Source organism: Hyla sarda, chromosome 4 (genome assembly GCF_029499605.1).
Source record: "Hyla sarda isolate aHylSar1 chromosome 4, aHylSar1.hap1, whole genome shotgun sequence".
Taxonomy (NCBI): domain Eukaryota; kingdom Metazoa; phylum Chordata; class Amphibia; order Anura; family Hylidae; genus Hyla; species Hyla sarda.
In genome coordinates this window covers 32,417,953-32,562,131 of record NC_079192.1, presented here as the reverse complement: position 1 = coordinate 32,562,131, position 144,179 = coordinate 32,417,953, and the positions used below count along the sequence as shown (strand labels likewise).

General features: G+C 44.8%; 1 protein-coding gene and 1 pseudogene across 2 annotated transcripts; one reads left to right on the top strand and one right to left on the bottom strand.

Annotated features, from left to right (window-relative positions):
- The first annotated feature begins 50,233 nt into the window (after window positions 1–50,233).
- On the top strand, window positions 50,234–50,411 carry LOC130267937 (U2 spliceosomal RNA; annotated as a pseudogene).
- A 19,896-nt stretch (window positions 50,412–70,307) lies between these two features.
- Window positions 70,308–109,440, bottom strand: LOC130367736 (TLC domain-containing protein 4-like). 2 transcript variants are annotated; one of them, XM_056570431.1, is made up of 8 exons: window positions 109,290–109,440; window positions 105,661–105,782; window positions 103,056–103,462; window positions 99,958–100,047; window positions 82,421–82,479; window positions 76,273–76,367; window positions 74,402–74,475; window positions 70,308–72,162 (listed from the first exon to the last, which is right to left on the bottom strand). In XM_056570431.1, the coding sequence occupies exons 3-8, from the start codon at window positions 103,208–103,210 to the stop codon at window positions 71,856–71,858; spliced, it is 780 nt and encodes a 259-aa protein (XP_056426406.1). In that variant the 5' UTR covers window positions 103,211–103,462; window positions 105,661–105,782; window positions 109,290–109,440; the 3' UTR covers window positions 70,308–71,855. The 2 variants fall into 2 exon arrangements, with proteins under 2 accessions (XP_056426406.1, XP_056426405.1); XM_056570430.1 differs by lacking the exon at window positions 105,661–105,782 and having other exon boundaries at window positions 109,290–109,434.
- Window positions 109,441–144,179: the final 34,739 nt, after the last annotated feature.

Here is a 144,179-nt window from a genome sequence, read left to right as displayed (position 1 = left end):
CCAAACTTTTTAAAATTCCCCCATCTGTTCTCCTAGCCATTTCCATCACTTACTGGCCTTCCTCTCCATAAAGGCACGGTGGGCACCCAGTATTCCAGTACAGGAACACTTATCCCCTATCCAAAGGATTGGGGCGAAGTGTCTGATTGTGGGGGATCCGACCACTGGGACCCCCCACGATCTCCTGCGCAGCACCCCGGCAGTCCCCAGAACGGAGCATGTTCACCCCCGCACGAAGCAGCCACTGTCACGCTCCTTCCATGTATCTCTATAGGAGATATAGCCTCCGGGTATCCTTTGGATAGGGAATAAGTGTTTCTGCAGTGGAGTACTCCTTTAATATAAAGCGTCTATGATTGTCTTCTTAGAGCTTCTGATTGCTCTGTGGTTTTGGTGGAATGAACTCATAATTATGGATTATAAATAATAATAATTTATTTCCGTAGTATTTATTAAAGTGAATTCCCCAATCCCCCTCCTTCCTCGGAATAAAGCAATCGTTTTGTATGAACATTTTTTGTGAACAATGTATTTTTGTCTTGTGAACATACTGTTTTAACCCTCGGGGGAATGCATTAAATGGGAGTATGTCCCAACCTGCCTGGCACGCTTGCTTGAGACAGTTCTGTATTGCAGAAGCTCTGAGCTCACAATAGTTTATATATAGCTTTATAATGACTTTGCCTCTAAATGCCTGATATAGTGAAGGTACCGTATATACTCGAGTATTAGCCGTTCCGGATATAAGCCGAGGCCCCTAATTTCACCCCAAAAATCTAGGAAAAGTTATTGACTCGACTATAAGCCTAGGGTGGGAAATACATCATCCCCCCCCCTGTTATCATTAACACCCCCGTCATTGTTCCCCCCCCCCTTCATCCTCACCGCCTGTCAATTCCTTCTCAGTTGTCTTCAACCTGCGGACCGCCAGATGTTGCAAAACTACAACTCCCAGCATGCTCGGACAGCCAACGGCTGTCCGGGCTGCTGGGAGTTGTAGTTTTGCAACATCTGGAGGTCCGCAGGTTGAAGACCACTGAGAAGGGATTGACAGGCGGAGATGGACGGCCCGGACGGTTCACTCACAGCTAAGAATTCACCTAACGAGGGGATAATATATGTACCCTCGTATATAAATTATGGTAAATGCCCTTAAATGACAAATATATAATCTACTTGCACTATCAGAATCATTAATTAGGCCTAGATATATAAAACTAAACTTTAATGAATGACAAATAAATTTAGACATAGAGACATATAAATATTTTCAAAAACAGTACAACATTGTGTCTTTCAACCAAATAAGGGACACAAATCACAGGTAAGGTAGGGAAGGGGTAAAGGGTACAGGTGAACCCCTACTCAATAAAGAGCCCTACCTAGTCTGATGTCCTTGCCCTCACTAGTCAATAAGTGTGGACAGGGGTTGGGTAATATGAACATTCCTTTATAAAGAATTCATCAACACAACAGGTTTGTATAGCATCTCGTGCTCCCTTTCCAACGCGTTTCTCCCTTAGCAAATGACTAGGGTTCATCAGGGAATGGAGGAGAAAATTTATTTTAAATCATATAAATATCAAGAATCGCAGATAATGTACCGTAGTAGAGTTAAATAAAATAATGCTAAGACACAGTTGAGTGGGTCACGACTGTCAAAAGATAATAACAGTCAAGCCTATAAGCTGAGTTCATTAAGCAAATGTGTATAAATCAGTCCATTATTTGATAAGAACGGCCCCTTCCAAAGCGATACCAGCTTAGGGCCGAAGAAAACTGTAACAAAAACAGAAAAATATATAAACCAATCAGGTTACTGTTGAAGATTCTCACATATAGGCATATACAAAAAAGAAAAAAGATCAAGTACCTCTGTATTAAGTTCACAATGGAACAACACCCTCACAGCTAAGCCAAAAAAACTTTTCTTTGTTCACTCGAGTATAAGCCGAGGGGGGAGTTTTCGGCACGAAAAATCGTGCTGAAAAACTCAGCTTATACTCGATTATATACGGTATTTACAACGAATCCTACTCTGCACCCACATTATGTGGACACTATATGGAGTAATAAGGGTATCCCAGACTGCATGAGTGTGAGGGGTGTACGACCGTCCCTGACTGTGCGATTGTAAGCAACGTGGGCCGGGTTGTGCCAGTGTGTAGAGCTAAAATATGTCTATAGCCTTACACTGCCAAACAAAAGCCAAAAGTATGTCTAATATAGTAATAGTAGTTTTATTTTTGTACATAGGTGGCAGTATTACTGTAATTATATTCTTGTATATAGAAGGAATTATTATAGTAGTTATATTCTTGTATATAGGAGCAGTATTATAGTAGTTATATTCTTGTATATAGGGAGCAGTATTATAGTAGTTCTATTATTGTACATAGGAGCAGTATTATAGTAGGTATATTCTTGTACATAGGAGCAGTATTATAGTAGTTATATTCTTGTATATAGGAGGCAGTATTATAGTAGTTATATTCTTGTATATAGGAGCAGTATTGTAGTAGTTATATTCTTGTATATAGGAGCAGTATTGTAGTAGTTATATTATTGTATATAGGAGCAGTATTATAGTAGTTATATTCTTGTATATAGGAGCAGTATTATAGTAGGTATATTCTTGTACATAGGAGCAGTATTATAGTAGTTCTATTCTTGTATATAGGAGGCAGTATTATAGTAGTTATATTCTTGTATATAGGAGCAGTATTATAGTAGTTATAGTAGGCAAGGAGACAGGAGAGGAACCGCACCACTATTGCACTGAAGATCCGTAGCAGAGATCGCTAGCAAGGCTGGTGGTAGTACATGATACCGGGGGTGCAAATGAAGCATAGAAATAATGATATTCAAATATATGGCAAGGAGAAAATAAGGCTTCAGCACTCACCCAGATTGTAGAATCCTTTTATTGTCAGTACAGCATCAGCATACTGGTCCACTGGCTGGTGGTGGGGAGGGTAGGAGAGGAAGTCGCAGCCGAAGTTGCGGCTTCCTCTCCTACCCTCCCCACCACCGGCCAGCGGACCATTATGCTGATGCTGTACTGACAATAAAAGGATTCTATAATCTGGGTGAGTGCTGAAGCCTTATTTTCTCCTTGCCATATATTATTGTAGTTATATTCTTGTACATAGGGGGCAGTATGATAGTAGTTATATTCTTGTACATAGGGGGCAGTATTATAGTAGTTATATTTTTGTACATAGGAGCAGTATTATAGTAGTTATATTCTTGTATATAGGAGCAGTATTATAGTATTTATATTCTTGCATATAGGAGCAGTATTATAGTAGTTATATTCTTGTATATAGGGGGCAGTATTATAGTAGTTATATTCCTGGATATAAGAGCAGTATTATAGTAGTTATATAAAAAAAGGAAAAAAAGGTGGGAGTGGCACTGTTTAACAAAACGCAATGAAACAACAATGTGTGAATAGGAGCCAAGCTATACAGGGGAGCTTCACAAGATGCAATGCAAGCGGTGCAGATAGATTCAGGAAAGTAATCCAATATGATCCAACATAGAGAAGTGAGGAAAAACCGCTCTCACCCACAATTAATGCAAGAACAAAATTTAAGTTTTAATCCAAAATATTCATCTGGACAAACATAAGCAATTGACGTGGAGGAGTGAAAGACAAGCGACCGGTTTCGCGCTAGGGAGCGCTTCCTCTGGCTTGAGAACCAGAGGACGCGCTCCCTAGCGTGAAACCGGTCGCTTGTCTTTCACTCCTCCACTTCCATTGCCTATGTTTGTCCAGATGAACATCTTTGTCAGGATCCGGACTGGTATGCAGGGAGGACACAGGTGGTGGATCCTCTGTGTCAGTGAGGTGATGGCGTAGGCCGTACCAGGGGAATGGAATCTAAGAGGTTACTGGTTTTCACCAGAGCCCGCCGCAAAGCAGGATGGACTTGCTGCGGCAGGTAACCCCCAGGTCGTTCCACCCGATAGCGACTCAACCTAACTGACTGCTGAGTCAGGCGCAGTACAACAGGATTAGGCAAAGGCAAGGTCAGACGTAGCAGAAGGTCGGGACAGGTGGCAACGGTTTGTAGTCAAGGGCAACGGCAAGGGTCTGGATACACATGCAATGGACACACGGGAACGCTTTCACTGGCACAGGGCAACAAGATCCGGCAGGGACAGGAAGGGTAAGTGGACTTTTATAATGTAGGGAGTGCTTGGAACTAATTGGGCCAGGCACCAATCAATGGTGCACTGGCCCTTTAAATCTGAGAGACCCGGCGTGCGCGCACCCTAGAGAGCGGGTCCGCACGTCCCGGGACTGAGCAGGAGGACGGGGCAGGTGAGAAACATGGGGCGCGATCCATGAGCGGGCACGTCCCGTGCCTCGGATCGCGTCCCCTCCGGTGACATAGGAGCAGTGCTTGCGGTCAGCGGTGCTGACCGGAGCGCTGCATGCAGAGGAACGCCGTGAGAGCTCCGGGGAGGCAGCGGGACCCGGAGCACTCGGCTTGACAGTACCCCCCCCTTGGGTCTCCCTCTCTTTTTAGAACCGAGGAATCTGTGGATGAGATCTTTGTCTAGAATATTGGCCTCAGGTTCCCATGATCTCTCCTCAGAGTCACAATTCTCCCAATCTACCCCCAAAATTTTTTTTTTTACCTCTGACGACTTTGGAGGCGAGGATTTCTTTAACGGAGAAGACATCAGAGGAGCCAGAGATAGGAGCAGGAACAGTGACCTTGGGAGAAAAGCAGTTAAGTACGAGCGGTTTGAGAAGAGACACATGAAAAGAGTTGGGAATACGAAGAGAAGAAGGAAGATGAAGTTTGTAGGAGACAGAATTGATTTGGTTCTTGATTTTGAAAGGTCCAAGGTACCGAGGACCAAGCTTGTAGCTAGGGACACGGAAACGGATGTACTTGGCGGAGAGCCATACTTTGTCACCGGGAGCAAAGACAGGAGGAATTCTTCTCTTCTTATCAGCATGTCTCTTCATGCGAGATGAGGCCAGTAGGAGCGATTTTTGAGTCTCTTTCCAGATGGAGGAAAAGTCTTTTGCTAACTCGTCTACAGCAGGAACTCCAGGAGAAGTGAGAATGGGGAGGGGGGGGGGGGGGGGGAAAGTGGGTGATGGTCGTACACCACAAAAAATGGAGATCTGGAGGAAGTTTCAGAATTCTTGAAATTGTACGAGAATTCAGCCCAGGGCAGAAGGTCGACCCAATCATCTTGACGGGAGGAGACAAAATGACGAAGGTAGTCACCAAGGATCTGGTTTACTCTTTCCACTTGTCCATTGGATTGTGGATGATAGGAGGAAGAAAACTTTAATTTGATCTTCAATTGACTACAAAGTGCTCTCCAAAATTTAGAAATAAATTGAACGCCTCTATCAGACACAATATGTGTGGGAAGTCCGTGGAGACGAAAAATATGGAGAAAAAATTGCTTAGCCAACTGAGACGCAGAAGGAAGACCTGGAAGCGGGACAAAGTGAGCCATTTTGGAAAAACGATCCACAACCACCCAAATGATAGTGTTGCCATGAGATGCGGGAAGGTCAGTGATAAAGTCCATACCTATATGAGACCATGGCTGTTCAGGCACAGGCAGAGGAAGAAGAAGACCAGCCGGCTTCTGGCGTGGAGTCTTGTCTCGTGCACACACAGTACAGGCCCGTACAAAATCGTCACATCTTTCTCCAAGGAAGACCACCAATAGTGTCTGGAGATTAGCTGTATGGATTTTTTTATTCCAGCATGACCTGCTAGGTGGGAAGAATGACCCCATTTGAGAGTCTGGAGGCGAAGACGTGGAGGAAAATAAGTCTTTCCGGGAGGAATTGGCACCAAAGAAGCTGGGGCGGAAACGACCAGACACTCCGGAGGTATGATGTGTTGAGGAAGAATTTCAGATTCCGAGGCATCGGTGGCACGTGATAGAGCATCAGCCCTGACATTCTTGTCCGCAGGACGAAAATGAATTTGAAAATTGAAACGGGCAAAGAACAATGACCATCTAGCCTGGCGAGGATTTAACCGCAGGGCGGACTGAAGATAAGACAAATTTTTATGATCAGTATAGATGGTGAGGGGATGCAGGGATCCTTCTAGAAGATGTCTCCATTCCTCAAGTGCCAACTTAATTGCCAATAATTTACGGTCTCCAATGGAATAGTTATTTTCAGGGGGAGAGAAGGTCTTGGAGAAAAAAACGCAAGTGATATTTTTTCCTTTAGTGGTCTTTTGAAGAAGGATGGCTCCGGCACCTACGGAGGAGGCGTCAACCTCAAGGTAGAAGGGCTTCAAAGGATCTGGCTTGGACAGGACTGGAGCAGAAGAGAAGGCGGCTTTGAGGTGTTTTTTCAAAGGCTTCCTCCGCCTGCTGTGGCCAGGATTTTGGATTGGCATTTTTCTTGGTCAAGGCCACAATAGGTGCAACAATGGTGGAGAAGTGGGGAATGAACTGACGATAATAGTTTGCAAATCCAAGGAAACGTTGGATGGATCGCAAACCAGTGGGACGTGGCCAATCTATTATTGCAGACAGTTTATCAGGGTCCATTTGAAGACCTTGACCTGAGACTATATATTCCAAGAAGGGAAGGCTGCTGCGTTCGAAAAGGCATTTCTCCATCTTGGCATAGAGCAGATTCTTGCGCAGGCGCTGAAGCACTTGACGGACATGGAGGCGATGTTCTTCCAGGTTGGAAGAAAAAATAAGAATATCATCAAGGTAGACCACCACACAGGAATACAGCAAGTCCCGGAAGATCTCGTTGACAAAGTCCTGGAAGACTACTGGGGCGTTGCACAGACCAAATGGCATGACTAGATATTCAAAGTGTCCATCTCTGGTATTGAAGCCGGTTTTCCACTCGTCGCCCTCACGAATGCGGATGAGATTATAGGCGCCTCTTAGGTCAAGTTTGGTGAAGACCTTAGCTCCACGCAATCGATGGAATAGTTCAGAGATGAGTGGAAGAAGGTAGCGATTTTTCACAGTGATCTTATTAAGGCCGCGGTAGTCGATACAAGGGCATAGCGACCTGTCCTTCTTGGCCATGAAGAAGAATCCGGCTCCGGCTGGAGAAGAAGATTTTCGGATAAAACCGCTTTTGAGGTTTTCCTGGATGTACTCCGTCATGGCTTGTGTTTCCGGGGCAGAAAGTGGGTAGATCCTACCACGGGGTGGTGTGGTACCAAGGATCAAATCGATAGGACAGTAATAAAGTCTGTGTGGAGGTAAGATCTCTGCTTGCTTTTTGCAGAAGACATCAGTATAGTCCTGATAGGCTTTAGGAAGACCTTGCAATGGAGTTGTAATGGAGACTTGGCAAGAAGGAACTGAGTGAAGACAACGCTTGTGGCAAGTAGATCCCCAACTTTTAATGTCCCCAGTGGCCCAGTCGAGACTAGGCGAGTGACGTTGGAGCCAAGGCAAGCCCAGAAGAATTTCAGAAGTACAGTTGGGCAGCACAAAAAATGTGTTCGTGATGGTGAATTCCCACACTCATGAGCTGAGGTTGAGTGCGGTAACGCACAGTGCAGACCAGACTTTCTCCATTGACGGATGAAATGAAGAGAGGTTTGACAAGAGGGGTAACTGGAATATTGAACTTGTTGATGAGGGAGGCTTCAATGAAACTTCCTGCTGAACCACAGTCCTAGAAGGCCACAGCGAAGAAGGAAGTATTAGCGGACGTAGCAATCCGCACAGGTATAGTCAGTCTTGGAGAGGAAGAATTCACACCTAGCAACGCCTCTCCTACGTTAACTAGGTGCGCGCGTTTCCCTGACGCGGAGGACGAATAGGACAGTCCTTTAGGAAATGTTCGGTGCTTGCACAGTATAGGCACAGGTTTTCATTCCTACGGCGAGTCCTCTCTTGTAGGGTCAGGCGAGACGGATCCACTTGCATGGCCTCCTCGGCGGGAGGCACAGGAACAGATTGCAAAGGACGCTGGAAGAGAGGTGCCAGGAGAGGAAACCGCCTGGTGCGAACAAGATCCTTTTCCTGACGAAGCTCCTGGCATCTTTCGGTGAAACGCATGTCAATGCGGGTGGCCAAATGGATGAAATCAGACACGGTAGCAGGAATTTCTCGTGCGGCCAGCACATCTTTGATGTGACTGGATAAGCCTTTCTTGAAGGTCGCGCAGAGGGCCTCATTATTCCAGGATAGCTCAGAGGCGAGGGTGCGTAACTGGATGGCGTACTCGCTCACAGAAGAACTCCCTTGGACAAGGTTCAATAGGGCTGTCTCGGCTGAAGAAGCCCGGGCTGACTCCTCGAAGACACTGTGTACTTCTGAGAAGAAGGACTGGATAGTAGCAGTGGCAGGATCGTTGCGGTCCCAAAGCGGTGTGGCCCAGGACAAGGCCTTTCCAGATAGCAGGCTGACCACGAACGCCACCTTAGACCGTTCTGTAGGGAATTGGTCTGAAATCATCTCCAGGTGCAGGGAACACTGGGACAGGAACCCACGGCACAATTTAGAATCCCCACGTCCTGTGCCTGGAGCGGGACGTGGGGGAGCGGGCACGTCCCGTGCCTGGAATCACGTCCCCTCCGGTGACATAAGAGCAGCGCTCGCGGTCAGCGGTGCTGACCGGAGCGCTGCATGCAGAGGAATGCCGTGAGCGCTCCGGGGAGGCAGCAGGACCCGGAGCGCTCGGCGTGACAATCTTGGATTAAAATAAAAAAATAATTCTTGCATTAATTGTGGGTGAGTGCGATTTTCTTCACTTCTCTATGTTGGATTGTATATAAGAATAGTTACAGGAAAAATCTATAACTATCACAAGACTATTACATGACAGTGACTAACAGGTGATTATTTTTTTTCTGATTGAAGCCCCTGAGCTAGTTCCCTCAAATAAATCAATGGGAGCCAGATCAATGAGAGGATTCGGACCTAGGAATGTTGAATACGAATATATATTTATTGAAGCAGCGCTAGGACTACGCATTTCAAGGGGTGGGATCCCCTCTTCATCAGGCCCACTGGACCTGATGAAGAGGGGGTCCCACCCCTAGAAACGCGTAGTCCTTGCAATGCTTCAATATATATATTTTGGTATTCAACATTCCTTGATCCCCTATCCTATCATTGATCTAGCTCCCATCTACTATATTACGGGGAAGCGCCCATCAGAGCATTTTTTTTCTCTGTCCACTCCTGTGGATCTTCTACTATACTGCTGAACCGACCCAAGACGACCCTGGGACGGGATAGCTCCTGGCTGCACCCCGGCTACCTGCCTATCAATTGGGCTACATGCAGCTATAGATGTTGTGCTTAGCACGACATCACAAGGTTAGCTGAATCTATTATCTGCCTGCATTTCTCTCTCTGTCTATCAGAGTAACGGCACATAGTTGCGCAATTTTTTCAGTTTTTTCCCTATTTCCAAAAAAATATATCAATAAGATAGGGCTCTGCACTGTAATACTCCCCCCTTTGTGTCTCACACTGTAGAAGTGTCTCCATAGAGTATTTGTGCCCCCTTTTGTACCATGCACAGTATTAGTGCCTCCACTTTTAAATTCTGCCCCCTCAAAGTAAGACCCACCCACACAGTAAGGCTAGCTTCACATCACAATTCGTGCCTCTGATGCACAGCTACTTCAGGAAACTGTCAAAATGACATGCCGACATGTCCATGCTCAGACAGGAATGCTGCAAGCCATGTTTTTCAGTCTTAGCTCGGGCCATTTAAATTAATAGGACATTCATTTCAATGGCTTTGGATAGGACTAATAAAACACGGCTTGCAGCACTTTTCAGTCTGAGATAAACCTTGGATACCTTGGAAATTACACAAACTTAGTCACTAGCTGACTATGCTTGGGCCCTTAAAATAAATTGTGCCTGCGCCTGTCCATGCATGGATACGTTGGCATGTCATTCTGACAGTCTCCTGATGTGCCTGTATCTCAGAGGCACAAATTGTGGTGTGATCAAAGCTTACTAGTGCAATCTTGATACAGCACATAGTAATTGTGCCTTCTTTTTACCCCAACAAATTAATAATGCCCACTTGTAACCCCAAAAAGTAATGGGGCCCCACACACTTTTATTGTGCCCTCTGTGTGTGGGAAAAAGTGATAGTATCTCCCACACAATCATGGTTCCACCTAAGTGTCCCCTTCCGAGCAATGATGGTTCCTTAGAGCCCCATACACAGTACAAAAGTCCCTTTGGTGATCATACGCAGAAATAGTGGTCCATCTGGAAGGGCAAATGTTTTTACCCTGGGGGTAGATGGCATTAACCCCTTGTGTTCGTGACGCCAGGGCATGCTTATCCTATACACCACCCGAGGTACGGCCACTGGTTCCTGAGCCAGGCGTGGGGCAAATAATCACTCCGATGCAAGGTTACGGAACAACGGCGGCTTTACTGAGGTAGCCAGGTGTTATAGTCTTTCCAGCTCAGTTAGGCCCAAGGAGATGTCCAGTGACTTAAGGAGACTTGAGGGCTTGCTCAGACTTGCAGTGGACTTGGACTGAATTATGCAATCCCATGCTGACTTTACCAGACTTGTTAGACTTGACTATTACTGACTAGACTTCACCCCTGTGGTTGCTTACCAGGCTTTGAAGGGGCACTTGGTGTTTGAAGCATGGCTGTGTGGTTAGGCCTAGGTTTCTCTCAGGACACCAGACACTCTCAGGTTTTGACTGTACTGCTCAAAGAGTAAAACTCTAGACTGAACTAGTCTTCCTGTCCGGGTATGTTGTTGGTTATAGGCCACTTTAAGCCTGCAACAAGACTTTAAGACAGTAAGAAAACAGCAGGGCCACTATCTGGTGGATAAGGACGTTGAAGGCTCCCTGCTCTACCATTGTATTCAGCTGTATCTGTTTCCCAAGGATAAATGAAGTCCGCATCAGTGGACAGATAAAAGTGCTCCAGTCGGCGCTTCTCCCGTAATCTCCAGGGGAGGTCAGGATTAGATAGAGAATTCTCGGAATATCGAGTGATAGAAAAACAAAATAAAATGTATTCACATAAAAGCACTAAGGGACTATGCGTTTCGAGGGGAGGGACCCCCTCTTCATCAGGTCCCTCCCCTCGAAAAGCGTAGTCCCTTAGCGCTTTTATGTGAATACATTTTATTTTGTTTTTCTATCACTCGATATTCCGAGTATCCTCTATCTAATCCTGACCTCCCCTGGAGATTACGGGAGAAGCACCGACTGGAGCACTTTTATCTGTCCACTGATGCGGACTCATTTTTCACTTGCCGTACCGACCTGAGATCGACTCCGGACGGGACCGCTCCTGGCTGCACCCCGGCTGACTGCCCTCTAATCGGGCAATAGGCTCTGAAAGGTGTTGTACTCTCAGTACAACACCACCAGGTGAGCAGACTACAATCACCTGCAACTGTCTCTTATCCTATCAGAATTAACGGCACGTTGCGGCGCATTTTCTCTCAGTTTTTTTCTTTCTTCTGTTTCCCAAGGATGGTAGATACAATCTAAATCCATGGCTTGTGCCTAGGATGACCAGTGCTAATGATGCTACTTCCACCTGGGCTGTTTTGGTGAGGCTTCGACTTCCACCTTGGTGGTGCAGGCCCTAAGAAGTTTATTATGCAACTCTATGGTTTTGCAAATGGAAGCATGGGATTCAAAGTTCAGAAAAGGATTTTTTATATCATAAGATGAGGGTAAACAAGATGGATTATATACATTTTCCTTTTTTGCCACCTTTTGGAGAATACAGTCACTGTCTCGTTTTCATGCGTTGACGCTCTGTATGACAAGGTCTGAGCCGCCTGTAACGTGTCCTGGTATTCACAACGATTACTGTGATGATCGGACTCTTCCCTCCATCTCCTTTTATAGTCTGGACCAGAAAACAACTTTAATGAACAAATATAATGTACTTGGCAGCTACTATGTCTGGTACCGTGAAGGGGCTGCATGCCCATGTAGTTTACATGATGAGGGTAATAATACTGTAGGTAGCTGTCACTGCATGTATTTGTATACCATGCTTCTGCATTATACCTGCTTAAGCATTAACTTGAATCAGTGCATTTCTACCCAAAAAAATAACTATAATTCTAAAAAGTTTATGCCAAAGGTCCCTAACCCAGTCCTTAGGGCCACCAACAGTCCACAATTTGGCATTTACCCTGTTCTATTCCAATGGAGTTACTGAAGAAACAAACCTGATTGTTGGTGGGCCTTGAAGACTGGGTTGGGGACGACGGGTCTACACCATAGGGCATCAAGGCCAGTATTGAAAAAATAAAAACAGAGGTGGCCCAATAAAAATATCTATTTAGGCACTCTATTATAGTGAGGATTAAACAGACTCCAGGCGGAAAGTACATCCAGCTATCTGAACCTGTAACAAAAGATATATAACTTATACCAGCTGTACATATATAATTATATACAGTATATACCCAGGTTATACCAGCATGGTCCATATCACTATATACAGGAGATATATAACTTATACCAGCTGTACATATATAATATATACAGTATATACCCAGGTTATACCGACTGTATATACCATTATATACCATCAGTTGCCCTTATTTGTTATTTCTCCTTCTGACAAGTCTATGATATAATGTTCTTCAGTCTGCAGTAAAATCTTTTTAGGGGATATTTTTATATTCCACAATCAAGACAATTTAATTGGATATTCTATAAAACTGTCTAATTGTTCCGTCATAGCCTCAGACTCCAGTATTTATGGCGGACCCCCAGTGTGACATAGTTCATTATACCATTATGTGTGTACTAGACTAGATGGTATGCGCCCCAGGACGGCATTGTGTCTAATATGTAATGGATTGAGTAGCACAATAAATGTTACTTCATCTACACCACAGCCATCACAATTTAGAATTTTCAGCATGGATTTTACCCTTTTATGTGTATTGGGTGAATGCAATGGTGAATCTGATTGAAAATACACATGTAAAGTGCAGATTTTGCAGTGGGCTTTGCGCTATATTGCTTCAGTGTGAACTTACATTGATACTCCAGAAATAGTCTCACGGTTCTGTAACTTGGGAGGATTGGGGTTTTTGTCTAAAGTCCCATGCAAGTGGGTGATTTTTAAAAGGTGAGAAGGAAAAAACTACAGTGCAAAAGCTCAAAAACCCTGAGTCCTTAAAGGAGTAGTCCAGTGGTGACTCAGTGGTGAGCAACTTATCCCCTATCCTAAGGATAGGGGATAAGTTGCAGATCGCGGGGGTCCGACGGCTGGGGCCCCCTGCGATCTCCTGTACGGAGCCCCGACAGCCCGCGGGAAGGGGGCGTGTCGACCTTCGCACGAGGCGGCGGCCGACACGCCCCCTCAATACAACTCTATGGCAGAGCCGAAGCGCTGCCTTCGGCAATCTCCGGCTCTGCCATTGAGATGTATTGAGGGGGCGTGTCGGCCGCTGCCTCGTGCGGGGGTCGACACCCGCTATCTGGGCGGAGAGCCGGGGCCCCGTACAGAGAGATCGCAGGGGGCCCCAGCGGTCGGACCCCCCGCGATCTCAAACTTATCCCCTATCCTTAGGAAAGGGGATAAGTTTTTCACCACTGGACTACCCCTTTAAGGGGTTAAGGAGAAGTCTTACCCCTTTGACCCAAGTCTTACAATTAAAATATAAGCAGGTCTGGTTGTTGTATCACCCCTTGTAAATTCCAATGAAATGGTTAACATTGTGTCTTGGTTTAAGTGTCTTGAGCAAGCATGTCAAACTCAAAGGCTAACATGGGCCAAAAAAACAAGGTTTAAAGGGGTATTCCAGGCAAAACCTTTTTTATATATATATATCAACTGGCTCCGGAAAGTTAAACAGATTTGTAAATTACTTCTATTAAAAAAATCTTAATCCTTCCAATAGTTATTAGCTTCTGAAGTTTTCTGTCTAACTGCTCAATGATGATGTCACGTCCCGGGAGCTGTGCATGATGGGAGAATATCCCCATAGGAACTGCACAGCTCCCGGGACGTGAGTCATCAGAGAGCAGTTAGACAGAAAACAACAACTCAACTTCAGAAGCTAATAACTATTGAAAGGATTAAGATTTTTTTTAATAGAAGTAATTTACAAATCTGTTTAACTTTCCGGAGCCAGTTGATATATAAAAAAAAGTTTTGGCCTGGAATACCCCTTTAAGTTTATGTGGGCCGCATAAAAAAAAAATAAAAAAAAACATGCCCTCCCTGCACAACACCCCATGTCCCCTTTGCACAACAACCCATGCCCCCTGCACAACATCTCATGCCCCCCTGCACAAGACCCCATGCCCCCCTGCACAAGACCCCATGCCCCCTTTGCATAAGACCCCATCCCCCCCTGCACAACACCTCATAACCCCCTTCACAAGACTCCATGACCCCCCTTCACAAGACCCATAGTTCCCCCACATTAGGTGCAGTATAGCTCCCCCACATTAGGTGTAGTATAGTTCCCCCCACATTAGGTGCAGTACAGTTCTCCCACATTAGGTGCAGTATAGTTCCCCCACATTAGGTGCAGTACAGTTCCCCCACATTAGGTGCAGTATAGTTCCCCACATTAGGTGCAGTACAGTTCTCCCACATTAGGTGCAGTATAGTTCCCCCACATTAGGTGCAGTACAGTTCCCCCACATTATGTGCAGTACAGTTCCCCCACATTAGGTGCAGTATAGTTCCCCCACATTAGGTGCAGTATAGTTCCCCACATTAGGTGCAGTACAGTTCCCCCACAGACATACAGCCTTCAGCCATATACAGTGTATGGCTGGAGGCTGTATGCCTGTTTACTGCCCCACTTCAGTGTTCCGACCACCACTCCTCTGGTCCGGGGTCACGATCTACTGCTATGGCCTATGGGCCATAGCAGTAGGTCCTGGGGCCGGAGGAGCGGTGGTTGGAACACCGAAGATGACATGCTGGTGAGTGGAGACTTACCATACCCGCGCGTCCTCCTCACTGCTCCGCTCTTCTCCTATGGACATCCCTGCGCGCGCTACCTCCCGGCAGCCCCTGCATTTTTAAAGTTAATGCGGGGCCGCAGAGAGGTAACCGGGGCATCCTTGTGTCCTGAAAAGATTTTTCGGGACACATGGATGCCCCGAATGTGACGGAGGCCCCCTGCGGGCACGGGGCCCTGAGCAGGCGCTCCAGGAGCACCAATGATGATCCGGCCCTGACCAGAGCAATGAATGTCTTTGCCAGGCCAAAAAGATATTCACTGTGGGATGCATGTTTGACACCCATGCTCTTGAGGGATTAGAGGGTACTCCACTGGAATACATATTTTTTTTTAAATGAACTGGTGCCAGACAGTTAAACAGATTTGTAAATGACTTCTATTAAAAAATCTTAATCCTTATCAGCTGTTGTATACTACAGAGGAATTTATTTTCTTTTTGAATTTCCTTTCTGTCTGACCACAGTGCTCTCTGCTGACACCTCTGAACTGAGCAGGAGAGGTTTGTTATGGGGATTTGCTCCTGCTCTGGACAGTTCCTGACAAGGACAGAGGTGTCAGCAGAGAGCACTGTGGTCAGACAGAAATTCAAAAATGAAAAATATCGTGTGGAGCATACAGTAGTTGATAAGTACTGAAAGGATTAAGATTTTTAAATAGAAGTAATTTACAAATCTGTTTAACTTTCTTGCACCAGTTGATTTAAAAAAAATAATAATAATTCTGGCGGAGTACCCCTTTAAGATGATTTCTTGGCCGGTAACATAACAAACAAAGGTGAATAGCGCTGTCTTCCTCAGAAAACATAAGAATAAAAAAAGAGAGTAGGATGCGCTCCGTAGTGTGATATCACAAGGTATATGGGTAACGCAGAATGTGAGTTTGTGCTTACCAAGATGGGTTGTACAGCGTCCAAGTACAACCATGGATCAGAATGCATATAGTATGAAGTTCCAGCAGCCGCTCCACCTTTCACAGACAAAGATTCAGCACAATTTCCTCCAATATAGACAGAGTCAGAGAGGCGCTTGAAACCAAGGTGAGGGTAAAGCTTCTACTTTATTCCCATAATGCAACACGTTTCGCGGAGGTTCCGCTGATGAAGCGGAACCTCCGCGAAACGCGTTGCATTATGGGAATAAAGTAGAAGTTTTACCCTCACCTTGGTTTCAAGCGCCTCTCTGACTCTGTCTATATTGGAGGAAATTGTGTTGGATCTCAGAAAACATAAGGTTCTCTGAAGAAAGAGAGAGGGGCATTTGTGTAGAGAGAAAAAAGATGAAAGAGAAAAAAAGAATATACACACACATTATATATATATATATATATATATATATATATATATATATATATATATACATACATACACACAGGGCCGCCATCAGGGGAGTACAGCCAGTACTCCAGTAAGGGGCCCGGGCTTCTGGGGGGCCCGGGCCCCCGCTACACCCCCCCTGCAACAGACATAGCACAGAAGCAGAAGACCACTGTTTAAACAATGGTCTTCTGCTTCTGAGCTGCTGTTTCTGTACCTAGTCAGGGCTCCGATAAAAAATAAAATGTGGGGCGGAGAGGAGAGACTGGGCCCGTCTGCTGCGCTAATTGCTCTATTTAGCTATCCACCACATTGTGTGCTAGAGCCACTGCAGTTCTTTTAAAAGGACCGCAAAGGCTGCCTAGGAGAAGAGCATCACTAGGACCCAGGTGGTACTAGGCATCACTAGGACCCAGGGGGAGTTTTCTGTACATCCTCCTCCAGTTTTAACACCCAAAGAAACATAATGCAGGAGATCCTGGGGCTGCAGTGCAGGTCAGCGAAGTGTAGAAAGGTCTCTTCCTCCTCACATTATCTACTTTCATTTCTTAAAGGGTACCTCTCATCAAAAAAACTTGTGATATATTATAGATTAATGTATGCAGAATAACTTCACAATTGCATGTTATTAAAAAATATGGTTCTTTCTATTTAATTTTCCACTTTGAAGAAATGACCACTAGGGGTCTCCCTACCAGTCCTGGCAGCAAGCATTTCAGACTCATGCTGGAGTCCTAAACACTACGAGCTGCCAGTCTGCTTTGTTCACAAAGGAGAACACTCAGAGCTGCCAGCCTGCTTTGTTCACAGCCTGTTTGGCTGTGAACAAAGCAGGCTGGCAGCTCTGAGTGTTTAGGACTCCAGCATGAGTCAGAAATGCTTGCTGACAGGACTGATCGGGAAAAATACAATAGAAAGAAGCATATTTTTCATTAACATGCTATTGGAAAGTTATTCAACATTCATTAATCTAAAATATATCAAAAGTTTATTTGATGAGAGGTACCCTTTAAGGTGATTTAGTGACTGGCCAGCAGATAGATTGCTGTAGGGGAGACCATGTGCCCAGGCCTCATGTCACTTCATTAACCCCTTCCTCTTACATTATCCCCTCTCCAGCAGGCTCTGTTCATACTGCTTTTTGTATATGTCAGCATCCAGCCAAGAACAGAAAACTGATGTATACTGTGGTGCCTGAACAGAGTCTGCTCCATTCTCTCTGTACAGTGATCCCTCAACTTACAATGGCCTCAACATACAATAGTTTCAACATACAATGGTCTTTTCTGGACAATCGTAAGTTGAAACAAGACTAAACATACAATACTACGGACAGTCCAGATCTATGTCAATGGCTGGAAGAACAGACCAATCAGAATGGGCATTCACTGGTAAAACCCCTGTATTACTGAAGTGCATGCACTGACTGGTGTCTGATAGTGCCCCCTACAGTACAGGGAGGTATTACATGTTCTGTACACTTTACCTGTACCAGGGTTAGCTGCTCCTTTGGACACCAGGTGAGGGCGACTCCATTACTTTTTTAGGACATCGTGTGTACCCCGAAGAAGCTCCTGTCCTCTACATAGACAGTGTTTCCCAAGCAGGGTGGCCCCAGATGTTGCAAAACTACAACTCCCTGCATGCCCGGACAGCCTTTGGCTGTCCGGGCATGCTGGGAGTTGTAGTTTTGCAACAGCTGGAGGCTCCCTGCTTGGAAAACACTAACATAGACAGTGATTTACAGCTCCCAGCAGATCTTTATTACTTTTATATGTAAGGATTTGCTTTATCTATATTAGTTATCTACTTATTTTTCTTTAATTCTCACTTTTTCCTATTTTTGGATGACATTTTGGTGACTTTAGAACCAATTACCAGGTTTCCATAGAGTTCTGGTCTCAACATACAATGGTTTCAACATACAATGGTCGTCCCAGAACCAATTAATATTGTAACGTGAGGGACCACTGTATATGCTATTTTACCAGACCCAAATGCACTGTGCTGCACAATCTGCTGTGTTGTCCTGTCCAGTTATAATAGCATATATGGCCAGAAGTGAATCACTAGGTGACGCTGTTCGGGCAATTGAATTAAACTGTCTGCACCCCTACTCCCCACCACAGTATACGTTGGTATCCTGTTCTTACCCGTGATAAAGATTAAAAATGCAATATGAACCTTTTCTTAGCCACCAGTCTTTCATTTTTGCTCCTCATTCTTGTAAACTTCTCTTCTTCCCTTTCTTTATCTTCTACCTCTTTTCCACCTTCACCATATACCTTCCTATTTGCCTAATCCAGATCTCTATCTATCTACAGACTTATGCTAGGGCTTGTTTTTTTTTCTTTTTGCGCGACCAAATGTACTTTGCAATGACACCTTTTTTTTACCATAAGATGTACAGCGCACCAAAAAGTATTATTTTGGGAGAATGTAAAAACAAAACAAAAACATTATTTTGCACTACTTCAGGGGTTCAATTTTTATGCAGTTCATTTTACAGTAAAACTAACACGTTCTATTTATTCTGTGGGTCAATAGGGTTAAAAGAATACCCATGTTTATATAGTTAGGGGGGCCCAGAAATCTCAGCTGTATGGGGTTCCAACATTTCTGATGGCGGCCCTGTATAAATATATACACATATTTATACAGGGAGAGAGAGTTCTGGTTTGGCATTAATCCCGATTAGCTTTTTATATTCCGTAACTGGAGCTAAGCTGATACCAGGGAACATGGCCTGAGAAGGTGATGTAATGAGCTGATTTGCATATTCCCCTACCCAGAATGACTGCGGAGTGCTTAGTGGCCCTTGAAAGCTCCGTCACACCAGGAGTGGTGAACTCTCCCTGAGTTAAATACTCATCCCGTTTAGTTTATACAAACATACATACTCATAAAATGTGCATATAAAGGTGTATTACGAAAGAATGAAAGGAAGAAGAGCATGGATGTCACTGGAATTACAGAAAAAGCCCAAATAATACACAAGGGTATAAAAGGTTTACTAAGTGGTAGAAAAGGGGTGCACACATGAGAGGGTTCTGTACGCGTGGCAAGACTGAAAGGTCAGTCATTGATGGTGTTGAGTGTGGGATTTTTTTGTTAAAGGATTGCGCCTTATGGAACATGAAAAAAATGGACTCCAGAATGTTAGGAACTGTGACCTCAAAAATATTTTTTTAGGATACTGTGGTATAATGTACTACAAGCATGAGGAGAGCACACTAATAGGTAGGGGAAGACAGACAACGTACTAACTTGTATGCCCTTCGGCGGCTCTGGAGTATCAGGGAGTTCAAAGTGAAGCCGATCTGCGGGGTGCAGAAAACTCTCATGAGACCGGATGAAGCACACTGTTGTGCGAAATACCGGTATAGTCTCTGAGCGCTTCCTGCTACATGCCATGCCTGTGACTCCCGGACTCCCGGACGCAATAGCCGATACCGAGCGGTGAGTGCAGATGTTCTCTCCTTCTGTTGTGTACTTTATAATTTTTTAGGATGGCTCCCCAAAAGCCCTTATTGGAGATGCAACCCTGCTAGATGTGTGTTATCATCCACTCATCCCATATACTGCACCAACAGACCATTCCAGGACCATTGGAAACCATGTAGGAAGAAGGGTAGGAACTCAACACCATCCAGTCAAATTTTGTTTTTGTTTTTGGTGCTTTAGATGCAATGAGGAAGAGAAGCAATGGGGGAAATTTCTCATTGGTTTTACCAGTTTTTTTTTTTTTGTATGGTGTTGATTTGCTTTAGATTCTTTTTCAAAAATTGTGTAGCTATGCCATAATCTGGTTGACTTTTTGCAGTGGTCATGAATCTATCATGTTAGACTAGTCACATAATTCTTGCAAAGCCCTCAATTTGTCATAAATCTACTCCAGCCCAGACCTGGCTTACAAAACTGGCTGTAGACGACATTGGCAAAAAGTTGCAAATTTTGCAGCTTAAAAAGTTGCAGAAAAAGTCTTGGAGGAGGAACCATACAAGGTGGTGTACTGTAGGGTAATTTTCAAATAATTATATACTAGCACCATATTGATCACATGTCTTGTAATCATTTTATAAATTTGGCGCACACACACAAAACAACCACACAAATGAAAGGTGTAGAAAAATCGTTCACCTACACCACACGTGATAATTCCAACTCTTGGCAGAACGATGGCAGTTGTTATAATCTAATTAATGTATAGTCTTAATAATGTAGTAGGAGAGGGACCGCCCACCTGGCACAGTGCTAAAGCCTATGCCTCAATGCTCTCCATAGAGCTACAGGGTATAGACACAGTTCATTCCGCGGCATATCAACAGGGCTCCATTGCTCTACGTGCAAGTTTAGGCAAATAGGTAACAGTTTATATTTGATGGTAGAAATGAAAACCACAGAGCACTCACCCATATGTTGAAAGATTTCTCCTTTAATTTCAACTTCATGTGGAAGAGGGGGAGAAAAAAAACTGAGTTGGAAGCGTGGAGAAGGCTACGTTTCGTACTACTGGAGGCCCTATGAAGTACCTACGTGGTATGAAACAATCGTAGCATTCTCCACGCTTTATGTTCTTTTTCTTGTTTTCCCCGCTGTAGCTCTGCTACATGAAGTTGGAATAAAAGAAGCAATCTTTCACGAGTGCCCCGTTGTTTTTATTTTTACTACCAAATATAGTTTCATTTATATGAAATGACATATTCGAAAGATGTAGACAATGCCCAGTTATAGTCTACCGTGAAAGTATTTGTCAAAAAAAAAAATGAACATTTTTAGATCCTGCCACACTAAACTATTACATCGGATGAAAGGATCACGAAAGGCTGCTAGTCATTGCTAGAAGTAATCGAAGACAGAATTTGGCAAAGTTTCCCAAAGTTTATGTAAATTCACATGAAATAAATGTGAATCAGCAAATGACTAAGAAGAGAGTAGAAACTGTCAAGTAACTAGAAAACCCTATTATGTCATCTTAAGAAAACACGTCCCATAAACAGTCAAGAGTGTGATTCTATACATGGGGTATTTCCAGTTCAGGAGGAAGCACCAAGTCAGTCAAATTCCTCCTTCTAGACATCTAAACCTTTGGGAAGCCAAGTTCTAGGTTTTTAGAACCAGTTAGTGTACACATGTGATATGTTCTGAGTTATTGGAAGAAACTGAGAGAAATGCTCCCATTTACATTCATTAAGGAATCAAGTACGTCTATAACTCCTAAAAAGGTCACATTGAAGGAGATACTTAAGGATGTTATTGACAGAGCTTATTAGACGTGGATTAGGAATTGGCTAAAAATATGACAATAACGCAGACTGTCCTATTAGCCTCATTACTGAAGCTTGTAAAAGGATACATGTTTGTTCTACTATGCAAGAGGAACTGAACAATCTGTGTAACTCAGATATTTATGAGAACAATACTGTAAGTCATAGATAGCATACTTACAAAATTAAAGAAAAATTTTAATTGATCATTTAAAGTGTAAAAAAAAAAATCTGTTATATGTTGCTCAGTACCTCATCCGGATCATGTGCATCTGTGGTGGATGAGGTAAAATGTCTATTTAGAATATGCTTGCTAAAATGGTCACTCACTGCATGCACTCACTTCTGTCCATGCAGAGCCATAGGGCGTGTCCCTCTCTTCTCCTCACTGGGATGACTCCTCCCCTCCCTTACTCTGCTTTGACTCACAGAGGGCCCTGGACCTGCCTGCAGCCCTGTCAATCACTCATGGTGTCCATGACATGTCAATGACCAGTGGACACTGCAGGACTGGTATGTGTCCAAGGAGGCAGGGGGACCCCTAGTGGCCAGTTTTTTTTTACTGGCCTTTTCAGTATGAAATACTGAAAATTTTCTGATGAAAACAATTGCAAAACATATTGTTTTTGCATGCTTTATAACATATCAACAGTGTATCTGACAGTGCCAATTTAAATGATATTTAAATTAATGAAATCTGGGCATTTAATCACCATGCCAGGAATACTCAAGAACATCCCCAAAACACCAATTTTTTTACCACCATCCCTACTTATTTGGACGATCTGCCCTAAACAGAGGCCCCCAACTGGGTGATTGTCCCTACACTTACTGAGTGCATGAGGTGTCAAGAATAGGTAAACAAGCCAGGTCAGCATCACACTGGTAAGGTAGTAACAAAACTAGCAGGTGGAAGGGTAAACCAAGGACAAGCCAGAGAGTCAAAACGTAGAGGGGAACACAGTACATAATCTGTACACTGGTCAAACCAGGAGGATAGCATATTATAAAGTCAGCAGGCAAAGGCAGAGTCAGATCACAAGCAGAGGTTAGTTTAAGTCAAATCATAATGTCACAAGGACAGAAATGCTGTGAAGGGATAAATATCCCGCCACTGAGAGGCATGAGCAGAGTGTCTGCAGCTGGTTGGCCAGGCTCTCCCTTCTTCTCATTGGCCAAGCCGGCCACTTCATATAGTGATGGAGATTGGGACTGTTGGCAAGTATTCGATCAGACCCTATAATATTTGCTTGTACTTTTGATTTATGGAAAGTTTGTTGAAAAGTTATTATTTACAGATGGCTACATATCTGTCTTCATCTGTAAATGTCCGGTCAGCTAGTATGGTGCAGGCTCAGGAGGCGAGCCTGCTCCCCACTCGACAGATGCTAACCGCATCAGTAGATGGGATCATAAAACATTAAAATCCTACCTGTTCAGCCACTTAGGTGGCACCATCATTAGTGACTATAACATCTAGTAGTTAGATGTCAGGTGCTGGTTTGCTGCGACTGACCACCCCCATTTACCCTCATGCCCACCATGAGTCATTTCATTCTGAGCACTATAATGTTAAAGAATTTAAGAAAAACTCCTGAATACCCCATGATGTTTGTGTACATAACATAGTAGCAGAGCCAAGGGCCCAGGGCTGTAGAGAGCCATGATCAACTGATCAAGGAGCTGATCTGTTGCCATGGCAGCCCAAGATCTTCTGAAGGCCTTTGCAGCCACCATGTACAATCTGCCATTACAGCCAACCACAGGCATGCTATACTACAAAACCGCTGACCTGACAGTACACTGCAATTTACTGTATAGTATTGCAGTGTACTGTATAAGCATTATAAAGAATGCACACACAGGTTCCCTAAGGGGAAAAAAGTTAAAAACAAGACAAAAATAGGTTTTAAAAGTATATCCCCCTGATAAAAATTTGAATCCCCCCCTTTTCCCATTTTTCAAATAAAAGAAACCTTAACTTAAAAAAATAAACATAATATGTATTGCTATACCATAAATGTCTAAACTATTAAAATATAACATTATTAATCCTGCACAGTGAACGCAATAAAGGGAAAAAAAACATACCCAGTGTCAGAATTGCAGATCTTTACAACAAAAAGTAAGTGAAAAATCCCATCTACTTCCAAATTACACTGATAAAAACCTCAGATCATGGTGCAAAAGACAGACATTCACACAGCTCTGTAGACAGAAAACATAAAAATATTGTCTGCAACTACAAAAAAACAAACAAACCCATAATTGGTTTCACGATGTGCAAAAGTGTATTTGCATCTTATGTAACTAATGATATACAGTGGGGCAAAAAAGTATTTAGTCAGCCACCAATTGTGCTAGTTCTCCCACTTATAAAGATGAGAGGCTGTAATTTTCATCATAGGTCATAACCTCAACTATGAGAGACAGAATGAGGAAAAAATCCATAAAATCACATTGTCTGATTTTTAAAGAATTTATTTGCAAATTATGGTGAAAAAGAAGTATTTGGTCAATAACAAAAGTTCATCTCAATACTTTGTTATACACCCTTTATTGGCAATGACAGAGGTCAAACATTTTCTGTAAGTCTTCACAAGGTTTTCACACACTGTTGCTGGTATTTTGGCCCATTACTCCATGCAGGTCTCCTCTAGAGCAGTGATGTTTTGGGGCTGTTGCTGGGCAACACAGAGTTTCAACACCCTCCAAAGGTTTTCTATGGGGTTGAGATCTGGAGACTAGCTAGGCCACTCCAGGACCTTAAAATGCTTCTTACGAAGCCACTCCTTCGTTGCCCGGGCGGTGTGTTTGGGATCATTGTTATGCTGAACGACCCAGCCACGTTAATCTTCAATGCACTTGCTGATGGAAGGAGGTTTTCGCTCAAAATCTCACAATACATGGCCCCATTCATTATTTCCTTTACACAGATCAATAAGTAGGCAGATGGACCGTAAGAGTAGGAGATATCGGCGCTGGATGAAGGAGCCAGGAGGAGTAGCAGCATAAAATCAAGGCAGGCCTGATGAAGCTGCGCATGCGCAGCGAAACGCGTTGCATCCAATAAACCTGCCTTGATTTTATGCTGCTACTCCTCCTGGCTCCTTCATCCAGTGCCGATATCTCCTACTCTTACGGTCCATCTGCCTACTTATCGTTCTCAAGGAAGGCTGCGGATGATGACATTTACACTTTCAGGCGCTTCCCATTGTTGTGTGTGTGCACACAACCAACTCTGGTAAGCGGTGTGGGATAGACCCTTTCCCCCTCGCTATGGGCCTGACCTCCTGATCCTGCACATGGAGCACCTTCTGTTTTTCTTTTAGATTATTTACATAGATAAGTCATCCTGGTCCCTTAGCAAAAGAACAGCCCCAAAGCATGATGGTTCCACCCCCATGCTTTACAGTAGGTATGGTGTTCTTTGTATTCAGCTCAGCATTCTTTCTCCTCCAAACACGACGACTTGAGTTTTTACCAAAAAGTTCTACTTTGGTTTCATGTGACCATATGACATTCTTCCAATCCTCTTCTGGATCATCCAAATGCTCTCTAGCAAACTTCAGACGGGCCCGGACATGTACTGGCTTAAGCAGGGGGATAGGTCTGGCACTGCATGATTTGAATCCCTGGTGACGTAGTGTGTTACTGATGGTAGCCCTTGTTACTTTTGCCCAAGCTCTCTGCAGGTCATTCCCTAGGTCTCCCCGTGTGGTTCAGTGATTTTTGCTCACCTTTCTTGTGATCATTTTGACACCATGGGGTGAGATTTTGCGTGAAGCCCCAGATCGAGGGAGATTATCAGTGGTCTTGTATGTCTTCCATTTTCAAATAATTGCTCCCACAGTTTATTTCTTCACACCAAGCTGCTTGCCTATTGCAGATTCAGTCTTTCCAGCCTGGTGCAGGTCTACAATTTTGTTTCTGGTGTCCTTCAACAGCTCTTTGGTCTTGACCATAGTGGAGTTTGGAGTGTGACTGTTTGAACTTGTTATCAGTATAAAAGACACCTGTCCACAACCTCAAACAGGTACCATTAATACATGTAATGAGTAGAGGACAGAGGAGACTCTTAAAGAAGGAGTTGCAGGTCTGTGAGAGCCAGAAATCTTGCTTGTTTGTAGGTGACCAAATACTTATTTTTCACCATAAATTGCAAATAAATTCTTTAAAAATCAGACAATGTGATTATATGGATTTTTTTTCTCATTATGTCTCTCATAGTTGAGGTATACCTATGATGAAAATTACAGCCTCTCATCTTTTTGGATGGGAGAACTTGCACAATTGGTGGCTGACTAAATACTTTTTTGCTCCACTGTATATTGTTGTTTATCATACATGGTAAATTCAGTGCCGAATTGCTGTTTTTTGTTCACCTTGCAGTAAAAAAAAAACTCCTACCAATATTGTTACCAACGAAAACCAAAACTCTTCTGATAAAATCAAGCCTTTACGCAGTTCGGGGATGAAACAATAAAAATTTTTAGGGGTCAGAATATGGTGTTGGACTATGCTACAAAGGCTGTAAAGTTAGTGTAGTTCATAATATTGTGTCTGTACCTGTGTGTGATGGATGGTAAGGTAATTCTTATGTGATCTTTGCCCCAATTTTTTTTAGCAGCATACAAAATGAGTTTCCCAGGTTGCAGTGCGGCCCAAGACATTACATCAGTAGTCAGGTATTTAAAGAAGACTGTTTGCTTCAGTGGGTGGAGCGACCACTGGGTGGGAGGGAGATCATTATCCACAGAGTGGCTGAGATTTGTCCCAGGTGTGCTTCAATGGGTGGGGTGGCTGATGGGTGGGAGGGAGAAAAGTGACCTCTCACTTACAAACAATGGATCCTGGGACTTGTAGTTGGAGGGAAGAAACTCAAACAGGAAATAGACTTTTTTTTCACAAAAAGAAAGCTGCAGCGTTAGGGTGGACAACACAGCCATTTATCCCCAAGACAAGCACGGATCCTTTCTAAGCATGTCCATTACTGTCTGGGGTTAGTAGTAAAGTCACCTTGTTGGATAACCCCTTTAAGGTTTTGTTTTTTTTGTCCACTATTGTACTACTACAAAGTAGTAAAATACAACAAACTTTTTTTGGGTATCATTGTAATTGTAATGGCCCCGCAGAGTGGAGTCAACATATCATTATTACCACACGGTAAACTCACAAAATGGCAAGTGTTTTTTCCCCATGTCATCCTAAAAATATTTATATATATTTTTCTTTGTTTCACAATATGCTACATGGTAAAGTAGAGTTCCATTAAAAAGTACATGTTGTCCTCCAAAAAATGTATAAGCGGTCATGTGGTTTTGTGAGTTATGGCTCTAAAAAAATGTTAAAAAAAATGAAAGAAAAAAAAAATACCAAAAAAAACTAAAGGGTTAAGCAATACACTGAGATGATAATATATAAGCTTCCCATATATTTCTATCCAGAAGTCAGAGTAAGTTATGCCAGAAATCTACTACGGCTGGTAGCTGGCGTAAATTTCAAAGTCTGGCGCATAGACAGTGACAAATATGCGCCAAATTTATTAAGAAGCTTGCGCCTCTTAATAAATTTGTCACATCTTACTCCAGAGCACTTTAGACCGGGGTAAAAATATCCGATCATGATAAATCCTCCCCCAACCCCTCAATTCTTTTATAAAAGTACTTATGAATAGGAATTATAGACATATTTTATGAATAAATGTGGTAATAAGTTTATCCTACTTTCTACACGTCCATAACATGCTTTTCCATTCAACCTATTTATTGGATGACATCTTACAGTGTTTTATTCTGTTATGGTTACAACTTTCTTTGTCATCTATAGCAATGTCTTTGTCATCTATAGCAAGTGGTCAGCTTTTATTTTCCAGAGCAGTTTAAAGGGAACTCCGGAGGGGAAAAAAATGGTTTTAAAATTAACTGGTGCCAGAGAGTTAAACAGATTTGTAATTTACCTCTAATTTAATAATCTTAAAGGGGGTACTTCGGTGGAAAACTTTTTTTTTTTTTTTTTTTTTTTAATCAACTGGTGCCAGAAAGTTAAACAGATTTGTAAATTAGAAACTTGAAAATAGGTGCAGCTCACAACAGAAGGACCGACGTCATTTTAAGCTATAGCCGGACCCCACCGGCAACCAAAATAACAATAAATTGCAAAAAATAGCTTATACCTCTAGGGCCTCACCAAATGGTGCATAACGATGAGGGTGGAAATAAATTAAAGTATAACAGTATTGATCCTAAAAATAATTTAATTATAAATATAAAAATGAATAACAGATTAACACATTAGACTGGCATTGCCTAGTGATAGTCCCACTGGGCCCTAGTGGGATATCAAAAAAATAATATTAAAAAAATATATTGACATAGAGTAAAAAATTAGTAAAAAATTAATAGTGTCCTGTGTGCTAGTGTTCCGATATATATGGAAAAAGGTCCGTTGGTTCACGAGCAAAAATAAAATATAATGATATTAATGGGAGTTCAGTTTATGCTTGTGGCATAGAATCAATGTCCAAATGTATAATACAAATGTAATTAGAGTATCCTACCACTGCTTCTAGCGGCTTGATGGATCTTTAACGTTGATCGCAGCCTTACACTCCTCTCGTGCTCCGATGGTGGGAGAACACTAGATTCGTCCGTCTCCCTAGCAGCCCCAATGGCAGAGGGGCGCAGTGTGTTGTTCCGTACCGCTGGCTCCCACATCAGGGGAGCGTGGAGCGATGATCACACCAGCTTCCCGGCTCACTGAAGATGGAACTGGTCTGACACTCCGGCAAGAGTGTCAGTCTGCACGGGAGCGGCAGTGGGTCTGGCGGCAGAGTTGCGTTTGGGAGCGGTGGATGATCCAAGACCTGCGTCCCACGTGGAGGCTTATGCTGCGGGAGGTGTAGGCTACGAAGGATGGTTCAAGGTAAAGTTGCGGCCAGGCAGGGCGGATTGTGGCTTGAATTAACTCTTCTGTTGCCAAGACCTATAGGTTAGCAAACGGACACTAGAGGCAAACTGTGTGAACAATGCCAGACTTCTAAACGCGTTTCGGGGCACTGGGAACAACAGTCCTCCGACCCCTTCCTCAGTAGAAATTTTTTTGCACAATTGCGGTTTGTCATGATTTGGGGAAAAATACAGCAAAAACAGAGAAAAGCTGCAAGAAACACAATGACCCTGATTTAGTATTGTAAACCCGACCTGTTTTGTAGGGTTGTGCACCAAAATGTGTCGCATTGCGCCACAATTTGTGTCTGCACCAGAATTTGCGCCAATAAAAAACCAAAAAACAACAAACTCTCAATTTTACTCAGAAAGGGGGGGGGGGCGCCTGACATTTTCAAAAAATCCCAACATATTTACTAAGGTTATCACAGAAAATGTGGTGGATTTGAGTTCTCGAAAACCCAACAGATCTGAGCAGGTGTAAAAAAGGCAAAATGTAAGGAAAAGTGGAAAACGTAGGGAAACATTAGGAAACACCGTGGAAAAACTACACTCCACTCTTAGTAAATTAGGGCCAATGTGTGAACACAGCCTCAGGGGAGATATAACTACTATATATTCTGATTTCAGAGAGATAACTGTAGTAGTATACAGTTAGAGCTGGAGGGGAGGTGTAATACTATTATATATATAGACTGATCCCAGAGGTAGCAGTATACAGATAGAGTTGGAGGGAAGGCGTATAACTACTATATATCCTGATTCCATAGAGATAGCAGCAGCAGTATACAGGTACAGCTGGGAGGATAGCTTTATAACTGCCATATATCCTGATCCCACAGAGATAGCAGCAGCAGTATACAGATAGAGCTGGAGGGGAGGTATATAACTACTATATATCCGGATCCCACAGAGATAGCAGCAGTATACAGATAAAGCTAGAGGGGAGCTGTATAACTACTATATATCCTGATCACATAGAGATAACAGCAGTATACAGTTAGGGCTGAAGGGGAGGTATATAACTACTATATATCCTGATCCCATAGAGATAGCTGATGGAGCTGGGAGGGGTGGGGAGGGGTCTGAGAGCTAGTAGGGGTGATCTGGTAGGTGCTGCTATCATCTTGTAGTCAACAGGAAGTCAATTTGGCATCCTATTGTAACCATTAGGCACTGGAAGATTTGAACAGTCTGACTTGTGATCACATGGCCAAATTAGAGTTCTAAAACACATGGGTGCAGCTGTACAGGCATAAAACGGATGGTGCTATAGGACTAGTGATGGTGAGTGTGCATAAAAACAAATCCTAAAAATACTTTAATAAGATTACAATCACATATAAGGAAAGCCATAATCCATTTGCCACGGTCTACAATGGGAATGTGGCGTCTAAGGAACCCTCTGCTCTTCCTGTTAACCCCATCAAGGAGGTGTGTACTTACTCCAAAAAGATCCGCAGGTTGTCATCCCAGAATAGACATGTATTGGGGCAGTGGTGTCAATGGCCCTTATTTACTAAGAGTGTTGTGTAGGTTTCTTTGTGGATTTTAATTCCCTACAATTTTTTCCCCACATTATTTACTAAGGTTTCCCTACACTTTGCTTTTTTTTTTTTGCTCAAATCCACCACATTTTCTGTGGAAACCTTAGTAAATATGTTGGGTTTTTGTAAAAATGTTGGGAACACGGCCCTTTTTTGTGACCACGCCCCCTTTTCCTGGCAGCCACGCCCATTTTTGGGGTTTCTTAGCAAAATGGAGAGTTAGTCAGGGTTTTTTCAATTCTGGCGCAAAATCTGGCACAGACACAATTTCTGCCACAATGCGCAAATCTGGCGCACAACCCCACAAAACTTGTCGAGTTTGCAATAGTCAATGAGGGCCAATATCTGTTGCCTTGAGAGCGGTCAGGAATGCACCAGAAGAGGACGAGACCAAGTGTAGTCATTCATGGGCCTGAGGGTCAGTGCCAGGAGCCATGCCAGGAACAATAGCACAGGGAAGGAGAGATAGGAAAGGAAGGAGCCATGATCAATAGGCAATACAGGCAGGATGATTCCTCTTCAAATAATCCACCAAGCCTCATGCCACCTCTGTGCATCCAGAGGAGGAGACCACTTGCTGAAATGGTGGTGGTGTGGGAACCTGCAAGGTAACAAGACTAAGGGCAGATAATTGTTGGACGGCCCTGGGCAAAAAAACAAAATGGGTGGGGGCCCTCATGCCTTTTCTGGAACATAGATGTGGTTGCTATAAGGAGTCATAAAGTCCAGATTAGACCTCATGACTCCTTATAGCAACCAAACATAGGAGAGGTGGACAGCATCTACACACTTCATTCCACTGAATTGTTTGGGAGTTATGATGACAGCTGGGCCAATGACGCTCTCCAAGAAGAGACACACAAGTGTCACACAGCCATCTATGACACCAGACACATGAGATAAGTGTGAGATAGATAGATTTGAGATAGATATGTGGTAACGGGGTCTGATGCAGGACAGATGGAATTACCCTAGGGGCAGATGGCATTAACCCCTTGTGTTCGTGACGCCAGGGCGTGGTTTAATCATCGATACCACCCGAAGGTATACTGCTGAATCCTGGGCTAGGCATGGGGCATAAAATGACTCCGATGACAAGTTACGGACAATGGTAGTTTTACTGAGGGTACACTGATGGTAAAGTCTATACAGTTCAGCCAGGGCCCACAGAGGTGACCAGTGACTCAGAGACCTTATGGGCTTGCTGGGACTTGTAGTAGGACTGGACAATTAAATGCAGGCTATGCTGACTTAACAGTTGCTGACAGGGACTGACTTGACTGAGGACTGACAAAGCTAAGACTGTAGCTTACTTGCAATTGGCTGTGGCTGCAGATTGGACTTGAGGCCTCCAATGACTCTGGACACACACACTAGGACTCGACTTGACCTCAGCAAAGACTCAGGAACTCAGGGGAGACTAGCAGGGAGCTCATAGGTCACACCTGGGATCACCTGGTCACTGACACCCCCTGGTAACAATCACATAATACATTTCTTAAAGTAACAACACATTATATATCACAACACACAGCAAAATATATGTACAAGGGGGGGGGGGGGGGGAAGAAGTACAAGGAGGCCCAGGGGACACAGAAGGGAGGCTACCTGACAGGGCAGCAAGGGTACGGGGCAACAACTCCCGTACTGGGCCACCACAAACTCCTCCTCTTAAATACAGCCATCCTCGGCACCCAGTCCTGGAGGGCGGACGACTGAAGTGGCCACTGAGGCCTAATAACAGTTCATGGGGCATCGTAGTATAAAATGTCCTTCACAGGTCTGGATGATCAATAACAATAGGGGATGAGTCCATGTAGCACTTTCAAATGTCCTTACATGCTCTTTGTTTGGCATAACTGGGTAAACATGTGAGATTTCTTTACACTTGTAACTGCATGAGTAACACATTTTTAAGCACTATAAGACATCGATAGCAGATGGGTTGCCAGAGGCTATCTTACCAATGCCTTAGCTGCTGGGCCCTTCAGTTCTCAACCGTTCTCCCCAGAACTCAATATACATTGTTAAACTATACAACAGTGTTACCTGTACATACTGTACTCTGTCTATATACGTGTTTACCTGTCTTTCAGGGGAACCCTCTGGCCAGTAGAATACCCTGTACACGTTGAGAGAAGAGAAAACATTAGACATATATAGGCATACATTTAAAACTGGTGGACTGGGACTACACAGGATGTTACAGTCCTAACTTAGTTATGTTCATATGTGTGGACTATTGTGATTATACAGTACATGGACTAACTATGTACTTTTACATTATATTGTGAGCTAATCTTTGTACCTTGCGGGAATTTTTCCTTGTGTCGACCGTTGGGACCTATGCAACACCACTTCGGGGGAATCTGAAACTCTTGCGTCTTCTGGAGCCCTTGGAACCTCTGAAGCGGCAGCTAACTCTTCCTCAACGCATTCAAGAGTGGGTATTGGTCCAGGGCTGGCGGGACCAACTGGTTGGGCCTTTCACTCTGGATGGAATGGAGGGGTGCTTTTGCATCCTTGTGCACAATCTTGGTGAGGTTACAGACTGCACATTCATTGCACCATTTCTCAATGTCGCTGCGCATTCCGATCCAATAGAACCTTTGCTTGACAGTAGCTTTGGTCTTGTGGACTCCAAAGTGTCCCAACTGATCATGGTATGCGTTGAGGACCATCGTCGCCTCTCTTCGGGGAACCAGAATCTGATAAAGTCGATCACCAGAGACCGTATCCAAGAATTTTGGTACAACAGTCCTGTCACGATTCGGCTGGCTGGAGGTGGATCCTCTGTGCCAGAGAGGGATTGGCGTGGACCGTGCTGGTGGACCGGTTCTAAGTTGATACTGGTATTCACCAGAGCCCGCCGCAAAGCGGGATGGTCTTGCAGCGGCGGTAGCAACCAGGTCGTATCCACCAGCAACGGCTCAACCTCTCTGACTGCTGAAGATAGGCGCGATACAAGGGAGTAGACAAGAGCAAGGTCGGACGTAGCAGAAGGTCAGGGCAGGCAGCAAGGATCGTAGTCAGGGGCAACGGCAGGAGGTCTGGAACACAGGCTAGGAACACACAAGGAAACGCTTTCACTGGCACAATGGCAACAAGATCCGGCGAGGGAGTGCAGGGGAAGTGAGGTATAAATAAGGAGTGCACAGGTGAACACACTAATTAAGCCTGCTGCGCCAATCAGTGGCCCAGTGGCCCTTTAAATAGCAGAGACCCGGCGCGCGCGCGGCCCCGCTCCTTAGGGCGCGCGCGCGCCGGGACAAGACTGACGGAGAGCGAGTCAGGTACGGGAGCCGGGATGCGCATCGCGAGCGGGCGCCTCTCGCATCGCGAATCGCATCCCGGCTGAGAGAGGTATTGCAGCGCACCCGGTCAGCAGGTCTGACCGGGGCGCTGCAAATGCGAGGATGTTGCGAGCGCTCCGGGGAGGAGCGGGGACCCGGAGCGCTCGGCGTAACAGTACCCCCCCCCCTTGGGTCTCCCCCTCTTCTTGGAGCCTGAGAACCTGAGGATAAGACTTTTGTCTAGGATGTTGTCCTCAGGTTCCCAGGATCTCTCCTCTGGGCCACAGCCTTCCCAATCCACCCAAAAAAAATTTTTTTTTCTGACCGTCTTGGAGGCCAGAATCTCCTTCACGGAGAAGACGTCAGAAGAACCGGAAACAGGAGTGGGAGAAACAAGTTTGGGAGAGAAGCGGTTAATGATGAGTGGTTTAAGGAGAGAGACATGGAAGGCATTGGGAATACGAAGAGAAGGAGGAAGAAGGAGTTTGTAAGAGACAGGGTTAATCTGGCACAAGACTTTGAAAGGACCAAGATAGCGTGGTCCCAGTTTGTAACTGGGGACACGAAAGCGGACATATTTAGCGGAGAGCCATACCTTGTCTCCGGGAGCAAAAATGGGGGGAGTTCTTTTCTTATCGGCAAATCTTTTCATCCGGGAAGAAGCCTGTAAAAGAGAATTTTGGGTCTCTTTCCATATGGTGGAAAGATCACGAGTCACTTCATCCACAGCGAGCAAACCAGAGGGCAAGGGAGTAGGGAGGGGGGGAAGAGGGTGACGGCCGTACACCACGAAAAATGGGGACTTAGCAGAAGATTCGGAGATTCTGAAGTTGTATGAGAATTCGGCCCAAGGTAGAAGATCTGCCCAGTCATCCTGGCGGGAGGAAACAAGATGCCGTAAATAGTCACCCAGGACCTGATTAATTCTTTCTACTTGCCCATTGGATTGGGGATGATAAGAAGAAGAGAAGTTTATTTAATCTTGAGCTGTTTACAGAGGGCCCTCCAGAATTTAGACACGAATTGGACGCCTCTATCCGAGACGATCTGCGTGGGCAAACCGTGAAGACGAAAAATATGTACAAAAAATTGTTTTGCCAACTGAGGCGCTGAAGGAAGACCAGGAAGAGGAATAAAATGTGCCATCTTGGAAAATCGATCAACGACCACCCAAACAACTGTGTTGCCACGGGATGGGGGTAAGTCTGTAATAAAGTCCATACCAATCAGTGACCAAGGCTGTTCGGGGACAGGCAGAGGATGAAGGAGGCCAGCAGGCTTCTGGCGAGGAGTCTTATCCCGGGCACAGACAGTACAGGCCCGCACAAAATCAACAACATCCGTCTCCAGAGTCGGCCACCAATAAAAACGAGAGATGAGTTGCAAGGATTTTTTGATGCCCGCATGGCCTGCGAGGTGGGAGGAGTGTCCCCATTTGAGAATCCCGAGACGCTGGCGTGGAGAAACGAAGGTCTTCCCTGGAGGAGTTTGCCTGATGGAGGCTGGAGAAGTGGAGATCAGACAGTCAGGAGGAATGATGTGTTGCGGAGAGAGCTCTACTTCAGAGGCATCCGAGGAACGAGAGAGGGCATCGGCCCTAATGTTCTTGTCGGCAGGGCGAAAATGAATTTCAAAGTTAAAACGGGCAAAGAACAACGACCACCTGGCCTGGCGAGGGTTCAGTCGTTGGGCAGACTGGAGATAGGAGAGATTCTTGTGATCAGTGTATATGATAACTGGAAATTTTGATCCCTCCAGCAGATGCCTCCATTCCTCAAGCGCCAATTTAATGGCCAGTAGTTCTCGATCCCCGATGGAGTAGTTTCTCTCCGCCGGAGAGAAGGTCCTAGAAAAAAAAACACAAGTAACAGCATGCCCGGAAGAATTTTTTTGTAGAAGGACAGCTCCAGCTCCCACTGAGGAGGCATCTACCTCCAATAGGAAGGGTTTAGATGGGTCAGGTCTGGAGAGCACGGGAGCAGAAGAAAAGGCAGACTTGAGATGTTTAAATGCTTCTTCCGCTTGGGGAGACCAGGACTTGGGATTGGCATTTTTCTTGGTTAAAGCCACGATAGGAGCCACAATAGTGGAAAAGTGTGGAATAAATTGTCTGTAATAATTGGCGAACCCCAAAAAACGTTGGATAGCACGGAGTCCGGAGGGGCGTGGCCAATCTAAGACGGCAGAGAGTTTATCTGGGTCCATTTGTAGTCCCTGGCCAGAAACCAAGTATCCTAGGAAAGGAAGAGATTGACATTCAAAGAGACATTTCTCCATTTTGGCATAAAGTTGATTGTCTCGAATTCTCTGAAGAACCATGCGGACATGCTGGCGGTGTTCTTCTAAGTTGGCAGAAAAAATCAGAATATCGTCCAGATAAACCACAACACAGGAATATAAGAGATCACGAAAAATTTCATTAACAAAGTCTTGGAAGACGGCAGGGGCGTTGCACAGGCCAAAGGGCATGACCAGATACTCAAAGTGTCCATCTCTGGTGTTAAATGCAGTCTTCCATTCGTCCCCCTCCCTGATGCGGATGAGATTATAAGCACCTCTTAAGTCCAGTTTGGTAAAGATGTGGGCACCTTGTAGGCGATCAAAGTTCCGAGATAAGAGGTAAGGGGTAGCGGTTCTTTACCGTGATTTTAATAAGTCCGCGGTAATCAATGCAAGGACGTAGGGAGCCATCTTTTTTGGACACAAAAAAAAATCCAGCTCCGGCAGGAGAGGAGGATTTGCGGATAAAGCCCTTTTTTAAATTTTCCTGGATGTACTCTGACATGGCAAGAGTCTCTGGAGCAGACAGAGGATAGATTCTGCCCCGGGGTGGAGTAGTACCCGGGAGGAGGTCAATAGGACAGTCATAAGGCCTGTGAGGAGGTAAAGTCTCAGCTTGCTTTTTGCAATACACGTCAGCATAGTCCATATAAGCCTTAGGAAGACCGGTTACAGGGGGAACCACAGGGTCACGGCAGGGAGTACTGGGAACCGGTTTAAGACAGTCCTTGAGACAAGAAGTACCCCAGTTCTTGATTTCTCCTGTGGACCAATCAAGGGTTGGGGAATGGCGTTGAAGCCACGGTAATCCAAGAAGAATTTCGGAAGTGCAGTTGGAGAGGACCAAAAATTCAATTTTTTCGTGATGAGGTCCGATGCACATTAGGAGAGGTTCCGTGCGGTAACGCACGGTACAGTCCAATCTTTCATTGTTAACAGAATTGATGTAGAGGGGTCTGGCGAGACTGGTCACCGGGATGTTGAACCTGTTGATGAGAGAGGCCAAAATAAAACTTCCTGCAGATCCGGAATCCAAGAAGGCCATGGTAGAGAAGGAGAAGGTAGAGGAAGATATCCGCACAGGCACAGTAAGGCGTGGAGAAGCAGAGTTGACATCAAGAACTGTCTCACCTTTGTGCGGAGTCAGCGTACGTCTTTCCAGGCGGGGAGGACGGATAGGACAATCCTTCAAGAAGTGTTCGGTACCGGCACAGTACAGGCACAGATTCTCCATGCGGCGTCGTGTCCTCTCTTGAGGTGTCAAGCGAGACCGGTCAACTTGCATAGCCTCCACGGCGGGAGGCACAGGAACGGATTGCAGAGGACCAGAGGAGAGAGGAGCCGGGGAGAAAAAACGCCTCGTGCGAACAAAGTCCATATCCTGGCGGAGCTCCTGACGCCTTTCGGAAAAACGCATGTCAATGTGGGTGGCCAGATGAATAAGTTCATGCAGGTTAGCAGGAATTTCTCGTGCAGCCAGCACATCTTTAATGTTACTGGATAGGCCTTTTTTAAAGGTCGCGCAGAGGGCCTCATTATTCCAGGATAATTCGGAGGCAAGAGTACGGAATTGGATGGCGTACTCGCCAACAGAAGAATTACCCTGGACCAGGTTCAGCAGGGCAGTCTCAGCAGAAGAGGCTCGGGCAGGTTCCTCAAAGACACTTCGAATCTCCGTGAAGAAGGAGTGTACAGAGGCAGTGACAGGGTCATTGCGGTCCCAGAGCGGTGTGGCCCATGACAGAGCTTTCCCAGACAGAAGGCTGACTACGAAAGCCACCTTAGACCTTTCAGGAGGAAACTGGTCCGACATCATCTCCAAGTGCAGGGAACATTGCGAAAGAAAGCCACGGCAAAACTTAGAGTCCCCATCAAATTTATCCGGCAAGGATAATCGTAGGCCGGAAGCGGCCACTCGCTGCGGAGGAGGTGCAGGAGCTGGCGGAGGAGATTGTTGCTGGAGTTGTGGTAGTAGCTGCTGTAGCATCACGGTCAGTTGAGACAGCTGGTGGCCTTGTTGCGCTATCTGTTGCGACTGCTGGGCGACCACCGTGGTGAGGTCGGCGACAACTGGCAGTGGGACTTCAGCGGGATCCATGGCCGGATCTACTGTCACGATTCGGCTGGCTGCAAAGCGGCGGCGGTAGCAACCAGGTCGTATCCACCAGCAACGGCTCAACCTCTCTGACTGCTGAAGATAGGCGCGGTACAAGGGAGTAGACAAGAGCAAGGTCGGACGTAGCAGAAGGTCAGGGCAGGCAGCAAGGATCGTAGTCAGGGGCAACGGCAGGAGGTCTGGAACACAGGCTAGGAACACACAAGGAAACGCTTTCACTGGCACAATGGCAACAAGATCCGGCGAGGGAGTGCAGGGGAAGTGAGGTATAAATAGGGAGTGCACAGGTGAACACACTAATTAAGCCTGCTGCGCCAATCAGTGGCGCAGTGGCCCTTTAAATAGCAGAGACCCGGCGCGCGCGCGCCCTAAGGAGCGGGGCCGCGCGCGCCGGGACAAGACTGACGGAGAGCGAGTCAGGTACGGGAGCCGGGATGCGCATCGCGAGCGGGCGCCTCCCGCATCGCGAATCGCATCCCGGCTGAGAGAGGTATTGCAGCGCACCCGGTCAGCAGGTCTGACCGGGGCGCTGCAAATGCGAGGATGTTGCGAGCGCTCCGGGGAGGAGCGGGGACCCGGAGCGCTCGGCGTAACAAGTCCTTTGTGCAAAACCTTCGCTTCCTCTGTTACCACAAACATTTCAGCTCGTAGTCACACTGGGCCCAGCGTAGATGGGTTGGTACCTTTTTTGGCATAAGGTAGACCAACAGATCCCCCATGACTCGACTTTCGTCTTGAAGAGTCTTCCAGGTGTATAGGTCTTCTTTAACCTTTTCAGATCTGGGTTCACCGTCCATGAGGGCGGTCACAACATTCTGGTTTACGAACCGTAGATAGAATGGGGGCATCTCCAAGTTTTCCCACACGTCTTCGACAGGTGGTTCTTCACCGGGGGTCATCCTAGACAGTATGTCGGCATTGACATTTGGCTTGCCGCTTTTGTACTTGATGGAAAACTGTATTTGGCTAATCTTGAAGCCCAATGCTGTTCGGTGGAACCCAACTTGGCAGTGTTCAGGTGGGCCAACGGGTTATTGTCCGTGTAGACAGTGAATGGCATGGCAGCCAAATAGTCTTTGAACTTTTCAGTCATGGCCCATACCAGGGCGAGAAGTTCCAACTTGAATGAACTGTAATCTTCATCGCTTTTCTCTGCTCCTAGCAGGTTATGACTGGCAGAGGCAATTATTTGCTCTTGCCCCTCTTGGACTTGGAAAAGGACAGCTCCCAGATCTTTAAATCTGGCATCAGTATACAGCCGGGATAGCTGACTGTAGTCTGGATACACCAAGATGGGGGGTTCTGTCAGCACTTCAGCCCATTCCATTGTAGTTCTCCTTCGCCATACCCTGTAAGAGAGCTATGAGGGGTTCTGCAATCTGGGCAAAGTGGGGAATAACGCAGCGGTAGTAGCCGGCAAATCCCAGGAAGCTCCTTACATCTTTCACCTTGCGCAGGGTAGGCCAGTTCTTGACAGCTTCCACCTTTTCAGGATTGGGCTGGACCCCTTCTGTACTGACAACATGACCCAAGTAATGGACTTGAGGCTTGAGCAGGTGACACTTGGATGGTTTAATCTTTAATCCATGCTTGATTAAGACTTGGAAGACGTCTGACAGATGACTGAGGTGTTCCTGGTAGGACTTGGAATACACAATGACATCATCGAGGTACAATAGGACACTTTGAAAATTCAGATGGCCCAGGCACCTTTCCAGCAGATGCTGGAACGTAGCAGGAGCATTGCACAGCCCAAACGGCATACTTTTAAAACTCAAACAGTCCCATGGGTGTCACGAAGGCGGTCTTCTCCCGATCCTCCACGGCCCTGGGCACTTGCCAATATACGCTGCTTAAGTCCAGGGTAGAGACGTAAGCAGCCGACCAGAGGGCTGTAAGTGACTCCTTGTTCCTTGGCAAAGGATAAGCATCCTTATGTGTGACATTGTTCAGTTTCCTGTAATCAACACAGAAGCGGATGGTTCCGTCTTTCTTCTTGACCAGTGTCGCCGCCCAGGGTCTCTGACTTTCTTGAATCACGTCCGCCTCCTTCATGTAGGCCAGCATCTTCTTGACAGTCTGATACATGCCTGGTGCGACCGGACGGTGTCTTTCCTTGATAGGTGGGCTATCACCTGTGAGGATTCCATGCTGGATCATTAAAGTATACCCAAAGTCTGTGGGGTGCTTGCTTAAAGCCTCATGGTACCTCTTGGCGACATTGATGATTCCATTGACTTGGTCCCTTGGAGTAGTGTGGTCTCCAACCTGGAGTTGTGCCCACCAGGGCTCTGGAGGGCTCACACTGGATCCTTCGTCCACTTGAGCTGCACGCTGTCGAGCCACCAGACGTTTTGTCCCAATGTTCTTTGACTCTAGGTGGTACAGCTGGGCTACAGGAGTGTATTTGGCCAAGACAGTAGCAGAATCAGACAGGTTTACTAACCGCACCGGGACTCTCCCATTGGTGACAGTGACAAGGCTTCTCGCAGATGATCTTCCAATTGCAAAGGTTCCGACAGGGCTTGATAGTCCCTATACTTGACTCTGGGACGAGCACGTCACCAGATGATGGTCTCCATGTTGGGTTGTAAAATCTTCCGATAAAGGTGGCAACCTAGTGATACAGAATAGTAAAGATTATGTATCTATGTGTTTGCAGGTACTACATGACTCATCAGGTTATAAGATTCTTGACAGGGATCCCACCTCGCTATTTCAATTACAATTGAAAAAAATACTTCTAGATGCTAAGACTTATTGATGAGAATGAATTTTTGTTTATGTACCCACCATATCCCACGGTGGCTACATTCTACGGGTTACCGAAGGTACACAAGGGGCTATCGCCTCTTAAATGTCACTGGGGTGAATAACTTGACCCAAAAACGTGGGTGTGTACTTAGACCAGATTTTGCGTCCATTTGTGCAGTCTCTCCCATCGTATATCAGAGATACAACAGATCTCCTTTTAAAACTGGAAGACATTATTCTCGATGACAACTCTTGGTTATGCTCTATTGATGCTGACATGATGTGGGATTGAGAGCTTTTGAGTCCATCCTAAGTAGTCATAGTCTCCATTGTCGTGCCCACAACAATTTTGTACTTAAACTACTGGAGTTTGTCCTCACCAAAAATTATTTCATCTTCAATACACGGTATACCACCAGCTAAGGGGCACTGCCATGGGCAGTCCCGTAGCACCATCTTACGCAAATTTGCTCCTGGGCTGGTGGGAGGATACTATCGTGTTTGGTAAGGACTTTAAGGTGTTTCAAGATTGTATCAGCTTTTGGGGCTGATACATCGATGATGTGGCCATAATATGGTCAGGTGAGAAAGCAGAGTTTGAGAGATTTGTTGGGATGCTTAATATTAACAACCTGGGATTAAGATTTACCTATGAAATCAAATCGAGATGAGTTGTGTTTTCTGGATGTAAAACTAAAAAGGGACAGTGGTGGTAGGATAGATACCAGCGTATATAGAAAAATCACGACTGGCAAATAGTGTATTAAAATGGGACAGCCATCACCCCGCCGTATTAAAGTGAGGTATCCCTACAGCACAATGCTTGAGATTTAGGAAAAACTGTTCAGACAGTAATGCTTTTCGGGTACAAGCCCGGGACCTCCGTCATAGATTTAGGAAGCGGGGATACTTAGATTCAGTAATTAAAAAGGGCATTTACTGATTAATTGGAGAAAGAACGGTGTTCCCTTCTCATCCCTAAACCAAAGGATATATCAGACAACACCCTAAGGATTATTGGGACATTTGATACCGCTGCAACTGAGATTAGAGATATCATCACCAGGTTTTGGCCCATCCTTACGGCAGATCCCCTTACTGCGGATCTGGTAGGGGAACGACCCGCTATTACCTACAGATGCAGGAGAAATTTAACGGACCAATTAATGCATAGCCACTTCATACCACCACCTGCTGAGAGAACCTGGTTGTTACAGGCACCTACCGCTGTGGCATGTGTAAAGCCTGTAGATATGTAAAAGTGGCTAAACATTTGACAGCATGAAGGAAAGCAAACGTTTTTTTTAACCGATCTTTTGCCAACTGTAAAATGTCCAATGTCGCATGTGCTTGTAAATGTCCATGCCCGCTAATTTATGTGGGTAAAACTAAGAGGGAGTTCCGCCTACGTGTTCTTGAACACATCGGGGACATTAATCATCGGAGAGACAAGCCCCTTGCAAATCATATAAGATCTTGTCATTCTGTTAACCCCTGGGCATAAGTATTAGAGGTTGTAGTAATGAACCAAAGGGGTGGTGATGTGGGTGGTGGGGATGTGCTTCAAAAAGAGGCACAATGGATCTACAGTCTGGATACGCTATCCCCTAGGGGACATAATGATTGCTTATCATTCACAGCGTTTATATCATCTTCGCGAGGTCCCCAAGGGGGATATTCAGTGGTGTCCATCACACCTAATGTATTTCCATGCACTAATATTATAATATGAAATATCTATAAGAATTGGTAAATTTGTTTAGTTTGTGTAGTAACAGTAATTTTATTCATCGTCCTTACAGTCTCTCTCTTTCGTTATATTTTTCACTTCTTTAGCATTTCTTCTGGGTGGCCAATATTAATTGGCCCAATATAGTTTATAACCTATTGGAGGTCTGGGCAATTTGTATACCTGTCCGATTATCAGGGACTGGATCTATCTATCCAGTTTAACACATAAATTTGTGCTCCATTTGTCGTATTTATATAACCAATATATCTTACACTGCTACTCAACAATGTTGTAATACCCTCTGGTTATGTTGCATCATAATAAATATTTATATATTTTACTTCTTTTGGGAGCTGTTGCTATTACAATGACCAATGGTGATTTACCATTGTAGGGAGCACGCAATTACAATTATCATCACAGTGTTATAATATTCTATGCTTTTGTTGTGGGATTTCCCCCTTAAAATCCTGACTTCACAGTAATATATATCAATATGCGCATGCGCCGCTTCTGATGTGGCCAGTATTGTTCCACCACTGGACAAGGTTTCAAATTTTGTAGTGTTCTGACATCCTGTTGAATTTTGAGTGTGCTGTCGCTTTAAGGGAAATAAGGTGCATTCTCCTTTAAAATGCTTACTGTAGCGCGGCAGCAGCTTTGACTTGACTGATGGGGTACTGTAACGGATGCTTCCCCTCTATTTTGCAGGTACCCGGTTGTAATTCGTCTCAAGACCAGACTTGCCGGCACTAACGGGTTATTACTGATAGCTACTGGCACCAGAGACTTGATACTGACAATCGTCGGTGTTTGCAGAGTCTGCGCTGCAGCGGGTACTTGACCGGTAACTCTTTGGTTCCTCTTTGCAGCACTGAAGAGGCGTCACCGCTGGGGACTAACGGGGCGGAGCTGCAACTGCTCACGCACGCGGGAAACACTGGACCAATTTAACCCTTTCAGGTACCACCTCTATACAGTTTACACAGTTCACAGTAGCAGATAACAGTCTTTTCTTTCATCTCCCCCTCTATTTCACAAGCGCCTCGGGTAAAACACTTTTCCCTGGTAAAGTCCCGTACACTTTCTGGTGCAAATCTGGTGCATCGGATTTTCACTGACAATACTGGACACAGTTCAGACTGGGGGAGGACTTGTCGCATAAGGCGCACACCCGTATCCTGTTCATAGGACGCCAAAAGTTGTGGTAGAGGATGTGATGCAAAGGGCAGATGGACTTACCCTAGGGGCAGAGGGCATTAACCTCTTGTATTCATGACGCCAGGGTGGGGTTTATCCTCAATACCACCTGAAGGTATACCGCTGGATCCCGGGCTAGGCACGGGGGCAATAATTACTCCGACGCCAAGTTATGGACAATGGTAGCTTTACTGAGGTTAGACTGGTGGCAAAGTCTATACAGTTCAGCCAGGGCCCATGGAGGTGACCAGTGACTTCAGATACCTTAAGGGCTTGCTGGAACTTGTAGTAGAGGTGGCCAATTTTGTGCAGGTCACGTTAACTAGACAGATGACTTTGACTTGACTGACTAGTGACTGACAAGACTGTGACTGTTGCTTACTTGCAGGTTTGTAGCTTGTGGCTGCAGACTAGACTTGAGGCCTCCCACTGATTCTGGGCACAAACTTAGGCACGACTTGACTGGACCTCAGCAAATATTAAGAGAGCAGAGGCTCCACCTAGGGTTTATATGGGGGAGGCTCTGGTGGGGTCCCATTGGTCGCCCCTAAGTCACCTGGTCACTGATACCTCCTGGGTAACAATCACATGACAATCACATGGTTAACAGTCTTAAAGGTATAACACTCTTGCATATATACCATAGGGTTTATATACAATTACAATAAACAGATGCAGGGGGGGGGGCAGGGGACACTGCAGGAGGCTGCCTGACAGGGCAGCAAGCATACAAGGTAACACTTCCTGTACTGGGCCACCACAGATTGATAGATATGAGATAGATATGTGGTGTCCCGGTACCGTATTGCATACCATACCTAGTGTAGAGGTCCCCAAAGTCAGAAAAACTACGCTCAGGTAGGATCCCTCAGGTGGGACAGCCCCTAGTCGCCTCTCCTCTACTCTAATTCTGTACAGTTTATACATGTATATTTAGTAATAATGTATATTTAATATAATGTATAGTGCCTACCTTGTTTAGCGTTGCAGGACCTTCGGTCATGTGACCATGTTAATATCCTCTATGGTATCTTGGAGGACCTTTGGAGGTCCTTGGGTCACATGTTACCCATAATCCGTTGCACTGGTGATTGACACAAGTATTGGACCAATTAGCTCTAGTCCATCCCCTGCCCATATAAGGGAGCTGTAGCCAATTATCGCTCTCTTGGGTTGCTGCTCTTGTGGATGCCGGACTAGCAGGACGGATCTGCGCAACTTGCAAGGACACGCTTGGCCTGAAAACCTACCGGCCTCAGCTGAACTAAAAACGTGAGTTCTAAACTACCCCCGCTAAAGCTAGCGTGATTACTGGACCGCAACTAACTCCCCTTAATCCAGTGGAACAGCGCTTATTATCCTAAAGACTCTAAATTGCTAAAGTCCCAACCTTTGTCAATCTCCAAGAAAGCAGTTGTATGTATAGAGACTGTTCCGGTTATGGACATTCCATTATTATCTACCTCCCTATCGCTCTTGGGAAGGGTGGCGGTAGGACAAGCATTACTGAGGAGCCCTCACCCTTGCGTCCCGAATAGCAAGGGTTAACAAACACCCTTTAATCACCGCACAGCTACACTCCCCATACCCTACATCCCCCAGGTTATCACAGATAGATAGATAGATATGAGATAGATATGAGATAGATAGATATGAGATAGATAGACATGATACATAGAAAGATAGATAGGAGATAGATAGATAGATAGATAGATAGACTTGTTGGAGGCCTGACGTGTACTTCATGTGCCCTTCCTATGATCCAGCTCTGACAATACCATACATAAAGAGGGCACCTCCGGTCACCACAGCAAACCATGTAGCTACTGACCAGGCTGAGCATGCTGGGAGATTTCAAATCTGAATTTTCAGAATTGTGAATGCAGCTCTGGAGTATAATAGTGAAGGATAATCAGTACATGATAAGTAATATAATGTATTATCCGGCTGCCTCCACTTTTTATGTAATCCTATGTGTCATGTGATGGATGGACAGACACTTTAATGGCTGGTGTCACTGACCAGGGATCCCGTGGGGTGATGTCATAACGTGTCATAGTGACACATTCCTGGTGCCGTTTGTATAGAAATTCCCTTTGAATGAGGCTGTGGTGTGTACGGAGGAGGGAGTGTCTTACATAAGCAGCTCTTCCTAAAATAGTCATAATAGCTGAGTACATAGCAGCGAGCATAATGCAACGTGCACAAGGCCTCTGCACATCGTCACAGGACAATTTATACAAAGAAAATGCCGCTGGTGGTGTGTGCAGGGGAGGGGGGGAGCGAGCTAGAGAGGGAGAGACGGTCTGCAGGGGAACCATGGGTGAAGAAATTTATAGGCAATGACAGTAGCCACGGCCCATCACACAAAATCTCACAGATTAACAGAACCGAACACCATGTTCCACCTGCCTGGATTGTGACTATGATGTGTCGCGCGCGGGACGACGTGTGTCACTTGTGTCTAATCCCATGGGTGTTCCTGACTGGACATTGTATGGGGCGAAACAGAAGAACGACAAAGGAAGAAGCCTTATTAAACTGATCCTAGAGATAGTATGGGACTGAGTATGGCATTCCTCTGGTGGGACATCAGAACATTGTCATCTACCATTACGCCCTCAAATATAAACCGCTCCTTGTAGATCTGGACAAAGATAGGTTGTGACAAGGACGGGGGGCCAGCATCGGGGGTCAAATCTGCCACTTTTTAAAGCCCTAATGTCCTTGCATTCCACAACTGATTCCACGCTTCAGTTTCAAGCTATGGAAAGGCACCTGCACAGGATAAGCCACATTTTTTAGTTTAATCATAGGAAACTAGGATCCTTACGGCTAGAGTTTCCACCTGGCCGGTATTTTACCGGCACAGCTGGTATTTTGGCCACCCTGACGGTATTTTTATATTAAAAATGCCGGCAATGCAATGGCAGGTATTTATCCAACCAATCCTCCAACTCCCGGAATGTTGCACCATAACCTATACCAGTGTTTCCCAACCAGAGGTGCCTCCAGCTGTTGCAAAACTACAACTCCCAGCATGCCCAGACAGCCAACGGCTGGAGGCACCTCTGGTTGGGAAACACTGACCTATACTATATTATACTATATAGTCCAACATGCTGGGAGTTGTAGTTTTGCATCAGCTGGAGGAACCCCTGGTTGGAAAACACTGACCTATACTATATACTACTATATAGTCCAACATGGTGGGAGTTGTAGTTTTGCATCAGCTGGAGGCACCCCTGGGGGGGAAACACTGACCTATACTATATACTACTATATAGTCCAACATGGTGGGAGTTGTAGTTTTGCATCAGCTGGAGGCACCCCTGGTGGGGAAACACTGACCGATACTATATACTACTATATAGTCCAACATGCTGGGAGTTGTAGTTTTGCATCAGCTGGAGGCACCCCTGGTTGGGGAAACATTGACCTATACTATATACTACTGTATAGTCCAACATGCTGGGAGTTGTAGTTTTCGTTTGGGGCAGCTGCTGAGCCACAGGCTGTATCAGGGCATGCTGGGAGTTGTAGTCAGTAACTAACTGCAACTCCTGAATTTAATAAAAAAAAAGTGTGGTAGCCCTTGGGGGGGTGTATGGTAGTGGTGGTATGGTATCGGTATATGAGGGGTTAATGTTAATCCTATAGTTCGTGACGCCAGGCTGAGGGCTGGTATGCTGAATCAATGTTCCGGTCTATCACCGCCCTTCCCAGTAACGATAGGTGCATGAAATGACTGAAGGTCCACAAAGAGATTAAACTTGAACTTGAACAACTTTACTGAAGTACTTGCAATATCCACGGCAGAGTAACAGTCTCATATAAACAGTCCTTAGGTTGCTTAGTGACTGACAGTTGTTGTGGACCTTGAGCTAGTTATACAGTCTCTGAATTTAGGGAGAGATTTGCAGATCCATCCGGATTTAGGGGTATCATTAGGTCCGGTGATGCTGCAGAGTGTCTGGGAATTGATACACTCTATAATTTGGATTGTTCAGCCGTTGCCGCAAGGCTCGGGCTTAACTCACGGTGATAATTGCTGCGCAGATCCTTTTCTCATGACAGCCCACGAGGTAAGAAAGAGAAACATGGCCGCCGGTCCCTTAAATGGGCATGGAGCGTGGCGAATCTGATTGGTCCGAACATCTGCCATTCACCATTACATGGTGTAATGGGATTGCTTACGTCACAGGGCCTCCAAAGGTCCTTAAGCTTAATACCATAGAGTTCACCTAGTCACATGACCCGCAAGTCCTGCAATGCTATGGAAACAAGTAATTAACCATTTATTTACATATATGTTATCCTATTTACATTAACCTTTGCATAAAATACCGATCTATAAACTGGAATAGAGGTGATTAGGGGTAGACTGGATGACAGGGATCCTTACATCCTACAGACTCTGGCTATGGGGACCCATACATAAATAGGTACCAATGAAGAAATAGATGGTCCAGCGCAGGATAACGTGCAATAAAAGCCAACATTTATTGTAGATTCAAGCCATAGGATAGCAGGACACAGGGTTACGCGTTTCAGCCGGAAAAACCAGCCTTACTCATACAAAGATACAAAAGAAGTGGCCATTCCTTTATGGGAAGTGGTGGAAGGAAACACCCAGGTGAACACCTGGTGTAATCACGCCCACCAGATCCCACGGTGGAAATACAAAGGCATGTGTATACATACAAAAATAGACACAATATAAAATACTAACATAATGACAAAAAGCACTTTTTAGAATATAGCTATAAAAATTAGTATAATAATAAATATAGAAATGGCCTAGACTGGTTACAGGTATGTAAATATTCAAATATGACAAAGGGTGTAAATTCCCAAATATATTATATAAGCATATGTAATATATGCAAAGGTATATAACTGTAAATTACAATAACCATAAAACCATAGAAAAGAGAGGCATTAAGAGACATAGGATCGTAATCGTAGACACGGATACCATCAATTATTTTAATTCCTATTTGTGATAAAAAAATTTTTTAAATATTAGTAATGTAAAATCACATCCTGTCTACGATTAAGGCCCTTAGGAAATCTACAGTCTAATTCCATAATCCAATATACCTCGCGGTCTAACAATTTTTGCCTGAAATCACCCCCTCTTTTGGGTGGAATAACTCTTTCAATTCCACATAAGATCATGGAGGAATAATCTCCCTGGTGTACTCGAGCACAGTGCTGGGTCACCATTGATGTATGTCGGGAGTTAAAACTCTTACTACCAAGGGCTCATATAAATGTGGGCACAAAATATGCATTTGTTGTAAATTCATGCATAATGTTGTTGAATTTAGCTCCTATTCTACCGGAAAAAAATACAACAATATATAAATTGCAATACTATGCATGTTATTTACATGTTTTCCTGTACTATCTGCAAACTTCAATATGTTGGATGTACCTCCAATTCTCTCAAAACTAGGACCAGGAAGCATATCTTAGATATTGCCCATTTTAACTCCCGACATACATCAATGGTGACCCAGCACTGTGCTCGAGTACACCAGGGAGATTATTCCTCCATGATTTTATGTGGAATTGAAAGAGTTATTCCACCCAAAAGAGGGGGTGATTTCAGGCAAAAATTGTTAGACCGCGAGGTATATTGGATTATGGAATTAGACTGTAGATTTCCTAAGGGCCTTAATCGTAGACAGGATGTGATTTTACATTACTAATATTGAAAACATTTTTTTATCACAAATAGGAATTAAAATAATTGATGGTATCCGTGTCTACGATTACGATCCTATGTCTCTTAATGCCTCTCTTTTCTATGGTTTTATGGTTATTGTAATTTACAGTTATATACCTTTGCATATATTACATATGCTTATATAATATATTTGGGAATTTACACCCTTTGTCATATTTGAATATTTACATACCTGTAACCAGTCTAGGCCATTTCTATATTTATTATTATACTAATTTTTATAGCTATATTCTAAAAAGTGCTTTTTGTCATTATGTTAGTATTTTATATTGTGTCTATTTTTGTATGTATACACATGCCTTTGTATTTCCACTGTGGGATCTGGTGGGCGTGATTACACCAGGTGTTCACCTGGGTGTTTCCTTCCACCACTTCCCATAAAGGAATGGCCACTTCTTTTGTATCTTTGTATGAGTAAGGCTGGTTTTTCCGGCTGAAACGCGTAACCCTGTGTCCTGCTATCCTATGGCTTGAATCTACAATAAATTTTGGCTTTTATTGCACGTTATCCTGCGCTGGACCATCTATTTCTTCATTTCTACTTTGGTGTTGGTTCACACGGTGCCGTGCGACAGGCGTCTGGCTGGAAGGGTGAGCTGAGTTATCCTATACTCTTCTATAAATAGGTACCGTATAGAATGCGGTACTGGGACACCACAAAAGCAATAAAAAAACTACAGCAGATGGGGGCGCAAAACATGAACCCTTATACTGGCCCGTATAAGGAGAAATAAAAAAGTTTTAGGGGTCAGAATAGGACTGAATTTCCCCCACGTATGTGTATCCTGTGATGTTACGCATATATAATTAATTATGCAAATTAGCATGGCTGGTATTTTTTGGCAGGTGGCGACCCTACTTACGGCATTCTGATATGGGCTGTCTATGCTTTTATGTGCTATATGGCACTCCATAGTCCATCTATGTCTGCCGTCACTACCCATAGTCAAGTCCAGTCTAAAGTCGATTACATGTCTAATTGGTCCCAGCAAGCTGCGAGTTCCTTCTGGGTTCCTGGCCACCTTTCTGGGATTCTGGCCTAACTGCAAAGATAATTCCATCTGTCTTAACTCAGTAAAGCCTCTCGCTTCTCGGCCTTTTGGTTAAGATCAAGTGTAGTATCTGTTCTTATCAGTTTTCATGTCGGTGGCAAGCTATGCCGGTGTGGTGATGGGTGGTGCATGGAGGGTGCAGGTGTACCAGGGCTTTCCGGGGCTGGTTCTGAGGAATCAGCTCGACGGCTGCCCCGATGTGACCTGTTCTCTCCGGGTCTCGCCATGAGGCTGAGAGGGTCTAGAGCCGAGGTACTTTTGTGCCTCGGGGAGTGGTGACCCCGAGATGCCAAAACTCACTGGGTATACTGGCTCACTGAGTTGAAGCACGGACACCATAATCTCTTCACCTTGTTGCACTCACCTCTTGATTCCCGGCCTTCTGGCTAGGATCAGAGAAATTTTTATAGATCCGGCCGGATGTCCCGGCAGTATATCTGCACACATTCACTTATTTATTTCTTTTTGTCTCACTGTGTCACTTTTTGCGTGTTGTGTGTTCACAGGATTTGTCAGGATGCGGTAGCCCTTCTGGGTGTCCCTCCTGGCGGTCTAGGGGAGGTGTGTGTGGCCATTAGGTTCCACACCTCCCTGCAAACACCCCGGGTACTCCTGCTTTGGCAGGGTACCTACCGTTATCGGCTCTGCGGGCAGATACCTTGGCTAACGCCAAGGGGGATGCCGGGAGCATTTGTGGTCCCCTAGTAGCTTCGGCGAAAAGGGACATCGAACCTGGAACCTCGCAAGTACCTTTTGGTCCGGAGGCGAAGAGTAAGGTTTGTTGGGGGGCCTCTCTCCTATCGGAGAAGGGCTTGCGATAGACCGCATCCTTTGTGCACGTTTTTTTAGCGTAACATGTGTAACACGTAACACGTTCCTCGGCTCTTAAAAAAAAAAAAAAGAAGAATAATTAACTCAGTAAAGCCTCCGTTAAACCATAACTGGTTGTGGACTCTTCTTTCACTACCTTTCCATTGGAAAAGTACATCTCACAGCCAGGGGCGGACTGACTGGCCGGTCCATTCGGCCGTGGTCCGAAGGCCCGGACAGGTAAAGGGCCCGCTGCAGCTGCTGAGGATTAAGGACACTTGTCCCGGATCCCCAGTCAGACAAGCACTACTTTCAGGTGATGTCTTTCTCTATGTAAATATCCCTGCGCTGCTCCTGCTCTGCGAATCATTAGCAGAGACAGACAGCAGTGCAGGGATGAAGAGAACCTGATTGATGGCTCCGCCCCCCAGCACAGGAAGAGGACAGGGGGGCAAGAGCTGACAGGCCTTCCGGGAACACAGAGCGGCTGCTTCATGTGAGGGTGATTGATGTCCCTGTGTGCTGTCTCTCTCCCCCCTGATTTCCTCCTCCAGTGTCAACAGGTCACATTACCAGAACAATTTCCAGGAAAAATCGCAGTAAAACTGCGCCATTTTTGCCACAATTTTTCAAAAAATTGTTCTGGTAATGCGACCTGTGGACACTGGAGGAGGGAAAGTGACCCCACTGGGGCGACAACATGTGAACACACTGCTTGTTTATTTATCATTAACCCCTCAAGGGTACATTCACATGTACAGCGTCTGCTGCATATTTTTGCTGCATATTTTGTGCAGCTGACTTTGCAACCCATTAGCTTTAACCCCTTAAGGACTCAGCCCATTTTGGCCTTAAGGACTCAGACAATTAAATTTTTACGTTTTCATTTTTTCCTCCTCGCCTTCTAAAAATCATAACTCTTTTATATTTTCATCCACAGACTAGTATGAGGGCTTGTTTTTTGCGCGACCAGTTGTCCTTTGTAATGACATAACTCATTATATCATAAAATGTATGGCGCAACCAAATAACACTATTTTTGTGGGGAAATTAAAACGAAAAACGCAATTTTGCTAATTTTGGAAGGTTTTGTTTTCAAGCCGTACAATTTATGGTAAAAATGACATGTGTTCTTTATTCTGAGGGTCAATACGATTAAAATGATACCCATTATTACATACTTTTATATTATTGTTGCGCTTAAAAAAAATCACAAACTTTTTAACCAAATTAGTACGTGTTACGCCGAGCGCTCCGGGTCCCCGCTCCTCCCCGGAGCGCTCGCTACACTCTCCTCACTGCAGCGCTCCGGTCAGATCCACTGACCCGGGGCGCTGCGATACCGCCTCCAGCCGGGATGCGATTCGCGATGCGGGTAGCGCCCGCTCGCGATGCGCACCCCGGCTCCCGTACCTGACTCGCTCCCCGTCGGTCCTGTCCCGGCGCGCGCGGCCCCGCTCCTTAGGGCGCGCGCGCGCCGGGTCTTTGCGATTTAAAGGGCCACTGCGCCGCTGATTGGCGCAGTGGTTCCAATTAGTCTGATCACCTGTGCACTTCCCTATATCACCTCACTTCCCTTGCACTTCCTTGCCGGATCTTGTTGCCATCGTGCCAGTGAAAGCGTTTCCTTGTGTGTTCCTAGCCTGTGTTCCAGACCTCCTGCCGTTGCCCCTGACTACGATCCTTGCTGCCTGCCCCGACCTTCTGCTACGTCCGACCTTGCTTCTGTCTACTCCCTTGTACCGCGCCTATCTTCAGCAGCCAGAGAGGTGAGCCGTTGCTAGTGGATACGACCTGGTCACTACCGCCGCAGCAAGACCATCCCGCTTTGCGGCGGGCTCTGGTGAAAACCAGTAGTGACTTAGAACCGGTCCACTAGCACGGTCCACGCAATCCCTCTCTGGCACAGAGGATCCACCTCCTGCCAGCCGGCATCGTGACAGTAGATCCGGCCATGGATCCCGCTGAAGTTCCTCTGCCAGTTGTCGCTGACCTCACCACGGTGGTCGCCCAGCAGTCACAACAGATAGCGCAACAAGGCCAACAGCTGTCTCAACTGACCGTTATGCTACAGCAGTTACTACCTCAGCTTCAGCAATCATCTCCTCCGCCAGCTCCTGCACCTCCTCCGCAGCGAGTGGCCGCTCCTGGTCTACGCCTATCCTTGCCGGATAAATTTGATGGGGACTCTAAGTTTTGCCGTGGCTTTCTTTCCCAATGCTCCCTGCACTTGGAGATGATGTCGGACCAGTTTCCCACTGAAAGGTCTAAGGTGGCTTTCGTAGTCAGCCTTCTGTCTGGAAAAGCCCTGTCTTGGGCCACACCGCTCTGGGACCGCAATGACCCCGTCACTGCCTCTGTACACTCCTTCTTCTCGGAAATCCGAAGTGTCTTTGAGGAACCTGCCCGAGCCTCTTCTGCTGAGACTGCCCTGTTGAACCTGGTCCAGGGTAATTCTTCCGTTGGCGAGTATGCCGTACAATTCCGTACTCTTGCTTCAGAATTATCCTGGAATAATGAGGCCCTCTGCGCGACCTTTAAAAAAGGCCTATCCAGCAACATTAAAGATGTTCTGGCCGCACGAGAAATCCCTGCTAATCTACATGAACTCATTCACCTAGCCACTCGCATTGACATGCGTTTTTCCGAAAGGCGTCAGGAGCTCCGCCAGGATATGGACTCTGTTCGCACGAGGCGTTTCTTCTCCTCGGCTCCTCTCTCCTCTGGTCCCCTGCAATCCGTTCCTGTGCCTCCCGCCGTGGAGGCTATGCAGGTTGACCGGTCTCGCCTGACACCTCAGGAGAGGACACGACGCCGCATGGAGAACCTCTGCCTGTACTGTGCTAGTACCGAACACTTCCTGAAGGATTGTCCTATCCGTCCTCCCCGCCTGGAAAGACGTACGCTGACTCCGCACAAAGGTGAGACAGTCCTTGATGTCTACTCTGCTTCTCCACGTCTTACTGTGCCTGTGCGGATGTCTGCCTCTGCCTTCTCCTTTTCTACTATGGCCTTCTTGGACTCCGGATCTGCAGGAAATTTTATTTTGGCCTCTCTCGTCAACAGGTTCAACATCCCAGTGACCAGTCTCGCCAGACCCCTCTACATCAATTGTGTAAACAATGAAAGATTGGACTGTACCATACGTTTCCGCACGGAGCCCCTTCTAATGTGCATCGGATCTCATCACGAGAGGATTGAACTTTTGGTCCTCCCCAATTGCACTTCTGAAATTCTCCTTGGACTTCCCTGGCTTCAACTTCATTCCCCAACCCTGGATTGGTCCACTGGGGAGATCAAGAGTTGGGGGCCCTCTTGTTCCAAGGACTGCCTAAAACCGGTTCCCAGTAACCCTTGCCGTGACTCTGTGGTTCCTCCTGTAACCGGTCTCCCTAAGGCCTATATGGACTTTGCGGATGTTTTTTGCAAAAAACAAGCTGAGACTCTACCTCCTCACAGGCCTTATGATTGTCCTATCGACCTCCTCCCGGGCACTACTCCACCCCGGGGCAGAATTTATCCTCTATCCGCCCCAGAGACTCTTGCCATGTCTGAATACGTCCAGGAAAATTTAAAAAAGGGCTTTATCCGTAAATCCTCCTCTCCTGCCGGAGCCGGATTTTTCTTTGTGTCCAAAAAAGATGGCTCCCTACGTCCTTGCATTGACTACCGCGGTCTTAATAAAATCACGGTTAAGAACCGCTACCCCCTACCCCTCATCTCTGAACTCTTTGATCGCCTCCAAGGTGCCCACATCTTTACTAAACTGGACTTAAGAGGTGCTTATAATCTCATCCGCATCAGAGAGGGGGATAAATGGAAAACGGCATTTAACACCAGAGATGGACACTTTGAGTATCTGGTCATGCCCTTTGGCCTGTGCAACGCCCCTGCCGTCTTCCAAGACTTTGTTAATGACATTTTTCGTGATCTTTTATACTCCTGTGTTGTTGTATATCTGGACGATATCCTGATTTTTTCTGCCAATCTAGAAGAACACCGCCAGCATGTCCGTATGGTTCTTCAGAGACTTCGTGACAATCAACTCTATGCCAAAATAGAGAAATGTCTGTTTGAATGCCAATCTCTTCCTTTCCTAGGATACTTGGTCTCTGGCCAGGGACTACAAATGGATCCAGACAAACTCTCTGCCGTCTTAGATTGGCCACGCCCCTCCGGACTCCGTGCTATCCAACGCTTTTTGGGGTTCGCCAATTATTACAGGCAATTTATTCCACATTTTTCTACTGTTGTGGCTCCTATCGTGGCTTTAACCAAAAAAAATGCCGATCCCAAGTCTTGGCCTCCTCAAGCGGAAGACGCCTTTAAACGGCTCAAGTCTGCCTTTTCTTCGGCTCCCGTGCTCTCCAGACCTGACCCTTCCAAACCCTTCCTATTGGAGGTTGATGCCTCCTCAGTGGGAGCTGGAGCTGTCCTTCTACAAAAAAATTCTTCCGGGCATGCTGTTACTTGTGGTTTTTTTTCTAGGACCTTCTCTCCGGCGGAGAGGAACTACTCCATCGGGGATCGAGAGCTTCTAGCCATTAAATTAGCACTTGAGGAATGGAGGCATCTGCTGGAGGGATCAAGATTTCCAGTTATTATTTACACCGATCACAAGAACCTCTCCTACCTCCAGTCTGCCCAACGGCTGAATCCTCGCCAGGCCAGGTGGTCTCTGTTCTTTGCCCGATTTAATTTTGAAATTCACTTTCGGCCTGCCGATAAGAACATTAGGGCCGATGCTCTCTCTCGTTCCTCGGATGCTTCTGAAGTTGAACTCTCTCCGCAACACATCATTCCTCCTGACTGCCTGATTTCCACTTCTCCAGCCTCCATCAGGCAAACTCCTCCAGGAAAGACCTTTGTTTCTCCACGCCAACGCCTCGGAATCCTCAAATGGGGTCACTCCTCCCATCTCGCAGGTCATGCGGGCATCAAGAAATCTGTGCAACTCATCTCTCGCTTCTATTGGTGGCCGACTCTGGAGACGGATGTTGTGGACTTTGTGCGAGCCTGCACTATCTGTGCCCGGGATAAGACTCCTCGCCAGAAGCCCGCTGGTTTTCTTCATCCTCTGCCTGTCCCCGAACAGCCTTGGTCTCTGATTGGTATGGATTTTATTACTGATTTACCCCCTTCCCGTGGCAACACTGTTATTTGGGTGGTCGTTGATCGATTCTCCAAAATGGCACATTTCATCCCTCTTCCTGGTCTTCCTTCAGCGCCTCAGTTGGCTAAACAATTTTTTGTACACATTTTTCGTCTTCACGGGTTGCCTACGCAGATCGTCTCGGATAGAGGCGTCCAATTCGTGTCTAAATTCTGGAGGGCTCTCTGTAAACAACTCAAGATTAAATTAAATTTTTCTTCTGCATATCATCCTCAATCCAATGGACAAGTAGAAAGAATTAACCAGGTCTTGGGTGATTATTTACGACATTTTGTTTCCTCCCGCCAGGATGACTGGGCAGATCTTCTTCCATGGGCCGAATTCTCATATAACTTCAGAGTCTCTGAATCTTCCTCCAAATCCCCATTTTTCGTGGTGTACGGCCGTCACCCTCTTCCCCCCCTCCCTACCCCCTTGCCCTCTGGTCTGCCCGCTGTGGATGAAATTTCTCGTGACCTTTCCATCATATGGAGAGAGACCCAAAATTCTCTCTTACAGGCTTCATCACGCATGAAGAAGTTCGCGGATAAGAAAAGAAGAGCTCCTCCCATTTTTTCCCCTGGAGACAAGGTATGGCTCTCCGCTAAATATGTCCGCTTCCGTGTCCCTAGCTACAAGTTGGGACCACGCTATCTTGGTCCTTTCAAAATTTTGTGCCAGATTAATCCTGTCTCTTACAAACTTCTTCTTCCTCCTTCTCTTCGTATTCCTAATGCCTTTCACGTTTCTCTTCTTAAACCACTTATCATCAACCGTTTCTCTCCCAAATCTGTTCCTCCCACTCCTGTTTCCGGCTCCTCGGACATCTTCTCCGTCAAGGAGATTCTGGCATCCAAAAAGGTCAGAGGGAAAACTTTTTTTTAGTGGATTGGGAGGGTTGTGGTCCAGAAGAGAGATCCTGGGAACCTGAGGACAATATCCTAGACAAAAGTCTGCTCCTCAGGTTCTCAGGCTCTAAGAAGAGGGGGAGACCCAAGGGGGGGGTACTGTTACGCCGAGCGCTCCGGGTCCCCGCTCCTCCCCGGAGCGCTCGCTACACTCTCCTCACTGCAGCGCTCCGGTCAGATCCACTGACCCGGGGCGCTGCGATACCGCCTCCAGCCGGGATGCGATTCGCGATGCGGGTAGCGCCCGCTCGCGATGCGCACCCCGGCTCCCGTACCTGACTCGCTCCCCGTCGGTCCTGTCCCGGCGCGCGCGGCCCCGCTCCTTAGGGCGCGCGCGCGCCGGGTCTTTGCGATTTAAAGGGCCACTGCGCCGCTGATTGGCGCAGTGGTTCCAATTAGTCTGATCACCTGTGCACTTCCCTATATCACCTCACTTCCCTTGCACTTCCTTGCCGGATCTTGTTGCCATCGTGCCAGTGAAAGCATTTCCTTGTGTGTTCCTAGCCTGTGTTCCAGACCTCCTGCCGTTGCCCCTGACTACGATCCTTGCTGCCTGCCCCGACCTTCTGCTACGTCCGACCTTGCTTCTGTCTACTCCCTTGTACCGCGCCTATCTTCAGCAGCCAGAGAGGTGAGCCATTGCTAGTGGATACGACCTGGTCACTACCGCCGCAGCAAGACCATCCCGCTTTGCGGCGGGCTCTGGTGAATACCAGTAGTGACTTAGAACCGGTCCACTAGCACGGTCCACGCAATCCCTCTCTGGCACAGAGGATCCACCTCCTGCCAGCCGGCATCGTGACAGTACGTTTATAATCCCTTTATTTTGATGACCTCTAACTTTTTTTATTTTTCCGTATAAGTGGCGGTATGGGGGCTCATTTTTTGCGCCATGATCTGTACTTTTTTTTGATACACGATTTGCATATAAAAAACTTTTAATACATTTTTTATAATTTTTTTTTAATAAAACGTATTAAAAAAGTAGGAATTTTGGACTTTTTTTATTTTTTTTCGTTCAAGCCGTTCACCGTACGGGATCATTAACATTTTATTTTAAGAGTTCGGACATTTACGCACGCGGCGATACCAAATATGTCTATAAAAAATGTTTTTTACGCTTTTTGGGGGTAAAATAGGAAAAAACGGACGTTTTACTTTTTTATTGGGGGAGGGGATTTTTCACTTTTTTTTTACTTTTACTTTTACATTTTTTTACCTTTTTTTATACACTTGAATAGTCCCCATAGGGGACTATTCATAGCAATACCATGATTGCTAATACTGATCTGTTCTATGTATAGGACATAGAACAGATCAGTATTATCGGTCATCTCCTGCTCTGGTCTGCTCGATCTCAGACCAGAGCAGGAGATGCCGGGAGCCGCACGGAGGAAGGAGAGGGGACCTCCGTGCGGCGTTATGAATGATCGGATCCCCGCAGCAGCGCTGCGGGCGATCCGATCGTTCATTTAAATCGCGAACTGCCGCAGATGCCGGGATCTGTATTGATCCCGGCACCTGAGGGGTTAATGGCGGACGCCCGCGAGATCGCGGGCGTCGGCCATTGCCGGCGGGTCCCTGGCTGCGATCAGCAGCCGGGATCAGCCGCGCATGACACGGGCATCGCTCCGATGCCCGCGGTTATGCTTAGGATGTAAATGTACGTCCTGGTGCGTTAAGTACCACCTCACCAGGACCTACATTTACGTCCTGCGTCCTTAAGGGGTTAATAGGTAGCAAAATCAGCTGCGGAAAATATACAGCAGATCCTGTACGTGTGAACGCACCCTAAGTGCTTTTTCACATGGACGGATCCGCAGCGTATTTTACAGTGCGGATCTGCCGACAATGGACCCTACAGTACTGCCTCCATCTGTGTCTGCTCATAGCGGCAATCCTCCGCTATGAGAAGACATGCTTCGAGGTGCATGTGCGCATGCGCAGTATACTCGCACACATCCCAGCCGCTCCTCCTGTTCCCTGAGCTAGGCCGAGAGCAGCGGCGAACATGCACATCAAAGTGTGTCTGTTCGTAGCGGCGGATTGCCGCTATGAGCAGACACAGATGGAGGCAGCACTGTAGGGTCCATTGTCGGCGGATCCACACCGTAAAATATGCTGCGGATCTGTCCGTGTAAATGAGCCCTTAGGACACAAGGTGTACATGTACGCACAGTGCCTGCTCCCACTCCCTTGGCTAATACCAGACATCACCAATCAGGCTGATGTCCGAATAGGGGTGGGGCAGAGGTGTAGCCAGGGGTCGACTGGGGGCCCTTGCTTTATTTGGTCCGTGGGCCCTGAGTGTTGTCAGTCCGCCCCTGCTCACAGCCTAGGACACCACCTGGTAGGCGAGACTGGAAAAGAAAGAAATCTGTATAGTAACTTTGTGTACAGTAAAAATAACCAGACTCGGTCGCAAGACTGACTGACTGTTGTGCAGTAGCACATCCTTATTGTTTCAGATCCTGCAACAGTTCACGAATTGTGCCTGACAAGACTTTGTCAAGAAAAGTTCTTTTGTTTGCAACCAGCCATAGTAAGTCATGTGCCCGGCTTTGGCCGAGAGACTCCTTGGGGTAGGAGATTCTATATAGCTGCATACCAGTCTCCTCAGAACGGGGACCCTGAGTTGACAGAACCATGAACTCCTTATGTACATAGACTACTGAGCGGTACATGAACTGTAGTGTAAATACTCAAAGTAATATATTTTTGATTCAGTAACATAGTTACGGAGGTACACTGCAAGGTTATGGTCCTATAGTGTGTTTGTCCAGGTCCAATAAAATGTATATAAGTTATTGTGCATCAAAGGGTCACTGTGTACAGACTTTTTCTGGTGCCTGGTTGTCTTATTACAGGGGTTGTCCTGATATAGGGAGGAGCACATATCACCCCTCCACCAGCATCTGGTACATCTGCAATATACAATAAACAGTATGTGTGGTACACTAATGCACACGTAAAGTACACTAATGTACACAAGGTACACCTAAAAAGTACACATGAAAAGTGCACATAAGTAATGTACACCACAAGTCACATACAGTAGTACTGTAGCACTCAAAATTTCACAGTCTACTCAATATCATATGTCAAATGTCTCTAATGTCACATGTTCTTGTGTTCTTGTGCAGGATACTTTCCTCGCCAGAAAGTACTCCTGATACTAAAGTAATGCACGTAGTCAATACAAGGTTACAGATATGTCAAAATGTTATCTATGTCAGTTATCTAGCATGATAGTCTCTAGCATGAACTTAAATATAGTGTTCTGGGGAGAAGGGTTTTAAATGCCAAGGGACCCCAGTAGCCAAGGCATTTTGGTAGAGAGCCTCAGGCAACCCAATCCGCAAATGTCTAATATAAAGTATTAAGTCTAGTCATGTACAAAGTGTCTAATATATATATAATCGTAAGTCTAGTCATAAGTCTTATGTTATATGAATAGTCAAAAGTGTTATGTATAGTCAATTGTCATCCATAGTCAAGTCATTAAATGCATAGATAAAGGTCCTTAAAGTAAAGTTATATGTATTAGTCATAGTCTTTATTAATCCTGTTCTCGGTTGAGTAACCAAAAGTCAGAGCATGTATGGACAATTATGTTCTTAGTTTTAACAAAGGAAATTTACCAGCCTGGAATGGACGTTTGTGTGCAAAAATGCCTCAGGACTGCATCCTGCCCCAGGGCCACCTCGACCCTTAACTCTAACAGAACCTGCGTCAAGGGCGACTTATGTTAAGTAGGGGGGTTTGTAATGTCCCAGTACAGGACATGGTCCTGCACTACACTTAGGCCCTGTCAGGTTGAGTCCCTCAGTGACCTGGGGGGCTCTCCTGCAGTGTCTCCCCTGCTGTTGCTAGAGTTATTTGTTGTACTGTATGTATAGTCAGTATACCTATGTATAGTTAGTACCAAGGACCTGTGAGATGCTGTCTAAAGGACCTGTTAGAGGTCACGATATGTTCACATGTTATGTTGTGTTGTGTTGTCACATGATGTTACCCAGAGAGCACCAGCCTAACGTATGACCCGCAGCTTGACCAATGGACTTTGGTTCAGCCCCCCACTATATAAAGGGGCGGCCATTACAATTCTCTCTCTTATGCTCCCTGCTGAGGGACAGTTAAGATCAGAGATCTCAGTGCTAGTGACCAGCCCCTGGAAGGCCATAATGCTACAGAAATTCCAGTAAGTCAAAAGTCTATGTCTGCTGTCACTACCCATAGTCAAGTCCAGTCTAAAGTCAAGCCTCAAGATAATTATCTAAAGTCAATTACAAGTCTAATTGGTCCCAGCAAGCTGCGAGGTCCTTCTAGGTTCCTGGCCACCTCTCTGGGAATCTGGCCTAGCTGTGAAGATAATTCCATCTGTCTTAACTCAGTAAAGCCTCTGTTAAACCATAACTGGTTGTGGACTCTCCTTTTACCACCTTGCCATTGGAATAGCGGAGATACCGTTCTTGTGGTTCTAGTACCCAAAAACCACTCTGGGTTAACAACATCTTGCCCCAGGAGTTAATACCATCTGACCCCACCACCTACACCGCTACACCCAGTGGTCCCACCATACACCGTGGGTCACCACACAACCATAACAGCCATTGTGTTTCTCTATGGTATGTACGCCCTTGGCTCAAGCCACCTATTCTTACCATTGCACACCCCAGGTTGGAAGCTATTGGATGAGTGATGTTCAGGGCCGGACAATCAGTCAGTCAGTTTGTAAAATCGCTGATCTGCCCCGGTCACCTGTAAGGGCCTATTACACAGGGTGATTATCATCTGAACAGGCCGATAGGGCAGGGTGTAATGGGGCAGCAATCAGCCGAAAACACTTGTTCGTTGGCTGATCCCTTCCTTCTGACATGTCGAAAAACTGCTGCTTGTCAGCTGCACTTCACAGTTTCCATGGTTGTTGCAGGCGTATGACATGGTAGCCTATTCTTTCTCGGAAGCTCCTCTCTACAAGATTGCGCCGTCCATGTGGAGACACTTCAATATAGTCCTATGGACTTGCAGGAGGCTGGGACTCAATAAGCCCTGGTGTGGGCTTAATTTTGGTGCCAAATTCAAGCTTCTGATGTGGTTTATTTTCTTAGTGTTTTTTTTAGTCTGTTTGCTTACGGGGTTCCTTTTTACCTTTCCTAGGGAGAAAAGGAGGTCCCAAAAAAAAAATATATATATATATATATATATATATATATATATATATATATATTTCTAGGGTTCAGAAGTGTGTTTTCTGTACAGAGAAAGGGTTATACCAAGCCATTATGTAAATCTTGTACAGCCAAAGTGGTATAACAAGAATCTCCGTCTTTTATGGATGTACTTCGCAGGCTTATTAATCCAGACATTCAGGCTTCTATTGCTGCCGCTTTGCCCAGGCCCTCCACTTCTCAACCTCCTGCCAAAAATTCTGGAGTCTTTGTTGTTGATGGTTCTGCAGCTAATGTTGTTTCATCTGAGGCTGATTCATGTAAGTAAGGAAAGATTGCTAATGTATCTTCTCCGAAAGAGGATAAAAAATGTATTTTTCCTCAGAAGATACCGACATCCTACTAGGGCTGTTATATGTACTACTAGCTTTTGCCCGCGGCTTCGCTCGCGTTACATTTGGGGTAACATAGATCTACTTTTTACGATCCTATAGTAATGAGGCCGCTCCGGGTAAAGTCTACGGGCATCCAAACAACCCGAATTCTTTCAACTTTGATCGCTGCGTCTAAAGAGTTAATGCCGGACATCTGCCAGAACGGCGATGTCAGGCATTAGCCACGGGTCCTGGCTGCTGATTGCAGCCGGGACCGTGCGGCTATGATGCGAGCTCAGCTCCTGAGCTCGCTTCACAACACTCCCGTGCCGCAGTGCCGGGTATAACGGGCATTCTGCAGCAAGGGGTTAATTCATACAAACTTTGAAGCCCTGTTTCACCCCTGCTATAGGAACATAGACTAAATAAATAAGGATTATCTATTTAGTCTATGCTCCTATAACAGGACAATTTATGGCCCATCTTAGTGTGAATTCTCCACATCTATTGTCTTAACCCCTGCATATTTGTGAGATGTAACCTGTGTCTTCTGCTTGTGAGCTTAGATTTGCTTTGGACTTGATAAAGGGAGGAATCCCGAAAGCTTCTCTACAAAATTCTGTTAGTCCAATAAAAAAAGGTATTACAAGATACTGCAACATTTTATGATTTGCATCTGCATCACTGGACTAATACGGCTACTCAAATTTACTATATATATCTATCTATATATATATATATATATATATATATAAATATATATATATATATATGAATATAGAAGATGCTAAGGAATCGGCAACCATTCAGGATGAGATGTTTGCTTGGTTAAAGCCAAAAAAGTCATGTGTCTTTACTATTTATGAGTGATTCTTGGCTAAGAAAAAAAGACCACTTTGGGTCCCCATACCTTCCAAGACATAAACCTGTCTGGCTGCAGCATCATCTTTGTCCAAGCTGAAGCACAGGCTGGGACAGAGTCCAGTAAGTACATTCTATGATGCCATTTTAAGGGTTTAATACACCACCTAAAGAGCAAGAACTGATTTGTGCTGGATTTCTCTATGTGACACCACATTTACTTACATTAGCTGAGATTCAGCACGATTCAAGGAGAACAACATGGCGATCTTTGACTGTGCGACCCATTTTTGCCATGTAGCCCTAACCTAATACCGTCACCTTGTTCTTTAAACAGTAATAGGCACCGCACACAGATAAACAGTGATCTTCTCAATGCTGCCTATCAGTAATAGCGCCCACATATACTATAAGGCTATGTTCACATGACGGTATGTCCACATGGAGAATCTCTGAGCAGATATTCTGCAAACTGCAGGGCACCGGCATAATATGCCGGTGCTAGGACCGTACAGAAATGCAGCGTCTCATAGACAGCTATGCATTCTGTGCAGACTCCGCACAAAGAATAAACATGTTCATTCTTTTGGCGGACACAGAAAATTGAATTTCCATGCCGGAAACATCTGGCATGGAAATTCCACCGTGTGCACAGAGCAGAAGAATGCTGTTGAATTCGATGGGACTCTGCTGCAGCAGATTCCAATGCGGAATCTGGTACGGAAATTCCAACATATGAACATGATCAGTAATAGCGCCCACATATACTATAACAGTGATCTTCCCAGTGCTGCCTGTCAGTAATAGTGATCACATATACTATAGCAGTGATCATCTCAGTGCTGTCTGTCAGTAATAGCGCCCACATATACTATAACAGTGATCTTCTCAGTGCTGTCTGTCAGTAATAGCGCCCACATATACTATAACAGTGATCTTCCCAGTGCTGCCTGTCAGTAAAAGCGCTCATATATACTATAACAGTAGTCTTCTCAGTGCTGTCTGTTAGTAATAGCGCCCACATATAGTATAACAGTGATCTTCTCAGTGCTGCCTGTCAGTAATAGCGCTCATATATACTATAACAGTGATCTTCTCAGTGCTGCCTATCAGTAATAGTGCCCACATATACTATAACAGTGATCTTCTCAGTGCTGCCTGTCAGTAATAGCGCTCATATATACTATAACAGTGATCATCTCAGTGCTGCCTGTCAGTAATAGCGCTCATATATACTATAACACTGATCTCATCAGTGCTGTCCATCAGTAATAGTGCCCACATATAGTATAACAGTGATCTTCTCAGTGCTGCCTGTCAGTAATAGCGCTCACATATACTATAACAGTGATCTTCTCAGTGCTGCCTGTCAGTAATAGCGCTCACATATACTATAACAGTGATCTTCTCAGTGCTGCCTGTCAGTAATAGCGCCCACATATATTATAACAGTGATCTTCTCACTGCTGCCTGTCAGTAATAGCGCCCACATATATTATAACAGTGATCTTCTCAGTGCTGTCTGTCAGTAATAGCGCCCACATATATTATAACAGTGATCTTTTCAGTGCTGCCTGTCAGTAATAGCGCTCATATATACAATCACAGTGATCTTCTCAGTGCTGCCTGTCAGTAATAGCGCCCACATATATTATAACAGTGATCTTCTCAGTGCTGCCTGTCAGTAATAGCGCTCATTTTATTCTTCACACAATAGTTTCCCTTTTAATGCCCCACACTGTACAAATTTCCCTTTTATGCCCCTTACAGTGTAATAATGCCAACCTTCATGCTCCTTACTGTACTACAGATCACAGCGCAAAAAAAATTAGCCTTCATGCAGCCCTGTATATGGAAAAATTTGAAACTTATAGGGTCAGAATAGTTTTTTTTAAAAGCAGTACAATAATAGAAAAGCATATAATATGGGGATCATTTAAATCATATTGACCTACATAAATAAATAGAACCTGTCAGTTTTACCATAAAGTGCATAAAAACTAAAATCCTCCAAAATTTGCAATTTTTTTCAATTTCCCCACAAAATAATATTTTTTTTGTTGCGCCATACATTTTATGGTAGAATGGAAGATTGTATTTCTACAAAATACAATTGATGGTACAAAAAACAAGCCCCATATGGGTCTGTGGATGGAAAGATATATACGAGTTATGGCAAAAATCAGAATTAGCTTGTCCTTAAGGGGTTAAAATCCTAAATCACAAAATCGCCAAAGTGTACAAACGACGTGCATGGAGTACAATGTCCATTAGCCTTTGAAACATGGAGGGAGCGGCATCTAGTCCAAAGGGTAATACCTTCTACTGATACAGCCCCTCTGGTGTGATGAAGGCCGTTTTCTCCTTGGCAGCCTCTGTCAAGGGTACCTGCCAGTACCCTTTGATGAGGTCCAAAACAGAAAAATACCGGGCTTGGGATAACTTCTCAATAAGCTCATCTACTCGGGGCATGGGATACTGGGACTATGGAAATGTGGCTGGTGGCTGGTTACCTGGCAAGTTGGGCAAGACTCACAATACTTTTCCACCTCTTTGAACACACTGGGCCACTAAAACCGCTGTTGAATTCTGTCCTGCGTTTTCTGCTGGCCCAGGTGTCCCCCAAGAAAATGCTGGTGGGCTAACTCCAACACGAGCCTGCGATACGCGTTGGACACCACCAACTGTTCAACATGCTCCCCCCGTACTTGATTTACCCCGATACAGCATCCCCTGTTGAACCACAAAACGGGGGAACATAGACTCAGCCCTCGGTTGTTGCGGCTCACCCTCAACTACTATCACATTTTCCCAGGCCAGAGATAGAGTTGGGTCCTGATGCTGTGCTGTACCGAAATTGTCTCCAGAGACGTTGAAGTCTGCCAACTCCGGACCCGGCGGAAAATCCTCAACGTCTCCCACCATTACATTCAGTGGGGTTGGCTCCCCGCCTTCCACCGCAGTGGCGGCCACCCCTACTGCTGGCCCTTCAGTCTCAGGTTCCCAGGGTTCCAGTTTGTCCCCTAAGCAAGGCCATTTTATTGGGGTTACTACTGCCCCATCAGTGACTCTTACATTAGGCCACAGTGATGGGAAACAGGGGAAGTATCTCACAATTATTAGTTCATAATGTAAATATGTGGTGACAGTCACCTCATGAGTTCACCTGCCAGCAACCATGGATAGAGACACCAGAGCGGTGGGATAGTCCTTCAAGTCTCCATGGAAGCACACGACACCAACTTTTCGGCCAGTATACTCAGCGGGCAGCACGAGGGCAGCTCTTATCAAAGTCACCAGAAGTGCCACCACCAGGGTATCTCCCACTTTCACCTGGCACAGGTGACTATTGTCTGTTTCGGGGGTACCAGTTGCACACCATCTCCTGGCATACACAGTCTCCTACATGAGTGTTAGTGTCCATGGGTTCCCCCCCAATGGGGACAGTCAACACTTTTGTGACCAGGCTCTTGATACCACCAACAGACCATCATAGCTGGGTCTGTAGGGAGTACATCCCGAGCAGGTTTTGGTGGCACTAGCCGACTGGTTGAGATTGGAGATTTCTGGGGTTTAACTGGCCTCTTCCCAAAAGAACCCCCCTGTAGATTTCTGGTGGCCTCATAGCGCTCCACCAGGCCGACCATCTCTAGGGCATTACCAGGAGACACCTGGCTGATCCAGTGCTGGAGAGGGAACGGCAAGGCCCTCCAGAACACATTAACCAACAGACGGTCCAGCATAGCAGTGGGACTCAATACGTCAGGCTGCAGCCCTTTTTGCAACCGGTGTAGCAGATCATAATACTGTGGTCTGGTGGGTTCAGCCGGGTTATACTCCCACTAATGGACCCGCTGGGGCTGGACCAATACATTCACCCCCAGTTTTGCCAGAATCTCACCCTTTACGGTTGGGTAGTCGGCCGCTTGATCATCTGGTAAGTCGAATAACACCTGCTGGGGTCCAGACGCCAGGAACGGAGTGATGACCACAGCCCATTGGTCTCGGGGTAACTTCTCCCTCATGGCTACCTTTTCGAACACCCCCAGGTAGGTCTCGACATCATCTGAGGGGGTCACCAGTATTATACATGACAGGCCGGGCTCTGTGACACATTTTGCATTAGGGTCTCACAAATGTATTATTATAATTTTTTTAATGGCGCAGTAGATCTTCTAGTATTCATCCTAGAACCACCAGAGACTCTATGGACCTAGTACTTCCATGAGCCTCCATAGACATTCAATATACCCCGTTCAAACAGAGGGGCCTTCCCTGCCAAGGGACATGCCACAACTAACTTTGACAACCTCTGTGGCCTGGTTATTAATCCAGCTGAAAAAATTAGAATTTTTATTTTTTGTGAACAGTTCTAGTGAAAAGCTTAAAGGGGTACTCCTGTGAAAACCTTTTTTCTTTTAAATCAACTGGTGCCAGAAAGTTAAACATATTTGTAAATGACTTCTATTAAAAATCTTAATCCTTCCAGTACTTATTAGCTGCTGAATGCTACAGAGGAAATTTCTTTCTTTTTGGAACACTGATGACATCACGAGCACAGTGCTCTCTGCTGACATCTCTGTCCATTTTAGCAACCATGCATAGCAGATGTATGCTAAGGGCAGCATGGTGGCTCAGTGGTTAGCACTGCTGCCTTGCAGTGCTAGGGCCTTGGGTTCAAATCCCACTAAGGACAACAATAAATAAAGACTTATTATTATAATAACTTCAGCAAAGAGCACTGTGCTCGTGATGTCATCAGAGAGCATTCCAAAAAGAAAAGAATTTCCTCTGTAGTATTCAGCAGCTAATAAGTACAGGAAGGATTAAGATTTTTTAATAGAAGTAATTTACAAATCTGTTTAACTTTCCAGAGCCAGTTGATTTAAAAGAAAAAAAAGTTTTCACCGGAGTACCCCTTTAAGGACACCACAAAGGAGGGTCACCCTGTCTATTTGCCATAGCGAAGAATTCCTGCAAAAAGCGGATTCTATTCTTGTAGACTCTATGACCGGCATTTATCATTGTAGGTGTAAGTATTTTTTTTACACCTTTTTTTTGTGTGCTGTAACGTGTAGGAGCACCAGATTTATTAAATGGTCACAGAGCATTTGATACATTTTGTGCAGGTCACATTTTCTGAAATTTCTCTCTTTACATACACCAAAAAGCTAAGTCAGGACTGGTGTAGTTTTAGAGACTTTTCAGTGGCTTTGAGGCTTTTTTTGCGCCTTTTCACAAAAAGGCACAGTTCATAAAACCCTTCTATATCATGCGTATTGCCAAAATCAGTGGATTGCAACTCAAAATCAGCAGAAATGTGTAAACCAAAAAGGTGCAAATAAACCCTGCATGCACCTATTCTAGACGCAAAAAACGGTCTAAAGACAATGGTAAAGGTCGTCCTATATGTGCAGCCGACTGTCAGCCTCACCAGACAGAGGTAACACTCAGAGGAGATCTGAGGAGTCATTTTTACGTGCGTCACAGTGCTGGTTTTTATACAGAACCTCTGCTTTCATGGGGAGAAAGCGACCCCTACAGCAAGGAACGTGTAATGCCAAGGTTTGGATTTGTTCTTCAGAGTTTTCTCCGTATGTATGTATGTATATATATTTATGTATCATATTTTTCGCCCAATAGGACGCACAATTTATAGGTGCAAAATCTAAAAAAATTAAGATTTTGAACCCAATAGTGGTCTTCAACCTGCGGACCTCCAGATGTTGCAAAACTACAACTCCCAGCATGCCCGGACAGCCGTTGGCTGTCCGGACATGCTGGGAGTTGTAGTTTTGCAACATCTGGAGGTCCGCAGATTGAAGACCACTGCATAGGAGGCAATACTCACGTATCCCAGCCACTCCGGACCCGTCACCGCTGCCCTGGATGTCGCTCCGGAACGTCTCTGCTGCCGGCCGGGTATCCTCGCCTTCCGTCGCCGTCATCATCATGTCGTTACGCACGCGACGACGTGATGACGAGGAAGGAGAGCGCCAGCCATACAGGGGATCCCTGAACGGAGAAGACACCGAGGAGGCAGGTAAGGTCCCTCCCGGTGTCCTGTAAGCACTAACTATTCAGTCGGGCTGTTCGGGACCGCCGTGGTGAAATCGCGGCGGTCCCGAACAGCCCGACTGAACAGCCGGGTTAGTGTCACTTTCCCTTCAGACGCGGCGGTCAGCTTTGATCGCCACGTCTGAAGGGTTAATACAGGGCATCACCGCGATCGGTGATGTCCTGTATTAGCCGCGGGTCCCGGCCGTTGATGGCCGCAGGGACCGCCCCGATAGGGGTGTATTCACCATATAAGACGCACCGAAAAGTGCGTCTTATACGGCGAAAAATACGGTATATACATACACAGTGGTTCCCCAGCATACGATGGCCCCGACATATAATCCTTTCAACATCAGAGGCCATCGTATTTTGAAGGCAGCAATAACATACGATGCTTCTGTGTGTCGGGGCCATCGCAAAAACGATTATCCGGAAGCACTGACTGCTTCAGCTTGGCGCCGGATAGCCATTTATTGTGCCCCATGTATCCCGCTGAATGATACTTACATGTCCCCGCCGCTCCAGCCCATCATTTCTCCGCTCCTCTGCTGCCGCTGCCCTGCACCGTCGCTCTCCGTCATCATCATCATTATGTCGCCCCTCACGCCGCCCCGTCGTCCAATAAGGGCGGTGTGAACGTCAATGCGATGACGGGGAGTGACGGCACAGGGCAGCGGCGACATAGTGATATGAAACCAACGACCTTTAAACCAGTGGACAATAAGGCGCTGAGGGACCAGGTGATAGGTAGAACAATCAGTTTATTCCCAACATGCAACGCGTTTCGCGCAACTGCGCTTCATCAGTTTTCATGATATTCCTGATGAAGTGCAGTTGTGCGCATTTCCTAGTGCCGCCAAGTTCTAATCATTTGCGGAATAGGTGTAGTTTGGCAACAGCTGGAGGCACCGTGGTTGGGAAACACTGCTGTAGACATAACATTACTGCTTGTCCATTGTTCTACTGTAGTTACGGACATCAGGCGGAAGAATACATTTAGGTGGATTGGTTTTATTGAAAAAGTAAATTTTATAGATCAACCATTAAAATAGATGACATTCATTGAATCGTAATATTTTCTTTAAAAATCTCGATTTGATCTCAACAACAGGATTACAGGATAGCTACAGTCCAAAGATTTTACTATACCAGACCCCCTCCAAAAAGTTCTGTAGGATTCCTATAGCTATAGGGCAGTGTTTCCCAACCAGTGCGCTTCCAGTTTAGCAACAGCTGGGAGGCACACTGGTTAAAAATATTGTTTTACAGTATATATCCCTGTTGTGAAGGCACTGTGTACTAGTGTTTATTAACACAGTATGGCGGTATTATTCAGGCATAATTATACGGTTGTCCGGGCATGCTGGGAGTTGTAGTTTTGCAACAGCTGGAGGAGCGTTGGTTGGGAAACACTGCTATAGGGAACGCAAAGGTAACAGTCACACTTGGGCCCTAATGTCTTAGAGAGCCCAAAGACCCCTTAATAAGACGCCAGTACTATACATGGCAGGTTGGGCCCTGTGACACATTTTGCATTAGGGTCTCCTGGGCATGCTGGGAGTTGTAGTTTTGCAACAGCTGGAGGCGCACTGGTTGGGAAAAACTTTTTTTTATGGCTTTAAGTCTTCTACAGTAGTATACATCCTAGCACCACCAGAGACTCTATAGACCTGGTACATCCATAAGCCTCTATAGACATTGCATATACCCCGTTCAAACAAAGAGACCTTCCTGGCCTCTATGGCCTAGGGTCAGGGGTCAGTCCCGGGCCTACACTTGTGTCCGTAATATGGTGTGAAATCGTGCTTAGGGATGGAAAAGCTTAGGGTTGTTCCTCCTTTTGAGGAGCATCTCTCGATTCCTGGAGGATGTGGCGCGTTGCATTTCAGTGGGCACCAAAGAGGACTTGAACACTTGCTGAGAGATACCCCCAAAAAATGTTGGCTGATCTCTGAGGCTGTAAGCTGGGGGACAACCAGTGGACCCTACTAACAAAAACTCAAGTGGTAATCTCCTTTAAAGGCTCGTGTTACCGGGAGGAACGTACATATTAAAAAAGACATCCTGTTGGCCACATAGATTTAGGAGTCTTAATTTTTCTCTAATACGCAACAAAAAAAAAATATATAAAAAATTTACTACAAACTTTAGGTTGTTTTTTTTTCTTTCCATTCTTGAGGTACAATATTGTTGACACAGTCCACAACCCCCTCTTGTTTGGTATGGTCCACAATGAAAGAGCTCGCTTGGTATGGCCCACCATACAGTAATGTTCTCCTTGTATTCGGCCTCAAACACTACGGTAGTTCACAGGAATTCAGTCCGCATGGTTCCTTGTTGGTTTTCCCCCAGGTTTTGATTTTACCACCCGGTAAAATCCTCGAACGATTTTGTACATCCAGAAAACGTTGAGAATGTCCAAGATCACGCAGGACACAATCCACGCTACCTGAGGCCCGATGCCCAGACGGATGTAACCTTCTGTCCCGAATGTGGCAAAGACTTGAGAGTAGTAGGTGGGTATCACGGCAATTCGGACAATGAAGAAGACAACAGCCATCACTAAGCCGTTTACCAAGAAAGGTCTAGAGGATTTTGGCATGTTCACTGCATCAAAGAACCACCTAGAGAAGACAAAAAAAGACAAGGGTATAGTGTGTTGTAAGCTACCATATAACAACGGATAAGGAGTACTCCACCCATTGCTGATATAGTAATACTATAATACTGCCCCCTATGTACAAGAATATAATTACTATAATACTGCTCCTATATACAAGAATATAACTACTATAATACTGCTCCTATATACAAGAATATAACTACTATAATACTGCTCCTATATACAAGAATATATCTACTATAATACTGCTCCTATATACAAGAATATAACTACTATAATACTGCCTCCTATATACAAGAATATAACTACTATAATACTGCCTCCTATATACAAGAATATAACTACAATAATACTGCTCCTATATACAAGAATATAACTACTATAATACTGCCTCCTATATACAAGATTACTACTATAACACTGCTCCTATATACAAGAATAGAACTACTATAATACTGCTCCTATATACAAGAATATAACTACTATAATACTGCTCCTATATACAAGAATATAACTACTATAATACTGCCTCCTATATACAAGAATATAACTACTATAATACTGCTCCTATATACAAGAATATAACTACTATAATACTGCTCCTATATACAAGAATATAACTACTATAATACTGCTCCTATATACAAGAATATAACTACTATAATACTGCTCCTATATACAAGAATATAACTACTATAATACTGCTCCTATATACAAGAATATAACTACTATAATACTGCCCCCTATGTACAAGAATATAACTACTATAATACTGCTCCTATATACAAGAATATAACTACTATAATACTGTCTCCTATATACAAGAATATAACTACTATAATACTGCCCTCTATATACAAGAATATAACTACTATAATACTGCTCCTATATACAAGAATATAACTACTATAATACTGCCCCTATATACAAGAATATAACTACTATAATACTGCTCCTATATACAAGAATATAACTACTATAATACTGCTCCTATATACATGAATATAACTACTATAATACTGCTCCTATATACAAGAATATAACTACTATAATACTGCTCCTATATACAAGAATATAACTACTATAATACTGCTCCTATATACAAGAATATAACTACTATAATACTGCCTCCTATATACAAGAATATAACTACTATAATACTGCTCCTATATACAAGAATATAACTACTATAATACTGCTCCTATATACAAGAATATAACTACTATAACACTGCTCCTATATACAAGAATATAACTACTATAATACTGCCTCCTATATACAAGAATATAACTACTATAATACGCCTCCTATATACAAGAATATAACTACTATAATACTGCTCCTATATACAAGAATATAACTACTATAATACTGCTCCTATATACAAAAATATAACTATTATAATACTGCCTCCTATATACAAGAATATAGCTACTATAATACTGCTCCTATATACAAGAATATAACTACTATAATACTGTCTCTTATATACAAGACTATAACTCCTATAATACTGCCTCCTATATACAAGAATATATCTACTATAATACTGCTCCTATATACAAGAATATAACTACTATAATACTGCTCCTATATACAAAAATATAACTATTATAATACTGCCTCCTATATACAAGAATATAACTACTATAATACTGCTCCTATATACAAGAATATAACTACTATAATACTGCTCCTATATACAAGAATATAACTACTATAATACTGCCCCTATATACAAGAATATAACTACTATAATACTGCTCCTATATACAAGAATATAACTACTATAATACTGCTCCTATATACAAGAATATAACTACTATAATACTGCTCCTATATACAAAAATATAACTATTATAATACTGCCTCCTATATACAAGAATATAGCTACTATAATACTGCTCCTATATACAAGAATATAACTACTATAATACTGTCTCTTATATACAAGACTATAACTCCTATAATACTGCCTCCTATATACAAGAATATATCTACTATAATACTGCTCCTATATACAAGAATATAACTACTATAATACTGCTCCTATATACAAAAATATAACTATTATAATACTGCCTCCTATATACAAGAATATAACTACTATAATACTGCTCCTATATACAAGAATATAACTACTATAATACTGCTCCTATATACAAGAATATATCTACTATAATACTGCTCCCATGTTCAAGGGTAGGTGTGCAGTGAGGGTGCGTCATTGTTCCTCTCACCTCAGATTAACAAATGGCGTAGACAGTTCAGATATCAAACGAAAATTAGCAAAATACGGTAGTACGCCGCGGTTCTGTGGATACAAATAATTGAATTATGGTAGACAGTGATAAGAATAGATGGATGAGCTGTATTCATCATAACTACAAAAGGTACAGAAGGCCTCATCTATCAAAGTGTCTGATCCATTAGTAAGGCCAAAAAGCCCATAGAGATTTGACTTCTGCTAAACATCTACTACAGAGCCTCGTATAGTAATGTCACAGCTCCCCCTAGTGTGTCTATCTGCAAATGCAGTTTTTTTTTTTTTTTTGTTTTGTTTTTTTTTGAACAGTACCTGTAAATTTGGTAAACATAGTTTCTATTTTTTATTTTAAGCATGCCAAATTACCGTAACTAAGTTGGCAGGACTGGGGCCCTCAGGGAACTACTGGTGATACTGCACTATTCACTGCTGTGTAAAAAGAAGACCCTAATACTACCATTAAGGTATAAGCCCACTATGTTGTACTCTGTTCCTGTCACAGTACACAGATGGACATTAGGAGACCAGGGAAGAGGGGGCTCTACAAGAAGCCCACATATTAGGGGAGATTTATCAAAACCTGTCCAGAGGAAACGTTGCTGAGTTGCCCATAGCAACCAATCAGATCGCTTCTTTCATTTTTCAGAGGCCTTGTTAAAAATGAAAGAAGCGATCTGATTGGTTGCTATTAGAGATGAGCGAACTTACAGTAAATTCGATTCGTCACGAACTTCTCGGCTCGGCAGTTGATGACTTATCCTGCGTAAATTAGTTCAGCTTTCAGGTGCTCCGGTGGACTCTAGGAAAGAGTCTCCTAGGACTGTATCCACCTTTTCCAGCCCACGGGAGCACCTGAAAGCTGAACTAATTTACGCAGGAAAAGTCATCAACTGCCGAGCCGAGAAGTTCGTGACGAATCGAATTTACTGTAAGTTCGCTCATCTCTAGTTGCTATGGGCAGCTCAGCAACTTTTCTCTGGACAGGTTTTGATAAATCTCCCCCATTGTCCTGGACAAGACCCTCATTGATGCCATGAAAGGTGCCAGGAATACCTGATTTTTATGACTCGTCTACAGTGACCCCCCCAACCTACGATGGCCCCGACATACGATCCTTTCAACATATGATGGTCTCTCAGAGGACATCGCATGTTGAAGGCAGCATCACCACACGATGCTTTTGTATGTCGGGGCGATCGCATAAACAGCTATCCGGCAGCACAGACTGCTTCAGCTGACACCAGATAGCCGTTTACAGTGCCCCGTGAGCTCCGGTGATGTCTCTTACCTGTCCTCGGGGCTCCGGGGCGTCCTCTTTAGGATCCCCTGCATAGTCTGCGCTCTCCATCGTCATCATCACGCTGTCCCGTCATCCAATAGGAGCGGCGTGCGTAACGACGTGATGGCGGCGGCGGAGAGCGAGGATGCCGGGGAAGCAGAGGCCTTGCCGGAGCGTCGGGGACACCCCGGGGACGCGGCGACAGCGATGGAAGGCGACATCCAGGGCAGCGGTGACGGACCGGACCACAGGGACAGGCGAGTACAACTTCCAATACCAGTGGTCTTCAACTTGCGGACCTCCAGATGTTGCAAAACTACAACTCCCAGCATGCCCGGACAGCCGTTGGCTGTCCGGGCATGCTGGGTGTTGTAGTTTTGCAACATCTGGAGGTCTGCAGGTTGTAGACCACTGTCCTATACTTTACATTGCACGGATCCCTCAACATACGATGGTTTCAACAAACGATGGTCCATTTGGAACGGATTACCATCGTATGTTGAGGGACCACTGTAATTTGACAATGTAAAAGTCATTTTTCGGAGATATTTCCCATTTGTACTCACCAGAACGTATCCATAGGCGTAGATCACAGCAAAATGGTGACAGACCATGTACGGGTCTCTCATCTCCTTCCAAAAACGAGCAAAAAGCAGCAAGTCTGTCAAGAAAGAAAAAAGAAAAGAGAGAAAAATTATATTAAATTTACACAAATCTTAAATAAATAAATGAAATAGAATAAAAATAAATAAATCCTCGGGGGCAACAGAATTCGAAAACTTCCATAGAACTGTATTTACAGCCGGTACCTGCGCCACCCTCTGTATTATCTATGTCCTCTGTATATCATGTGGACAGGGCATGGCACCTACAGGAGGAGTGCCAGTGCTTGCATTGTGCTAAAGAAGGTATGAAGATCAGGCACAGTGTCCCCATAATCGTGTCAGCCAATGCCCTGGTGCCATACACAGTACCCCCATTATAGTACCTATCACAGTGAAAGGAGAAATTTATTATGGCAGGTATTCCAGTTTCTGGCATAGAAGTGTTAAAGGGGTACTCTGGTGGAATACAATTTATTTTATTTTTTTAAATCAACTGGTGCCAGAAAGTTAAACAGATTTTTTAATGACTTCTATTTAAAAACCTTAATCCTTCCAGTACTTAGCTGCTGTATGCTCCAGAGGAAATTATTTTCATTTTGAATGTCCTTTCTGTCTGACCACAATGCTCTCTGCTGACACCCCTGCCAATGTCAGGAACTGTCCAGAGCAGGAGATGTTTGCTATGGGGATTTGCTTTTTCTCTGGATAGTACCTGACATGGACAGAGGTGTCAGCAGAGAGCACTGTGGTCAGACAGAAAGGAAATTCAAAAAGAAATGAACCTCCTCTGGAGCATACAGCAGCTGATAAGCAGGGGCGGACATATCGCCTGTGCAGCCGGTTTAGCTGCACAGGGGCCCAGCGTGTGAGGGGGCCACCCCTCAGTCAACGCACACGTGAGCAGCGGTGGTGCGCCGTCGCTGCTTACTGTTCTAAAGCAGCCACGGGCACTTTAGACAGTGAGTCTGCAGCCAGCCGACTCGGGTCTAATGAGGGACATAGCGCAAGAGACGTACCTCCACAGCCTGTGCAGGCAATGATCTATGTGTGTGTGTGTGTGTGTGTGTGTTTTGGGGGGGGGGCTATGCTACCTAATGTGGGGAAACTGGTACTGAATGTAGGGAATCTATGCTACCTAATGTAGGGAATCTATGCAACCTAATGTGGGGAATCTATGATACCTAATGTGGGGAAACTGCTATCTAATGTAGGGAATCCATGCTACCTAATGTGGGGGAAATATGCTATCTAATGTGGGCAAATTATGCTATCTAATGTGGGCAAACTATGCTACCTAACGTGGGCAAACTATGCTACCTAATGCGGGGAAACTACGCTGCCTAATGTGGGGAATCTATGCTACCTAATGTGGGCAAACTATGCTATCTAATATGGGCAAACTATGCTACCTAATGTGGGCAAACTATGCTACCTAACGTGGGTAAACTATGCTACCTAATGTGGGCAAACTATGCTACCTAATGTGGGCAAACTATGCTACCTAATGTGGGGAATCTATGATAGCTAATGTGGGGAATCAATGCTACCTAATGTGGGGAATCTATGCTACCTAATGTTGGGAAACTGCTATCTAATGTAGGGAATCCATGCTACCTAATGTGGGTAAACTATGCTACCTAATGTGGGCAAACTATGCTACCTAATGCGGGGAAACTACATGTGGGGGCCTGAAATCAGCTACAGCATATGGGGGGACTTAATAAATAATTAACAACTGATATTAGGAGGGGGGTCTTCATGAGAAACTGACATGGGTGGGGGCCCCCCTGAGCAAGTGACATATGGGGGTCCACCTAAGTGACATATGAAGGGGGGGGGGGTTTCCTGAACAATTGACATGAGGGGTGGGGGGCGGCAGGCACATTCTTTGCACAGGGGCCCTCTGCTGTCTGTGTCCACCCCTGCTGATAAGTACTGGTAGAATTAAGATTTTTAATAGAAATAATTTACAAATCTGTTTAACTTTCTGGCACCAATTGATTTAAAGTTGTTTTCCACCGGAGTACCCCTTTAAAACTAGAGTGCGTTCTGCTGTTGCAAAACTACAACTTCTTTTGCAACAGTTGGAGGCCCCCTTGTTGGGAAATGCTTAAAGGGGTACACCGGGGAACTACACCCATAGCCTATCCTTTTCCTCTCATCACCCTATTTAACTGTCTAAATATCATTGATTGGCTATATAGAGCAGTTTTCCCTCTTTTGTTGTCACTTACATGAATGATCATCACACACTTTACCCCTTTTACTACTTAGTAGCTGTATGGATCAAGCTGCTGGTATCTACATATCCTCAGAATAAAAAAAATAAAAATAATAATTCTGTTTTTTTTTTTTTTTTAATATTAGTATTATTGCTTAAATATATAAATAATCAGATTTAGAAATGTTCTACTGTTCCATGTATACAGCTCCTATGCAGACCGGTGTGTTTCTATGAACGTAACAGCAGCAAGAAATTCAGCAGACCGGATCCAGGTTACACCATCTGCTTTATTGGACGAATTTGAAACATAAATCACATGACATGGAGATGTGTGTGACCGGCCTGATGGGTTTAAGTCCTTAGATCTTAACCCTAGGCCCGATCTATGATTTAAGGGGCACTCTGCCTGTCTCATCCCTTATCCAAAGGATGACCGCCACGCCGCCTCCCATAGATATAAATGGAAGGGGTATGGTGTGGCGTAACAACCACGGCTGTCTGCACCAAGCGTTCTGAACAGGGCTGGTACAAGGATTTTTGCCACCCTAGGCAAAAGCTAATTTTGCCGCCCCCTTGACTGCGCCCATTTGCCCACCCTTTGACACACCTCACCTTACTACTGGCATGACACACTGTAACAAACCTCCTCCTCATGCTGCTGGCTGAGCGAATGGTTCGGATGCTGGTTGTCTAACTTTCTTGCAGTCTAGGGGCTAAGATGTCTAGGGGTGGAGTACCCCTTTAAAGAGGCACTCCGCCTCTTTAAAAGGGGTACTCCACCCCTAGACATCTCATCCCCTATCCAAAAGGATAGGGCATAAGATGTATGATCGTGGGGGTCCCGCCGCTGGGGACCCCCGCAATATAGCATGCAGCACCCACCTGTTTCTCCGCTGGAGGGTCTGTGTCCCGACCACCGGAACGGAAGTCTGTGACATCACGACTCCGCCCCCGTGTGACGTCACGCCCCGTCCCCTCAATGCAAGTCTATAGGAGGGGGGCGTGACGGCCGCCCAGCAACGGGACCCCCACGATCAGACATCTTATCCCCTATCCTTTGGATAGGGCATAAGATGTCTAGGGGTGAAGTACCCCTTTAAGGCCTAAGGACCAAAACGCGTCAGCCCTATATCACATACATCTCCATGCCGTGTGGATTATGTAGATGGTTCTCTCTGGTCTGCTGAATTCCGTGCCACTGTTATGTGGATTCACTTTGGGCCTTTGCTCCTGGCCATTTGTGGAGACGTTTACCAGGATGAGGGGGAGCGCTGTTTTTTGTTTCTATTTCTGTTACGGTCTCTATGGTATAGACTCTAGTCTGTATATTTGATCCTGCAGTCATATGTTACTCCCATCACTCTGCAGAAGAGGAGGACTCCATACCTTTCTATACTGGGAGATAAAGTCTATGCGAACGTTTATTTGTGTATGTTGCTGAGAGCTGCAGAGTTTAAAATCAGACTGCATCTTTCCTGGGGATTATGTTGGGTGCCAAAAATTAAATAGTTAATATATTTCTCAGCCAAGTGTCAAGTAGGCGGAGCTGAACAGCTCAAGTGCCAATCCCTGGCACAACTTTTCACTTGTTCAGCCCCCTTCTGTGATAAACAGAACTCTTTATGTCAGTGGTCTTCAACCTGCGGACCTCCAGATGTTTCAAAACTACAACTCCCAGCATGCCCGGACAGCCGATGGCTGTCCGGGCATGCTGGGAGTTGTAGTTTTGCAACATCTGGAGGTACGCAGGTTGAAGACCACTGCTTTATGTTATGCATGGCGGTGCTCGTAGGTTAGGGCGAGTGAGGAGATGTGCCAGGGTTAGGACTTGACCAGCTTGGCCCCACCCTCTTGACACTTGTCTGCAGCTCTTATCAGCAAATAGATAATTATCTCAAGGATAATTATTATTATTTTTAATATTAAACACTCTGCCCTAGACATCGTATTCCTTATCCACTATAATGCACAGTGTAGTGGATGGTTTTCCGTTCACAAATTCACGCTTCGGAATTTGTGAAGCGGAAAATCCGGATGAAAAATCCGCTAGAAAATTTAAGGGGATGCTCTTTCTTCATGCGGAAATCCTAGCGGAACACATAGCAGTCTATAGGAGACTGCAGTGTCCGCGCGGTCTTAGCGCCGACTAATTCAGTCGGCGCAGGCGGAACTCGGAATCTCCGGGCGGAAGTTTTCTGCCCGGAGATTCCGCAGTGTGAACCTAGCCTAAGGGGTACTCCGGTGGAATATATATTTTTTTTTTAAATCAACTGGTGCCACAAAGTTAAACAAATTTGTAAATTACTTCTATTTAAAAATTTTAAAGGGGTATTCCAGGCCAAAACTTTTTTTTTTTTTATAAATCAACTGGCTCCAGAAAGTTAAACAGATTTGTAAATTACTTCTATTAAAAAATCTTAATCCTTCCAATAGTTATTAGCTTCTGAAGTTGTTGAGTTGCTGTTTTCTGTCTAACTGCTTTCTGATGACTCACGTCCCGGGAGCTGTGCAGTTCCTATGGGGATATTCTCCCATCATGCACAGCTCCGGGGATGTGACATCATCATTGAGCAGTTAGACAGAAAACTTCAGAAGCTAATAACTATTGGAAGGATTAAGATGTTTTAATAGAAGTAATTTACAAATCTGTTTAACTTTCCGGAGCCAGTTGATATATATAAAAAAAAGGTTTTTCCTGTAATACCCCTTTAATCTTTCCAGTACTTATCAGCTGCTGTATGCTCCAGAGTAAGTTGTATTTCTTTCTGGAATTCTTTTCAGTCTGACCACAGTGCTCTCATCTCTGTCCATTTTAGGAACTGTCCAGAGTAGGAGCAAATCCCCATAGCAAACCTATTCTGCTCTGGACAGTTCCTAAAATGGACAGAGTTGTCAGCAGAGAGCACTTTGGTCAGACAGAAAATAAATTTAAAAAAAGAAATGAACTTCCTGTGGAGCATACAGCAGCTGATAAGTACTGGAAGGATTAAGATTTTTAAATAGAAGTAATTTACTTTTTTTTTTTTTTATCAACTGGTGCCAGAAAGTTAAACAGATTTGTGTTTTCTCACCAGAGTGCCCCTTTAACTTTAATTCATGGTCTATTCGGTAAGGGGAAGCCGTTCTTTGAGAGGACCTCTAGCTTCAGAAAACTTCGGGCACATAGAGATGTTTTCTTCAGTAGGGTGTATGACTGGGACTGATACCTACCAAAATAAAACGGGGGTGCAGTAGTAACCCATTTACATGTTTTATGTGTCTAGCTTTTGTATTTGGCTCACAAATCCCTCTGTTCTGCTCCTCACTCATTCCGACATCCCCTGCTCAGTAAGGGGCGTGTCCGAGGCAAGCACTGATCCCGCCCTCACTCACCATGCATTCACTTCCTCCCTGAGTCTGCTGTGCTGTGCTGGGTCTCTTCATCCAATCACTGCAGGCTGCTCTGTAACCCCCTCCTCTCCATTTTTTATGCTGCAGTCTGACAGGACAGGAGTGAGCACATAGGAGTGTTAGTCCCGCCCCCTCACTTCCTGGACTTTGTCCCTGCCTGTGCTTCGGCTGAGACAAAAGATGCTGCTGCAGCCGACAGGCTTATGTTCAGGATGCTATGGGGACCCCTAGTGGTCTTTTTTTATAAACTATGATTTCTATACGAGATACATTTTTATGAAGTATATTAGAAAGGTGAGTGTTTTGCTAAGATGTGCAACCTATAAAAAGATTTTTGGTTCTGACAATGCCCATTTGAAGTCTACTGCCTTCCTAGTTTACCGATTCTGGTGAATCCACAAAACGGCTGCCTCCTTTGTGTATTTTGTTTTTGTGAAATTCTTCTATGTTTTTGATATATTACAATCGTAGAATTTTTTTTTTTTTTTTTTTTACCATAGACGAGGTAGCCAGAAGTGATGGCAACATTCATTTTCACCTGAAATGGGTCCCCCCTAGAATGAGAACATGGATATTAGAATTTGGATAAAAGAACTGTTTAGATCAGCGTTTCCCAACCAGTGTGCCTCCAGCTGTTGCAAAACTACAACTCCGGGCATGCTGGAAGTTGTAGTTTTGCAACAGCTGGAGGCACACTGGTTGGGAAACCCTGGTTTAGATAATGCCCCCAAATTGGGACGGAGGATAGAAAAAACTTTAAGAACACACACACATATATATATATATATATATATATATATATATATATATATATATATATATATCTACAACGTATAAACACGGCCTTATACAATATTTTCTAAGAATTTTGGATAAAGGAAAGAAGAAAAAGGGGCCTTAAAAAATCATATGGACAGATGAGAATCATGGACAACATGGAGAAAGAGAATGGACACAGGATGGAGAAGACACAGTAGAGCAACAGCAGGAGCAAAGATGCAGCAGCGCAACCTCTATATGGATTAAATGGGTACTGTCATTAAATCTCATTTTTACTATTGCGCTCCTTACGGTAAATAAAAAAGAAAACTTTCTAATGTACTTTGTTTAAAAAAAAATAAAAAAAAATGAAGTTTTCTACGTTTTGTGCTTTAAAAAAAGCTGCCACTAGGTGTCTCCCTACTTGTCCAGACAGAGCACATTTCCCCCCATCTCTTGCACATACTTTGGAATCCTGTTGGCCTGGCAGAAGTCCAAAATCAGGAAATGCCGTCTGGAGTGCTGAGGGGTGTGTGTGTGTGCAGCCTTGTCCAATCATAGCTCATCTCACACTGAACTTCTCTAGGCTGAGTGTAGCAGAGTGAGGGAGGAAGTTCTCCCCTGTATGGCTTCAGATGATGTCAGGCTTGCTGGGGAACGCCCCTTCCCAGTCAGTGAATGTGACTGAGACTGAGCGGAAAATACAGAGCAATATCAAGGTAGAAAAAAAAATTCTAATAAAAATAAAGGCAGGGGGTGGTTTATCATGATGGGGGCAGTGAACTGGGAGGATTATAACATTTAACAAGATCATTGGAGGTACTCTTTAAAGGGGTATTCCAGGAATAAAAAAACAGGTCTTTTTTCTTTCAAAGACAGCGCCCTCCTTGTCTCCACTTTGGGTGTGGTATTACAACTTGGCTCCATTCACTTCAATGGAATTGAGCAGCAGAACCACACCCTAAGTGGAGACAAGGAGGGCGCTGTCTTTGAAAGAAAAAAGGCCTGTTTTTTTTTATTCCTGGAATAACCCTTTAAGGGAGCATTTACCCTTCAAAGAGCCCAAGTTCTCCTCTTATTAAAGCATACACAGACATACACAGAATATGCTATGGAAATGATGTATAGGTTTAAAAAGAAAATGCGAGTTATGACCTATGTTGAAAGCAAGGGTTCAAGTCCCGTAGCCCAGCTGGACCAGCGCTGAACTCCATTCACTTCAATCAGCCGACCGGAGTCATATGGGGACTCCGGTCGGCTCATTTTTTGACCAGTATCCAGTTTTGTGACCGGACCTAAAACCGTAGCATACTTAGCCTGGTTTGCCCCTCCCCCAGCCGGATCCAGCACCCGTAGTGTAAAACCGAGATGTGAATGCAGCCTTACAGAGAGAGAAGTGTATATTTTGTTATATTTATGTTTTAATATTCTATACATGTTTTAATTGCATATTTTGTTTTAGATTTTTAAGACCTGTCTTCTATGACAGGTCGGCTCAATGAGTTACAGGTTCAGATTTTAGTGGGGGTTCCCTGCTTGTGGCTCTGTGAATTCAGAACTCAGTGGGGGTTCCCTGCTTGTGGCTCTATTAGTTCAGCACTTAGTGGGTGTTCCCTGCCTGTTTTTCTGTGAGTTTAGAGCAGGGTGGATATTTTCTGCTTGTGGCCCAGTGAGTTCAGAGTTCAGTGGGCGTTCTGACCATATATGAGTTCAGCCCTCAGTGGGTGTTCCCTGCTTGTGGCTCTGAGTTTTGATGGGTATTTCCTGCTAGTGGAACTGCAGGTTCTTATTTCGGTGGGCGTTCGATGCTTCTATGGCTGTGGGTTCTCAGCTAAGTGGGTGATCACTGCTTGTGGCATACAGGTTCAGAGCTCAGTGGGTGTTCCCTGCCTGTGGCCCTGTGAGTTCAGCCCTCAGTGGGTGTTTTCTGCCTGTGGCCCTGTGAGTTCAGCCCTCAGTGGGTGTTTTCTGCCTGTGGCCCTGTGAGTTCAGCCCTCAGTGGGTGTTTCCTGCCTGTGGCCCTGTGGAGTTCAGCCCTCAGTGGGTGTTTCCTGCCTGTGGCCCTGTGGAGTTCAGCCCTCAGTGGGTGTTTCCTGCCTGTAGCCTTGCGAGTTCAGCCCTCAGTGGGTGTTCCCTGCCTGTGGCCCTGTGGAGTTCAGCCCTCAGTGAATGTTCCCTGCCTGTGGCCCTGTGAGTTCAGCCCTCAGTGGGTGTTCCCTGCCTGTGGCCCTGTGAGTTCATCCCTCAGTGGGTGTTCCCTGCCTGTGGCCCTGTGAGTTCAGCCCTCAGTGGGTGTTTCCTGCCTGTGGCCCTGTGAGTTCAGCCCTCAGTGGGTGTTTCCTGCCTGTGGCCCTGTGAGTTCAGCCCTCAGTGGGTGTTTCCTGCCTGTGGCCCTGTGGAGTTCAGCCCTCAGTGGGTGTTTCCTGCCTGTGGCCCTGTGGAGTTCAGCCCTCAGTGGGTGTTCCCTGCCTGTGGCCCTGTGAGTTCAGCCCTCAGTGGGTGTTTCCTGCCTGTTGCCCTGTGGAGTTCAGCCCTCAGTGGGTGTTTCCTGCCTGTGGCCCTGTGGAGTTCAGCCCTCAGTGGGTGTTCCCTGCCTGTGGCCCTGTGGAGTTCAGCCCTCAGTGGGTGTTTCCTGCCTGTGGCCCTGTGGAGTTCAGCCCTCAGTGGGTGTTTCCTGCCTGTGGCCCTGTGGAGTTCAGCCCTCAGTGGGTGTTCCCTGCCTGTGGCCCTGTGGAGTTCAGCCCTCAGTGGGTGTTCCCTGCCTGTGGCCCTGTGGAGTTCAGCCCTCAGTGGGTGTTTCCTGCCTGTGGCCCTGTGGAGTTCAGCCCTCAGTGGGTGTTTCCTGCCTGTGGCCCTGTGGAGTTCAGCCCTCAGTGGGTGTTTCCTGCCTGTGGCCCTGTGGAGTTCAGCCCTCAGTGGGTGTTTCCTGCCTGTGGCCCTGTGGAGTTCAGCCCTCAGTGGGTGTTTCCTGCCTGTGGCCCTGTGGAGTTCAGCCCTCAGCTTAGTGGGTGTTCACTGCTGGTGGAGCTACAGGTTCAGAGCTCAGTGAGTGTTTCCTGCTTGTGGAGTTGTGGGTCCAGAGCTCAGTTGGTGATCCCTGTAAAGCTGCCATCCTCCTATATTTTGCCAAATGCTTCTCCTCAGTTACCTTCCCTTTAACTAGAGACTGACATGGCTGAGCAAGACCGGATTTCGGGGGGAATATTCAGAGTCTCCTCAGGTCTATATAATCACTGATATTCACTCTGTACAGAGGCCTAGTGTAAGTTGGGTGAGGTAACACAACTGCATTATTATTCTACACACAGGGATTTATTAATAGCCTGTAACCATGGATCAGCATGTCGGTTGAAGACTATTAGTAAGAAAGATCATTTATATTCTCTAATGTTTTGTTAAAAGAAAATCTGACATTTTTAAATGTGACTTTTTTTTTTTATTTCTATTTAATATATATATATATTTTTTTTTTTGCTGTTTTCCAAGAATTAGAACTACTGCCACTTCCAGATTCCAGTCCCATGATTTTCCCCACAAAACTGGAACTTTCGGCAACTATGCCTGTACAAAACATAGGACTTAAAAAGTCATTATGTTAAAGGGGTCCTCCGCCCCTAGACAACTTATCCCCTATCCTCGTGCTGCACATGGCGTTCGTTTAGAGCTTCGGCGCCAGAGGCTCGTGACGTCACAGCTGAGCCTTGCTCGTGTTGTCATGACCACGCCCCCTCAATGCAGGTCTATGGGAGGGGGCGTGACAGCCGTCATGCCCCTCCCATAGACTTACATTGAGGGGGCATGGCCGTGACGTCACAAGCGGGGCGTGGCCGTGATGTCACGGGCCTCCGCCCCACATTGATAGTCATCTGGCACACAGCGAAGTTTGCTCCATGCACCGCAGCCGAGATCGCGGGGGTCCCTCCTTTGGATAGGGGATAAGATGTTTAGGGGTAGAGTACCCCTTTAAGGGCACTGCTTATATTAATAGAGAATATTTCCACACACACAAAAAAAAAAAAGGTTTTCTAGGTATATTGGGACAAAGGAGCCATCACAAAGAGATTAACAATCCAGATTTCTAGTTTTCACTTGTAGGACGGGGTCAAAAAAGTCCTAGCTAATAAATGGGAAGAGAATCTGGAAACACTTAAAGGGGTAGTCCAGTGGTGAAAAACGTATCCCCTATCCTAAGGATAGGGGATAAGTTTGAGATCGCGGGGGGTCCGACCGCTGGGGCCCCCTGCGATCTCTCTGTACGGGGGCCAGGCTCTCCGGCCAGATAGCGGGTGTCGACCTCCGCACGAAGCGGCGGCCGACACGCCCCCTCAATACATCTCTATGGCAGAGCTGGAGATTGCCGAAGGCAGCGCTCCGGCTCTGCCATAGAGTTGTATTGAGGGGGCGTGTCGGCCGCCGCTTCGTGCGGGGGTCGAAACGCCCCCTTCGAGCGGGCTGTTGGGGCCCCGTACAGGACATTGCGGGGGGCCCCAGCGGTTGGACCCCCCCGCGATCTGCAACTTATCCCCTATCCTTAGGATAGGGGATAAGTTGTTCACCACTGGACTACTCCTTTAAGGGGAAAGTTCAAGGGTTTTTTAATAGTGATCTTTGGATTGTAGATGACTATTCCCTCTAAATAGTAGCGAGCAGACGTTTATCTGAGATAAGGGCAGCACAGGCCCCAGCAGAGATAATAGCGCCATGTGGGGTGGAGTGTTTGTCATCAGTTAACGCTTCTTGTAATGTGGAGCTTGGCGACGGCCCAGACTGTGAAATGTGCATTACTGAGGAGATCAGTGTACAAAAGGAGAATACAAGAAGGACCGAAAACAAAAGACCTGCATCTTATGGGAGTATCTGATGCTGAAGTTAACACGTTAAAGTCAATGAGAAAAAAAAATGTATATATATTTTTTTTTTCTTTATTTTTTTTTTTTTTTTGCAGCATTGAATGATATACTACATTCTGTTTTGGACCACACTGATTTTTACTTAGACAGGGGGTGATAAAGCAAATTTACTGTGGGAGGGTAAGAAATGTTTAGGAAGGGTAGGGGGCCATTTATTATTTTTTTTAACCAATATGTCAATGGACTTGGGTCCAAGTACTGCGACCTAGTCTGATTAGGACAAGCAGCGAAGTGGTCAACATCAGCTACCATTATACTTATTCATGGTTTATTCACGTGTACAGTATTCTGCGAAGATTTGATGCTGCAGATTCTAATGTAAAACAAAATGACTGAACACAGCTTCAAATCCTGTGTCTCAAATCTAGAATACTGTACATGTGAATAGACCCTAAGGGCTTCTTCACACTGCCAGCACGTTACCCTAAAGGGAGCCTCATTGGTCAGTCCTTCGGAAGGACAGGAGTGTCCTTATGTCCAATTGTTTTATTTGATCAACTCCTGTTAATTAGCAGACGCCTGTCGGACCACATTCAGGTCAGAGGGATCCGTCAGGGACCAGCAGTGTTAGGCTTCTTTCACATGGGATCTAATGGATGTTTTCCGACAGGGGGCACAACGGCAGTGTGAAAGGGGCCTTAGTTGTGCTCCAACCTGTTCTGGGTCTGTTCAGCACAAGAAAAAATAAACAGCCTAACAGACCCTGAATGTGTCAGAGCACAACAACCTGAATCTAAGTATTTATTGTTAACAGTTATTTATTGTAAACCAGAATGTATTGCCTAGTACTCTGAGTGCACAAGGGTGTAGAGATCTGGATGAACTGTGGTTTGGATTCAAGCTGGCCATACAGGATGCTTAGACTATTCTATTGGTACCTTTTAGTGACACAGAGAAGTGTAACCAATGCTGATGGATGCTTTTATTGGGAGGTATTACCATATATTATTTATTGTAAACTAGAACACATTATCTAGTACTCAAGGGTGTAGAGACCTAAATGAACGGTGGTTCTGATCAAAACTGGCCATACAGGTTGTTTGGACCATTCTAAGCCACCTATTGGCATATTATTGTGGCACAGATGAGTATGACCGATGCTGATGGAGGTTTCTGTTAATCGGATGTATTACTTAGTATTTATTGTTGACTATTATTTATTGTAAACTACAATTTATAACCTAGTACTCTGAGTGCACAAGGGTGCAGAGACTTAAAGGGGTAAACTATTATTATTATTATTTTTTTAAATCAACTGGTGTCACAAAATTAAACAGATTTGTAAATTATTTCTATTTAAAAATCGTAATCCTTCCAGTACTTATCAGCTCCTGTATGCTCCAGAGGAAGTGGTCTTTCTTTCTGGAGTTCTTTCCAGTATGACCAAAGTGCTCTCTGCTGCAATCTCTTGTCTGTATCAGGAACTGTCCAGAGCAAGAGAGGTTTGCTATGGGGATTTGCTTGCACTCTGGACAGTTCCTGACATGGACAGAGGTGTCAGCAGAGAGCACTGTGGTCAGATTGAAAAGAATTCGAGAAAAAAACTTCCTATGGAGCATACAGCAGCTGATAAGTACTGGAAGGATTAAGAATTTTAAATAGAAGTAATTTACAAATCTGTATAACTTTCTAGCACCAGTTGATTAAAATAATAATAATAATGATAATAATTCCACCAGAGTACCCCTTTAAGAGAACTGCGGTTGTGATTAAAGCTGACCATACAGGTTGCTTAGACCATTGTAAACCATCTTTTGCCACCTTTTATGTGACATGGATGACAGTAATAGATGTTGGTGGACTTAGAGTTTTGCTATAGTCCCTTAGTATGTCCAATACAATTTTCTATTCATGGTTCCATTGATTTGCTGCTGTAGACATCGGAACGTCTCATGACAACTTCTCATGATCTCAGTAGCGATGGCCATTACATAAACCCAATGTGATTTCTTTGTTTAATTTGGAGCGGAACGGGGTGAATTTAGATGTGAAATCCTATATAAGTCGTGGTGGTAACTTTTCACAATTTAAAGGGGTACTCCGGTGCTTAGACATCTTTTCCCCTATCCAAAGGATAGGGGATAAGATGCCTGATCGCAGGGGTCCTGCCACTGGGGGGACCCCCGTGATCTTGCACGCAGCACCCCAGTTAAAATCAGTCCCCGGAGCATGTTCGCTCCGGGTCTGAATACCGCCTCCGCCCCTCAATGCAAGCTATGGAAGGGGGCGTGACTGATTTTAACTGGGGTGCTGCGTGCAAGATCACGGGGGTCCCCAGCGGCGGGACCCCTGCGATCAGGCATCTTATCCCCTGTCCTTTGGATAGGGGATAAGATGTCTAAGTGTCGGAGTACCCCTTTAACTGTATGTATCATGATGAGAATCTTAGTTTTAGTTTTGATTCATACCATGTATTATTCTCCATTCACATCCAGAGCTGCACTCAAAATTCTGCTGAAAATCTCTGAAAACATGCCGTTTTATCTCCACCCCGCTGTTAAAAGCAACAATTTTTATTTTTTAATCAACTAGTGCTAGAAAGTAATACAGATTTGTAAATTACTTCTATTTAAAAATCTTAATCCTTCCACTACTTAGCTGCTGTATGCTCCACAGGAAGTTGTATTTCTTTCTGGAATTATTTTCTGTCTGACCACAGTGCTCTCTGCTGACAGCTCTGTCAAGATCAGGAACTGTCCAGAGTACAAGCAAATCCCCCATAGAAAACCTCTCCTGCTCTGGACAGTTCCTGATACGGACAGAGGTGTCAGCAGAGAGCACTGTGGGTTCAGACTGGAAAGAACAACTCAACTTCATCTGGGGCATACAGCAGCTTATAAGTACTGGAAGGAATACAATTTTAAAAATAGAAATACAGTGGTCCCTCAATTTACAATATTAATGGGTTCCAGGACGACAATTGTATGTTGAAACCATTGTATGTTGAGACCAGAACTCTATGGAAACCTGGAAATTGGTTCTGAAGCCACCAAAATGTCATCCAAAAATAGGAAAAAGTGAGAATTAAAGAAAAATAAGTAGATAACTAATATAGATAAAGAAAGTTCTTACATATAAAAAAGTAAGAAAGATCTGCTCGGAGCTGTAAATACTGTCTATGTCAGTGTTTCCCAAGCAGGGAGCCTCCAGCTGTTGCAAAACTACAACTCCCAGCATGCCCGGACAGCCAAAGGCTGTCCGGGCATGATGGGAGTTGTAGTTTTGCAACAGCTGGGGGCACCCTGCTTGGGAAACACTGGTTTACGAAGAGGACAGAATCTTCTTCGGGGTCCTGTACAGTACACAATGTCCTAAAAAAGTAACATGGAGCCGCCCTCACCTGGTGTCCAAAGGAGCTGGTAACCCTGGTACAGGTAAAGAATAGTGTGGTGTCCCGGTACCGCATCCTATGCAGTCCCTTTATGTGTATGGGTCCCCATAGCTAGAGTCCCTAAGACGTAGGGGGCCATGTTGTATAGTCTACCCCTTGTCACCTCTATTCCATCTAGTAAACCAGTAACTTATGCAAGGCTTATGTAAATATTGTTCTATAAATGTAAATGAATAGTTAATTACCTGCGCATAGCGTACCAGGACCTGCGGGTCACGTGACGGGGTGAACTGCTGGTGTTTCTGCTCGAGGACCTGTGAAGGTCCCTATGACGTATGCAATCCCATCATTCTGTGTATGAGTGAATGACAGGTATTGGGACCAGATTCATCCCGCCCCTGCCCATATAAGGGAGCGGCGGCCATTATTCTCTCTCTCTTGTTCCTGGGCTGTCAACCGAGAAGGACCTGCGTAGCTATTCTCGCAGTGAGTTAGGCCCGATCAATACTAAATCAATAGTGTATCAATCCCCAGACACTCTGCAGCATCACCGGACCTAATCTAACCCCTAAATCCGGACGGATCTGCAATATCTACCCTAAATTCAGAGACTTTCTAAATACCTCAAGGTCCGCAACAACTGTCAGTCACAGAGCGATATAAGGACTGTTATATTAGACTGTTACTGTGCCTTGGATGTACCGAAAGCACTTAAGTAAAGTTGTTCAAGTTCAAGTTAAATCTCCTTGTGGACCGTCAGTCATTTCATGCACCTATCATTACTGGGAAGGGCGGCGATAGGCCGGAGTATTGTCTCAGCATACCAGCCCTCAGCCTGGCGTCACGAACTATAGGGTTAACATTAACCCCTCATATACCGATACAACATCCCCCCTACTATACACCCCCCAAGGCATACCACAATAGTACAGAACATGTAATACCTCCCTGTACTGTAGGGGGTGCTACCAGATATCAGTCAGTGCATACACTTCAGTAATACAGGGGTTTTACCAGTAAAATGCCCATTCTGATTGGTCAGTTCTTCCGGCCATTGACACATTTCACAGATCTGGACTGTCTGTAGCATTGTAGGTTGAGTCCTGTTTTCAACTTACAATGGTCCAGAAAAGACCAGAAAAGGCCATTATATGTTGAAACTATTGTATGTTGAGGCCATTGTAAGTTGAGGGATCACTGTAATTTACAAATCTATTACTTTTTTTGGCACCAGTTGATTAAAAAAAAAAAAAAAAAATTCTACTGGAGTACCCCTTTAAGGTAAGTCTCCCCTGACCTCCCCATACACATGAACACTTAACACTTTGAACAGCCGAACTTTCATGTGTTATGTGTTCTCTATGGGGTGAGCAGCCACCAGACTACTCTGGCGCTGGCTTACCCCTACCAGAACGATAGGCTTGAGATGTAGAAATCCAATAGGCCCAACTCTTCTCTCCACTGACATCATTTGTGAGAGAGAGTCAGGAGGCTGCAACACATCTTAGACCAGTGTTTCCCAACCAGGGTGCCTCCAGCTGTGGCAAACTACAACTCCCAGCATGCCCGGACAGCCGAAGGCTGTCTGGGCATGCTGGGAGTTGTAGTTTGCAACAGCTGGAGACACCCTGGTTGGAACCGACAGGCAATCCAACTGAAGATGGCGGATTGGGCCTACTTTAGCCTATGGTGTATGGGTACCTTTAGATATGTTACCTGCCAAAAATTGCTATGTTGCCCATAGCAACCAATCAGATTGCTTCTTTCATTTTTGAAAAGGCCTCTGAGAAATGAAAGAAGCGATTCGATTGGTTGCTATGGGCAACTCAACAACTATTTTTCTGGACACGTTTTGATAACTCTTTCCCACTGTTTTTAAGTGCAGCTATGGTGTCAGAATACACTTGGCTGTCCGGGCATGCTGGGAATTGTACTATTGCAACAGCTGGAGGCACCCTGGTTGGCAAACACTGGGTTAAGTGGTAGATCTGAGAGCTGTGACCACATCAGGAGGGGCAAGATTAACCCACTTGACATAACAAAGGGTTTGATTATCTCCCACATAAGGGAGCCTTTGTGTACATCTGATGGGGCACGGTGTTTGGGTTTAGCAGAGGGTTTACAAGGAACAACAGAGCTGTGTGTGTGTATTTTTGGGAACAGTGCGGGACTAGTGGTGGGTCAGGGCCCGGTACCTAGTCCAGCAAGGAAAGTGGTGTGAAAATGTGGCTTCCTAGTTAGTGCAAAACTATAACTCCTAGGGATGCTGGGAGCTGTAGCTTTATATAGGCAATAGTGGTGCACCAACGCTTAGGCAAACCCAGCCACCGCCAGGGGAATACAGGCTGTCAAATTGCCCACAGTTCGCAATTAGGGAATCCGGGACACTCATCCTGGATCCCGAGAGAGAGAGAGAAAGCGCGAGAGACAGCGAGAGAGAGAGAGAAAGCGCGAGAGACAGCGAGAGAGAGAGAGAAAGCGAGAGAGACAGCGAGAGAGAGAAAGCGCGAGAGACAGCAAGAGAGAGAGAGAGAGAGAGAGAGAAAGCGCGAGAGACAGCAAGAGAGAGAGAGAGAAAGCGCGAGAGAGAGAGACAGCGAGAGACAGAGAGAGACAGAGACAGCGAGAGAGAGACAGAGACAGAGAGAGAAAGCGCGAGAGACAGAGAGAGACAGCGAGAGACAGAGAGAGACAGAGAGAGACAGCGAGAGACAGCGAGAGACAGAGAGAGACAGAGAGAGACAGAGAGAGACAGAGAGAGACAGAGAGAGACAGCGAGAGAGAGACAGAGACAGAGAGAGACAGCGAGAGAGAGACAGAGACAGAGAGAGACAGCGAGAGAGAGACAGAGACAGAGAGAGAGAGACAGAGACAGCGACAGCGAGAGAGAGACAGAGACAGCGAGAGAGAGACAGAGACAGCGAGAGAGAGACAGAGACAGCGAGAGACAGCGAGAGAGAGACAGAGACAGCGAGAGAGAGACAGAGACAGCGAGAGAGAGACAGAGACAGCGAGAGACAGCGAGAGAGAGACAGAGACAGCGAGAGACAGCGAGAGAGAGACAGAGACAGCGAGAGAGAGACAGAGACAGCGAGAGACAGCGAGAGAGAGACAGAGACAGCGAGAGACAGCGAGAGAGAGACAGAGACAGCGAGAGACAGCGAGAGAGAGACAGAGACAGCGAGAGACAGCGAGAGAGAGACAGAGACAGCGAGAGAGAGACAGAGACAGCGAGAGAGAGACAGACAGCGAGAGAGAGACAGACAGCGAGAGAGAGACAGACAGCGAGAGAGAAAGCGCGAGACAGCGAGAGAGAAAGCGCGAGACAGCGAGAGAGAAAGCGCGAGACAGCGAGAGAGAAAGCGCGAGACAGCGAGAGAGAAAGCGCGAGACAGCGAGAGAGAAAGCGCGAGACAGCGAGAGAGAAAGCGCGAGACAGCGAGAGAGAAAGCGCGAGACAGCGAGAGAGAAAGCGCGAGACAGCGAGAGAGAAAGCGCGAGACAGCGAGAGAGAAAGCGCGAGACAGCGAGAGAGAAAGCGCGAGACAGCGAGAGAGAAAGCGCGAGACAGCGAGAGAGAAAGCGCGAGACAGCGAGAGAGAAAGCGCGAGACAGCGAGAGAGAAAGCGCGAGACAGCGAGAGAGAAAGCGCGAGACAGCGAGAGAGAAAGCGCGAGACAGCGAGAGAGAAAGCGCGAGACAGCGAGAGAGAAAGCGCGAGACAGCGAGAGAGAAGGCGCGAGAGAGAGGGCGCGAGAGAGAGGGCGCGAGAGAGAAAGCGCGAGAGAGAGGGCGCGAGAGAGAGGGCGCGAGAGAGAGGGCGCGAGAGAGAGGGCGCGAGAGAGAGGGCGCGAGAGAGAGGGCGCGAGAGAGAGGGCGCGAGAGAGAGGGCGCGAGAGAGAGGGCGCGAGAGAGAGGGCGCGAGAGAGAGGGCGCGAGAGAGAGGGCGCGAGACAGAGACAGAGAATCTGCTTTGTATGTGTATACAAGTGAAAACTTTCTATTAGTGCGGCCTTTGCTGAGAGGAAACTGTAACTTTTGCCTCCATGCAGTGCAGGTGAGATGAGGTCACTCATTGGCGCCAGAACTGTGGAGGAAGAAGGATGCGGACAGGCTGTGCTGTGGCAGAGATGGTTGCGTGGGACACAAGGTAAGCATAAGTTAAAACAAATTTCGTCCTGGCATCTTGAGTGAGGAAGGGAGGGAGGGAGGAAGCACTGACTACCTACCTGGCTAGCTTCCTTACTACCTACTTACCTATCTGTCTAGCTACCTACCTAGCTACCTACTTTCTTGGATACCTACCTACTTACCTACCTACCTTCCTGGCTACCTACCTACATATTTTCCTACTGCGGGGGAATCAATCTACCTACCTTAGAATGTATTTACCTATTAGAGGGGTTACCTACCTGATGGCATACTTGCCTAGGGAGGGGCTACCTAATAATGGAATTATCTAACTACTGTGGGACATACCTACCTGTGGTGGACTACCTATCTATTGTGGGGGACAGAACCAGGGCCAGCCCTACTATGGGTCCTGCTGGGTCCACTGGACCCAGGCGGTACCTTCACAGGGGCAGCAAATTGCTGCCCTGAAAAGATTTTTAGCCCCTTCCCGACCCATGATGTACTGCTACGTCATGGGTCGGGTGAGGGGAATATGGCCGCGGATCGGGTCTGTGGCATAACAGTCAGATCCCCACTGCTATCAGCAGCTGATATCTGCAAGTAATGATGGACATTGGAGAGAGTGCCGATATTCGTAATTTAAATGGTTAAATACCATGATCAATATCGATCGAGGCATTTAAACACTAAATGCCGGTCATCCCTGGGGTGACCCATCTTACCCGCCCTTTCCGGTTTTCCATGGATCGGCAATTACTTAAGGCTGCCTTAAGCAGCCCTTAGCAATCGAACGCCGAAAACATAGATCAATGTAATGGAATAGTATTACATTGATCTATTTACCCCATCTACTGAAGGTTTATAATAGACCCATGGGGGTTGTTGTAATTTCGGTCTGAGATATAGCAAAGCATTTCCTCATTGCCTTCTGACAGTTTTTGCAGATAAATTTCATCCATACTTTTTTTTTTCCAGCCATATTATGCACACTAACCAACAATCGTTCTACAGCACCATCTATTTTTATAACTTTTACTGGGTCATGTGATCACATGTCTGCCCCACAGAAAATCAGTGTTTAATGCGTTAGTCCTGGGTCAAATAAAATCAGAGGATTCATGGGAAATGTAGGATGCATGAGAAAATCATTTTTGTTCTGAAATAATATCAAGATGGCTGAAATATATAAGCAACAAAAAAATTCATGGGGCGCTTCTTTGAGAACTTTCTTTCACAGTCACACCTATGGGAAAATATTATCTCTTAACAGGTCCAGTGATGCCCCAAACAGTAAGGCCACAATGACACCATCATGAAAGCGTAAAAATTGCAGATTGTTTGTGATTTCTAGTCAGAAGGGGAAAAAAAAGCTTCTGAAAGAAAGCTGCAGTGGGAGGTAAAAAGGGGGAGTCTTTGAGAAGGAGGATAAAAGTGGAAGTCTTTGAGATGACAGCTACAGTGGAAGATAGAGGAGAGAGTCTTTTTCAAGACAGCTGCATTGGAAGGTAGAGAGGCAAAGCCTTCTGGAAGACAGCTGTAGTTGGAGGTAGAGGGGGAGGGGGGGTTGTCTTTTGGAAGACAGCTGCAATGGGCAGTAGAGGGGGAGAGTCTTCTGGAAGACAGCTGCAGTGGGAGGTAGTGGGGAAAAGTCTTCTGGGAGACAACTGCAGTGGAAGGAAGATGAGGAGAGTCCTCTGGAAGACAGCTGCAGTGGAAGGAAGAGGAGGAGAGTCCTCTGGAAGACAGCTGCAGTGGAAGGAAGAGGAGGAGAGTCTTCTGGAAGACAGCTGCAGTGGAAGGAAGAGGAGGAGAGTCTTCTGGAAGACAGCTGCAGTGGAAGAAAGAGGAGGAGAGTCTTCTAGAAGACAGATGCAGTGGGAAATAGAGGGGGAGAGTTCTGAAAGACAGCTGCAGAAAAAGGTATAAGGGGAAAGTCTTCTGGAAGACAGCTGCAGAGGGAGGTAGAGGGGAGAAGTCTTCTGGAAGACAGCTGCAGAGGGAGGTAGAGGGGAGGAGTCTTCTGAGGAAATGACGACAACCTGTCAAAAAGGGACGCAGATATAAAGCCTGACATGTTCCTGGAGAGCCTATTGACTACATTTAGTCTTTCCCAAACCTATCCAGTTAGTGATCTACCACATTTTTGAGTCTCAAGCACAGACATGTTGTGGTTGAAGTGTGCTGTCAGATTTAGTAGTTAACTGCAGAAAACTTGATGGACTGTAGGGATATTCAGCCCTGTCTAGGAACTATTGACACGTGTGCGGTACAGTACTCAAGCCATGTATGGTCAGGACTTTGATACATCCAAGGGGTGTGGGAGTGGTACCCTATAGCTGTAAGTACAGCCTGGAAATTTACTAAGTAATGTGGTCCAGGGTGATTGGGTCTATGGCAAGGTCTTAAACGGGTTGTCTGAGGAGCAGAAAAATTATAACCGGTTCTGCTCGCCTGATCTCCACCCTCTGCACATATACCTACCCAGACGAGGGGACAGGTGTCAAAGATCATTGCATGCTGGTGTATACTTCCAAGACACGCAGAGGGTAGAAGTGGAGACCAGGAAGCACACCCTGGACAACACTTCAACTGAGAGGCCTATAGAAACCAATTCTGGCTAGGGTGGTCGAGATAGATAGATAGATATGAGAGAAAAAAAGAGAAAGAGAGAGAGAGAAAGAGAGAGAGAGAAAGAGAGAGAGAAAGAGAGAGAGAGAAAGAGAGAGAGAGAAAGAGAGAGAGAGAAAGAGAGAGAGAGAGAGAGAAAGAGAGAGAGAGAAAGAGAGAGAGAGAGAAAGAGAGAAAGAGAAAGAGAGAAAGAGAGAAAGAGAGAAAGAGAGAAAGAGAGAAAGAGAGAGACACCCATGGAGGTCTGGATATGGAGTCACACTCAAAATCAAAGTGGAAAACCCCACTACAGGCTGATCCAACTTTGATGTAATGTCCTAAAAACAAGTCAAAATGAGGCTCAGTACTGTGTGTGGCCTCCACGTGCCTGTATGACCTCCCTACAACGCCTGGGCATGCTCCTGATGAGGTGGCGGTTTGGCAACTCCTGGACAGTTTGTGGTGCAACGTGGTGTTGGTGGATGGAGCGAGACATGATGTCCCAGATGTGCTCAATCGGATTCAGGTCTGGGGATCGGACGGCCAGTCCATAGCATCAATGCCTTCCTCTTGTAGGAACTGCTGACACACTGCAGCCACATGAGGTCTAGCATTTTCTTGCATTAGCAGGAACCCAGCGCCAACCGCACCAGCATATGGTCTCACAAGGGGTCTGAGGATCTCATCTCGGTACCTAATGGCAGTCAGGCTACCTCTGGCAAGCACATGGAGGGCTGTGCGGCCCCCAAAGAAATGCCACCTACCCCCAAACCGGTAATGCTGGAGGATGCTGCAGGCAACAGAACGTTCTCCAAAGAGTCTACAGACTCTGTAACATCTGTCACATGTGCTCAGTGTGAACCTGCTTTCATCTGTAAAGAGCACAGGGCGCCAGTGGCGAATTTGCCAATGTTGGTGTTGTCTGGCAAATGCCAAACGTCCTGCACGGTGTTGGGCTGTAAGCACAACCCCCACCTGTGGACATCGGGCCCTCGTACCACCCTCATGGAGTCTGTTTCTGACCTTTTTAGTGAACAAATGGACATTTGTGGCCTGCTGGAGGTCATTTTGCAGGGCTCTGGCAGCGCTCCTCCTGTTCCTCCTTGAACAAAGGCGGAGGTAGCGGTCCCGCTGCTGGGTTGTTGCCCTCCTAATGCCTCCTCCATATCTCCTGATGTACTAGCCTGTCTCCTGGTAGCGCCTCCATGCTCTGGACACTACACTGACAGACACAGCAAACCTTCTTGCCACAGCTCGCATGGATGTGCCATCCTGGAAGTGTGGGTTGTAGACTCCGTCTCATGCTACCACTAGAGTGAAAGCACTGCCAGCATTCAAAAGTGACCAAAACATCAGCCAGGAAGCATAGAATCTGAGAAGTGGTCTATGGTCACCACCTGCAGAACCACTCCTTCATTGGGGGTGTCTTGCTAATTGACTATAATTTCCACCTGTTGTCTGTTCCATTTGCCCAACAGCATGTGAAATTGATTGTCAATCAGTGTTGCTTCCTGAGTGGACAGTGGGATTTCACAGAAGTGTCATTGACTTGGAGTTACATTGTGTTGTTTTAGTGTTCCCTTTATTTTTTTGAGTAGTATATTTTGTACAGGAAGTTGCTCTACATAATATAAAAGGTGAATAAGATAAATGTTGTAGTTCTCCTTTAAGAGAGACCGATGGTGAAAAGTTTTGCTTTGAGTAGTTGTTGACACTTCCATAGTCCCGCCTCCCCGGAGTACTTAAAGTGGAATGTTAATTTTATGAATGTGTATTCCAATATAAATTTTTAGGTATCCTCTAATTAGAGTCAACCTACATACACATGCTATATAATCTACATATTATTATAGACTATGTTTTCTGCCTTCCATACCTTTTAGGTGTCTCATGTGTTTGTGCTCCTCTTATACTTATCTAAGGAATGCTCTGTCACCCAATATCAATATCTGCAACCCTGAAGGACCTGACCCAAGATCAAAGAAAAATAAACTTTGCTTAGCACTTTGACTTTTGTGCTCCAGATAAGTGTTAAGAATAAGTCATCATTTACCGATCCCAATGGTAATAGGTTGACTGTAAGGGAAGTAATAAGCCCCATACATGTCACCTGCATGGACCTGAATGGCTTGAGGACCCTATTTATTTACATAGTGGGACTTGTAGTATCACCCACACATATGAACACATAGAAATATAAAATAAGCAGCGAAGAAACAGAAAAGCAAATGGGAAAAACATTTAGGTGTAATATGTGGACAATGAACATATAGAAGAAGTGAAATACTTACCATATGGGATCCGTATTCACTGCATCATCATACACCAAAATATAGAGGCAGAAAGAACCGACAATCAGTGCATGTACCATAGAGACAATCCTGTAAAAAGAAAAAAACAATTACTTACTTATTATAAAATATTACAGAGTAAAAGGAGGATCAGGAGCCGGGTTACTGTAATAATATGTTATAGGGTAATAAGAGGATCAGGAGCCGGGTTACTGTAATAAGATGTTATAGGGTAATAAGGGGATCAGGAGCCGGGTTACTGTAATAAGATGTTATAGGGTAATAAGAGGATCAGGAGCCGGGTTACTGTAATAAGAGGATCAGGAGCCGGGTTACTGTAATAAGATGTTATAGGGTAATAAGAGGATCAGGAGCCGAGTTACTGTAATAAGATGTTATAGGGTAATAAGAGGATCAGGAGGCGGGTTACTGTAATAAGAGGATCAGGAGCCGGGTTACTGTAATAAGATGTTATAGGGTAATAAGAGGATCAGGAGGCGGGTTACTGTAATAAGATGTTATAGGGTAATAAGAGGATCAGGAGCCGGGTTACTGTAATAAGATGTTATAGGGTAATAAGAGAATCAGGAGCCGGGTTACTGTAATAAGATGTTATAGGGATAATAAGAGGATCAGGAGCCGGGTTACTGTAATAAGATGTTATAGGGTAATAAGAGGATCAGGAGCAGAGTTACTGTAATAAGATGTTATAGGGTAATAAGAGGATCAGGAGGCGGGTTACTGTAATAAGATGTTATAGGGTAATAAGAGAATCAGGAGCCGGGTTACTGTAATAAGATGTTATAGGGTAATAAGAGGATCAGGAGCCGGGTTACTGTAATAAGATGTTATAGGGTAATAAGAGAATCAGGAGCCGAGTTACTGTAATAAGATGTTATAGGGTAATAAGAGGATCAGGAGCCGGGTTACTGTAATAAGATGTTATAGGGTAATAAGAGAATCAGGAGCCGGGTTACTGTAATAAGATGTTATAGGGTAATAAGAGGATCAGGAGCCAGGTTACTGTAATAAGATGTTATAGGGTAATAAGAGTATCAGGAGCCGGGTTACTGTAATAAGATGTTATAGGGGTAATAAGAGGATCAGGAGCCGGGTTACTGTAATAAGATGTTATAGGGTAATAAGAGGATCAGGAGCCGGGTTACTGTAATAAAATGTTAAAGGGTAATAAGAGGATCAGGAGCTGGGTTACTGTAATAAGATGTTATAGGGGTAATAAGAGGATCAGGAGCCGGGTTACTGTAATAAGATGTTATAGTGTAATAAGAGGATCAGGAGCCGGGTTACTGTAATAAGATGTTATAGGGTAATAAGAGGATCAGGAGCCGGGTTACTGTAATAAGATGTTATATGGTAATAAGAGGATCAGGAGCCGGGTTATTGTAATAAGATGTTATAGGGTAATAAGAGGATCAGGAGCCGGGTTACTGTAATAAGATGTTATATGGTAATAAGAGGATCAGGAGCCGGGTTACTGTAATAAGATGTTATAGAGTAATAAGAGGATCAGGAGCCGGGCTACTGTAATAAGATGTTATATGGTAATAAGAGGATCAGGAGCCGGGTTACTGTAATAAGATGTTATAGGGGTAATAAGAGGATCAGGAGCCGGGTTACTGTAATAAGATGTTATAGGGTAATAAGAGGATCAGGAGCCGGGTTACTGTAATAAGATGTTATATGGTAATAAGAGGATCAGGAGCCGGGTTACTGTAATAAGATGTTATAGGGTAATAAGAGGATCAGGAGCCGGGTTACTGTAATAAGATGTTATAGGGTAATAAGAAGATCAAGAGCCGGGTTACTGTAATAAGATGTTATAGGGTAATAAGAGGATCAGGAGCCGGGTGACTGTAATAAGATATTATATGGTAATAAGAGGATCAGGAGCCGGGTTACTGTAATAATATGTTATAGGGTAATAAGAGGATCAGGAGCCGGGTTACTGTAATAAGATGTTATAGGGGTAATAAGAGGATCAGGAGCCGGGTTACTGTAATAAGATGTTATATGGTAATAAGAGGATCAGGAGCCGGGTTACTGTAATAAGATGTTATAGCAGTGATTCCCAACCGGGGAGCCATGGGCTGCGGAGGGGAAAACTATTTCATTTTTTTATTTGAATTTCCCTCCTGGCGGAAGCGTCAGCGTCATGCGCTGAAAGCTTCTGCCAGAAAGGATCCTGTGTTGGGACGCAGGTGGAGAAGTATCCACATCACTGTAGCGACGGCACTTCCCCGACATCCCCCGTTCCTTACAGCGCACAGTCCAGCACACAGGTAAGGGGTTGGGGAGCGGGGATTTTTGATGAAAACGAGCGCAAGGGAAGGGGATTGAATGTAAGCAGGGGCAAAAGCGGGAGGGGGAGTGTTTGAAAGCCGGGGCAGAAGGAGGGTCAGAAGCAGGGGGGGGTTGAATGAAAGCAGTGGCGGGCGAGGGAGTTTGAATGCAAGCCGGGGGGGGGGGGGGGGGGGGAGGGGGCTTCAATGGAAGAAGGAGGATCAGGAGCCGGGTTACTGTAATAAGATGTTATACGGGTAATAAGAGGATCAGGAGCCGGGTTACTGTAATAAGATGTTATAGAGTAATAAGAGGATCAGGAGCCGGGTTACTGTAATAAGATGTTATACGGGTAATAAGAGGATCAGGAGCCGGGTTACTGTAATAAGATGTTATAGGGTAATAAGAGGATCAGGAGCCGGGTTACTGTAATAAGATATTATCGGGTAATAAGAGGATCAGGAGCCGGGTTACTGTAATAAGATATTATAGGGTAATAAGAGGATCAGGAGCTGGGTTACTGTAATAAGATGTTATAGGGTAATAAGAGGATCAGGAGCCGGGTTACTGTAATAAGATGTTATAGGGGTAATAAGAGGATCAGGAGCCGGGTTACTGTAATAAGATGTTATAGGGTAATAAGAGGATCAGGAGCCGGGTTACTGTAATAAGATGTTATAGGGTAATAAGAGGATCAGGAGCCGGGTACAGGGGTAATAAGATGTTACAGGGGTAATAGGAGGATCAGGAGCCGGGTACAGGGGTAATAAGATGTTACAGGGGTAATAGGAGGTTACCTGGAGTCCCATTCACATTGCTTGGCAAAGCTGAGTTTCTTGTAGGTGTCACTAATTTTTGGTGAGATTATTGGACAGATGGCAGAAAATAAAGTCTGGAAGACAAAGAAACTAAATGCAAGCACACAGTAACTTATGAACACGCTGTCCTCCATCTTTGCTCCTGTCTCCTTGAGGACAGAATAATAGAGTCATCTGGACATTATGAATGAGTTAATGTTCCAGCAGTGAGTGGGGTAAATCCTCTGTAGCCCTGGGGCAGTAGGTTTCACTGTATAGTGATCTTCAGGGAGTGAGAAGATCCTGGAATGGCGGGTGATGCTGTAAGATGCTCCTCAGGTCCGGATCGGTTACTTCAGATGAATACTTAGATCTTTGAAGTTCTCAGGAGGTGTATAGATGCTGGTCTAGGAGGAAGAAAAAAAGGGTTAATTATTACCTCTTTATAAAAGTCTGATAGGACATTAAATATGCAGAGGACAATCTGTCATCTATATAACCTAAGTAACGGGACACGTGGGTGATGTCCCTGCAGCTGTGACATTAATCTGTACTGTATACGTGTCCTTCTACTGTACTTTGAGCTGAAGCATAACATTTGATCCACCTCCCTCCTGACCTGTGTACACACTGAGTGATGAGAGACAAAGCATGGGTTCAGTACAGCTCCACGGGTACAGTAACCTTGATCCTGATCCCCTTATTACCCCTATAACATCTTATTACAGTAACCCGGCTCCTGATCCTCTTATTACCCTATAACATCTTATTACAGTAACCCGGCTCCTGATCCTCTTATTACCCTATAACATCTTATTACAGGAACCGGGCTCCTAATCCTCTTATTACCCTATAACATCTTATTACAGTAACCCGGCTCCTGATCCTCTTATTACCCTATAACATCTTATTACAGTAACCCGGCTCCTTATCCTCTTATTACCCTATGACATCTTATTACAGTAACCCGGCTCCTGATCCTCTTATTACCCCTATAACATCTTATTACAGTAACCCGGCTCCTGATCCTCTTATTACCCTATAACATCTTATTACAGTAACCCGGCTCCTGATCCTCTTATTATCCTATAACATCTTATTACAGTAACCCGGCTCCTGATCCTCTTATTACCCTATAACATCTTATTACAGTAACCCGGCTCCTGATCCTCTTATTACCCTATAACATCTTATTACAGTAACCCGGCTCCTGATCATCTTATTACCCTATAACATCTTATTACAGTAACCCGTCTCCTGATCCTCTTATTACCCTATAACATCTTATTACAGTAACCCAGCTCCTGATCCTCTTATTACCCTATAACATCTTATTACAGTAACCCGGCTCCTGATCCTCTTATTACCCTATAACATCTTATTACAGTAACCCGGCTCCTGATCCTCTTATTACCCTATAACATCTTATTACAGTAACCCGGCTCCTGATCCTCTTATTACCCTATAACATCTTATTACAGTAACCCGGCTCCTGATCCTCTTATTACCCTATAACATCTTATTACAGTAACCCGGCTCCTGATCCTCTTATTACCCTATAACATCTTATTACAGTAACCCGGCTCCTGATCCTCTTATTACCCTATAACATCTTATTACAGTAACCCGGCTCCTGATCCTCTTATTACCCTATAACTTCTTATTACAGTAACCCGGCTCCTGATCCTCTTATTACTCTATAACATCTTATTACAGTAACCCGGCTCCTGATCCTCTTATTACCCTATAACATCTTATTACAGTAACCCGGCTCCTGATCATCTTATTACCCTATAACATCTTATTACAGTAACCCGGCTCCTGATCCTCTTATTACCCTATAACATCTTATTACAGTAACCCAGCTCCTGATCCTCTTATTACCCTATAACATCTTATTACAGTAACCCGGCTCCTGATCCTCTTATTACCCTATAACATCTTATTACAGTAACCCGGCTCCTGATCCTCTTATTACCCTATAACATCTTATTACAGTAACCCGGCTCCTGATCCTCTTATTACCCTATAACATCTTATTACAGTAACCCGGCTCCTGATCCTCTTATTACCCTATAACATCTTATTACAGTAACCCGGCTCCTGATCCTCTTATTACCCTATAACATCTTATTACAGTAACCCGGCTCCTGATCCTCTTATTACCCTATAACATCTTATTACAGTAACCCGGCTCCTGATCCTCTTATTACCCTATAACATCTTATTACAGTAACCCGGCTCCTGATCCTCTTATTACCCTATAACTTCTTATTACAGTAACCCGGCTCCTGATCCTCTTATTACCCTATAACTTCTTATTACAGTAACCCGGCTCCTGATCCTCTTATTACTCTATAACATCTTATTACAGTAACCCTTGTGATATTATAACAGTAACCCGGCTCCTGATCCTCTTATTACAGGACCTGGCTCCAGATCCTCCTATTACCCTTTAACCTATTATTACCCCACTAGTAACAGTCACCCAATCCAAGTATGTACCATTAATACCCACCCTATTTCCTATCACTGAGCCAGTTACTCACCCACTTGGACACCTTCTCCCCCAGCCCAAGTATTCTCATTCTCTTTATGTCCCAACCTTTTATGTGGCACCGTATGAAATGCTTTTGAGAAATCCAGCGATTCCCCGCGGTCCAGTCTTGAGCTCACCTCCTCATGAAAGCTGATCAGTTTGGAGAACAGGACCGATCCCTCATAAGCCTATGTAATATGGAGTCATAAATTTATTTCTATTAATTCTCCAAAATAGCATCTCTTAGAAAATTCTTTATTTATAACTGACAAACTAACAGGCCTATAATTCCTGGGGTCACATATTGACCCCACATTTCTGTGGGGATGCGGCCCCTTGGGCAATCTGCTGATCTAGGATGAGATGTTCCCTTGTCCACTTGGACAATCCCTGTTTCTTAGGAAAGTCCTCAATATTCCATTGATTCCTATGGCTTCTTACTCTACATCCACTGAAGATCACTGGGGTTTCCCAACATCTCTTGGGAATCTCCATCGTGGTTATCAGGGAATGGACAGAGTCTCCAGCTTACACATCATCAGATTTATAGAAGGCTATCACAAGGGGTTTTCAGATTAAGAACATTCTAAGGCCTCGTTCACATTGCTGTTCGCATCCGACCCGTTAAGGTGTTTTTTTTTTTTTGGTTTTTTTTGCCGATCGGACCCTTAAAGGGGTACTACCATGCTGACAACGTATCCCCTATCTAAAGGATAGGGGATAAGTTGCCTGATCACGCGGGGTTCCGCCCCTGGGGACCCCCACGATCTCGCATGCAGCACCCCGGTCTCATTAGGCCCTAAAGCGAACATCCGCTCCGGGTCTGATGACGGGGCCGGTGATCGTGATGTAACAGCTCCGCCCCTGTGTGACATCACGCTCCGCCCCTCAATGCAAGTCTATGGCAGGGGGCAAGACAGCTGTCTCACCCCCTGCCATAGACTTACATTGAGGGGGCGGAGCGTGACGTCACATGGGGGCGGCGCCGTGATGTCACGATAGTCCGGCCCTGTGATCAGCAGTCATCAGACCCGGAGCGGATGTTCGCTCGGGGCCTGATGAGAGCGGGGTGCTGCGTGCGAGATCGTGGGGGTCCCCAGGGGCGGGACCCCACGCGATCAGGCAACTTATCCCCTATCCTTTAGATAGGGGATAAGTTTTCAGCACGGTAGTACCCCTTTAAACGAGACGGGTGCAAACGGATACTATCGGGATCCCATTCACTCGCATAGGGTCCGTCCGTGATCCGGTAATTTGACATGAATTTTTATCGGAGAAAAAAAAATTGTGCTTCCTTCTGGCCGGATTGCCGACGGAACTCCGATTGGCGGAATCCGGCAATGTGAACGAAGCCTAAGGAATGAACACACACAATTTTTGTTTGGCCTTGTTAAAAATTAAAGAAAAACAATCTGATTGGTTGCTTTGGGCAACTGGTCAATTTTTCCTTTGCACAGGTTTTAATAAATCTCCCCCAGGACTCACGGCCAAGCCAAGCATGTACAGTGATCCCTCAACTTACAATGGCCTCAACATACAATAGTTTCAACATACAATGGTCTTTTCTGGACCATTGTAAGTTGAAACCAGACTCAACATACAATACTACAGACAGTCCAGATCTGTGGTACCTGTCAATGGCTGGAAGAACTGACCAATCAGAATGGGCATTCACTGGTAAAACCCCTGTATTACTGAAGTGCATGCACTGACTGGTGTCTGGTAGCGCCCCCTACAGTACAGGGAGGTATTACATGTTCTGTACTCTTTACCTGTGCCAGGGTTACCTGCTCCTTTGGACACCAATAAGAGCGGTTCCATTTTCCTTTTTTAGGACACTGTGTACTGTACAGGACCCTTAAGAAGCTTCTGTCCTCTACATAGACCAGTGTTTCCCAACAAGGGGGGCTCCAGCTGTTGCAAAACTACAACTCCCAGCATGCCCGGACAGCCAAAGGCTGTCCGGGCATGCTGGGAGTTGTAGTTTTGCAACAGCTGGAGGCACCCTGGTTGGGAAACACTAAAATAGACAGTGATTACAGCTCCCAGCAGATCTTTATTACTTTTATATGTAAGAACTTTATATTATTTTTCTTTAATTCTCACTTTTTCCTATTTTTGGATGACATTTTGGTGCCTTTAGAACCAATTACCAGGTTTCCATAGAGTTCTGGTCTCAACATACAATGGTCGTCCTGGAACCAATTAATATTGTAACTTGAGGGACCACTGTATATTATTGGCTCCCAACCAGGGCGCCCCCAGCTGTAGCTAAACTACAACTCCCAGCATGCCCAAACTTTGCCGTCTATGGAGATGGCGCATGTCGGCAATGCATTTCCGACCGGATTCCACCAATATGATACAGCGGGTCTGGAATATTGAATTTCCACGGCGGAATTCTCCACAGCGCATACTCCATATTCCGCGTGGGTCGACGGACCCATTCACACTAAGGTTAATTTCATGCATGGGAATTATCCTCTGTGTGAACGTACCCTACGGCTTCTTTGACCCGGCGGAATTCACGTGCGGAATTCTTCCGCAGAAAAATCCGCAGACTTTAATGGGATTCCGTTGTCCCATTCACACAGCGGCGGAAACTCCGCATTCCTTCCATAAAATTTTAAAGAAGACCTGTCGTTAAATTTTGTGGAATCCCATTTAAGTCAACGGGGCTTTGAACTTAAGCAGATTTTTTTAAAAATTTTTTGTTGTTTTAAAAACACCGAATTCCGCCGAAATTTTTTTCGCCTCAATTCCAGACGGATATGCCGCTATGTAAATATAGCCTTTTACTTCGCACAGCTGAGAACTTGCTACAGTGGCATCCAGTCTACACAATCCTCTGTGACATAAGCCGGACACATTATGGCCCCCCCTCCCGCCTTGACGGTTTGTTACAGTGTATCAGTGCAGATATAATGTTATCAACCTGTGGTGTGCCTCGCCGAAAATGGGTTTAGTCCGGATACAAATTGGCCCTCATTTACTATTCTAAACCCGATTTCTTTTGTCGTTTTTTTTTTTGGCGCATCTTTGTCTGTGACATGTGCGCCAGTCTGCAACACGATGCAACATTTTTTCCCGACGGACCCGATGTGGATTCTCCCAAACCCGAAAAAGGGGCGCAACCCGACATTTCTGAGCTTTCCCACGTATTTATAAAAGGTTTCCAACCCGAATTTGTTGAATTGTTGTGGATTTTTTCCCGGAAACCAAAACTAACAAAACCCACGTGCGACAAACAGGATGCGACATAATAATAATAAATACCAGGGGGAAAAAAGCAGTCGGGTAAGAAAGCAAGATAGACTTACAACCCGATTTTCTAAGTAAATGAGGGCCATTGTAGCTCCGGGGTTTATAGGCTTTGGAGCTTTTCCATTCACCGACAGCAAGCAGAGATCCTAAAGACGGGAACTTGAACACTGCAGGGACTTTTAGTTTTCAATGATAGGGTTCCACATCAGCGTACACCAGTGGACCCCCAGCTTTTGCAAAACTACAAATCCCAGCATGCCCGGACAGCCGAAGGCTGTTCGGGCATGCTGGGAGTTGTAGTTTTGCAACAGCTGGGGGTCCACAGGCGTGCACAGACATGAGCGTTATCCGTATGTTTACATATGCCACACACTCACACATGCACACAAACACATACATGCCTGGCAAAGCTTGAGGCTGTATGGTCTTACCAGTAGTGCAGCGGTATCTCCAGTGCTGCCAGGCTGGACACTGACCAATGATCTCCTGCCCACCCCTCCATATTGGGGGTAAGAACTTGTGCACTATCCCTGCACTTTCCACTGGAGCAACACGTCAACAGCTGCCTCCACCACACACAACCCCCCTCCTTAGCTTTAATCATAACCCCGCCCACTTTCTGTCCCATATTTGCATAATCACGCCCGTACTCCTGTTGTGTTCCAACATGTTGTGTGCTGCATTAACCCTCTGCTCTCCACAGCTAACGCTGCAATGACTCAGATTTGTGTTGTGTTTTTGTTGTTGTTGTTTTTTTTAGTGTTTTGTCTTTAACTCTTTGGCCTCTTTTGTATTTTCCGACTGACGTAGCTGTAGGAGGGCTTGTTTTTTGCGGGATGAGTTTTTACAAATAGTTTATAAAAATTTTTATATTTTTTTATTTTTTTTTATTTATGTATTTATTTTCTTCTTTATTTATTTATTATTCTGTTGGAAAGGAACCAGATCACAGACCACAATTTTTATCATTGATTTATTTATTGATGTATTTATATATGTGTTTGTTTATTTATTTATATCTTTATTCATTTATTATTTTCTTAGAGAGGAGCCAGAAAGAGCAATAGTTCCAATACTTTTTATAATGTATTTATTAATCTATTTATATTTAATTTTTTTATTTTATTTATTAATTTATTTATGTATTTACGTGTTTATTATTTGTTTATTTATTTATTTATATATTTATTCATTATTCTGCTACAGAGGAGACAGAAAGAGCAATTCTTCCAATACTTTTTATAATGTATTTATTAATCTATTTAAATTTTCATTTTTTTTTATTTTATTTATAAATTTATTTATGTATTTAGGTGTTTATTATTTGTTTATTTATTTATATATTTATTCATTATTCTCTTAGAGAGGAGCCAGAAAGAGCAATTCTTCTAATACTTTTTATAATTTATTTATTCATCTATTTATATTTAAAAAAAAATATTTTATTTATTAATTTATTTATGTATTTACGTGTTTCTTATTTGTTTATTTATTTATTTATTTATTTATATATTTATTCATTATTCTGTTACAGAGGTGGTAGAAAGAGCAATTCTTCCACTACATTTTTTTTTTCATAATTTTAAGCCTTTGGCTGTTCGGGCATGCTCGGAGTTGTAGTTTTGCAACAGCTGGAGGCACCCTGGTTGTGAAGCACTGTATTATCCATCTGTGGCTGCAGCTTATTGAGCGTTTTATTCTGCCTTCTGCTGCCTACCTACCTGACTGTATTTCCACCTATTTACCAACCTGACTGTCTTACTTCCTAGAAACCTAGCTGATTATGTAACAACTTAGCTACCTACCTACCTGGCTATCTGGTTACCTACCTACATTTCATAATTCCTACTGTCAGGATTCGGCAGGCTGGAGGTGGATCCTCTGTGTCAGAGAGGGATTGGCGTGGACCGTGTCGGTGGACCGGTTCTAAGTTGCTACTGGTTTTCACCAGAACCCGCCGCAAAGCGGGATGGACTTGCAGCAGCGGTAGCAACCAGGTCGTATCCACCAGCAACGGCTCAACCTCTCTGACTGCTGAGATAGGCGCGGTACAAGGGAGTAGACAAGAGCAAGGTCGGACATAGCAGAAGGTCAGGGCAGGCAGCAAGGATCGTAGTCAGGGGCAACGGCAGGAGGTCTGGAACACAGGCTAGGAACACACAAGGAAACGCTTTCACTGGCACAATGGCAACAAGATCCGGCAAGGAAGTGAAGGGGAAGTGAGGTATTATAGGGAAGTGCACAGGTGAAGACACTAATTAAAACCCATGCGCCAATCAGTGGCGCACCGGCCCTTTAAATCGCAAAGACCCGGCGCGCGTGCGCCCTAGGGAGCGGGGCCGCGCGCGCCGGGACAGCACAGACGGGGAACGAGTCTGGTAAGCGGGTCGGGATGCGCACCGCGAGCGGGCGCGTCCCGCATCGCGAATCGCTTCCCGGCTGGGGACATTATCGCAGCGCACCCGGTCAGCGGGTCTGACCGGGGCACTGCGAACAGGAGAACGCCGTGAGCGCTCCGGGGAGGAGCGGGGACCCGGAACGCTCAGCGTAACACCTACCTATCTAGCTACCTACCTGCCTGACTACCTACCTACCTGGCTATTTATTTACCAAACTACCTGGCAACCTAGCTACCTACCTTCCTGGCTATCTAGCTACCTACCGACATGTCTTCTTACCTACCTATCTAGCTGCCTATCTGGTTATCTATCTACCAAAGTATCTGGCAACCTAACTACCTGCCTACCTAGCTATCTACCAAGCTACCTTGCAAGCAATCTACTTAGATACTTAATTACTTGGATACCTACCTACCATGCTATCAATTGGGGGGCTGGTATGGATATCAAATTTTGTCCTGGGGGCCATGGGACTCTAGTTAGACCCCTTTTTCAGGTGATACAATAAGGCTTGTATCAATTATTTTCGTAAAGAGTACCTCTCATGATCTTATAAAATGTTATAATCCCCCAGTTCACGATAAACCACCCCCTGCCTTTATTTTTATTATTTTTTTGTTTTCTACCTTGATATTGCTCTGTATTTTCTGCTTAGTCAGACACACAGACTGGGAAGGGGCGTTCCCCAGCAGGTGTGACATCATCTGAAGCCATACAGGGGAGAACTTCCTCCCTCACTCTGCTACACACCACCCAGAGCAGTTCAGTGTGAGATGAGCTATGATTGACTAAGGCTGCAAACACCCCCCCCCCCCCCCCCCCTCAGCACTCCAGACTGCATTTCCTGTTTCTGGACTTATGCCAGGCCAGCAGGAGTCCAAAGTCTGTGCAAGAAATGGGGGGGGGGGGGATGTGCTCTGGACAAGTAGGGGGACACCTAGTGGCAGCTTTTTTAAACACAAATAAAACATAGAAAACTTCATTTTTTATTTTTTTTTAAACAAAGTACATTAGAAAGATTTTTTATTTACCATGAGGAGTGCGATAGCAAAAAATAGTTTTAATGACTGTGCCTATTTAAAATATAGAATGAGGATCTGCTGACAAAGTGAGGAACCAAGGAAGTCCGGGTGTCAGAATCTGCAGATAGACTTTGCGGCGGTCTGGACCAGATGAAGAAGAACAAAGACTACAGAGAAGACTGAGTCACTTATATCATTAAGTATTCTCCTGTTTCCCATCAATGCTGTAGTCATTGATATCTTTGTGCAGCTGGGGTCGGGGGAGGGGGTTGTCGAGGAGAAGGGGGGCAAAGGGCAATTTTTTGCATCGGGGCCCTGTGGTTTCTAGCTACGCTCCGGCTACAACATAATGAGGGGCTGCAAATCTGTGGATAAAATTAATAGCGGTTCTGATCCATATGGATTCACCCAAATGGGTAAAAAAAAATTCCACACCATTTTTTGGCCCCCTAATCACTGCTGCCCTAGGCACAGGCCCACAGGCCCTGTCAGTGGGATCAGCTGGTCATTTAATCTGTATGGGGGGGGGGGGGGGTCACAGCTCTGCCCTGATAGCAGATGTTTGGGGACAGAAGACTTGGGGGGAAATGAATTTCACCATGTCTGACTGTTTACACAGAAAAGTCTGGCAGCAGCTTATTTCCCTCTCCCCTCTGAGAACACATGTATGATGAGTCACTATGAGCGTACATGTGTATGGGTGACTAGGAAGGAATATCTTCTTATCTGGCTGACAGCTATGAGATAGATGAGAACCTTAAGGAATGAATTAGCCAAGAGTTATTTCTGATCCTTGGCTATTACTGCAGGATGTCAGCTGGGAGATATGCTGAGCACTGCAGGTGATGTGTGGGCCCTGCTCCTCAGATTGCACCATCACCATGTACTCATGTCATGTCTACCTCTCATATTATCTGTCTGTGTCACGTATATATTATCTATCTATATATCTCATATCTATCTATCCATCTATCTATATATCCAATATCTATCTTTCTATATCATATCTATCTATATATCTCATATCTATCTATCTCATATATATCTATCTATCTATCTCATATCCCATATCTATCTCATCTATCTATCTCTTATTTATCTTTCTATCTATCTATCTATCTATTTCATATTTATCTATCTATATCATATCTATCTATATATCTCATATCTATCTATCTATCTCATATCTATCTATCTATCTATCTCATCTATCTATCTCTTATTTATCTTTCTATCTATCTATCTATCTATCTATCTCATATTTATCTATCTATCTCATATCTATCCATCTATCTATCTCATATCTATCTATCTATATATCTCATATCTATCTATCTATCTATCTCATATCTATCCATCTATCCCATATCTATCTATCTCATATCTATCTATCTATATATCTCATATCTATCTATCTATCTCATATCTATCTATCTCTCATATCTATCTCATATCTATCTATCTATCTCATATCTATCTCATATCTATCTATATATCTCATATCTATCTATCTATCTATCTATCTATCTATCTATCTCTCATATCTATCTATCTTTCTATCTATCTATCTCATATCTATCTATCTATCTCATATCTATCTCATATCTATCTATATATCTCATATCTATCTATCTCTCATATCTATCTATCTTTCTATCTATCTATCTCATATCTATCTCATATCTATCTATCTCATATCTATCTATCCATCTATCTATCCCATATCTATTTATCTATCTATCTATCTCATATCTATCATATCTATCTATCTCATATCTATCTCATATCTATCTATCTCATATCTATCTCATATCTATCTATCTATCTCATATCTATCATATCTATCTATCTCATATCTATCTCATATCTATCTATCTATCTATCTCATATCTATGATATCTATCTATCTCATATCTATCTCATATCTATCTATCTCATATCTATCTATCCATCTATCTATAATCATATCTATCTCATATCTATCTATCTCATATCTCTCTATCTATCTATCTCATATCTATCATATCTATCATATCTATCTATCTATCTATCTATCTATCTATCATATCTATCTATCTATCTATCTATCTATCTCATATCTATATATCTCATATCTATCTCATATCTAGTAGTCAAGAAGAAGCAGTGACACTCCAAGCTGGTGAAATAAAGTGATGTCTTTATTTACTCCAAAGTGAGCTACGTTTCGGAAGCCTCCCGCTGCCTTTGTCAAGCAACAAAATGGTGGAGGAGGAGGGTACTTATAGGTCACGCAGGACCGCCCTCATAATTAGAGTTGACATGTAAACAAATCCATGTGGTATGCAATAACAGCGATCAAAATCAAATAACAGTGCATTATACATGTGTACGTGGTGTACGTGGAGAAGACGCACAGATAGTCCATAGAACAAACAATGTGACAATGAAATGCTGTGGCAGTTCTACAATCTAGATGCACAAGTGGGCGGGGGGCCGCGGTCACTCACCCGGCGAGGCAGCATGACGTGAAGGCAAAGACCAAGGCATTTCCGGCATGTACGGGAGCTTCATGCGGCGTGCGGAAGTGACGAATGTCAACAAACACCATGTGGGCTGTTCTGTGCACTGGATCCTAGAGACCAGAGCGTCCTGTGCGGCGCATGCGCACACTGGGAAGGAGCGAGGACAGCGCCATCTTGAAAGTGGTATGTGTGGGCTCCGGTGTTTCACGGCAATCTCCTGGTGGGTGATTTCTGCACAAGGTAAAGACCAGAGTGTCACGGGAACCGCAGCTCTCTAGTTGTCCTGTGGGGCAACTCCGGTGGCCACCATAGGCAGGCAACACAGAGTGCCTGTGTGCCACCCGTCACTGGAGAAGTGACAGCACCTGGTTGGAGTCACAAATGGGTGGGCTGTCCAAGGAGGGGGTGGTCTCAGGTCCAAGTGCTAGTGGTGTGTTGTGTGTGGACAAGGTGCCTGGTCTGCCTGGAGGGTTGTCATGGGTGAGTGAGGGGCCTCGAGTCCACTTCTGCAAAGAGAAAGAAAGAAAAGTTAAAGTGAATAAAAGAAGTTTATATACAATAAAATAAAATGATATAAGGACCAAACATATACTGAGAGGGAGGACAAAAGGAGATGAGCAGAGCTAATTATGCATTGCAAATATCGTGAGTAACAGTGAATTCAACGTATTCTCTTCAATTTCTCTTTGCAGAAGTGGACTCGAGGCCCCTCACTCACCCATGACAACCCTCCAGGCAGACCAGGCACCTTGTCCACACACAACACACCACTAGCACTTGGACCTGAGACCACCCCCTCCTTGGACAGCCCACCCATTTGTGACTCCAACCAGGTGCTGTCACTTCTCCAGTGACGGGTGGCACACAGGCACTCTGTGCTGACTGCCTATGGTGGCCACCGGAGTTGCCCCACAGGACAACTAGAGAGCTGCGGTTCCCCGTGACACTCTGGTCTTTACCTTGTGCAGAAATCACCCACCAGGAGATTGCCGTGAAACACCGGAGCCCACACATACCACTTTCAAGATGGCGCTGTCCTCGCTCCTTCCCAGTGTGCGCATGCGCCGCACAGGACGCTCTGGTCTCTAGGATCCAGTGCACAGAACAGCCCACATGGTGTTTGTTGACATTCGTCACTTCCGCACGCCGCATGAAGCTCCCGTACATGCCGGAAATGCCTTGGTCTTTGCCTTCACGTCATGCTGCCTCGCCGGGTGAGTGACCGCGGCCCCCCGCCCACTTGGCATCTAGATTGTAGAACTGCCACAGCATTTCATTGTCACATTGTTTGTTCTATGGACTATCTGTGCGTCTTCTCCACGTACACCACGTACACATGTATAATGCACTGTTATTTGATTTTGATCGCTGTTATTGCATACCACATGGATTTGTTTACATGTCAACTCTAATTATGAGGGCGGTCCGGCGTGACCTATAAGTACCCTCCTCCTCCACCATTTTGTTGCTTGACAAAGGCAGCGGGAGGCTTCCGAAACATAGCTCACTTTGGAGTAAATAAAGACATCACTTTATTTCACCAGCTTGGAGTGTCACTGCTTCTTCTTGACTACTTCCCTTTGGATCTCTGACCCAGATCAACAGCAGTCAGACACCCGTTCACTTTTATCGCAGGAGTGCTGCTTCCCTCCTCTACTACTTCGTGGTTTACCAGCTTGCACCCGCATCTTCCCTTCTACATTGACAACATGGATACAAATCCGTCTATGGACGGTACGTCTTGTGGACCTCCAAACGTGTTTTCCTATACAGAGAGGGACGCCACCAGGATCTTGAACAGAGCAGGGGGCGACCCAGCCTTCCTACATGCTCCTTCGACTCTAGTACTACAACGGAGATTTGAAATGGAAACCAAAAGACTTGTTTCATTAGAATTACATCTAACCACACTCAGTGAATATCACAGAAACCACAGGATTCCACGCGGCATGAGAGCCCAGCCAAACGACAATTCCTTTTTTCATAACATGGACTATCGCTCCAAATACGAGCAAATATCTAACAAATACTCCCTCGATCTGATCCTTCTACAAATCGAATTCCTACAAAATGATGTGGACACCACTAAGGACAAAGTCCAAGAACTTGAACGCCTACTACGTTCCACTCTTCCAGACACAGAGTGTGAAGCATTCATAATCAAACAAACCACCTTTCTTAAAAAATTCCGTGACGAACAAGAAGACACAAAACGCACCAAGTGGGCTCGAGTGAAGACAGCACACATCAGAAGTTGCGACGTTTCAGCCTTCTCACAAGGCCTTTGTCAAGCAATGCTTGACAAAGGCCTTGTGAGAAGGCTGAAACGTCGCAACTTCTGATGTTTTGGTGAATAAAGCCACGCATTATTCACGTATACCTTGGAGTGCTGCTGTTTTTCTACATATATATTTGGGACTTGGGACCGAGTCAACCAGCTAGCACCACCTTCAATCCGGCTGTGCTGCCCGCTTTTCTTTTTTCTAGCTATCTATCTATCTCATATCTATCTATTTCATATCTATCTATCTATCTCATATCTATCTATCTATCTCATATCTATCTATCTATCTGTCTGTCTATCTATCTCATATCTATCTATCTATCTATCTATCTATCTCATATCTATCTATCTATCTATCTCATATCTATCTATCTCATATCTATCTATTTCATATCTATCTATCTATCTCATATCTATCTATCTATCTATCTATCTCATATCTATCTATCTCATATCTATCTATCTATCTCATATCTATCTATCTCATAACTATCTATCTATCTTATATCTATCTATCCATCTATCTATCCCATATCTTTCTATCTATTTATCTATCTATCTGTCTATCTATCTCATATCTATCTATCTGTCTCATATCTATCTAACTATCTATCTTTCTATTCTACAATTGTAGCAAATCTTTAGCTGTAAGAAATATCACCACACTAACGTTGTCATTCACTGACAGCAAGAAGAGATCTTAAAAATACCAAGGAAATAGAATATAAGAAGGGTTAGTCTTGGCTGCAAAGGAAAGGTACAATGGCTTCGCAGGGTATGTTCACATGGCTGAATTACCTCAATTCCGCAGAAATTCCAGAATTGCAATGGAATCCCTGTGTTCTCAGAAATTCAAGCAATTAACTTTAATGGGATTCTGCAAATATAAGACTGATCGTATATTTCTACGGACTGCAGAAAGCAGAATTTCCGTGGTGGAATGCCAGCCAAGGGAACTCTGCTGTGTGATTGGGACAGCGGAATCTCACTGAAAAGAAGGCACAGTAAATTACGGCAGAATTTCCGATGGAATTCTATCACAGAATGTGGACATCAAACCCTAAAACTGAATTCCGCACCATAGTGCACATAGGGTTCTTCCTTATTGGTGACGCTGGAGGTTTGGGAGAATTACATTGGGCCCCCTCCAGTATTAAGTAAGAATGGACTCTAATCCATGGGTTGGTTCCTCCCTCTGATCCCGTCACTTGTGATGTACACACCAGGCCTAGCGTACAGCATACCCCGGGTGTCCTCAGATAAGGTCACGCATTACGGTCCTCAGGTATTTGCTTAGATATCAGCAGCTGGTTACACAATAAAAGGAATGCACGAGATTAAAATAAATGGCTGCATTCTTCCAAAAAGAGCACCAAACCTATCCTCAGGCTGTGTCTGGTATGGCAGCTGAGACTCATTCACATCAGTAGAGCTGAGCTGCAATACCAGAAACAACCCAAGGACTGGTGTGGTGCTGTTTTTGCATAAAGTACAACCCCTTGCCTTGTCACTGCTGATTACTAGTATAGTCACTGTCCTGTAACTGGTGGTCAGTGGTAAAGTCATTGTCCTGTAACTGGTGGTCAGTGGTATAGTCACTGTCCTGTCACTGGTGGTCAGTGGTATAGTCATTGCCTGTAACTGGTGGTCAGTGGTATAGTCATTGTCCTGTAACTGGTGATCACTAGTATAGTCATTGTCCTGTAACCGGTGATCAGTGGTATAGTCATTGTCCTGTAACTGGTGGTCAGTCGTTTAGTCATTGTCCTGTAACTGGTGGTCAGTGCTATAGTCACAGTCCTGTAACTGGTGGTCAGTGGTATAGTCATTGTCCTGTAACTGGTGATCAGTGGTATAGTCATTGTCCTGTAACTGGTGGTCAGTCGTATAGTCATTGTCCTGTAACTGGTGGTCAGTGCTATAGTCACAGTCCTGTAACTGGTGGTCAGTGGTATAGTCATTGTCCTGTAACTGGTGATCAGTGGTATAGTCACAGTCCTGTAACTGGTGGTCAGTGGTATAGTCATTGTCCTGTAACTGGTGGTCAGTCGTATAGTCATTGTCCTGTAACTGGTGGTCAGTGCTATAGTCATTGTCCTGTAACTGGTGGTCAGTGGTATAGTCATTGTCCTGTAACTGGTGGTCAGTGGTATAGTCATTGTCCTGTAACTAGTGGTCAGTGGTATAGTCATTATCCTGTAACTGGTGGTCAGTGGTATAATCACTGTCCTGTAACTGGTGGTCAGTGGTATAATCACTGTCCTGTAACTGGTGGTCAGTGGTATAGTCATTGTCCTGTAACTGGTGGTCAGTGGCATAAGCACTGTCCTGTAACTGGTGGTCAGTGGTATAATCACTGTCCTGTAACTGGTGGTCAGTGGTATAGTCATTGTCCTGTAACTGGTGGTCAGTGGTATAGTCACAGTCCTGGAACTGGTGGTCAGTGGTATAGTCATTGTCCTGTAACTGGTGGTCAGTGGTATAGTCATTGTCCTGTAACTGGTGGTCAGTGGTATAGTCACAGTCCTGTAACTGGTGGTCAGTGGTATAGTCATTGTCCTGAAAATGGTGGTCAGTGGTATAGTCACTGTCCTGTAATTGGTGATCACTAGTATAGTCATTGTCCTGTAACTGGTGGTTAGTGGTATAGTCATTGTCCTGTAACTGGTGGTCAGTGGTATAGTCACTGTCCTGTAACTGGTGGTCAGTAGTATAGTCAATGTCCTGCAACTGGTGGTCACTAGTATAGTCATTGTCCTGTAACTGGTGGTCAGTGGTATAGTCACAGTCCTGGAACTGGTGGTTAGTGGTATAGTCATTGTCCTGTAACAGGTGGTCAGTGGTATAGTCACTGTCCTGTAACTGGTGGTCAGTGGTATAGTCATTATCCTGTAACTGGTGGTCACCGGTATAGTCATTGTCCTGTAACTGGTGGTCAGTGGTATAGTCACTGTCCTGTAACTGGTGGTCAGTGGTGTAGTCATTGTCCTGTCACTGGTGGTCAGTGGTATAGTCATTGTCCTGTAACAGGTGGTCAGTGGTATAGTCACTGTCCTGTAACTGGTGGTCACCGGTATAGTCATTGTCCTGTAACTGATGGTCACCGGTATAGTCATTGTCCTGTAACTGGTGGTCAGTGGTATAGTCACTGTCCTGTAACTGGTGGTCACTAGTATAGTCATTGTCCTGAAAATGGGGGTCAGTGGTATAGTCACTGTCCTGTAATTGGTGATCACAAGTATAGTAATTGTCCTGTAACTGGTGGTCAGTGGTATAGTCAATGTCCTGCAACTGGTGGTCACTAGTATAGTCATTGTCCTGTAACTGGTGGTCAGTGGTATAGTCACAGTCCTGTAACTGGTGGTCAGTGGTATAGTCACAGTCCTGGAACTGGTGGTCAGTGGTATAGTCATTGTCCTGTAACAGGTGGTCAGTGGTATAGTCACTGTCCTGTAACTGGTGGTCACCGGTATAGTCATTGTCCTGTAACTGATGGTCACCGGTATAGTCATTGTCCTGTAACTGGTTGTCAGTGGTATAGTCACAGTCCTGTAACTGTTGGTCAGTTGTATAGTCATTGTCCTGTAACTGGTGATCACTAGTATAGTCATTGTCCTCTAACTGGTGATCACTAGTATAGTCATTGTCCTGTAACTGGTGGTCAGTGGTATAGTCATTGTCCTGTAACTGGTGGTCAGTGGTATAGTCACAGTCCTGTAACTGGTGGTCGGTGGTATAGTCATTGTCCTGTAACTGGTGGTCAGTGGGATAGTCGTTGTCCTGCAACTGGTGGTCACTAGTATAGTCATTGTCCTGTAACTGGTGGTCACTAGTATAGTCACAGTCCTGTAACTGGTGGTCAGTTGTATAGTCATTGGGCTTGTAATTGGTGATCACTAGTATAGTCACTGTCCTGTAACTGGTGGTCAGTAGTATAGTAATTGTCCTGCAACTGGTGGTCACTAGTATAGTCATTGTCATGTAACTGGTGGTCACTAGTATAGTCATTGTCCTGTAACTGGTGGTCAGTGGTATAGTCACTGTCCTGTAACTGGTGATCACTAGTATAGTCACTGTCCTGTAACTGGTGGTCAGTGGTATAGTCATTGTCCTGTAACTGGTGGTCACTAGTAGAGTCATTGTCCTGTAACTGGTGGTCAGTGGTATAGTCACAGTCCTGTAACTGGTGGTCAGTGGTATAGTCATTGTCCTGTAACTGGTGGTCAGTGGTATAGTCACAGTCCTGTAACTGGTGGTCAGTGGTATAGTCATTGTCCTGTAACTGGTGGTCAGTGGTATAGTCACAGTCCTGTAACTGGTGGTCGGTGGTATAGTCATTGTCCTGTAACTGGTGGTCAGTGGGATAGTCGTTGTCCTGCAACTGGTGGTCACTAGTATAGTCATTGTCCTGTAACTGGTGGTCACTAGTATAGTCACAGTCCTGTAACTGGTGGTCAGTTGTATAGTCATTGGGCTTGTAATTGGTGATCACTAGTATAGTCACTGTCCTGTAACTGGTGGTCAGTAGTATAGTAATTGTCCTGCAACTGGTGGTCACTAGTATAGTCATTGTCCTGTAACTGGTGGTCAGTGGTATAGTCATTGTCATGTAACTGGTGGTCACTAGTATAGTCATTGTCCTGTAACTGGTGGTCAGTGGTATAGTCACTGTCCTGTAACTGGTGATCACTAGTATAGTCACTGTCCTGTAACTGGTGGTCAGTGGTATAGTCATTGTCCTGTAACTGGTGGTCACTAGTAGAGTCATTGTCCTGTAACTGGTAGTCAGTGGTATAGTCACAGTCCTGTAACTGGTGGTCAGTGGTATAGTCATTGTCCTGTAACTGGTGGTCAGTGGTATAGTCACAGTCCTGTAACTGGTGGTCAGTGGTATAGTCATTGTCCTGTAACTGGTGGTCAGTGGTACAGTCACAGTCCTGTTACTGGTGGCCAGTGGTATAGTCTCTGTCCTGTAACTGGTGGTCAGTGGTACAGTCATAGTCCTGTTACTGGTGGTCAGTGGTATAGTCATTGCATGTTACTGGTGATCAGTGGTATGGTCATTATCCTGTCACTGGTGATCACTAGTATAGTCACTGTCCTGTAACTGGTGGTCAGTGGTATAGTCATCGTCCTGTAACTGGTGGTCACTAGTATAGTCATTGTCCTGTAACTGGTGGTCAGTTGTATAGTCATCGTCCTGTAACTGGCGGTCACTAGTATAGTCATTGTCCTGTAACTGGTGGTCAGTGGTATAGTCACAGTCCTGTAACTGTTGATCAGTTGTATAGTCATTGTCCTGTAACTGGTGATCACTAGTATAGTCACAGTCCTGTAACTGGTGATCACTAGTATAGTCATTGTCCTCTAACTGGTGATCACTAGTATAGTCATTGTCCTGTAACTGGTGGTCAGTGGTATAGTCATTGTCCTGTAACTGGTGGTCAGTGGTATAGTCACAGTCCTGTAACTGGTGGTCGGTGGTATAGTCATTGTCCTGTAACTGGTGGTCAGTGGTATAGTCACAGTCCTGTAACTGGTGGTCAGTGGTATAGCCGTTGTCCTGAAACTGGTGGTCACTAGTATAGTCATTGTCCTGTAACTGGTGGTCACTAGTATAGTCACAGTCCTGTAACTGGTGGTCAGTGGTATAGTCATTGTCATGTAACTGGTGGTCAGTGGTATAGTCATTGTCCTGTAACTGGTGATCACTAGTATAGTCACTGTCCTGTAACTGGTGATCACTAGTATAGTCACTGTCCTGTAACTGGTGGTCAGTGGTATAGTCATTGTCCTGTAACTGGTGGTCACTAGTAGAGTCATTGTCCTGTAACTGGTGGTCAGTGGTATAGTCACAGTCCTGTAACTGGTGGTCAGTGGTATAGTCATTGTCCTGTAACTGGTGGTCAGTGGTATAGTCACAGTCCTGTAACTGGTGGTCAGTGGTATAGTCACTGTCCTGTAACTGGTGGTCAGTGGTATAGTCATTGTCCTGTAACTGGTGGTCAGTGGTATAGTCACAGTCCTGTTACTGGTGGTCAGTGGTATAGTCTCTGTCCTGTAACTGGTGGTCAGTGGTACAGTCATAGTCCTGTTACTGGTGGTCAGTGGTATAGTCATTGCATGTTACTGGTGATCAGTGGTATAGTCATTATCCTGTCACTGGTGATCACTAGTATAGTCACTGTCCTGTAACTGGTGGTCAGTGGTATAGTCATCGTCCTGTAACTGGTGGTCACTAGTATAGTCATTGTCCTGTAACTGAGTCAGTTGTATAGTCATCGTCCTGTAACTGGCGGTCACTAGTATAGTCATTGTCCTGTAACTGGTGGTCACCGGTATAGTCATTGTCCTGTAACTGTTGATCAGTTGTATAGTCATTGTCCTGTAACTGGTGATCACTAGTATAGTCATTGTCCTGTAACTGGTGATCACTAGTATAGTCACAGTCCTGTAACTGGTGATCACTAGTATAGTCATTGTCCTCTAACTGGTGATCACTAGTATAGTCATTGTCCTGTAACTGGTGGTCAGTGGTATAGTCATTGTCCTGTAACTGGTGGTCAGTGGTATAGTCACAGTCCTGTAACTGGTGGTCGGTGGTATAGTCATTGTCCTGTAACTGGTGGTCAGTGGTATAGTCGTTGTCCTGAAACTGGTGGTCACTAGTATAGTCATTGTCCTGCAACTGGTGGTCACTAGTATAGTCACAGTCCTGTAACTGGTGGTCAGTTGTATAGTCATTGGGCTTGTAATTGGTGATCACTAGTATAGTCACTGTCCTGTAACTGGTGGTCAGTGGTATAGTCATTGTCCTGCAACTGGTGGTCACTAGTATAGTCATTGTCCTGTAACTGGTGGTCAGTGGTATAGTCATTGTCATCTAATTGGTGGTCAGTGGTATAGTCATTGTCCTGTAACTGGTGATCACTAGTATAGTCACTGTCCTGTAACTGGTGATCACTAGTATAGTCACTGTCCTGTAACTGGTGGTCAGTGGTATAGTCATTGTCCTGTAACTGGTGGTCACTAGTAGAGTCATTGTCCTGTAACTGGTGATCAGTGGTATAGTCACAGTCCTGTAACTGGTGGTCAGTGGTATAGTCATTGTCCTGTAACTGGTGGTCAGTGGTATAGTCACAGTCCTGTAACTGGTGGTCAGTGGTATAGTCATTGTCCTGTAACTGGTGGTCAGTGGTATAGTCACAGTCCTGTTACTGGTGGTCAGTGGTATAGTCTCTGTCCTGTAACTGGTGGTCAGTGGTATAGTCACAGTCCTGTAACTGGTGGTCAGTGGTATAGTCTCTGTCCTGTAACTGGTGGTCAGTGGTATAGTCATAGTCCTGTTACTGGTGGTCAGTGGTATAGTCATTGCATGTTACTGGTGATCAGTGGTATAGTCATTATCCTGTCACTGGTGATCACTAGTATAGTCACTGTCCTGTAACTGGTGGTCAGTGGTATAGTCATCGTCCTGTAACTGGTGGTCACTAGTATAGTCATTGTCCTGTAACTGGTGGTCAGTTGTATCGTCATCGTCCTGTAACTGGTGGTCACTAGTATAGTCATTGTCCTGTAACTGGTGGTCAGTGGTATAGTCATTGTCCTGTAACTGGTGATCACTAGTATAGTCATTGTCCTGTAACTGGTGATCACTAGTATAGTCATTGTCCTGTCACTGGTGGTCAGTGGTGTAGTCATTGTCCTGTCACTGGTGGTCACTAGTATAGTCATTGTCCTGTAACTGGTGGTCAGTGGTATAGTCATTGTCCTGTAACTGGTGATCACTAGTATAGTCATTGTCCTGTAACTGGTGATCACTAGTATAGTCATTGTCCTGTCACTGGTGATCACTAGTATAGTCATTGTCCTGTAACTGGTGGTCACTAGTGTAGTCATTGTCCTGCAACTGATGGTCACTAGTACAATCATTGTCCTGTAACTGGTGGTCAGTGGTATAGTCATTGTCCTGTAACTGGTGGTCAGTGGTATAGTCATTGTCCTGTAACTGGTGGTCAGTGGTATAGTCACTGTCCTGTAACTGGTGGTCAGTGGTATAGTCATTGTCCTGTAACTGGTGGTCAGTGGTATAGTCACTGTCCTGTAACTGGTGGTCAGTGGTATAGTCATTGTCCTGTAACTGGTGGTCAGTGGTATAGTGATTGTCCTGTAACTGGTGGTCAGTGGTATAGTCATTGTCCTGTAACTGGTGGTCAGTGGTATAGTCATTGTCCTGTAACTGATGGTCAGTGGTATAGTCATTGTCCTGTAACTGGTGGTCAGTTGTATAGTCACTGTCCTGTAACTGGTGGTCAGTCGTATAGTCATTGTCCTGTAAATGGTGGTCAGTTGGATAGTCATTGTCCTGTAAATGGTGGTCACTAGTATAGTTATTGTCCTGTAACTGGTGGTCAGTGGTATAGTCATTGTCCTGTAACTGGTGGTCAGTGGTATAGTCACTGTCCTGTAACTGGTAGTCAGTTGTATAGTCACTGTCCTGTAACTGGTGGCCAGTGGTATAGTCATTGTCCTGTAACTGGTGGTCAGTGGTATAGTCACTGTCCTGTAAATGGTGGTCACTAGTATAGTCATTGTCCTGTAACTGGTGGTCAGTCGTATAGCCATTGTCCTGTAACTGGTGGTCAGTGGTATAGTCATTGTCCTGTAACTGGTGGTCAGTGGTATAGTCACTGTCCTGTAACTGGTGGTCAGTCGTATAGTCATTGTCCTGTAAATGGTGGTCAGTGATTGTGATCCCGGTGAGGTTAAGATTAAATAAGCATTGTACAATATGCCTACTTAAAGGCGTGCACTTAAAGGAGATGGTCATGAGGAGCATGAGTCGTGTGACTAAGATTTGCGGGACTGCTTGTCTCCAGCTTGGGGAATAGGCCTTGTCTGTCCTTGACCCTGAAGATATACCTAAAGTTAATTGAGATGGTCTACGAAAGTATCATCGTAAGGAGATTGCTGTGTTTAAAAGGGGCTAGGGATGAAGAAATTCCTGTTGCACCACCCTGGAGTGGCACCTGAAGCAAAAGCAACCCATTGGACTGGAACAGTGGTCTGGTTTAATCAGAATGGACTTACCCAAATGGATACATCATGAAAGGACATCTATGTCCACCATGTGTTTGTCAAATAGAGGAAAATCCCTTCAAAGATACAGACCCTGCATGGGGGTTAGCAGGTGGAGTTTACTATGATGAAGGGGCTCCACGGAGAATGGGCTGATGACCATATGACTGCTGGCTCTGCCAGGAGGACCAGATGTTGGAGACCTCTGTCCACCGTGGCATTGACTTAGGATTTGTATGTGGACTTGGTCTTTAAGGTTGGGAAGTTGAATCTTTTAGAGTGCAGTCATACAAGGCGCTATCACCTAAGGCATCTGATGTTTGTTCTTGAATAATGCGATTATATAAAGTCATGGAGAGAAACGCGTTAGACGTGTGATGTGTGATACTGAGCAAACAGGACAAAAACACTAACAGAAACATGATAGCTTCCACCTTACACAGTGTAAAGTTACCTCCACATCTCCTCATGGAACGTAGATGTACAGATAGGACATATGTCATGTCTAAGATGCTGCCCTCACGTCCTAACAAGTCAACATACAGTATATCCCTTCGTAACACACAGAGCAGGAGCGCAGGGACATTCTTCAACCTGTCAAGATTTTACTGTCCACAGGGGGCAGTACTATAGTAGTTATATTACAGTACAAAGGGGACAGTACTATAGTAGTTATATTCTTGTAAATAGAAGGCAGTATTATAGTAGTTATATTCTTGTATATAGGAGCAGTATTATAGTAGTTATATTCTTGTATATAGGAGCAGTATTCTAGTAGTTATATTCTTGTATATAGGAGCAGTATTCTAGTAGTTATATTCTTGTATATAGGAGGCAGTATTATAGTAGTTATATTCTTGTATATAGGGAGCAGTATTATAGTAGTTATATTATTGTATATAGGAGGCAGTATTATAGTAGTTATATTCTTATATAGGAGGCAGTATTATAGTAGTTACATTCTTGTATATAGGAGACAGTATTATAGTAGTTATATTCTTGTACATAGGAGCAGTATTATAGTAGTTATATTCTTGTATATAGGAGGCAGTATTATGGTAGTTATATTCTTGTATATAGGAGCAGTATTATAGTAGTTATATTCTTGTATATAGGAGGCAGTATTATAATATTTATATTCTTGTGTATAGGAGCAGTATTATAGTAGTTATATTCTTGTATATAGGAGCAGTATTATAGTAGTTATATTCTTGTATATAGGAGCAGTATTATAGTAGTTATATTCTTGTATATAGGAGCAGTATTATAGTAGTTATATTCTTGTATATAAGGAGTAGTATTATAGTAGTTATATTCTTGTACATAGCAGCAGTATTATAGTTGTTATATTCTTGTATATAAGGAGTAGTATTGTAGTAGTTATATTCTTGTATATAGGAGGCAGTATTATAGTAGTTATATTCTTGTATATAGGAACAGTATTATAGTAGTTATATTCTTGTATATAAGGAGTAGTATTGTAGTAGTTATATTCTTGTACATAGGAACAGTGTTATAGTAGTTATATTCTTGTATATAGGAGGCAGTATTATAGTAGTTATATTCTTGTATATAGGAGGCAGTATTATAGTAGTTATATTCTTGTACATAGAAGCAGTATTATAGTAGTTATATTTTTGTATATAGGAGCAGTATTATAGTAGTTATATTTTTGTATATAGGAGCAGTATTATAGTAGTTATATTCTTGTATATAGGAGCAGTATTATAGTAGTTATATTCTTGTACATAGGAACAGTATTATAGTAGTTATATTCTTGTATATAGGAGGCAGTATTATAGTAGATATATTCTTGTATATAGGAGCAGTATTATAGTAGTTATATTCTTGTATATAGAAGCAGTATTATAGTAGTTATATTCTTGTATATAGGAGCAGTATTATAGTAGTTATATTCTTGTATATAGGAGCAGTATTATAGTAGTTATATTCTTGTACATAGGAACAGTATTATAGTAGTTATATTCTTGTATATAGGAGGCAGTATTTTAGTATTTATATTCTTGTACATAGAAGACTACTCGAAATATTATTATATATAGTGCAGACTAGCATAATTAAAGTATAAATCGAAAACAAGAAATACCAGTCCTAAAACATAGCCTTTATTTAAACTTGTTAAAATAAAAAAGGGTAGACACTTCCCAAGGCCGTGTAGTTCTACAAAACTAGACGTATAGCATGGCAAATTATATATTAGGTCAGACGTCCACAGTGTCAGACTGGATATAGGCGATTGTAGCAGAACAAATTTCGAGCTTTTTCTTGGCGCTGGTCCAACAGAGTAGGAACTTATTAGCACTTAAAACAACGTGTTTCTGGGCCGAACAGGACCCTTCCTCAGGTAAGGTGCTAACAGGTAGCAGACAAGGCAGACAGTGAAATACCCCTGGAGTGTCTAGGTAAAGGTCCCGTCAATTAGGGTAATCACAAAGGTAAAAGCATTTTCAGTAGATGCAGTAAAAACATATAGTAACAGTGAGCGCACATTAAAAAGGTTTAGCATAACTTCTAAAGACATAGGGGGGTATTTATCAAAGGATTTATGTGTTTTTTTTTTTCACGTAACTTTGGCGCAATACTTGGCGCAGTGTCTTTTTGCGCCAAAGTTTGGCGCATCTTCTCCACTGTCATTTTTACAACTTTCTCAAAATCACACGGTCCTGTGTGTGCTTTTAACTTTAGTCAGTAATTCATCATTTGCGCCAATCAATCTTTGGCGGAATTTTGGCGCAAATCCCGTTTTTTTCTGGCGCAAATCCCCGCCATGAAATTTTGGGCATGGAAAACACACTTGGTAATGTCAGAAAATGTAAAGGTGTAAAAATACATGAAAAAAAAATTTTTTTTGAAAGCAGCGACGCCTCCGGGGCTGCTCAATACTATCCTGCGACATAGTTGTCTCTGAGGGACCTTCACCCTCCGTTGAGCCAGCACAGGTTCAGGAAAGGTAAGCACTAAAGCAGTGGTCTCCAACCTGCGGTCCTCCAGATGTTGCAAAACTACAACTCCCAGCATGCCCGGACAGCCAACGGCTGTCCGGGCATGCTGGGAATTGTAGTTTTGCAACATCTGGAGGTCCGCAGGTTGAAGACCACTGCACTAAAGTAAAAAAAACAAAAAAAAAACTACCCAGGTTGAGAATAAAATCCATTTCACATGGTGGCTATAAACCCCACAAAAGAAAATAACTCATGTCGTTTGCTGATATACTGCAGGGGGGACTCCGAAATGGCTGCACAAGGGGTAAAATGCGCTCTACGGGGTAAAATCCTCTGTGGCGGTGAAGTTCTGTGTAAAAGGTGCTGGGAACAGCTGATTTCAACATTTGAGCCAAAATTACTAACAACGTGCACCAAATGATAAATTTGGCGCATGTCCACGAAAACCAAAGTGAAAAAAAAAAGGGTAAAAAGAAACTTTCAACAGGCAAAAATACCCCCTATATTAATTTACCATTATGAATGGACCAATGTATTTGTCATTGCTAGGTGCTTGCGTCAGTCCCTTAGGTTCCTATATGGCTGTATTAGCGCAGCGCATCCTGCTGCCTTAAAGGGGTACTCCGGTGAAAACCTTTTTTCTTTTAAATCAACTAGTGGCAGAAAGTTAAACAGATGTGTAAATGACTTCTATTAAAAAATCTTAATCCTTCCAGTACTTATTAGCTGCTGAATGCTACAGAGGAAATTCCTTTCTTTTTGGAACACAGATGACATCACGAACACAGTGCTCTCTGCTGACATCTCTGTCCATTTTAGCCACTATGCATAGCAGATGTATGCTAAGGGCAGTATGGTGGCTTAGTGGTTAGCACTGCTGCCTTGCAGTGCTGGGGACTTGGGTTCAAATCCCACTAAGGACAACAATAAATAAAGTGCTATTAAATAATAACATCAGCAGAGAGAATAGTGGCCGTGAAGTCATCAGAGAGCATTCCAAAAAGAAAAGAATTTCCTCTGTAATATTCAGCAGCTAATAAGTACAGGAAGGATTAAGATTTTTTTTTTAATAGGAGTAATTTACAAATATGTTTAACTTTCTGCCACCAGTTGATTTAAAAGAAAAAAGGTTTTCACCGGAGTACCCCTTTAAGCGCTATTGTGTCAAGAGTGCCATTGAGAATGGGCGGGGATCGCTTGCGTTGAATCCCTATGTGTGCGCTGGGTAGAGCGATATGCAGTGGTAGCGCAGCTTGTAGTAGGCGGCGCTAGTCACAATGGGGTCGATTGCTTGAGAAAGACCTTATGGTGAGGTTGAAACGTTGCACTTATCTTGATGGGTGAATAAAAGACACAATTTTTCTATCATGAATTGGAGTGCCGCTTCCCTTTCTTTGAACATAGTTGGATGAAGGTTCTGGAGTTTGGACCTATTTGAGGCTGAGCACCCACCTGTGACTAGAAGTCTTGCCTGCAGTGCCGGTTCTCTCTCTTCCCCTTTTCGTTCCCCCACATTAGGTTGGCAGTATAGTTCCCCCACATTAGGTGCAGTATAGTTCCCCACATTAGTAGACAGTATAGTTTCTCCCACATAAGGTGCAGTATAGTTCCCCACATTAGGTGCAGTTTAATATCCCCACATTAGGTGCAGTAAAGTTCCCCCACATTAGGTGTAGTATAGTTCCCCCACATTAGGTGCAGTAAAGTTCCCCCACATTAGGTGCAGTACAGTTCCCCCACTTTAGGTGCAGTATAGTTTCCCCCACATTAGGTGCAGTATAGTTCCCCACATTAGGTGCAGTATAGTTCCCCACATTAGGTGCAGTATAGTTTCCCCCACATTAGGTTCAGTATAGTTCCCCACATTAGGTGCAGTATAGTTCCCCACATTAGGTGCAGTATAGTTCCCCACATTAGGTTTGCAGTATAGTTCCTCCACATTAGATTCAGTATAGTTCCCCACATTAGATGCAGTATAGTTCCCCCACATTAGGTGCAGTACAGTTCCCCCACATTAGGTGCAGTATAGTTCTCCCACATTAGATGCAGTATAGTTCCCCACATTAGGTGCAGTATAGTTCCCCCACATTAGGTGCAGTACAGTTCCCCCACATTAGGTGCAGTATAGTTCTCCACATTAGGTGCAGTACAGTTTCCCAACATTAGGTGCAGTATAGTTCTCCCACATTAGATGCAGTATAGTTCCCCACATTAGGTGCAGTATAGTTCCCCCACATTAGGAGCAGTACAGTTTCCCCACATTAGGTGCAGTATAGTTCTCCACATTAGGTGCAGTATAGCTCCTCACATTAGGTGCAGTATAGTTCCCCACATTAGTAGACAGTATAGTTTCTCCCACATAAGGTGCAGTATAGTTCCCCACATTAGGTGCAGTTTAGTATCCCCACATTAGGTGCAGAACAGTTCCCCCACATTAGGTGCAGTACAGTTCCCCCACTTTAGGTGCAGTATAATTTCCCCCACATTAGGTGCAGTATAGTTCCCCACATTAGGTGCAGTATAGTTCCCCACATTAGGTTGGCAGTATAGTTCCTCCACATTAGATACAGTATAGTTCCCCACATTAGGTGCAGTATAGTTCCCCCACATTAGGTGCAGTACAGTTCCCCCACATTAGGTGCAGTATAGTTCTCCCACATTAGATGCAGTATAGTTCCCCACATTAGGTGCAGTATAGTTCCCCCACATTAGGTGCAGTACAGTTCCCCCACATTAGGTGCAGTATAGTTCTCCACATTAGGTGCAGTACAGTTCCCCCACATTAGGTGCAGTATAGTTCTCCACATTAGGTGCAGTATAGCTCCTCACATTAGGTGCAGTATAGTTCCCCCACATTAGGTGCAGTATAGTTCCCCACATTAGTAGACAGTATAGTTTCTCCCACATAAGGTGCAGTATAGTTTCCCCACATTAGGTGCAGTTTAGTATCCCCACATTAGGTGCAGTACAGTTCCCCCACATTAGGTGCAGTACAGTTCCCCCACTTTAGGTGCAGTATAGTTTCCCCCACATTAGGTGCAGTATAGTTCCCCACATTAGGTGCAGTATAGTTCCTTCACATTAGATGCAGTATAGTTCCCCACATTAGGTGTAGTATAGTTCCCCCACATTAGGTGCAGTACAGTTCCCCCACATTAGGTGCAGTATAGTTCTCCCACATTAGATGCAGTATAGTTCCCCACATTAGGTGCAGTATAGTTCCCCCACATTAGGTGCAGTACAGTTCCCCCACATTAGGTGCAGTATAGTTCTCCACATGAGGCGCAGTACAGTTCCCCCACATTAGGTGCAGTATAGTTCTCCCACATTAGATGCAGTATAGTTCCCCACATTAGGTGCAGTATAGTTCCCCCACATTAGGTGCAGTACAGTTCCCCCACATTAGGTGCAGTATAGTTCTCCACATTAGGTGCAGTACAGTTCCCCCACATTAGGTGCAGTATAGTTCTCCACATTAGGTGCAGTATAGCTCCTCACATTAGGTGCAGTTTAGTTCCCCCACATTAGGTGCAGTACAGTTCCCCCACATTAGGTGCAGTATAGTTCTCCACATTAGGTGCAGTACAGTTCCCCCACATTAGGTGCAGTATAGTTCCCCACATTAGGTGCAGTATCGTTCCCCACATTAGGTGCAGAATAGTTCCCCACATTAGAGGCAGTATAGTTCCCCACATTAGGGGTAGTATAGTTCCCCACATTAGGGGCAGTATAGCTCCCCACATTAGGTGCAGTATAGTTTCCCACATTAGGTGCAGTATAGCTCCCCACATTAGGTGCAGTATAGTTTCCCACATTAGGTGCAGTATAGTTCCCCACATTAGGTGCAGTATAGTTCCCCCACATTAGGTGCAGTATAGTTCCCCACATTAGGTGCAGTATAGTTTCCCACATTAGGTGCAGTATAGCCCCCCATATTAGGTGCAGTATAGTTTCCCACATTAGGTGCAGTATAGTTCCCCCACATTAGGTGCAATATAGTTTCCCACATTAGGTGCAGTATAGTTCCCCACATTAGGTGCAGTATAGTTCCCCCACATTAGGTGCAGTATAGTTCCCCACATTAGGTGCAGTATAGTTCCCCCACATTAGGTGCAGTATAGTTCCCCCACATTAGGTTGGCAATATAGTTTCCCACAATAGGTGCAGTATAGTTCCCCACATTAGGTGCAGTATAGTTCCGCCACATTAGGTGCAGTATAGTTCCCCACATTAGGTGCAGTATAGTTTCCCACATTAGGTGCAGTATAGTTCCGCCACATTAGGTGCAGTATAGTTCCCCACATTAGGTGCAGTATAGTTCCCCACATTAGGTGCAGTATAGTTTCCCCCACATTAGGTTCAGTATAGTTCCCCACATTAGGTGCAGTACAGTTCCCCCACATTAGGTGCAGTATAGTTCTCCACATTAGGTGCAGTATAGCCCCTCACATTAGGTGCAGTATAGTTCCCCCACATTAGGTGCTGTATAGTTTCCCCCACATTAGGTGCAGTATAGTTCCCCACATTAGGTGCAGTATAGTTCCCCACATTAGGTGCAGAATAGTTCCCCACATTAGAGGCAGTATAGTTCCCCACATTAGGGGTAGTATAGTTCCCCACATTAGGGGCAGTATAGCTCCCCACATTAGGTGCAGTATAGTTTCCCACATTAGGTGCAGTATAGCTCCCCACATTAGGTGCAGTATAGTTTCCCACATTAGGTGCAGTATAGTTCCCCACATTAGGTGCAGTATAGTTCCCCCACATTAGGTGCAGTATAGTTCCCCACATTAGGTGCAGTATAGTTTCCCACATTAGGTGCAGTATAGCCCCCCATATTAGGTGGAGTATAGTTTCCCACATTAGGTGCAGTATAGTTCCCCCACATTAGGTGCAATATAGTTTCCCACATTAGGTGCAGTATAGTTCCCCACATTAGGTGCAGTATAGTTCCCCCACATTAGGTGCAGTATAGTTCCCCACATTAGGTGCAGTATAGTTCCCCCACATTAGGTGCAGTATAGTTCCCCCACATTAGGTTGGCAGTATAGTTTCCCACAATAGGTGCAGTATAGTTCCCCACATTAGGTGCAGTATAGTTCCGCCACATTAGGTGCAGTATAGTTCCCCACATTAGGTGCAGTATAGTTTCCCACATTAGGTGCAGTATAGTTCCGCCACATTTGGTGCAGTATAGTTCCCCACATTAGGTGCAGTATAGTTTCCCACATTAGGTGCAGTATAGTTCCCCCACATTAGGTGCAGTATAGTTCCCCACATTAGGTGCAGTATAGTTCCCCCACATTAGGTGCAGTATAGTTCCCCCACATTAGGTTGGCAGTATAGTTTCCCACATTAGGTGCAGTATAGTTCCCCACATTAGGTGCAGTATAGTTCCCCCACATTAGGTTGGCAGTATAGTTTCCCACATTAGGTGCAGTATAGTTCCCCACATTAGGTGCAGGATAGCTCCCCCACATTAGGTGCAGTATAGTTCCCCACATTAGGTGCAGTATAGTTCCCCTACAAAAGCTCAAGAGAAAATATAGATAATTGGTTTTCTCAACCCAAAAAATGATAAGGATATCCCTTGGTGAGAGTAAACAGTATATGGCATAAGCGAAGGATCACCAATAAGGCTTAGATATCAAATCTTAATTTAATTAGTTAATAAAATTGTTATCAAAAAAGTGTTAACTATTGATGGGAAGGGGGTGAGGGTACAGGTGAATGCCTACACTCAGAGCCCTACATATCTAGGGGGGGGGGGGGGGGGGCTCCTAAACTAAGTGTGGATAGGAATAGGGAGCATAAAGACAATACATACAGATAAGTTAGCCTCCTCTACCAACGCGTTTCGCCTAATGTGAATACATAGGCTCATCAGGGGACAAGAGGACAACAAATATATACAGCGATAATAAGATATTAGTACATTAAAGCATTAGTAGGTTAGCACTTGGATAATGAACGATTAACATAGGACAGATATATTCAGATAGGTAGAGATAGGTAAAAATCGGTCTCAGTGGTCAGGGACAGTCAAACTTAAATAAATGTCATGATAGCTTCAGTATCTAAATGTCAAAGTATAGATAAACAAAGGCATTTAGAGATGGGATATAAGACAAAGTATCAGACATAAACGATGTGTAACAATGTCATATACAGGTTAAAGTGATAGTAAAGAAATAGTCTTCAGAGTATTTCTAGGTTCGCTCCATGTAATATTTCATGCACAGTTGTTAATGTGTGGTGGGCGCCATGATCAATAAAAAATGGTGATAGACCAAAGAGCAACGTTAGGTCCTGATACGGAGACCTGTGCATGTTAGATATCCCATATGGACCAGATTCGATTGGTTCCAGATCTAATTGATGACTGTCCACTGCCAATAGATAGAGTCAGCGTATAAACAGATAGAATCAGGCCCCATCAGCCCGAGGTGAATCCCAGGTAGCTTATAAGATGGAGGTATGATGTCTGCTACCGAGGATGGTGAGCACCAGCACGCTGCTTAGTTTAGGAGCCCCCCCCCCCCTAGATAGGTAGGGCTCTGAGTGTAGGCACTCACCTGTACCCTCACTCCCTTCCCATCAATAGTTAACACTTTTTTGATAACAATTTTATTAACTAATTAAATTAAGATTTGATATCTAAGCCTTATTGGTGACAGTTCCCCTACAGACATACAGCCTTCAGCCATATAGTGTATGGCTGGAGGCTGTACGCCTGTTTACTGCCCCACTTCAGTGCTCCGACCACCGCTCCTCCGGTCCGGGGACCAGGGTCACGATCTTCGGCTATGGCCTATGGTCCATAGCAGTAGGTCCCAAGACCTGGGAGCGGAGGTCGGAACACTGAAGATGACGTGCCGCTGGTGACTTACCACGCGTGTTCGTCCTCCTCGATGCTCCGCTCTGCTTTTCTCCTATGGGCGCACGCATGGGACGTCAGTGACGTCCCTGCGTGCGCTACTTCCCGGTGGCCCCTGTGTCTTTAAAGTTAACGTGGGGGCTGCCGCAGAGAGGTAATCGCCGGGACATCCTTGTGTACCCCTTCGCTCTGCTTTGCTCCCAATTGTACAGAGGAAACAGGTGAAGGGGCCCAGGGGATACTGCAGGGAGGATGCCTAACAGGGCAGCGAGAGTACAGGGGGACAACTCCTGTACTGGGCCACCACAGAAACATTTAGTTTAATTTGGAATTCAGATTGACAGTCCAATGCAGACAAGGAACAATGGAAGTGAGGACAATGTCTGCACAGCACTGGAGGATATGTTGGCCCCACATAAATCAGGTAAATCATCTAGAATTCAGATTTTTTTCTTTTTAATAGTGTGCAGTTAGGGTAGTTTAATAGTGTCATTTTTAGGAGACCTCAGATCATAAATACTGTAGTATACTGTAAAAACTTCATGCAGAAGTTGTTCTTGGTCACTGCTGCAAGGTAACAGCGCTAACCAATAAAAGAGTAAAACATCATGGAAGGCAAAGAATTTATGCAGTTACTGAATTTTATGCTGATTGTAACTCCTCAGTGTTATCGACTAGGATGCACCAATTGCTCATCTCCTGGTGTCCAGCCAGGGCATACATATGGCATTAATATGTTCTGGGTGTGGTGTCCCGGGACCGCATCCTATCCGGTACCTGTGTGTATAGGTCCACATAGCCAGAGTCCCTAGGACGTGCGGGTCTTTATTGTCTAGTCCACCCCTAGTCACCTCTCATCTAGGTGTTAGTTATCTAGTAATTATTTAGGATTTATATATAAAGGATTGTATAAATGTATATAAATAGTTAATTACCTGTACGGAGCGTAGCAGGACCTGCGGGTCACGTGATCAGGTAAACTCTATGGTTTTTGCTTCAGGACCTTTGGAGGTCCCTGTGACGTATTGCACCCATCATTCTTTGTGACGGTGAGTGACAGATATTCGGACCAATCAGAACAACCCTGCCCCTGCCCATATAAGGGAGCGACGGCCATTGTTAGCTCTCTTTCCTCGTGGGCTGTTGACAGGGAAGGATCTGCGCTGCTGTCATCAGTGAATTTAGGCCCGAGCCTTGGGGCGACGGCTAATCTCTTCTAAACCGTGAGTGTATCAATCCCTAAGCACTCTGCAAGATCACCGGACCTTATCTATTCCCTAAATCCAGACCGATCTTCAAAATTACCCTAAAGTCAGAGACTTATAATACAATTCAAGGCCCGCAACAACTGTCAGTCACTGAACTATATAGAGACTGTTTGAATGAGACTGTTATTGTGTATTGGATGTTCCGCAAGCATTTCAGTAAAGTTATCCAAGTTCAAGTTCAACTACTTTGTGGACCTTCAGTCATTTTATGCACCTATCGTTACTGGGAAGGGCGGCGATAGGCCGGAGAATTACCTCAGCATACTAGCCCTCAGCCTGGCGTCACGAACTATAGGGTTAACCTTAACCCCTCATCTAGCGAAACAACACCCCAACTACCATACACCCCCCAAGGGCTACCACATGGGGGACCACCGATGAGCGCTAATACTTAAACCTTTTCCGCTGCCTTTGGTGACTATTTCATATGTTGTAACTGTTGTTATTGTTGTTGTAGGTCCCTTACATCACTTCTGCCTCTGACTTTGTTGTTTTCTTCCTACATGAAGGTCTCATTCTTTTTCCAGAATCAGTCATTTGTTCTGAGATTAGAGGATTGGGGCAGCCTGGTAGGGATTGTGGCTTACAAAAAGCAGATTAAACAAGGAAAAGTGCAGAAATATTCCCATAATCCAGAAGAAGGATCTACAATAAACAATGTCCAGAGAGGTTACATGAGGAAGAAGAGGACAAGTGAGGCCTTTCCCTGCCATACAGTGTATGAAGGTGACCTGGTGTGAAGCTGGCAATACATTTCGGATAACTATCGGCAACAACTTGTTTGTTTGTCAGCTGTCTCTCTCCGGTTTTGCTCGGCCAGGGGGACCACTAAAGAGCACTAACGCAATTCTTTGGCTGCTGCCAAGGATTGGGGAAAGGGGAGTAAACCGCTGTTGGACACTGTTATCTCCCCATAAACGAAAAGATCAGGGATCTTAAAAATCAACATACCCGACCATTCTCTTGTACAATACCTGACCGGTTAGGCATAGGTATTTCTGACTGTGGGGACAGGGGGCTTCACACCTCTTACATTTACACATCTTCCCCACCCTCGTGCCTCAGCTTACTGGCGCCCTGTGAAGTTGCGCGCTAGCCCAATTGGTTTTCCGGGTGCCTTGCTTTTCCATTTTCTGCTACCTGTATTTCCTGTATGGTACTTTGTTTGTAACTTACGTGGTTATTGTTCTTTTTATATTTACATTTTCTTTTTTTAAACCTTTGTATTTCTATTACAGAGTTACATATACAGTTTTATCTGTAAAAAAACAAGAGGTAGAAAATTGTAAACATGCTTTAAGGAGGTGGTGTGTGGTATTGTACTGTACTTGTGTACACATGGAAGCTTTTCTCATTGGGTTGTTTTATTATGGTGATAGAACTTGTGATCTTGTGCTTGCTTGGTTTTTTGTTTTAGATTTTGTGCTACTATTTAGGTCACAGCTGACTTGCCCATCAAGTGGAATGATTGCTGGTATACCGATTCATCCACCATGATAAAGTATTTACGAGCCATACCAGTTTATTGGTTGTTACAGTTTTGGATCATTTATGTTAAATAAAAGCTGTGACCGAACTACTGAATTACTGTTGTCTGCATGCTTTTTTTCTGGGTTGGGAGGGTCAGGCTTGTTCCACCACTTTCTTTATGATGGGTAGTTGTTCAACACAGTCTCCCCAACATCTGCTGTCAGGAGCCCACCATAGATATTCAATGTTTGGCTGATCCCACCAGAATTGGGAATTATTGGTTACCATGATGTGCTCCTGTAAACCTCTACAGTGCTCTCTTCCTCACGTCAAAAGTGTAATGTCTGTGTATGGATCAACTGGATCCTGAGTCATATACCCCAATGCAGCATGACATGGTGGAAATGAGAAAGTTGAAACTGGAATGTTTAGTCAGGATACTGCAAATACTAAGCAGCTGAATGGACTGTGGGAATGCCTGACTAACATTGAGAGTTGCCACAACTTTAGGCTTCACCGAAAGCTAGGCCATAAGTCTGGACTTGGCCTGCAAATACTTAGCAGCTATTTGGACAGTGAGATCGGCCACAACTTTAGCTAGGCTTCACCGAAAGCTAGGCCATAAGTCTGGACTGAGCCTGCAAATACATAGCAGCTATATGGACAGTGAGATCGGCTTTACCGTAAGCTAGGCTGTGGTAAGCCACGGGGGTGCGATGTGAGGTGTATGGGGCAGGTGTTGTAGCCCAGGGGCAGGTGTTGTTAACCCCTTCGTGTTCGTGACGCCAGCACGTGGTTTTAACTGAGAACCACCCGAACGGTACCACCGCTAGTCCTAGGTTAGGCAGGGCAAATAATAGTCCAAGGCCAGGTTAGGGTTAACAGTAGCTTTACTGAGGTAGACAGATGGTAATAGTCTTTACAGCTAGGCCAGGATCCCAGAGAGGTGACCAGTAACACAGGGGACCTTGCAGCTTGCTGCGACTTGCAGTGACTTGGACAGACTTTAGTACAGCCATGCTGACTATAATAGACTAGACTTGACTGAAGATAGTGACAGCAGACATAGATGGCTTGGCTTACTGACTTGTGGCTGTAATTTAGGCTTGAGGCCTCCAGATGTGCTGGATACTGGCTCTGAGATGTCTGGACTGGACTTGACCTCAGCAGAAAGTGAATCACAAGAGAGATTGTAGTACCTCCCCCTCTTATAAAGGGGGGCTGAGCAAGAAGCCCATAGGCTAGCTGCAGGTCATCTGGTCACCTGGTGCTCTCTGGGTAACATAACATGTGACTTTAGCATGTGACAACCATTATCATGTGACTAATAACCATGTGACCATATCAAAGGTCCTTTACATTCAATGTACAACTAATAACATTATGGGGGAACACTGCAGGTGAGCCCTGAGGACATACAGGGACTCAAGCTGATAATGATATCCTGTACTAGGACATCACAAGGCCATAAGAGCTTATGCCGTATCCCTACAGAATGCCCTAGAGACTGTCCAAAAACTAGATGGTATAAGTCCCGAGCAGGGCAAGAAGGTGTTAATGGACAGATTAATCGATGGGGCTCATAATAAGTGGGACAAAGCCCAGTTGAGAATGTTAGCGATCCAAAACCCTAATTTGTCCTTCCCCGCTTTTAAGAGACTGGCTGTTCAAGTGATTGAGTCCGGGACTGAGTTAGAGGAAGCTTGTACCCCTGTCCAACAGCCCCTAGGGGCGATACTTATGCCTATACCACCACCATCACCGGCCCCCTTCCCAGTATCATCTGCTTTGCCAGTCACCACAGCCTCTGACCAACAAAGTGTTAAGCAGGACATTGAACAGTTGACTAAGGCTGTGAAGGCCACCCGGGCCGCTCCACCTGACCGTGAACCTAGAAAACCTGCCTGCCTAGAAAACCTGCCCCTGTTCCTGTTCCCCGCAATTTCAACCCCCGCAACCCTCTGCCCAACAGGCCCTCGGGGACTCAAAGGCCCCTTTCTACTTACTGCAATAAGTCAGGACATTAGAAGAGGCAGTTTTTCGATTTAAACGGATTGCCCCTGAGGTCACGGACCGGCCCTCAGGAAAACAGTCATCAGGTCCAAACTCCGAACACTTAAGTCAGGACTCGCACTTTATGTCCCCTCCTGTCCCTATATAAAAACTGTAGAAGGCGTACAGTTGTAGGCGCTGATAGATACAGGGTCACAAGTGTCTACTATACCTAAAAATGTTTTTATAAGCGCTGGGATGCTAGTTTATTGTGTGAGCCTGATGATGTTGACTTTAGAGTAATGACGGGTAATGGGCAACCAATACCCAGACATGGATATTGGGAGTCAACCATTCAGTTGGCAGAGCATGTACTTAGAGGGCAGGGAGTGATTGTAACTAATGTGTTAGATAAGGAATCTGCTGAGTTTATATTGGGGATGAACATTATGAAAAACTGTTTTGCTGAAATTGTAGATGCCTTGCATGCCTCTCTCCCCTACACCCCAGTCGCCCAGCTGTATCTCATAGAGTCAAGGGACATCCTAAAAGAACGCAAGGTGGCCCGACAGCATGCAGCCCAAGTGGCTGAAGGATCCGGTGCAAGTACTCCTGAGCCCTGGTGGGCGCAACTCCAAGTAGCAGATGATACTACCCCAAGGGATCAGGTCAAGGGAGTCAATGTCACCAAAAGGTACCATGAGGCTTTTAGTAAACACATATGTCTATGATCCAACACAGAATCCTCACCGGCGACAGCCCACCTATTAAAGGAAGACACCATACGGTTGCGCCAGGCATGTATCAGACTGTCAAGAAGATGCTGGCTGATATAAAAGAGGCGGACGTCATTCAAGAAAGTCAGAGACCCTGGGTGGCCCCCCTTGTTCTGGTCAAGAAAAAAGACGAAACCATCCGCATTTGCGTTGACTACAGGAAGTTGAACAATGTCACCCACAAAAATGCTAATCCTCTACCCAGAATTGAAGAGTCACTCACAGCCCTTGGGTCGGCTGCTTACTTCTCCACCTTGGACTTAATAAGCGGATATTGGCATGTGCCTATGGATGTGGAGGACCGAGAGAAGACCGCCTTTGTGACACCGATGGGGCTGTTCGAGTTTAAAAGTATGCCGTTTGGGCTACGTCAGTGGTCGGCAAGCCGCGGCTCGCGAGCCACATGCGGCTCTTTACACACTTTAATGCGGCTCTTCTGTGTGCCAGACGCCCGCTCCCCTCCCTCCTCTCGGGCGGCCTCCCCAAAAGTCAGGACTCTGCAGCTAGCCTCTGTCAGTGCGCGCTCTGTGTGCAGCCCCGGCGGCCGGCTCCACACAGCTCCAGTCGGGTCATGTGGTATAGGGGGGGCGTGACTTTCTGTGTAACGCCACGGCGGCGAGGCAGCATCCTCTCTCTGTCTGCCGCCCTCAGAAGAAGACTGTGCCTCCCAAATCAGCAGCGTGTTATCCAGTAGGTGTAGCAATGGCCTGGCCTGCCTGCCTCTGGGGACTCAATTTCTGTGACAGAAAAAGGAAGGGTTGGGGGGGAATGGAGGGGATGAATATGAACTATATGCCTCTGGAACTTGGAAATGAGAGATGTGGGCAGGGCCAGTGAGAGACAAATGAAAGGGGTGACTGATGGCAATCATGGAGGGGGGGGGGATGATTATGAATTATGTACTCATATGAGAGATGTGAACAGGGCAAAAAGAAAGGGGTGACTGATGGCCATCATGGGAGGGGGGGGGGGTGATTATGAATTAAGTGTGCCTAACTATGGAAATGAGAGATGTGAACAGAGCAGGGTAAAAATAAAGGCGTGATGGCCATCATGGAGGGGGGGGGGGATGTGACATGAGGGGGGGAGAAATGTGACATGAGGGGGGAGAAATGTGACATGAGGGGGAGAATGTGACATGAGGGGGGAGAAATGTGACATGAGGGGAGAAATGTGACATGAGGGGTAGAAATGTGACATGAGGGGGAGAATGTGACATGAGGGGGGAGAAATGTGACATGAGGGGAGAAATGTGACATGAGGGGTAGAAATGTGACATGAGGGGGAGAATGTGACATGAGGGGGGAGAAATGTGACATGAGGGGGGAGAAATGTGACATGAGGGGTAGAAATGTGACATGAGGGGCAGAAATGTGACATGAGGGGAGAAATGTGACATGAGGGGTAGAAATGTGACATGAGGGGAGAAATGTGACATGAGGGGTAGAAATGTGACATGAGGGGTAGAAATGTGACATGAGGGGTAGAAATGTGACATGAGGGGGTAGAAATGTGACATGAGGGGTAGAAATGTGACATGAGGGGCAGAAATGTGACATGAGGGGGTGAAATGTGACACGAGGGGGCAGAAATGTGACACGAGGGGCAGAAATGTCACATGAGGGGGTGAAATGTGACATGAGGGGGGAGAAATGTGACATGAGGGGCAGAAATGTGACATGAGGGGGTGAAATGTGACACGAGGGGCAGAAATGTGACACGAGGGGCAGAAATGTGACATGAGGGGGGAGAAATGGGACATGAGGGGGAGAAATGTGACATGAGGGGGGAGAAATGGGACATGAGGGGGAGAAATGTGACATGAGGGGCAGAAATGTGACATGAGGGGGTGAAATGAGACACGAGGGGCAGAAATGTGACACGAGGGGCAGAAATGTGACATGAGGGGCAGAAATGTGACATGAGGGGGTGAAATGTGACACGAGGGGCAGAAATGTGACACGAGGGGCAGAAATGTGACATGAGGGGGGGAAATGTGACATGAGGGGGTGAAATGTGACAAGAGGGGCAGAAATGTGACACGAGGGGCAGAAATGTGACATGAGGGGAGAAATGTGACATTGTGGGATTGACATAAAAAGGGTTGATGTGAAAAGGGGGGTGTGGACATAAAATTGCGGAATATCGTAATCTAGGAGCCAGCAAAATAAGTTAGTGGCCAGGTTCTGAGGTCAATATATAACAGTACCAGTGAGGACTATTTGAGTGTGTTTTCACATACTTTTATATGTACTTTTTTAGTTGTATCTTGATTTTTATTTCATTTTTTACTTTTATTCAACTTGACTGCAGAGGGAGGCAGTGCAAGGTGTGCATGCCTGTTTTATTACTTTTACTTCTTGCCTACTGTTTGGGTGTATCCATCAAGGTGGAGAACCCTGCTTAAAATATCCATGATGAGCCCCACTAATTTTATAATACTATTTACACACACACAAGATGCCATATATGCGTCATCCACAGATAAATACCAGTGCGTCATCCACAGATCCCAATTTGTCAGGATGTAATTTTCTCTACATTGTAAGGCAAATTTTACGGAATTTAACGTTATCGATAAATAATATCGTTCTAAAGTTTTTGTTTTATTAGTTGTGTTATTTGTATCCTCCCGACCTATGTGAATACTTGCATGCAGAATATTCTCTATAAAAACTTATTGAAACT

What these genes read in the sequence shown, in the direction of transcription:
- LOC130367736 (XM_056570431.1), bottom strand. Translation starts at nt 103,210, where the DNA reads ATGGAGGACAGCGTGTTCATAAGTTACTGTGTGCTTGCATTTAGTTTC. An exon ending in ACGCCTATGGATACGTTCTG is followed by an intron (nt 74,476 to 76,272) that starts GTGAGTACAAAT and finishes TTGTATCCACAG; the next exon opens with AACCGCGGCGTACTACCGTA. An exon ending in ACGCCATTTGTTAATCTGAG is followed by an intron (nt 72,163 to 74,401) that starts GTGAGAGGAACA and finishes TGTCTTCTCTAG; the next exon opens with GTGGTTCTTTGATGCAGTGA.